The sequence below is a fragment of the Acomys russatus genome, chromosome 10 (assembly GCF_903995435.1).
Source record: "Acomys russatus chromosome 10, mAcoRus1.1, whole genome shotgun sequence".
Lineage (NCBI taxonomy): Eukaryota > Metazoa > Chordata > Mammalia > Rodentia > Muridae > Acomys > Acomys russatus.
Genome location: NC_067146.1, coordinates 11,872,783 through 12,001,227, shown reverse-complemented (window position 1 = coordinate 12,001,227; position 128,445 = coordinate 11,872,783). Strand labels below are relative to the sequence as shown.

Sequence of the window (128,445 nt, the reverse complement as noted above, 5' to 3'; positions counted from 1 at the left end):
CCAAGAATTTTCAGTGTGATCATAAGCCAACTTCTTGGTAAAGCTAGATTTTTTTTTTTTCTGAAGTCCATGTTTTCTTATTCTAGTTCATAAAAAAATTACTGTTCCTTGATTTCTGGTTTTTTTTTTTCTTTTTCTTTTTGTTTTTCTTTTTTGAAACAGGGTTTCTCTGTGTAGCCTTGGCTGCAGAGGCAGAGATCCACCTGCCTCTGCTTTCTGAGTGCTGGTATTAAAGGCATGCGCCACCACGCTCAGCTCATGTTCCTTGGTTTGTTAGAGTTGAGATCCCCCCCCCCCACCATTCCTGTTTTTATTATCTTCTATTTGCATGCCTTGCCCAGGAATAAGAAAGTCCACTCGAAAGTGTTGCCCAAGTGGAGAATTAAAACCTAATATTAATTCAGTTTTCCCACATATACACTAATCTATCTGGGAATGTAATACCTTATTAAATGGTGGGGTTTTTTGTTGTTGTTGTTGTTTTTTTTAACTAAGGTATTTTCCACTTCAGAAAACTGTAAACCAGTATATAATAGAGTGAAATTTTACCTGCTCTTCAGGGCAGACAAAACTCCTTTCTTTCCACAGGCAGCAATCCTCTTTCAGGGCCTAATGACTTAATATAAAAGCTTGCTTTATAACATTCATGTCCAGCACAGAGCTACATTTAAAAGCTATATATATAATGAAAATATTAGCATTTCTAGATTAAAAGTATGACATTGACCTTTGGTTATCCACAGCAGCAAGATGAAAGCACAGACAATGAAGTCCTTGATAATCAGTGTCTCCATGTTTCTGTCAGAGCATTGATTTATTTACATAGCTTTCTCCTTCCTATTCCTCTCCCACAAACATCTCCTTTTCAAGGAACTAGTAATTTAAGAAAGGAAAAGCAGCTCAAAGAGGTGGCTAGCCACAGGCCGGGGGTCCAGTTAGCTTAGAGGTATTGATGCTAATAATCTGAGAACACAGGTGGGACCCTGAGGTGAGATGGTGCCCTTGAGCACAGCCTGCTGCCTCCTGACCAGACAGAACTCTCACTTCCTGTGGGAAGAAAAGGCTGTGTCTGACAGAAACAGAAATTCCTCCATTTGGACACGTTTCTTGGCTTTTTGTTTTGTTTTGTTTTTTGTTTTTTCATACAGGGTTTCTCTATGTACCCTTGGCTGTCCTGGACTCACGTTGCAGACCAGGTTAGCTTTGAACTCACAGAGATCCACCTGCCTCTGCCTCCTGAGTGCTGGGATTACAGGCTTGTTTCACTACGCCTGTTCCCCCACGCCCCTTGGCTTTTGACCAAGCTTGCTTTTCTGTTTCTTTGGAATCACTGTCCATAGTCTAGCATCTTGGCATGCAGGAAGGGCGCACTGTCCTCTTGGACTGTGTTGGTTTTGTCTGCTATACAGCAGTTTGGTTTTCTGTGGTCTTGGTGATGCATAGAGAGTGGCCCTCCCACCAACTTGCTGATTTAGCACAAAAAGCCATTTTCCCTTTTGTTCTTGTTTCCTGGTGTTGGGCTTCAGGGTGAATGAGGGTTTATTGTTATAGCCATGCGTTTTAAGAGCTGGTTACCACAGGTGTAAATTTCATTGGTCCCCAGGTACCTTAGAACTCTGGAAGCAGCATTGGCTGGACCAGAAACAGGCTCTCGCTAGGGTTCTAGAACCTCCATGTGTTGTCACCCCTCTAAGTTTGTGAAATTTGGGGGAAATCTTTCCTTGTCTGGTGTCATAAACAGAAGTTCTGAGTTGTGCTTCGATAGTGGTGCCATCTTCTTGGTGTACTTTCCATGTTATTTTTTTTAACTTTTGAGAAGTTTTTTAAAGGCTCCACTTAGTCCACACAGGGCAAGTGAGAGGCAGTTTTCAGAGAAAAGGCCAATTTCATTAAGTAGTAGTAATTGCTGTTGTGTTAGTTACAAAGGAGGCAGCTGGAAGCGCTGACTGGTGTGGAGTCTGCACAGGGAGAGCACTGGTGTCTCCCTGCCTGAGGGACAGCAGGGAAGGACAGCCTCTCTCTGGGGCTGCTCTGAGACTGGGCCAGGTATGGCTGGCTCTTCCTGCAGGTGTGCGAGGCCATACACAGTGCTTGCCTTACTTTAAAGCTATTTGCCACAGTCCTGTTAAATAGTGTGGATGTCCTTTTGCAGTCTGGTGTGCATGCCGTGTGATCAGGACAGCTTTTCCACCTCCCCTGGTTTCCTACAAGCAAGTAAATCTACCCTGAAATGTGCGATCTGTACTTCCGTACCTTGTCAGTGTTCGCTGTTGGTTTTATAAAACAATCTGATCAATAAATCTCTAAATCTACTTGGTCCAAGTTGCCATGATTGTCTGCAGAAATTTGTGCACGTGTGTGAGTTCACCTGTCTGACATATGCAGTCTTCTGTCCCCACCAGGGCCAGCTTTGATCTGTCATCTCTGCACGCCCTTCACGATTCTGGAACTCCTCCTGAGAAAGGGAGCACGTGTGGGGCAGGCCACACTCTTGGTGTGCCATTTCATACCGCAAACCACTGCTGAGTAGTTTGTATAGTGTCAAAACCTCTCTGAAGTGTTAGAGGAGGGATAGGGAAGTCTAGGGACATGTGCACCGTGTGACCACTCATAGGACTCACAAGCCAAAGGAAAGGCCGGAGCTGGGGCCAGGTCCTGTCCTGGCGTCTCTGGAATGAAGCCACAATTCTCAGCCCTGCTTCACTTTCTGGCCTTCCCCCCAGCTTTGTGTCTCCTCAACTCTGTTAAACTTATCCTCTTACATCAGCTCACGCTTAAGGCTTGCCTTCTGGAACGGGGCACACGCGGACATTCTATTTCCATTGGCTTTTTCTTCTTTTCTCTTTCTCTTTCTCTTTCTTTTTCTTTTTCTTTTTGAGACAGGATTTCTCTCTGTAGCCTTGGCTGTCCTAGACTTACTTTGTAGACCAGGCTGGCTGGCCTTGAACTCACAGCGATCCACCTGCCTCTGCCTTTGCAGTGCTGGGATTAAAGTTGTGCCCACTGCCACCACCACGCCCCCCCCCCCTTAACTTTCATACTTTTGACCTGCATGAGCTTTGAAATAGACTTGCTTTTTAAAAAAAAAAAGGGGTGGGGGTGGGGGGGAAGGGCATGGTAGCACACACCTTTAACCTCAGCACTCTAGAGACAAAGTCATGCAGATCTCTTGAGTTTGAGGCCAGCCTGTTCTACATAGTAAGTTCCAGGACAGTCAGGGCTACATAGACACTGTGTCTCAAAAACAAAACAGAAACAGAAACAAAAAAGTAGGTGTGGCGACACACACCTTTAATCCCAGCACTAAGAGAGGCAGAGGAAGGCAAATTGCTATGAGTTCCAAGGCCAGCCTGGTCTAGAGTCCAGGACAGCCAAGACTACACAGAGAAACGCTGTCTCAAGAAACCAAAACCAAACCAACCAACCAAACAAATGAAAAACAACCCACAAGCTGGAGTTCCAAGGGGGTTGGTTATACGGCACCTGGCCTGCTGGGACTTCACTCTGCAAGAGCAGTACATGCTTTTGACTGCAGAGTCCGCCTTCAGCCCCTGCGACACTCTTTGCTTGCCTTTGACAGGGTTCCTGGGTTCAGCTTCTTGCTCCATTTTGACCTAGGGGGAGCGGAGGGGTTACAGTATCTCAGTTGTTCGGCATGGTTGTGTTCCTCTGGTTACACTTAAAAGACTATGGTTTATCAAACTGTTACAGAGCTATTAAGAGCTGAACGGCGCCACTGTGTTGCCTAATGTGGTTAATCTGGGCCACTGCATACTGCATACTGCAGTGAAGGACATGTTCTCTACCTGCCCTGTCCTCTAGGGTGGCGGGCATTAGCCACATGTGGCTATTGGGCACTCCAACAGTGACCACTGTGACAGAGAAGCTGAATCTGAACTTGATTTAAATATCTAAGTATAAATAGCCACACATGGCTCCAGCCACAGATTAGCAGTTTTAGAAAGATGAGGGGTCCCTGTTGCCTCTGTCAGAAACATGCCTCCTCTATATAGCTTACTTTCCTTGGGCCTTGGTTTATGCATCACAGGAAGTAGACTGGATAAAAGGGACGTTGGAAATCTAGCCTTTGGTGAGGCTGTACAACTCTGTAACTGGCCTAGAGTGGTCACTGACCCTTAATCTGATACTCAAATGGTTGGTCCCACTGTGTTAGGTGTCAGCTATATAGACTAGGTGAGTGCCATACTTGTGGGGTGCTCACGTGTGGGATACAGGCTTGGACATAGAAGGAGGTGCTGTAAGCGGGGTAGGAAGTACAAAGCCAGCTGCAGAGCTAATGTATAAGCCACTGGATTCTAAACCATTCAGGCCTAGCAAGATGCTCAGTAGGAAAAAGCCTTGCTACACAAGTGGCCACCCAAGTTTGGTCTTCAAAACACACATAAAGGGAGAAGGAGATACACACCTCTGAGGGTTATCTTCTGCACACACACAATAATCATTCAGAAAAAAAAAAAAAAATGCCCCAAACTCAGTTCTGGTAGATAGGTTATTTTAACAAATCTCAGTTTATGTCAGCTGGTTTAAGGGCTTCGGGTACTCCTGTCTCACAGCTGCCCACTCTTACTTGTTCCTTTATAATTGAGCATTGCTTGTCGCCCTCTTCCCAGGATCTGAGGATGACAGTCTGATGGCACAGGCTCGTCCCTTCCCTCCCTTGGGCTTTAGTGTCACTTTCCCTAGTGTCTCCTGCTACCATCGTGAGGCTTACATGGCTGCAAAGGGCTTATTAGACTGATGGCTAACAGTGCTAGTGCATGGCTGTTAGTCAGTGCTGCTCCCCGGAGGTCTCAGGTTGGGGTCATCACTAAGTAACATTTTAATTAGATATGAAAAGGACAAACAGACAATCAGAGCCTAAACTGCTTAGTCCTGTAGCACTGAGACTATAATGGAGGCTGCAATATAGCAAGGTGGTAGGGGACCTGACAAGCTGACACCCTAGACAGGATTCCCAACATCTCCCTCCTTAAAAAACAAAAACCGCTGGGCATGGTGGTGCACTCCTTTAATCAGGAGGCAGAGGCAGGCCGATTTCTGTGAGTTCAAGGCCAGCATGGTCTACAGAGTGAGTTCCGGGACACAGAGAAACCTTTCTCTTAAAACACAAGAAATGAAAAATAAAAAACAACTTGTTTTTCTGGATAGTTTGAATATATCTTTTCTTGCTAAGTCTGTAGTTTGAGAAGGTATAGCTGTTAAGTTCCTCACTGGGTCAGATGCAGCCTGACTGGCATTTGAGAATCTTTAAGAGTCAGTCCTTAAGGAGGCAAAGTGAAGGGGAAGAAGGTGTGTTTTTAAAAAACAACCTGTTATCCAGGAGTGGTGGTGCATGCCTTTAATCCCAGCACTCGGGAGGCAGAGGCAGGAGCAGGTGGATCTCTGTGAGTTTGAGGCCAGCCTGGTCTACAAAGTGAGTCTAGGACAGCCAAGGCTACACAGAGAAAAGACAAAAAACAAAACAAACAAACAAACAAACCCTACAATGTGTTGTTCTAAGTGTGTGGTTTCATTGTGTTGCCCAAAGCTTATTCCTCACTATCTTGTCCCTTCATAATATCAAAAAAGATTATTATTATCATACAACATTTTTTAAAAATCTGCTTAGTCAGCTGAAGTGAGGTGGAAGGCTCTTACATGCCCAGGAGACTGCAGATTCGCCATCCTGTTCCGCCAAGGTTCTGACACCATAGCTGCACATACAGAAGGGCCTACTCTCAGCACAGCTCAGGACGAGTGAAGGGAGGACAGAGACAGCTGCACACTGGGCCACTTACTATTTTGGTACCCTACACCAAACCAGGGCCTTCACAGCAATTGCATCTGTGAGATACAGCAGGTGTTAATGTGTGTCACCTAAGAACAGGCAGGCAGATCAGTTTACCTTTTTTGAACCTTTTTGGCTAAAGCTACCAAGAGTCTGGACCTGAGAAGGCTCTTGTCTTTACTGTTAGGATTCTGTGATGTCATTGCCTACCTGCCATGGGGGGTGGCCCTGCCCAGTATATAAAAGAACAGACCTACCTCGCCCCTCTCTCTCTTACCTCTTTCTCTCTTCCTCTGCCTTTGTCTCTCTCTCTGTCTCTCTCTGGGGTCTGGGGTACCCCTCCCCCGCCCCTTTCCTTCTCTCCCCATGCTCACTTAATAAACCTCATATAATCTAATATCTGCTGCCTGGCATATTATTTTATTATCGTATACCTTAGTTATTAAATATAAAATTTACCAGTATCCAAAATGTCCTCCACCCCCTTGGATTTAATTCTAGCCAGGTGTCCCAGGGCCTTCTTTACTGCCGGAACTCCACCCGCCAGCAAGCAAACTCAGATTAGGGATCAAAATGTCAGCCACGTGCTTCTTGCTCACCCTGAACTGCCTGCTACGCATATGGGAGGGACCCTTAGGAGTGTTGAATATGGGGCGTGCTCACAGATGCCTGCATACCAGGGGTCCGACTTTTTCCCCTCCGGGGTGGCAGAACTATATCTGCCGCACCAGCTCAGCATTTCTCTGTATACTTTCTGCTTAGTTAATTTGTGTGGTGCGCGTGTGCTTTTCATCCCAGCATTTGAGGGCCTGGGGAGCCTAGGCAGGTAGATCTCGGATCTTGAAGCCAGCCTGGTCTACAGAGCGAGTTGAGTTCCAGGCCAGCTAGAGAGCTGCTCAGAACAAAACAAAACCGGAAAGCAAACAAAAACATTGTATTGGAACATAAGCTTGAAGATCTTATCCTTGACAGGAGGACAGGCCAAAGTGTGGTTGCCAAGGGAGTTACCAGCTCTCCCAAAGCTAGAGGAAGGGTCTCACTGGCAAGAGCTCTCACCCTTCTGTCACCCTTCCTGCGTCACCCTAGCCAGCTCAAGAACTCAAGTTAAAGGAAGGGCCCCTTCCCCAGGTGCGCGGGGCTTGTGTTGTCGCCGTGCAGCTGGGTGAAGCCAGAGGCTGGGCCGGGAAGCTGCGCTAGAGGCGAGCGCATGGCCCCCCAGGTGCCGTCACCCGGCCGCTTGTCCTGGCAAAGCTCCCAGTTTCCACACCGCCGCAGAGGAGCCAGGTCAGGGTTTTCCGAAAGTAAGATGGCCTCGTGCCTCGCCGAGAAGCCGACCAGGGTGGGTTCTCTGCCGCCCCCTGGCGGGCAGCGAGGCCGGCTGCGCAGGGCCTGGTGGTAGCTCCCGCCGCTGACTGCCTAACTGCATCTAGTGGGCACGCTACCGCCTGGGATGTCCGGGGGTGGGGAGAACAGCCTTGAATTTAGGCAGATAAAACCCAGAGGCAGGGCTTCTTCCCAGCAAACTAGTTAGAGGAGAGTAACCAGGTATGAGGACCTGGTTAGCGGAAGCCTCAGAGGAGCACAGAGAGCTAAAAAATTTTTCTACGGCTAGCACCCACTCCCCTTCTGGAAGGGGAGGAAGCAGGCGACAGAAGCCATAAGAACTGGAGGAAGAACCGTGAAAAGAGAGGGAGGCGAGGTAGTGCTAAGGAGGTGCTGATATATAATCGGGGTTCAGGCTCTAAGACAGTTGGGCAATTTTAAGTTCGAAGCGAGGCCCACAACAAGGACCCTCTTGGTACAGTACACAGGGTGAGGCCACTCAGTACACAAAGCAAGGGCTGGCCTTCAGCTCCCATCTCTCTCACATAGGGTTTCTCTGTGTAGCCTTGGCTGTCCTGGACTCGCTTTGTAGACCAGGCTGGCCTTGAACTCACAACATCCGCCTGCCTCTGCCTCCCAAGTGCTGGGCCGGCAGCTCCCATCTCTCTATCCTGGGGTGGAGTACACTTGCATAATGACAACCTGAGGAGCAAGCAGCCACCTGAGGCTGCACCCCCAGAGGATACCCGATGCCGAGCACTGGCCTTGAGTGACAGAAGATGCACATGGAATAGGACATGGGGCTAGGATCTTCTCCATTAAAGCTTCACAGGGTGAGGATCCACCCCCCCCTCCACAGCCCCCGTGTAGTACTGCAGTGCTGTGCGGCCGAGGGGCCCAGGGCTGCGGGGGAGAGCCACTCTGAACCGGTATGATCTGGTTTAAGGCGAGCTGATTCTCCCGCCCGCTCTCCCCCGCCCTCCCTTCTCCTTCAGCGACAGGCTGCTTTCTGCCGCAGTCCCTGACCAAGGTAAACAGGAGGGAGGAAAAAAGCTCTGTTTCCATGGTAACCTAGAGGGCGGTCGATATGGCTCTCTCGGAAGTGCTTGTATGGCTTTAGGGGGAAAAAGAGGCCTCACTGGAAAAGCAACAGAGAGGAAGGACCCTAGCCACATTCACGGTGGGGGTTGTTCTGGAAGGCCCTGTGGGCCTGGAACAGGGGCAATGAGGAGCCTGACACCCTCAAGTGAAGTGGCAGATGGAGCAGGGACCTGGAGACGTAGATGCACTCCAGGGATTGGAGTCACACTCGGAATGCCACCATCAACGCAGGGAATATCACACAGGTACCAGAGCGTTCAGAGCACCTGCCAAGACCCTCACACCTTGCCGGCCTATTAAAAAAAAAGCCTCCTCCGTCAAGAGGCAGACACTAGGGATGAGACCCAGGCCCAAAGGCTAGTGCTGCCTGAAAGAGGTCCCCACCCAGTTCCATGATGAACGAGCTAAGAGGACACTCCTGCCCTGAGAAGAAGGCTCCACCTGCAGACCTGCCCAGCTCCTCAATGTGGCATCATAATAAACCGGGCATGGTGGTGCACACCTTTAATCCCAGCACTCAGGAGGCAGAGGCAGGTGGATCGCTGTGAGTTCAAGGCCAGCCTGGTCTACAAAGCGACTCCAGCACGGATGATGGGTTGTGGGTCACCACCTCCTGAAGAATGAGGATTGTACTGTCACTCTCTAGAGGACAACTTAAGTCCTCCTCGCTTCCTCAGAAACTCTTTCCGTGGGGCCTAGGCAGATGCTCCACGGTGTGAGGTGCCTTAATTTCCCCAGGCCACACAGTGAATCCTGGCAGTGGGGCTTCCAAGCCTTGAAACTCCACCCACCCCACCCCCACCTTTGAGCCGGTGGAAGCATGTGAACTGCCTTTCAGCCTAGAACAAGGCAACAGACCACCATGTATTCCTTGTCAGACACTGGGAAAGGCCACGGCTCAGCTCTTTCCATGCCCCCCCCGGGGGGGGGGGTTCCATGGCTACCTGCCCACAGTGCAGGCTTTAGACAAGCCACGGCCTCCTCCATGCTGCTCCTTGGACAGTCTGTGCTAGGGCATGGCACTGGTGGCTCACTACCTGCACTGCTCTTCCTCCTGTGTTTATGTGCCTCCGTCCTCCATTTCCAGTCCTCTGTTCAAATGTCATCTCAACGAGGAAGCCAAAACCAGAGAGACTCCCAAAGCTTTGCCCTGACCCCTCCATAGGCTTTGTCCTTTTGTTTGTTTTGTTTTTTGTGTTCAAGGCAGGATTTCTCTGTGTAGCCTTAGCTGTCCTGGACTCTCTTTGTAGACCAGGCTGGCCTCAAACTCACAGTGATTCACCTGCCTCTGCCTCCCAAGTGCTGAGATTAAAGATGTGTGCCACTATGCCCAGCTTTTTTTTTTTTTAAATAAGATTATGGTATATGAGTGCTTTATCTGCAGAAGAGGGCATCAGATCACAGTATAGATGGTTGTGAGCTACTATGTGATTGCTGGGAATTGAACTCGGGACCTCTGAAAAAGCAGGTGGTTCTCTTAACCACTGAGTGGTCTCTCCAGCCCCAGGCCTTGTCATCTTTCCATCTCCCTTCATGCCCCTTGGGTAAGCAGAGTGGAAGACAGCAGCCCAAGTGTGCTCCCTGCCTCTGCCTTGTACCTAGGGATATTGAGGGCCGTGCAGCATCCTTAACCATTGGTCGGCCCTCTCTGCAGCTTGGAACTCAGGTAGTATGTGGAGTGAGACCCAGCCTGTGCACTGGGAGATGCTGGGGGTGGGGAGAGGAGGCAAGAATTATATATGACAGCTGCAACAGGGGCTTTGCACGCCCCTCTGCTTCTTGTAGCTACTGACATCCTTGGTTGCATGTAACCACAGTGGCAAGTTCCAACAGTTTCTTCATTCAACTGCCTCCCCCCCAACCCCAAAACTTGCAGTGTGAGTCACCTTCAATTTCCTGCCTGCCTGCCTCTTCTCTGATTGACCTGATAAATTCAGGACAGCTTTTATTGCTTTTGGCAAAACACTGCCATTAAGATTTACGGAGCCAAAAGCTGGTACAATGTAATCTTCCAAGTAATTTACACAGTGAGTTCCAAAAGATGAAAAGTTAGCATTTCAGAGGTAATTTCATAAAAAGGATTATCAGATTAATCACTGTGTCGATTTAATAGTGGTGTCTAAAATAATTAATTAGCTCTCTTGAAGTCAGCAATGCAAAAAGGACTCCAGAAAGAATACAAATGGCCGTGTCAGATGTAAGTATGTTTGGGGCAATAGCTCTGGAGAGAATTCCTGCTAAAATTACCTCGGAAGAGAGGCGGTATGGAGCACACTGGCTTAGAGATAAGATAAGAAAATGAAGTGTGGTGAGGTGGCATGTACCTGCCATCTTAGCACTTGGTGGGGGGGGGGGCGTGAAAGAGGTGACACATACCTGCCATCTTAGTACTTGGGGGAGGTGGGGGGTGAAGGAGGTGACACATACCTGTCTTCTTAGCACTTGAGGGGTGGGAGGTGAAGGAGGGTGACACATACCTGTCATCTTAGCACTTGGGGGGGGTAGGGGGTGAAGGAGGTGGCACATACCTGTCATCTTAGCACTTGGGGGAGGTGGGGGATAGGGGGTGAAGGAGGTGACACATGACTGTCATCTTAGCACTTGGGGGAGGTGGGGGGTGAAAGAGGTGGCACATATCTGTCATCGTAGCACTTGGGGGGGTATGGGGTGAAAGAGTTGACACACACCTGTCATCTTAGCACTTGGGGGGAGTAGGGGGTGAAGGAGGTGACACACACCTGTCATCTTAGCACTTGGGGGGGTATAGGGGGTGAAGGATGTGACACATACCTGTCATCTTAGCACTTGAGGGGGGTAGGGAGTGAAGGAGGTGGCACATACCTGTCATCTTAGCACTTGGGGGGGATAGGGGGTGAAGGAGGTGGCACATACCTGTCATCTTAGCACTTGGGGGGGATAGGGAGTGAAGGAGGTGGCACATACCTGTCATCTTAGCACTTGGGGGGGTAGGGGGTGAAGGAGGTGACACATACCTGTCATCTTAGCACTTGGGGGGTGGGGGGGTGAAAAAGGTGGCACATACCTGTCATCTTAGTACTTGGGGGGGTGAAAGAGGTGGCACACTGTCATCTTAGCACTTGGGGGGGGTTGGGGGGTGAAAGAGATGGCACATACCTGCCATCTTAGCACTTGGGGGGTGGGGGTGAAGGAGGTGGCACACTCATTTTAGCACTTGGGGGGTGAAAGCAGAAGGATCATGAGTTCAAAGGCAGCTTGGACTTCACCGTGAGCTCAAGGCCAACCTGGGCTACATAGCAAGACCCTGTTTCAAACAAACTACTGAACGTTAGACAGAGTTCCAAGTCTTGGGGACAGCCTTCGGCTATGGCTTCTGCATGCTTGTTTTCACCTGCTGAGACCGGCCATGTGTTGAATTGCCTTGTGACACCTGGAAAATGTGTTCCACCGAGCCACATCTGAGTGTTGACAGGTTGCCGTGATGGAATATCCAGGTGTGAATTGCAGCCCGCTCCTGTGAGTGTTCTAAGATACAGTGCCTGTACCACCCTGCTCTGACTCAGCTGCATGTGTCAGGGCAAGGCTATGTATGCTCTCAGTACTGTCATCTACCAAGCAGTGTCATCCCCATCTTCCCTGCCCCCCCCCCCACTGAGGTGTTACCTACAGCACCCCTGAAGGTGACAAGCCCCAAGCACAAGGTACCTCAAGCCCTAGGTAGCCTCCAGAGCAGTCCTTCAGGGAGCATGCTCTTCCCTGGAACCCCGTCTTCACACCTCAGACTGGCCTCCCCAGCCAGTGTAGCCTGCAGTGCTCCTTGGGAAAACACCAACAACCAGAGGAAGGGCACTGATGGTGCATCCAGCCAACTGCAGGGTGTACTTACCCAGCCTCTGAGGAGTCTGAGGAGGCAGCCATGTGAGGGCACATTATCAAGGGGCTCAGAGCCACTGAGAACTCTTAGGTGGGGAGGCTGAGTTTCAACAGTGGCTTCTTCCTCTACAGCTCACTGTGGAAGAAGGGTGCAGGCCGTTTCCTTGCAGCGCTTTTCTGAGGCACCTCCTGAGTGTCCGTGCCCCCCCCCCCCACCATTTCTTTGCTACTCTTTCTTGAGGACACACCAAGTAAGGCAGAGGTCGTCCATCCCATTGAGTGGGGAGCTGCCTATGCCCCCAGCAGGGTTGCTCTCCCAGGTCTAGGCACCTGGGCTCCCTTTCCATGACCCCTAGAAAAAGTTAAGGCCTCTAGGTACCACCAAAGCTCTCCTTGACTGCCCCACTGGGTGGTGCCTGCTGGGGGGCTGTCTCTGCCCATCGTCCCTTCACAGGATGAAGCTCTTGGCTTTCCTCTGGAGAGCAAGGTGGGTCCTGGAAAGAGAGTCCCAAGTCCTATAGGATGAGAACAAGACAAACTTCATGTCTACTAATGTTCTTGCTTTTGGACTTCCACGTGTTTCCAGGGGGGAGCCTGCTGAGGTGGCCCTTCTTGAAGAGTCAATGCTAGACCTTTGGACCCAGAATAGGAAAAGAGGGAGCTGGATCAGAGGTAGAGAATAGAATTTGAGAAGCTAATTCTTCTTCTTCTTCTTCTTCTTCTTCTTCTTCTTCTTCTTCTTCTTCTTCTTCTTCTTCTTCTTCTTCTTCTTCGCTCTTCTTTCGTCTTCTTCTTCTTCTTCTTCTTCCTCCTCCTCTCCTCCTCCTCCTCCTCCTCCTCCTCCTCCTCCTCTTCCTCCTTCCTCTTCTTTCAGAGGTAGAGAGTAGGATTTGAGAAGCTAATTCTTCTTCTTCTTTCTCCTCCTTCTCCTCCTCTTCCTCCTTTTCTCTCTCCTCCTTCCTTCTTCCTCCCCCCACTGTTTGTTTGTTTTTTAAAAAGATTTATTATGTATACAGTATGAATCAGATCACATTATAGATGGTTGTGAGCCACCATGTGGTTGCTGGGAATTGAACTCAGGACCTCTGGAAGAGCAGACAGTGCTCTTAACCGCTGAGTCATCTCTCCAGGCCCCACTGCTTGTTTTTGAGACAGAATCTCACTTTGTTGCCCAAGGCAACGTTGACTGACTGATCTTCCTCTCAACCTCCCCATTTCTGCGATTACAGACATGGACCACCATGCTATCATCCAGAGATATTTTAGATATCTATTCTAGGGCTTAATTTTTATGGGAAGTAACTTTTTGTACCCTTGAATCCCAACAGGGTGTTGTGGCTCACTCTTCCCTTGGCAGGCCTAGGTAGTGCCATCCATTTCCTGTCTGCTCTGGCAAGATTATGGTACGAGACAGCGGTGGCTTCCTTGTTAGAGTCACTGATCCTGTTTTGGGATCTATTAGTCTACTTATTAAAACCTGAAGCCCACACACACCCACACCAAAGTCATCCAGGGCCTTGTTTGGCTTTGAAGACTTGTGGCCCTTCCAAAGCCCTGCTACATAGGGACCCCAGACGAGGTACAGCACTGGGGCCCTTCCCTGACAGACTGATGCCTTCACTTCTGCAGGGCTGGAAGAAGAAACAGCAGGGAGAGGCTGAGGAGGGCCGCTACTGAGCATAGGTTACATAGCCAGGCTCTCTAGTGCCCTACGAACACCTTGAAGATGTCTGGATGGGTGTTCTGCCCACACAGCTACCTGTAGTTGGCCAGCCACACCCCCTTCACTCTGATCTGCCCAGAGGCACCCTGTGAAATTTCATAATTAGCAATGACAGTCCACCCCAGGCTGGTCACCCCTTTTGTGGGTGGTGCTAGTTGGCAGCTGTAGGCATGTAGGCTGTGGAAGAGACACCCCCTAATTCTATCAGTGCCTGCTAGGCTCTTAGAGTTTCTCCAGGCCTTCTGTGATGTCACCATTTTCTTTCAGCGAGCGGCTTAACACAGGCTGCACATACGGCAAACTGCATTAGTGGCTGGGGATATGGCTCAGCATACTTAGCCTGCATGAGGTCCTGGCTTTGATCTCTGGCACCAGAACAAAAACAACAACAGAACCACACAGGACACTAGAAGCCAAGAAAGAAAAGAAGACAAAAAGCCAAGTGTCTGCTATTGTGAATTGTTAAAGTGTTTGGGGAACGATCTCCCCACAAAACAGCCAAGAATAACGAAGCACACTGAAGGATGTACACACCTAACCACAGGCTTTGAAGGACAGAGAAGTGGGCTAATCAGAGGACACAGTACCGATCCGAGAGTGTTAGCAAGTGAAGATGGCAGTGACTTAAGGAGATGTTTACTGCTGTGGAAGATGGGCCCCACCCTGCAAGTGTACCCCAGGAAGCAGGAACCTCCACTGTCGGGTATGAGCTCAGCTGGCTGTGGCCACCACGTGGCTTAGGCCTGAATGTGCTGATGTTACCTGGGATCTTGTGGTAAAGTGCTGCGGGGGGGGGGGGGGTGGGGGGATGGGGGGGGGTACGCTCACACTAGAGGTGCTCCAGAGTGGGCCCCGAGCTACGTGCCCATAGGTCTGTAGCTGACTGCTCTGTAGGTGGAGCTGCCGGGTGCCCTTGAGAACTGTAACCAGAGCTCTCCCAAACCCACAGTAGCCACTCCATGTAAGGTACCATCCACAGGAGCAGCAGCCAGGCCACACTACACTGCCCTCATGCCACATTACCTCAACCCCCAAACCCACCCACCTCCACAAACCACATATGTAACGTGCCACACCCCTTACAAACTACACACACACCACACACCCCACAAGCCACACATATTTCATACTACCTTTACAAACCACACACACCTTATTCCATCCCCAAAACCCACACATATCTCATAGCATGCCTCACAAGCCTCCTATATTGCTTTCCCAAGACTGCAGTGGCTCTTTCCTTTTCTGGGGCCAGATAGGATAGAGGTGCGCATACACACACACACACACACACACACACACTCAACCCACCCCCTCCCCAGCCACTGCAATAGAGAAACACACTACATATAACATGCACAGCTTCCCACCACACGTGCAAATTCACTGCACCCACATAAGCAAAGTGTACCAGGAGCTGATTTAGCCCTGGCCTGGGCGTGAATCTTAGGATCTGTGACTCGAGACCACCATGATTGCCATCCCTTCAGTGAGTTATCGAGTAGGAAGGGGGCCTGACGGGGGCTCACTCCATGTTTGCCTCCCTCGGGCTGTTTAGTCACCAGCAGCCCTGTTGTTACTGCTCCTCCTCCTACCTCAGCGCTGAGAGTTATTGATCTCATTTTCAGACGGAGAAGATGGATGCAGGGAAGCAGCGATGAGCCAGAGGTGACGCAGCCAGGCCCTGGGCAGCTTCAGCATTCAATAAATCTACTGGCTGACTCACAGGCCAGGAGGGACACTGAAGCAGCCATATTCTTCCTCCTACACTGGTTCGGCGGCAGGGCAGGGGGCCTGACCAAGACCACAGTGGCTCTTCCCTTTTCTGGGGCCAGATAGGATAGAGATGCATGCGCGTGCATGCGCACGCGTGCACGCGCACACACACACACACACACACACACACACACACACACACACACACACACTCTTTCCTGAGTACCTGGCTCCTCTCCTCCCTACCCCAGCTGCTCTGGGAGGACAAGAACAAACTTAGTGTCACCAAAGGGCACCTCTCTGGCCCCTCTGTGTGGCTACACAGGCTACACTTAGATTGTAAGGCCAGAGTAGCCACTTGCATCCAAAGAGTAGCTCAGGGGTCAGGGAGATGGTGCAGTCAGTAAAGTACACACAAGGACCTAAGTTTGATTCCCCAGGCCCCACAAGAAACAAACAACTGGGTGTAGCCAGCCATAGTGGCTCACTCCTTTAATGGAGGCAGAGGCAGGAGGATTTCTGTGAGTTTGGGGCCAGCCTGGTCTACAAAGTGAGTCCAGGACAGCCAAGGCTACACCCTGTCTACAACAACAATAACAACAACAACAACACACACACACGCGCGCAACTATAAGCCTCTATACTGCCCCTTGTCCCTGTCACTGCTTTCAGGGCTCTCCAGAGCTCAGTGGAACGCCTGTCCAAATTCCTTGTGAGGAAGGAAGAGAGAAGAGCCAGCTCTGAAAAGCACGGTCAAGGGGTCACAGTGAGTCTTCCGTGCCATCTCACCCCAACTCCTTGCTCTGGAGCCAAGGTAGTTAGGGTTCTTCTGCCTGTCATGCCCCATGTCATGAGCTACTGGCCATCACAGCTGCTTCTGGGTCTCCCTCACCAGAGCAACAGAGTCGGAATGCCTCAGGGCCAGTCAGAAGAGAACCTTTGCACTTCAGGTTGAGGGGCTACCTGGTGTCTGCCCATTCTCCACAGGGTAGCAGCTGGCTCTGGGCTTTGTCCTCCTCAGGAGATCCCCAGAGAAGGTAGTCCTGTGAGGGAGCCAGGCCCTGTCAACCTCCGTTTTCCTCACAGCTTAAAGGTCTCTGGAAACTACAGGTCTTGTTGTAGTGTAGGGTGAAAAGTGGGAGGGTGGACGGGCACTGGGGTGAAGTAAAGCTCCCTAAGTTGGGGCCTGCTCAGAAGACACAGGGAGCACACTGTACCCAGAGGCAGAGATAGTAGGCAGCTCTGGACCCAGGCCAGGAGCAGGTGGTCATTAGAAGCCAGACTCCTAGCCCATCCTCGAGAGGCCCCGCAGGAGCTCTGGCCCCTTTCCCTCTGCCAGCTGCGCAGCCTGGCATGGAGTCCTACCCAGGAGGGCCTGCTGCGCATGCAGCTGCCCAGGGGACTGGATACATGACTCGTTCTCCCACTTGCTAATCATTGCCCTGTCCTCTGCCTGGCTTCTTGCACAGCCTGCCCGCCCCTGGAGGAAAGCGTGCCCATCTGACACCTTACTCGCCTGTCCCCAGCTCCCCTGGCACATTCATCTGCCCCTTCTGTGCAACCTCCGTGGACAGCTTGTCACCTGATGCTCTTGTTTGCATTGTTCTATCCAGTTCCCTCAGGGATGAGTCCTTCCCAGGATTCCTCTTGAGGGAGACAAGGATGGGCAGGCCAGAGCAGTCTAACCCAAGTTGGCAATGGGAGGTCCTGGGAGTATTAGATAAGCCTGCAGTGGGTACCATGGAGCCAGCCAGGGGGAGGGAAGGGAAAGAGAAAGTGACATGGCTGACTTCTGGTAGATAGGCCTCGGATGCCAGTGCCCAACAAGGGCACTCCACTCCCTCTGGGATTCTGCCAAGTGAGGCAGTTAATCGCCTTGCTCTCTAGCCACTTCTAAGCTTTTCTGAGCCATAACAAGATGGGGAAATTTCTCAACTAAAAGCTAAAGCAGTGAAAAAAGCCAACGCTATGATGTGTGTTCTCTTTTTCCCTTCCTTCCTTCCTTTTTTTCGTTCTTTTTGATTTTTCAAGACAGGGTTTCTCTGTGTAGCCCTGGCTGTCCTGGACTCAATTTATAGATCAGGTTGGCCTTGAACTTAGAGATCTACTTGTTTCTGCCTCTCGGAGTGCTGGGATTACAGGTGTGCATCACTGCGTCCAGCTGTGTGTGTTCTTTCATAAGTATGAACAGAGGCTGTCTTAGGACAAGTAGAGTTTGGTTTCGCATGCCTGCCACTTGAGCAGGCATATGGGACCCTGCCCTTGGGAGGGGCTCCGAATGGTTTAATGCTCCACTGTGGCTGACTTGAAATTCTACAAGGAGCCCCACTTTTAAAATGTTGCTCCAAGTCCTGTACATTACATAGCTGATGTGACTCAGAATACTTAGAGCATTGGTCATTAGCAAACACTATGGACATATCTGCAGTGGTTTTACTAAAAAACAAATTGACCTCTGGATGACAGAGGCATTGGCCATTTCCTTATTTCCAGTGCCTGAGGAAGGCAGAGTGAGCTTCGTAGAACAGTGCTCGGTGAGAATGGGGCCTGACTGATCTTGCATCCACAGAACTCACCATCCCTGAAAACCAGGCACCATCAGAGCTCTGTGGACACATTCAGACATACCCCTTAGTGGCAGACTATGCCATCTGGTATCTATCCCTTCACAGTGTGAGGGCCAGTAGCTGGCCATGGCATGGCCATGAAAACAGAAATATTCCTCAGACTGTCTTGCACCTAGATATGTCCATGTGATGGAGTAGTGGTCAATAGGACGTGTGTGGAAATAACTGCCTCCATCAAGACTTTAACAACCACCTGACAGCCAGGTGTGGTGGTGCACGCCTTTAATCCCAACATTCAGGGAGGCAGAGGCAGGTGGATCTCTGTGAGTTCAGGCCAACCAAACGGCTACACAGAGAAACTCTGTCTTGAAAAAACAAAACGAAACAAAACAGACTATCATTTTAGAAACTCTGCTACGAATAACTTTTTGTGAATAAAATCTAAGAACTACTACCTGTCTTTAAATTTCTCTTTCTTCTTATAAAAATAGAAGTATCAAAAATGATAGACCGGTTTTGGTTAAATATTGTTAATACATTCTCTGTATTTTAAAAAATAATTTATGTTTTTATTTTCTGTGCATTGCTGTTTGCCTGCATGTATGTCTGTGTGAGAGTATCAGATTTTGGAGTTACAGACAGTTGCGAGCTGCCATGTGGGTGCTGGGAATTGAACCCAGGTCCTTAACCTGGGCTCTTAACCACTGAGCCATCTCTCCAGCCCTCATTCTCTATGCTTAATTTTAACTTTATAACAGATTACAGAAAGATGCTTATGAAACAAATATATCATTTTTTTAAGTATGCGTCTTCAAACAATAGACTTCTAAGTATATAAACAACTTTATAATAAAATAGAGTTTCCAAAGACATCCCATAAAAAATTCTAAATCTGTGCATGGTGGCACATACTTTTAATCCCAGCATTTGGGAGACAGAGGCAGGTAGATCTCTGAATTTGAGGCCAGCCTGGTCTACAGAGCAAGTTCCAAGACAGCCAGGCCTACACAGAAAAACTTTCTTGAAAAACAAAACAATTTTTTTTCTTTTGGTTTTTTGAAACAGGGTTTCTCTGTGTAGCCTTGGTTGTCCTGGACTCGCTTTGTAGACCAGGCTGGCCTCGAACTCACAGAGATCTGCCTGCTTCTGCCTCCTGAGTTCTGGGATTATGGCCATGCCCCACCATGCCCAGCTAACAAAAAATAAAATAAAATAAATAAAACAAATTCTTTTTTTTTTTTTTTCCTTTCCAAGATGAGGTTTCTCTGTGTAGCCTTGGCCATCCTGGACTCACTTTGTAGACCAGGCTGGCCTTGAACTCACAGCGATCCGCCTGCCTCTGCCTACAGAGTGCTGGGATTAAAGGCGTGCGCCACCACGCCCGGCAATAAAACAGATTCTTAAAAAAAAAAAAAAAAGTAATATACCAGGGCTGGAGAGATGGCTCAGAGGTTAAGAGCACTGTTCTTCCAAAAGTCCTGAGTTCAATTCCCAGCAACCACATGGTGACTCACAACCACCTATAATGAGATCTGGTGCCCTCTTTTAGAGTGCAGGCACTCATATGGGCAGAATAGTGAACAAATAATAAATCTTTTTTTTTTTTTTTAAGTAATATACTTCTGCTGGGCATGGTGGTGCACACCTTTAATCCCAGCACTCTGTAGGCAGAGGCAGGAGGATCGCTGTGAGTTCAAGACCAGCCTGGTCTACAAAGCGAGTCCAGGACAGCCAAGGCTACACAGAAAAACCCTGTCTCAAAAAACAAACAAATAAACAAACAAGCAAAAAAGTAATATACTTCTGAAAAGCACTTAAAAATGAAGACCCAAACCCCTCCATATTCCTACTTGGGCCAATTAGTTTAAAGTTGTATATTTTCTCCTATTATAGGCATAGTTTTCCACAATTACAGTCACTTCTGTCTCGCACGTCATCATCCTATAGGCTTTTCAAAGTTGTAGAGGCACTAGCAGGTCATTCTGTATGCACTGACATCTCTCAGGGAGACCCAAGCTGACCTGCTGTAACTCTCTGACTCCTCCCTGAATGCTAGGATGGGTTTGAATAGTGACGCCAATGAGGGAAAGAGAGTACCTCAGTCTTCGTTACGGTCTTAGCACGAATCGTATACTGTGGCTAGGACTGGAGGCACAGGTCTAGAATCCCAGGGACTTGAGAGGGTGGAGCAGGAAAATTGTGAGTCTCAGGTCAGGTTGTGTTAATTTAGCAAGGCTCTCAAATTTTAAGAAGGTGTGGCAGGACACAGGAGCTGTGGCTTACTGCTAGGCTGCTGTCTGGCACGTGCACACCCGCATTGGATTCCTGGTACTGCAAAAATAATTCAAAAGTAAGTAACAAAATGAACCCACACAATGAATACTGTTAGATAGAACTATTTTTTTCCCTGCTGATTATATTTTTAGAATAAATTTCCCTGCTATCAATGAATCATTTTTGGCATGGCATATTATAGCAGATTGTATTTTCTAATGATGGCCACACAGATGCTCATGTGCCTATGTGTTTGGTGAATAAAATCTATCTTCAAGGTTAGCCACATGTAATGTGGGACATTCCTCGACCAAGTGCTAGAGGGCTGGGCTCCTCCCCTTCAGGCTTACTGTAGCTTCCTGGGCAGAAACAGCAGAAGAAATGCTGCTGTGTCCCTCACCTCCTTCTCTCAGGGCAGCTGTCTCTGAATTTCAGCCACCATGCTATGAGGAAGACCAGGTGGCACATGGAGGCTGGGTGCGGGCACTGTGCTAACGTTCCTCCTGTTACAGCCCTTATAGCCGGGTGTGGTGGCGCACGCCTTTAATCCCAGCACTGGGGAGGCAGAGGCAGGCGGATCGCTGTGAGTTCGAGGCCAGCCTGGTCTACAAAGTGAGTCCAGGATGGCCAAGGCTACACAGAGAAACCCTGTCTCGAAAAACCAAAAAAAAAAAAAACCTGTTACAGCCCTTGTAACGGTTGTGACCCCAAGTGCACAACCTTTACGTTCCTTCTCTTCCAAGGCCAGATACTGTGGAATAGAAAGGAGCTACCGCTGACACTGGGAGACATGCCAACCAGCCAGTGTTTGGGGTGATTTCTTCCTCAGCTGGATTGACTGGACTGCACGTGCAGGTGCACTTTTGTACTGGCTGCCCAGCCAGCAGCTGCAGAGGAGTGTGGCATACTTTTCAGGGGCAGGTTTTTTACAGATCTTTCTTTACATCTACACTTCACTCCTTGAGTGGTAATCATTTTATTGTTACTCACAGTGCTTTAGCAGGGTCTATAGTTGGCACTCTGTGTGTGTACATTTGTTGAAAAAAATGGAACTAGACTGTGCATTTGTAAGGCTATGACAAGGTCAGGCAGAGGCAGGCAGATCTCTGAGTTTGAGGCTAGCCTGGGCTACAGATTAAGTTCTGGAACAGCCGGGACTACACAGACAAAGCCAGACTTGATTTATTTTTGTTTTTGTTGGTTTTTCAAGACAGGGTTTCTCTGTATTAGCTGTGGCTATCCTAGACTCACTTTGTAGACCAGGCTGGCCTCCAACTCACAGTGATTTGCCTGCCTCTGTCTCCCAAGTGCTGGGACTAAAGGCGTGCGCCACCACACCTGGCCAAACCCAGACTTGAAAAAACAAAATGAACTGGGTACTTTAATCCTAGTACTTGGAAGGCAGAGGTAGGCGGATCACTGTGAGTTCAAAGACAGCCGGTCTACAAAATGAGTCTAGGGCAGTCAGGAAATCCTGCCTCTAAAAATTAAACCAAAACTCAAACAGAGATTTTGACCAGGCCACACTGGGCTTAGTTTCTTCATCAAAGAGGCCATCTCAGAAAGCTGTGCTCTGACGTCTTCATATGCACTTTGGTGTGAGCACACACACATATCACACAGATATGTCACTTTTAAAATGCCAGTGAGAGGCCAGATGTGGTGGCACAGAGGCAGGTGGATCGCTGAGTTTGGGGCCGGCCTGGTCTACAGAGTGAGTCCAGGATAGCCAAGGCTATACAGAGAAACCCTGTCTTGAAGAACCAACCAACCAACCAACCAACCAAGCCAGTGAAGGGTGTCTCTTTCATGACTCTCCTAGGTCAGACTCTAGTTTAGCTAGGCATCCTTAGGGGAAACTCATTCAGGGCACATGGCCATGACACACTGGGACCAGAGAAGAGCGCTCCCCAGCCTCTTTGCATCTACCCTGATCTGGCACTGACTGAGATGCTGTGTGAGATGGCGTGGCTATGGCAGATATAGCTCCAGATGGTGTGTTCTTCACAGCCATCTGCAGACCTTCTCCTACCGAATCCATTTTCATAGCAGCCACTGATAGGGTAGGGGTGGGGGATAGGAGTGCAGAGTGGAGCCCTCCAGCCTTTCCTTCTACAGACCTGGACTTAGCCAACTGCCAGCTCCTTGTTTTCCTCTGCCACCCTGCCCACTGTGGAGTCAGCCCTCTGTGGTCTTCAGCACAGAAGATGTATTCACTGCAAATTCCAGCACAGGAAACTCAGTGAACTCTGCTTATGTAGTCCAGTTATTAACTCGGCAAATATTTATTGCGCACCGCACACACGTTTGCTTTTCAGACCTCGAGAACCGCAGCGTCTATGGGAGGCCTGCTTTCTCCCATTTGCTCAGGCAGTGCCTGCCAGGAGGGTCCTGAAAACAGGCACCTGCAGACGCTTACATTGACAATTTTTAAAAATTACACTTACTCATGTGTATATGTGGGGACACACGCTATGGTGCACACGCGGAAGCCAGAGGACAATTTGTGTGAGTTAGTTCTTTCCTTCTGCCTCGTTGACCTGGACTTTGTCGGGCTTGGTGGCAGGCACCTTTACCAGTGAGCCATCTCACCATCCCCTTACTGATTTTAAAACGTACTGGCAGTGAGTCAGTCAGTGAGTGAGTGGTGAGGGAAACAGATGTGACGAAGTCTGTAACACTGTCCTCAGACACAGCAAGCAGTTCAAGAAAACGAGAGTTGCTCTGGCTACACAAACATATGGTGTTAGTGTCCATTGAACTATCACATTAGGATGTGGTTTCTCCTCCAAATTTGATCCAAGCCACTCAACACAGATGGATCCAACCACTACTTTACAGTCCTTCACTCCAGGGATTTCTAAAACAGCATCAAAAAAAAAAAAAAAAAAAAAAAAAAAAAAAAAAAAAAGTTCATCAAAGAACTGGTGCAGAACAGCACCCTGAACACAGGATGGTCCGCTCATGATGGAAACCTTGCAAGCACTTCTCCAGCCACCAGGTGTGCAAGACTTCTGCAGGTCTCTCCCTTGCTAGCAGGGCATGTCCAGCCTCGGGGTGGTCTGGCTAATACCCCTCCTCTAAGACACACGGGGGGCCTTTCTTTGCAGCTAGAGTGCAGTAAACTGGTGCCTATACTTGAGCCAAAACCATCAGAACTGTTCTGGAGCTATTCATTTGAGTCACGCCTGGTTGCTGTCCCCACCAGAGCAGGCTGGCCCCTTTGAGCTTTCCCCTGTGGGACACAGCTTGTGATTTTTCCCTTGTAGTTTAGAAGTGAATTGGTGTGTGTGTGTGTGTGTGTGTGTGTGTGTAGGAACAGCCAAGGTTGGGTGTGGAAGGGACATAGAGGGCAGATGTGGCTGGGCTGTGCAGTTGAGGTGGATTGTGAATTGCTGAGGCCACTGAAGACATGCATCCAGTGATCCCAAAACAAGAATTTCCAATGCCAAGAGAGCTGGTGCTGACTGGATTCTGGCACTCTGACAGACTCTACAGTCTATTTCTTTACTAAAAGCATTGTCAGCATCTTCACTTTTAGCCCTTCCTGTCTGTCACCTTACAATCAGGTATCCCACGTGAAGCCAGGTACAGTGATATAGGTCTGTGATCCTAGCCCCATTGAGGCGGGAACATTTCAGGAGTTCATAGGAGTTATAGAACTACATAATGCTTAAAACGAAACAAAAACCAACCAACCAACAAACCCCCAAAACTAAACAGCATTGCTTTGCCTGTACAGTATCAGTCCATTCTGGCAAGCAGCTCTTTGAAACCAGACTGATTTTAGAATATTCACTTTGGGGGCTGGAGAGGTGGCTCAGTAGTTAGAGGCACTGACTGCTCTTCCAAAGGACCTGGGTTCAAATCCCAGTACCCATATGACAGCTCCCAACTTTCTGTAACTCCAACATCTGATTCTCACATGAATATACATGCAGGCAGAACACCAATGCACATAAAATAAAGGTAGGTAAATAAATAAATATTCACTTTGTTTTGGGGGTAGGACTTAACATTTATTGAGGCTGGGTCTTTCAATACAGCCCTGGTTGTTCTGGAATTTGCTATGTGGAACAGGCTGGGTGCAAGCTGCCTCCCTAGCGCTGGGATTAAAGGCATCTGGCACCCTGTTGGCTTAACTTCTATCTTTAAACTTCCTCCACGGCAATGCATGGGCTTATTGTCACATGGGCTGCTAGGAAGTATCTCTGGGGTCAGTGCTGTCCTTGTTGGTGCACTTGGGCCATGCCCATCTTGCCTGGGCCTCCTCTTCCTGACTCCATGGAACCCATCACAAGCCTCCAGTCACATAGGGTGGAAAGAAATACAATTACCACTTTCCCCCTCATCCCCCCCATCCCCGCCGCCTCTCAAACCTCTGCTCTTTTTCTGAAAACCATAGGATGCCCATTTTGTTGCTTCCCCCAGACCCTGACCTCAGTCAAACAAGGCCTCCTGGCTTCTGCCACCCAGCTAAAGTTCATGCATGGTGCTAGGAGGTTTACTGTACTGCAAAGGACTTTCAGAGGATGCTTGGATCTTCCCAGAGAAGGCACGCAGGTGCCAAATGGACTGGTTATCACTTTGTACTGGCATACTATTTATCATAGTAGCTTTATATTTGGCCACATTTAGGTATAATTAATTGGAGGAGCAGAGTTCATGGGAACCAGCACGACAAGTAAATGTCTTGAGTACGTTTCTAGAACTGAGATTCCCGAATTCACAGACAGTTGGTCATCTATATACCCACAATTGGTTTCTCAACTAGCCTCCCTTCAGAATGAAGAATAAAGGATTTCCTGGCTTCTAAAATCAATAGGTTCCGCCCCCCCCCCCCCCCCCCCCCCCCCCCCGCCCGAAACAGGGTTTCTCTGTGTAGCCTTGGCTGTCCTCGAATTCACAGTGATCTGCCTGCCTCTGCCTCCAGAGTCCTGGGATTAAAGGCCTGTGCTACCACTGTGAGGCTAATAGGGTTTTTGTTTTTGTTTTGTTTTTAAAGACAAGGTAGAGGGAGCCAGGCTGTGGTGGTGCACACCTTTAATCTCAGCACCTGGGAGAAAGAGGCAGGCAGATCTCTGTGATTTGAGGCCAGCCTGGTCTATAGAGCGAGTTTAGGAGAAATCCTGTCTTGAAAACCAAAAGAAAAAAAAAAAAAGAGGTTCATGGAAAGATTAATTGGTCTTCCAGCAAACCTTATTTCTCAATTTATTAAGCAGATCTTTAGAATTTGCCTCTAATTTTAAGAAGACAAACATGGTGTCCAGTGGCCAGAGAAAAAGGACGAGCCCTGAGCCCGAGGAAGAGCAGAAACAGGGGATCTTTGATGTCTGATGCTGGTGGAACTGCAACCATAGGCATCAAGGAGCTAAAGCTGGCAGTGAGGTCCCTGGGCTCGAGCCCGGGAGACAAGACACCAAGAAAACGATATGTGAAATTGATGAAGAAGGGACAGCAAAAATGAACTTTAGTGACTTTCTGACAGTGATGACTCAAAATGTCCGAGAAAGACACCCCAAAAGAAATCCTGGAGCCAGGCGTGGTAGCTCACACCTTTAATCCCAGCACTCGGGAGGCAGAGGCAGGCAGAGCACTGTGAGTTCAAGGCCAGCTTGATCTACAGAGTGAGTCCAGGACAAGGCTACACAGAGAAACTCTTGTCTCGAAAAACAAAACAAAACAAAACAAAATCCTGAAAGCTTTCAAGCTCTTTGATGATAAAGAAACTGGGAAAGCCAGGCGTGGTGGCGCACGCCTTTAATCCTAGCACTTGGGAGGCAGAGGCAGGCAGATCGCTTTGAGTTCGAGGCCAGCCTGGTCTACAAAGTGAGTCCAGGACAGCCAAGGCTACACAGAGAAACCCTGTCTCGAAAAACCAAAAACTGGGAAAATATTATTAAAAAATCTGAAGCGCGTGGCCCAGAAATTAGGAGAGAACTTGACTGATGATGAGCTACAGGAAGTGACAAGCTGGTGGAGATGGAGGCCGATGAGCAAGTCCTGCCTAGCACGAAGACAACCAGCCTCTGTTAAGATCAGTGGTTTTTTTTCCTTCCTTTTTTAAAAAAAAGATTTATTTTTTAATACAGTATTCTGCCCTCATGCATGCCTATACACCAGAAGAGGGCACGAGATCCCATTATAGATGGTTGTGAGCCACCATGAGGTTGCTGGGACTTGAACTCAAGACCTTTGGAAGAACAGTGCTCTTAACTTCTGAGCCATCTTTCTAGACCCCAAGATCAGGGTTTCTTTTTCTACTGCAGGCACATGTGACTAGATTTAGTGCCTGCCATTTTGTGAAGTACAGCTTTTGATAGACCCCCTCTCCTCCTCTGGGGTAACTTTAGCTGTGATCTTGAACCTGTTGACTTTTGGAAGTGTCCTTTGACATCGAGTTCTTTGTACATTTACTTGCTGACTAACTCAATAGGGCAGAGCAAGAGCTCAGAGTGGGGAAAGGGTCTGAAGTGTGACTGCACACACTCTGTGTCCCATTACTTCACACTGCTCATGAGTTCCCACACAAACACACAATGGCTTCTTAGATGTCCATGTATGCATGTCACCACAAGCAGTGGCTGCTCTGAAATGGCTCTGGTTTTTGTTACACTTGAGTACACTTTACTTTTCTAAAACTCAATGAATGCTTGCTGTGGCATTTTTATTTTTTATTTTTTGGTTTCTCTGTGTAGCCCTGGCTGTTCTGGACTCACTTTGTAGACCAGGCTGGCCTGATCCGCCTGCCTCTGCCTCCTGAGTTCTGGGATGTGCCACTACGCCTGGTGAAACCTTTCTTAATTAAAACAGAAAGAAAAAAAAATAGAAAGAGATAAAGAAAAATAAAGAAAGAAATGCAATTACTGTTATTACTGAGATGCAGTTCAGGCCTGATATGTAACCATCCTACAGACCTGGTGGGAAGCTACTCAGTGACCCGTGGCAATGTCACTGGGCCTGATCCTAGGTGGTCAGACAAGAAGACATCCTGTCCAGAAGCCTTCCTTCCAAAGAGCCTGCTAATATTCAAAGCCTTTGACACAGTCCAGAGTAGGCCAGCCAGCCTCTGCTCGGTCTTCACTGCTCTGTCTTCTCTGGGACAAAGTGGCACTGTGGCTACACCCTAGGTTGCTGAGGAAGGCCTACAGAGCACATGGAATCAGCCCTGGGATATTACTAAACAGCTTATTTTCCCACCAGTACTATGTGACACTTCTGCACTAGGAAATCCAGTGTGCCTGATTGGCCCGCCTTTCCTGGAGGGCATCTCAATCCTGAGCAGGTGTCTGTAAACAGCAGTATCCCTGGCCCAAACTAGTCACCCTCAATCCTTATGTGAAGAAGAGCTGCACAGCCATTTCCAAGTCTGATGGTAGGAAGGCTGATTGCCAAAGGACACGGATCTCATTTTCTAGAGAAAAATACTGGCTCGCTGGCATGGTTAGAACCAGGCAGCAGGTTTAATCAGTGTGTTTCACGGAGGAAGGACCGTGTAACTGGAACATTCCCAGAGAGTACAGTGGATGAGCAGAGACGTAGCAGGGAGCAGGCTGCACTGGCTAGAACCAAAAATTTGGGTGCAGAAGGCCCAGCTGGGGCCAGATTGTGGAGGGCTTTAAATGTCAGGCTAAGGAATTTATCAAGGGAATGAATCGACCAAACAGGTGTTTCTGGAAGATAAATTGGAAGAGAATGTGCAGGATGGATTGGAAAGTCTGGGAGCATGGCAACAATTACAAGGCTCTGAGATTAATTAGGCCGTTACAGCAGCCCTGTGTGAGGTGATAAGGGCGTAACAGAGAGGAGTGGTGGCTGAAACGGAAAGGGACAGCTGCAGGAGACACTGCTAAAAAAGGACTGGACTGGGGACACAGGGAGCTCAAGGAATCAAAGTCACCAGCGTTGTAAGCATGGGCGAGGAAGGGCTGTTAAAAGACCTCGGTGGTTTAGGAGATGTGGATGGCGCTGCAGACGCAGAGTCTCCAGACACCTGGCTGCAGAGGGCTGGCGGGCTCCCAGGTGCGTAACTACAGCTCAGCAGAGATGGAATACAGACTGGATTTGGAAATCAGGCTCAGAAGTGATAAGTGCATCTGTGGGAAGAACGTGCTCCCTAAGGAGACTGCAGTGAAGAAAAGGACCGAAGGCTGCCTGGCCTCTGGAGAAGAGATTTTCTACCTCAGAACCAAGTTGAGAAAAGGCCACTGTGCATTTATCTCCTTGCCATTCAGATAGCAGCTTGAAGAATATATTAGTTTGAGAAAACCAAGTGACACAGCCCTTTTGTCCCACTGGAAACTAGACTATAAATGCCTTCAGTATGCTCTAAAACAAACTTGGTTTAAGTAAGGGCTGATATCGATAAAGATAAATGTCACAGCGAACATAATCCAGATTCATGGGCCTGAGTTGAGCAATGAAAAGGAACACGTGACACATATCCTAGGGGTACCAGTAGATATTGACTCACTTTAATACAAGAAACTGCTGTATTGGAGGCTGGGGTGTAGCTCGGTGGTACGACGTCAGATACACCCTGGGTTCAATTCCTAGAAATGAAATAAAAAAACCAAAACAGAACAAAAATTGAGGCTATGTCTGTAGCATACCCTCTGTAGAATAAATTCAAATGATTTCACCAATGCAGATTATTATTATTATTATTATATTATTGTTTTACCTTTACACAAAGTTATCACTATGTTCATACTTTTTTTTTTTTTATTTTTTAATTATATTATATTATATTTTATTTTTTGAGACAGGGTTTTTCTGTGTAGTCTTGGCTGTCCTGGACTCACTTTCTAGACCAGGCCGGCCTTGAACTCACAGAGATCCCCCTGCCTCTGCCTCCCAAGTGCTGGGATTACAGGCCTGTGCCATCATGCCTGGCTTACTTTGGTCTTTTTTTAATAATTTATTTTTATTTTATGTGCATTGGTGTTTTGCTTGAATGTATGTCTATAAGAGGATGTCAGATCTTGGAGTTACAGACAGTTGTGAGCTGCCATGTGAGTGCTGGGAATTGAACCCGGGTCCTTTGGAAGAACAGTCAGTGCTCTTAGCTTATGAGACACCTCTCCAGCCCCCTTTGGTTTTGAACTAATTAATGATCCTCCCACCCCAGCCTCATGAGGGGCTGAGGTTCCTGGCATATCCCACCAACTCTGTTTAAATAAAAGGTAGTATTAAGTACAGCTCGCTTAAACACTTGTATGGAAGTTGCTATAGGAACTCTATAGAAACCCAGACTAAGTATGTAGACAAACAACTTTTCTTTTTAAATATATTTACTATATTGTATTTTTTATGGTTACAAATAAAAGACAAGGCTGGTGGTGTCTTGGGCACTGTTCAGATTCTCTAGTGCTTTTAGTATGGTTTATGCAGTTGTATACCTTAACAGCACAGCAACTGGTTCCAAGGCACCTTTAATATCTCTCAAAATCAGATTTAAATGTTAACGTATCCTTATGTTTAAGGGATATTTTCCTTTAAGGGTAACAAGTTAACACGTATCAAGAGCAGCTAAGCTAAGTGATAGTGCCCTCCTTTTGGACATGAGCTTTTAAAATCAGGGTCAACTTTATCAAGAAAAATATCAAACCATACAAAATGGGATGCACAGACCACCTGTTTACTTACAGGCAACGGAAGCAATCTTTAACGACACGTCCATTAAAAATGTACCACTAAGCTGGCGTGGTGGTGCAAACCTTTAATCTCAGAACTCTGGCAGGCAGATTTCTTTGAGTTTGAGGCCAGCCTGGTCTACAAAGCGAGCCCAGAACAGCCAGGCCTACACAAAGAGACTCTGTCTTAGAAACACCCCCACCAAAAAACTGTGACTACTAATTACTTCATATACATAGAGGAAGAAAAGCTGGAGAGCCAATACTCTCTCTATACACTACCTAAGCAGTAGAGATAGGATGGTGGATCATTGGGAACGGCTGAATGCTTGCTGATGATATACAGGCCCCAGAGCACATGGCAGCGCCAACACACACACACACACACACACACACACACACACACACACACACACACACACACACACACACACACACACACACACACACACACCTGTGCTAATGAAAGCAGTGAACAGTTTTCTTAATGTCCTTAGACATTTAACTAAAACCCAAAAGTTTAATTTTATCAGCTAAATTTAATGCAAGCATTGACCTTTCAAGATGCCAATATTATCAAATCTCTTTTAATATTAAAAAAACCAATAGGGGGCTGGGGAGATGGCTCAGCAGGATTAATTACTACATCACTTAGAAACTAATTTCCTTTCAGCTTTAGGCTGACTTGTAGAACACTGGGGAAATATAGAGATACAACAAAGAAAACTAGCAAGGTTCATTTTGAGCACTTACACTGCTACCAACACTGAGCAACAGTTTTCTGGGAGTAAAGACTGAGGTGTTGGCTCTCACTGGGACTACAATGGAGCGGCACCCTTGCAGGGGACTGCACGACTTCACACTCCAGGACTGCAGGTTTGGAGTCATCCAATGTAACTACTGTTTTGAGGAGTACAAGATGCAGGCTTTGTTAGAGTCCTAAGAAGCTTCCCAACAGCTCGGTTCCTGTTAAATGGAACAAGCCTGCAGAACATGCAGAACAGGCATCTTATTTCAGGAGAGGCGCTTCGGAGGAGATGCTTAGCTTCAACTTCTTCCAGGCTGATTATATCCGAAGTCCCAATGTGTGGAATTCAGTGAAGGACTACTCTCCAAAAATCCATAAAATATTCACACCAGATAGGCCAAGATTAACTCTCCTACAAAGAAAGAAAAACGGTTTGAGTAGAATTGCTTCCCCAAGCATCTATGGTCTGATTCTAATAAAACCAACAATAGGAGAGACACGTGTCCAACTGGTGACAGCTGAGGTGACTCAGCAGCACAGCCTGTCATACAGCTCAATGGGAGGCAAGTAACGGTGTCTACTTTAGTAACTGCTTAAAACCTATGTTTAGAATAAACAGGTTTATGGGGTGCTAAAGATTAATTTTTCAGTAGACTTGAAGAGCTACATCAAGGAGAGAGAGATAGCAAAAATATTTAGTAATATTACAGTGCCAACCAATTTTTAAAATAGAGAATATAGCAATGTCAGGCCTCGGCTTGAATTAGAAATTTACTGATTATTAGGGATTTCTTGATGTCTTAATTACTTCCCTATTGCTATGGTAAGATAACATAACTAATGCTGGGCGTAGTAGCATACGCCTTTAATCCCAGCATTCCAGAGGCAGATCCACAGGTGCATCTCTGTGAGGCCAGCCTGGTCTCTAGAGTGAGTTCCAGGACAACCAGCTGTTACACAGAGAAACCCTGTCTCAAAATAATAATAACTGAAAAAGATACCCTGACTAGGGCAACTTATAAAAGAAAGCACTTCAGAGAGCTAAGAGTCCATAAGCACGTAGGGAGCATGGCGGCAAGCAGGTAGCCTTGGCCCTCAGCTGCACACCACCTCCAGTAGGTCACATCCAAACCTCTCTAAAAAGTTTCACCAGCTGGCAACCGAGTATTCAAACACATGAGCTATAGGGGCCATTCTGTAAGTCTGTGCATTAGTCATACATCCTAAACCATGCCACGCTTAAACTATGACACAAAGACAAATATATTCCAGAATAATGTGACTGTATTGAATAAGGGGACGAGAAGGGGCTGCAGAGCCACAGCACCACGTCAGACACCTGCAATGCCAAGGCGGATGCGCTAGAGGGCTGTGAGGTGTGGCTCCAAAAGCCATCAACTGTTAGCTCCAGGCTTTTAAAAAGTCATTCATACCCTAAGTTATAGGATGATAAGTTTTTGTTTGTTTTGTCTGGTCTACAGAGTGAGTTCCAAACAGCCAGAGTCAGACAGAGAAACCTTCTCAAAAAAACCTAAAAAACAAAACAAACCCCCAAACCAGAAAACAAACCAAAACAACAGCAAACCACAAAAAACATCCCAGCCTTTTAGAAACACTAAGAACTAGAAATCAAATATTTATTTATTTATTTTATTTTTTTGTTTTTCGAGACAGGGTTTCTCTGTGTATCCCTGGCTGTCCTGGACTCACTTTGTAAACCAGGCTGGCCTCAAATTCACAGTGATCTGCCTGACTCTGCCTCCTGAGTGCTGGGATTAAAGGTGTGTGTCACCATGCCCGGTTTAAATATTTTTTTTAATGTAAAATTTCTGTGTTTGAGTGTTGTGCCTGCATATCATGTGTACTATCTGCATGCCTAATCCCCTGGAACTGGAGTTAGACACTTGTAAACCACCATGGGGGTGCTAGGTATTGAGCCAGGGACTTCTGAAAAGGCAACCAGAGCCATAAGCCACAAAAAATACCCCAGCCTTTTAGAAACACTAAGTAAAGGATTACAAATCAAATATTTATTTATTTATTTATTTTGGTTTTGTTTTTTTCAAGACAGGGTTTCTCTGTGTAGCCCTGGCTGTCCTGGACTCACTTTGTAGACCAGGCTGGCCTCGAACTCACAGAGATCCACCTGCCTCTGCCTTCCAAGAGCTGATGATTGCGTTTCCTTTCTATATATGCATACATGCACTTATAATGAAACTTTACTGGAAATCTTTTTTTAAAATGTACGTACACACACACACACAATTACTGACAAATGCTTAAAACACACTACAAAATTAAAAGTCAGCTCAAAGAGCAGTAAGTTTGGATGTAACTCATTTCTAAACAACATGAAAGATACAAACTCATTCCTCAAAGCAGTCTGGATATTGAAAACCTGACACTGGACACCTTGTTGGAGGTGGATGGAGTGGCTGAGCAGAAAGGTATTTTCATTTGCTGGTGTGCACTGTTATGCCATTTAAATATTAATACTTCTATATTGAGCATGTATTATTTTTGCAATTGAAAAATAAATGCTAAAAAAAGCAGCAAGGAATAAATGTTTCTGTTTATGACTGTGTTCACATCTGCTTTAGTCTTTTACACATAATAAATAAATTTAGAAAAAGAGCTTTGCTTTCACTCAGACAATGTTTTCCACAGGATATACAGAACGATGCCACACACGCGCGTGTACACACACACATACACACTTCATATTTCCAGGAGACACCCAAAACAGTATTTGGTGTGTAAGCAGTCACAACGCATATAAGCAGGTCACTTTACTTCTTTTGGTGAACTCTAATCCTTATCTTGCCCGTCAGTGTCTCCTTCAGACAAGCCACGCTCTAAGCATTTAACGGCACACGTGCGGGGCTGCCTGGGCAGCACGTTCTGGGACATGTCTAATCTCCAAATTATGAACGGCACGTCTAAACCCTCTTTCACAGAGCACGCCGGTGGAGTGCAGCCGGCCACAGGCGGCCTCCGCACCGCGCACTTCCCTCGACATGCCAGTAGCTGTAGTTCCTGGCTGTGACAGCTGGACCCCAGCAGCTAAGTTTTCAGACCCCCAAATCATACATTACCAGATTTTCTCAGCCTCGGGAATGGTCCACTTATTTCAAACAGTATTTGAAACACTGAAGCACTGAATCATCAACATGACAATACAGCAATTTTGCATTTGTAAACACTGTGAGCCTCATTACTGAATTCATAAACAACTTCAACAGACTATTTTTCATCCCAATTAGCAATATTTTGGAAAGGGTACAGACTAGGCCCTTTGGAAGCACAATGACTTTGTGAAAGGCTTTGTGTCTAAAATGGAATGGCTTGGAAAGCACTCCAAGTTTTCCTTTCTATTTTCAAGTGGCAGGAGTCTGATTTTCATCCTGTTTCAGGGTGTTCCTCCAGGGAACATAACTGTAAAGCCAGCCTGATGTCATTCAGCTGCCTTTACCAACAGGGAAATGGTGGTTCTCAATCACTGACGCACTCGAAACCGATCTAGAATTCTGTCCACAACTCTTTTGGAATATGTGCTGCTTTCTGCAGAATTGTAACACAGGAAGAAAAAGTATAATGGAATTAAGTACTTAACTTTAAAGTCATAAATGCTTACCCAAGCATTCCTGACTCTTTGGTCTTTATGATGTAGAGGAACATCAACAGTGTATGGAACATATTATTTCTTCCCTAGAATTAAGAAAAAACAGAAAACCAGTAAGAGTTAAACTAAAAAGATTCAGTCATGTAGGCAAATTCAGATCTTACCAGTTTGCACCCCACCGGTTTAGAGTTTTACATAACTCAAAGTTTTACTCATTCAATATACAATGCCTACACTTTGCTAACAAGTGGAGTACTGTGCCAAGACAGAGAGGATCCTGGATCGTGGAGCTGATTATAGAGCAGACACAGAGAGGCCTCTAACCTGACTGGAGAGGCAGGCCTTAAGTGCAACGCCTAAATGCAAGAATGACAAACAGATTTGAAATATGAACAGAAAGCTGACAGGCTGGGGTGGGGTCTCACGTGTTCAGAACCAACCAGTGAAGCTTGGAAGAAAAGTTTTTCTGACGATGATGGGAAGATGTCCTGTGGCCCAGGAGAGCACAGAAACAAGAGTGTTAGGACTCACATAGCTTTTAGTTATCTTCAAAACAAGCTGAGCGGTTACAGCACACGCCTTTAATCTCAGCACTTGGGAGGCAGAGGCAGGCGGATCTCTAAGGGCTCTCTCAGTTAGAGGCCAGCCTGGTCTACGGAGTGCGTTCCAGGATAGCCAAGGCTACACAGAGAAACCTTGTACAAACAAATAAAAACCCCCAAACCTAAAAACAAAACAAAACCAAACCACCACAGTGTGCCTTTAGCATATAAAGAACATGTTAAATGACTTTATTTGTAAGCGACAACTGGGCAACATTTGCCAGCTCTGAAATTCAACTATGACATGCAAGCAATGGCTGTAAAATCCCTCTATTGATTTTTCTTTTTTTTTTACTTCAGGTGTATGAATTTTTACAAGATAGTATTTTTCTTCATACAAAAACAAAGACTTGGCATGGGTAGCCCCAGGAACCTCAATGGCTCAAAAGAAGAGAGAGTCCCCTCTCTGCTGGGGAGACAGGGAACTCAGAGTATAATTATAGCCAGTAGCTGTGTATAGAGGAGCCTGCCTATAATCCTAGCATTCGGGACACTGAGGCAGGACTGAACACCTGAGACCGGCTGGGCTACTTGATAAGACCCTGTGCTGTCATGCTGTGTCTACCTCTGCAAACCAGAAACCAACAAAAAGAACCTGCAGTCAATGTGAAATTCTCAGTAAAGATGGTAAGAAAACAAAACAAAACTGCAAAGATCACCTGTAAAGCTTCTTTGCAACAATAAAATGCCTGCACGGACATTGGACTGGCAGGGTAACTTTTTAGCCACCCACGCCCAGCTGACTTCAATCTTAAAAACAAAAACAAAAATCTGGGAGTAGTGGTGCACATCTTTGGTCCTACCACTCACAAGGCAGAAGCAGGAGGACCTTTTGAAGTTGGGCCAGCCTGGTCTACAGCTGTTCTGATTGTTCCAGGACAACCACAGCTAGACAGTGACACCATGTCTCAAACAAAACAGAAACCACAACAGAACAAAACAGAAAGCTCCAAATGAAGCTTTCCAGAAGACAACCTGAGGAACCATTAGTTGTGGCAGTGTCACGATGAATGCTTTCCTTTCCTTTCCCAAACTAAATACCACTGCGTTCATAATACAAAGAACACAAACCCTCAGAGTTAAAACATACTAGTCTACAACTGTGATCCCAGGCATGTGTGTTGTCTCACATGAGTAATCACAGCACTTGAGAAGCCGGTGCAGGAGAATTACAGCAAACTTTAGGCCAGGCCTGGTTACTAAGTGAGACCCAGCTTTGAAAAAAAATGAACAGACTCTTTTTTTTTTTTTTGAGACGAGGTTTCTCTGCATAGCCTTGGCTGTCCTGGATTCTCTTTGTAGACCAAGCTGGCCTCGAACTCACAGAGATCTGCCTGCCTCTGCCTCCTGAGTGCTGTGATTACAGGTGTGCACTACCATGCCCAGCTAACATGGCATCCTGACATTGGCTAGTAGCAAGTCCTTTGGGGCTAGGGATATAGCTCAGTGGCAGAGCACCTGCTCAGCATGCATGAGGTCCTGAGTTAAACCCTGAGAACCGAAAAGAAAGAAATACCTTTGGAAGATTGTAGACATGTCGCTGGTAGATTAGCTCATAATGTGGAGGGTTGATAGCACTTTGATAAATACAAAACACATTTTCATTCGTAATATCTGTAAAGAAAATATGACATGCTAAAAAACTAATTCATAAATTTCAGGTGACAATTCAACATGCCCTTTTAGGCGTTAGTACCTGGTTTATTGGGCGTTTGAACAAAGTGCTGAGAGGTGAATGTCTTCCCATCTGGGTACTTAGGGTGTGGAGGCAGCCTGGAGTCCAGGTAGGTGCATAGCACGTGCACGATGATCTGCAGACGACAAACAACCGTGCAAAGTCAGCCGAGCAGCCTGGCTCTTTGGAAAGATGTGTACTTATAAAAATTATTTTGTATAAAGATAAAAAAATTACTTAAAACACAAAAGAATTTGGTATGTTGATGAAGTAAGCTTCTATTTCAAACAATTCAGTCCAGAGCTAGTGTGTGCCCAGTGCATAAAGCACCTGCCCAGCACTGGGGAGGCAGAGGCAGGAGGGTCTTTGTGAGTTCGAGGCCAGCCTGGTCTACAAAGTGAGTTCCAGGACAGCCTAGGCTATGTGGAGAAACCTGTGTTGGAAAAAAAAAAAGATTCATTCAAAATTGAAAAGTATATTTGCCATCCTATCAACTTGATCTTTTCTTTTTAAAGAAGAAGTTGGTTGGGAGGCAGAGGCAGGCAGATCACTGTGAGTTTGAGATCAGCCTGGTCTCCAAAGAGAATACAGGACAGCCAAGTATTCACAGAGAAACCCTGACTTAGAAAACCAAAACAAACAAATAAAAAATAAAATAAAATAAAAATAGAATAAATAAAGAGAAATTGGAAGAGGCCGGGCATCTAAAAAAAAAAAAGGGGGGGGGGCACTAGGTCATGGTTGTGAGCCACCACATGGTCGCTAGGAATTGAACTCAGAACCGTTAGAACAGCCAGTATTTAACCTCTGAGCAATTTCTCCAACCCGTCAAGCTGACTTCTTTGCTTTTTAATATGGAATGCTTTACAAATTTGCATGTCGTCCTCTCACATCACTAGTCTTCTCTGTATTGTTCCAATTTTAGTATATGTGCTGCTGGAGTGAGCACTCAACTTGACCTCCTAAAGCAAAATTTTCCTTTTTTTTTTTTTTGGTTTTTCGAGACAGGGTCTCTCTATGTAGCTTTGGCTGTCCTGGACTCACTCTGTAGACCAGGCTGGCCTTGAACTCATATTGATCTGCCTGCCTCTGCCTTCCAAGTGCTAGGATTAAAGGCGTGCGCCACCATGGCCGGCTCATTTTTGCAGACATTCCTCCCCACCCTTGTGTGTATGTGTGTGTCTGTACCCGTAGTCTCTCATACTGGCAGACGTTTCGTCACAGGTCTGTACACTCGGCCCTTCTTTATTCTGACATAAGGTCTCAATAAGTTCTTCAGGCTGGCCTTCATCTCACTCTGTAGCACTTCAGGTAACCCCTGAATTGCAATCCTCTGCCTCAGCTTTTTGAGTAGTTGGGATCATAGGCCTACCTGGCTCCTTATTTTCTGTTAAACAGAAAATTTGCATCCATACAGTTGCCAACAAAGCTAAGAAAAACTGCATACACTCAATTCTCAATTTGAATAACAACATTAAAAATTAATTTTCACATAAACAGTTAACACAAAAACTGCCCCCAAAAATTTCAGAGCCAGGCACGGTGGTGCACGCCTGTTATCTCAGCACTCAGGGAGGCAGAGGCAGGTGGATCACTGTAAGATCAAGGCCAGCCTGGTCTACAAAGCAAGTCCAGGACAGCTAAGGCTACAAAGAGAAATCCTGTCTCGAAAAACCAAACCAAAAACAGCGTCGCAATTTTCAAAAACACAAACCCTAATGCTGTTTGATTTGCTAAATTATGATAATAGCAATCTTTCCTAAAGTAATAGCCCCACATAAGAAAGAACATGTCACTAGGCAAGGTGGCATACGTCTATAATCCCAGCACTTGGGAAGTAGAGGCAGGCGGATCCCTGTGAGTTCGAGGCCAGTATAGTCTACAAAAGGGAGTCCAGGACAGCCAAGGCTATGCAGAGAAACCCTGTCTAGAAAGACCAAAAAACAAATATATAAACAAATGTGTCATAGGCGGATCTCTGTGAGTTCAGGGAAAGTAAGTCCCTGACAGCCAAAGCCTCAGAGAAACCTGGGGGTGGGGTGGAACACCACAAACCCCAGAAAGCCTTAAGGCCTTACAGCAGAGTCGGTGGGCAGGTCTGTATCCCACTTGCGTCCTTTGAAGTCCCCTCCTCTGCTCCATCGGAATGAACTCATGCAGCCCCCCTGAGAAAGTTCTGTGTGACAAAAGTAAAAATTAAAACACTGAAGACAAAGAATAAATAAACAAAGCAAGAAAGAAACGTAAGATACAAAAGTTAACCACCATGGTAAAGAATCAGGTAAGGATTAAGACTGTGCCCTGGATCCTTTAATCACTGCACAGTCAGTCTTATATGAGCTGCTGACTTTTTTTTTTTCCGAGACAGGGTCTCTCTGTGTAGCCTTGGCTGTCCTGAACTTACTTTGTAGACCAGGCTGGCCTCAAACTCACAGAGATCTGCCTGCCTCTGCCTCCTAAGTGTTGGGATTAAAGGCGTGCGCCACCACCACCTGGTATTGACATATTATTTTTTTAATGTGTAAGAACTGCACTGAACATGTAAAGCCATGTACTCAACAAAACTGAAAAGTAATACTGTCTACAATGCAATTTATAGAAATGTGTATACGCACAGAGTCAAACATGGTGAAACATGTGTCCATTCAAGGTGCATGACTTTCACTGTATTTTGATGATACCTCATATACAATTTTCAACTTGATGTACAAGTACTATCAACAAAGTCAACCACCAAAATATTTGAACCTAAATCTATAGAAATATAGAGAACAGAGTTGTATAAACTATAAGAGAACAGAGTTATATAAACTATACCATGGATCTATTCAGAAAACTCAACTCTATAGGACAACATTCTAGCTCTTTCAACAAATACCTTGCTAACCATTAAAAAGAAGCTGGGCATGGTGGTGCACGCCTTTAGTCCTAGCACTAGGGAGGCAGAGGCAGGTGGATCTCTGTGAGTTCGAGGCCAGTCTGGTCTACAAAGTGACTTCTAGGACAGCCAGGGCTACACAGAGAAACCTTGTCTTGGAAAACCAAAAGAAAAAATGACAGATGAACTGACAGTTGAAAGATCATCCAATGAAGGAACTTTACAAAATGGCTCCGATGACTACGAAACATAGGACTTGCTTCCAATGAAACAGAGGAAGAAAGCAGCGGGGGCATTAACAGTGCAGGGGTGGCCTGAGCAGAGATGTTTTGAACTAGTTGGTGACGTCTGTAAGAAGATTGTGTTGTTTTGTTTTGTTCTTTTCTCTTTTTTGAGGTAGATAGGGGCATGGAACATGCAATCCAGGCAAGCGCTCTGTCACTGAGTTCCATCTAGTGTACTGTGTCTGCCTGAAATTCTCCTTGTGTGACAGATTTCTACAACGTTATGAAAGCATACTTATTCTTAAATTGGAATTCAAGCAGCAGGAAGTAACACAGACTGCAATACTTTCCAGCTAAAATGCATGAAAAGTTTGAATACTGAAATACTATTTTTAAAACTTGCTTTAATAAAGAAACATTTTACAGTCTGCCCAAATGAAAAGTAACTCCGATTTCACGAACTGTTCTCTAAGTAGAGAGGTGTAATGAGGAGAGCGCACGGCCAGGCTGGAGAGGTTAAACGTCCTGATTCCAGGGCCGTCTCCTCAGATCACAGCTCCTCCCAAATCCTAAGCATGTAACAGAAACCACAAATTAAATAGAAATTACAAAAATTACAAGAATCATATTAGCATACTGATATTACAAACACTATCACAATGGCACCTAGTTTTTGGTAGTTTTAGGAGTAGAAAATGAATCTGGCCTATTTAACTCCTATTGGAGTTTCTTACACAGAATAAAATAATTAAAATCTTCAAAGATAGTCTTTTGACAGTTCTTAGCATGTCAAATAGAGGACTGAGAAGTTGTCCAAGTATAAGCCTTAATTAACCCACACTTAAATATATCCTTATAAAATATAAGACCATAATTACATTTTCACTTTTTTCAAAATATGTTTTTCCTTGTTATCCTTCATTTAAAAAATCCTAATGTTGCAAAAGAGCTTTCATTTTTTCCTCTTCAAATCAAGTTACCTTTGATTCTTTCAAACAAGTACTCCTGATTTGGTGTTAGGTCTAAATACTGCACAATTGCATTCAGGGTTGGAATGAGAGGAGCTTTGACCAGGGCGGCTTGTTTCAAGCTGGTAACACTCGCCTCTGTTAAAACACAAAGAGCACAGATTACTCATCACAGAGACTCAACCAGCTTCAGAGTTTCCCCTGGCCTGTTTTCAAACAGCTGGCTCCCCCTGCCTCCCAGGGCATACACACATCGGTGATATCTTCCTTAGCACTCTAGCTCAGGCTTCACCGCCCCAGCATGAGGATGAGGAACTATTCCTACACTGTTTTTCTGTCCTAGGACTAATTATTTTCTTCTACCTTTGCTGGAGAGAAAGCTCAGCAGAGGCAGGGGCTCTAGTCAGTTTCTGCAGTGCTGCACCACAGCACTACAGAAATATACACACTTATTGGAGCCACTTAATACTTACTGAGAGAATAAAGGAAAGCAGTGACTACTAGTTTTAAAGAAGGATTTATTTTATAATGTAAAGATGTGCTTTTATTTTATGTACATGGACATCTTGCCTATATGCATATCTGTGCACATATATACCTGGTGCCTGTAAAAGCCGGAAGAAGATGTCAGGTCCTCTGGACCTGGAGTTACATTTGGTTGTGATTGCCATGTACGTAATAGGAATTGAGCCTGGGTCCTCTGGAAGAGCAGTCAGTGCTTTTAACCATCTTTCTAGCTCCCTTGGTTTTTTGTTTTTTAACTTATTTTTAACCAGGCATATTTCTGTGCGTAATGTGCACCCAAGTACAGCACCCATGGAGACCAGAGGTGTGAGGTCTGGAGCTGGATATACTGGTGGTTGGTTGAATGCTGGAACTGAACTCAGGCCCTCTGTTAGAGCACTATGTGAGGTCTGAACTACTGAGCCATCTTTCTAACCCAGAAATAACTTAAGATGCAGTTGCAGTATGTAGTTTGTAACATTTCACGCAAGGCAGCTAGATTCTCTCTCTTACACACACACACACACACACAGAGAGAGAGAGAGAGAGAGAGAGAGAGACAGAGAGAGAGAGACAGAGACAGAGACAGACAGACAAACACCTCTTTTAAAAAAGGATCCAGGGCTGCAGAGATCGCTCAGTGGTTAAGAGCACAGCCTGCTCTTCCAAATGTCCTGAGTTCAATTCCCAGCAACCACATGGTGGTTCACAACCATCTGTAATATGATATGATGCCCTCTTCCAGCCTACAGGTGTATATGCAGCCAGAGCACTATATACATAATAAATAAATAAATAAATAAATAAATATTTTTTTTAAAAAAGGATCCAAATTCATTTTGGCAAAACTAATATATAGAAAATGTTACAGGTATAAAAGATATACCAGAGCTTTAAAAAAGGTGTATTACATGTCCCCTGGAGGGGGAGACCTGGTGGCACTCAGAGGAAGGACAGCAGGTTGCCAAGAAGAGACTTGATACCCTATGAGCATATACAGGGGGAGGTAACCCCCCTCAGGAACAGTCATAGGGGAGGGGAATAATGGGAAAATGGGGGGAGGGAAGAATGGGAGGATATAAGGGATGGGATAAACATTGAGATGTAACAAGAATAAATTAATTAAAAAAAAAAGGTGTATTAAAGGTTGCCCATTATATCCAGATAAGTAGATTTATGAAGGTGATTTCTTTCAGATTATGAAAGATAATCATGGAAAGAAATTAAGAGGAAAAAAGACAGCCTAAGCATATAAGCAAGTGCCTGGTATTAGACGAAATTTTCCAAGGGTATAGAAACAAGAGTGTGAACTGGCATAAGCTTTTTGAAGGAAATGTATATTAAAAACTGTATTTACAGCAATATTATTTATAGGAAACAATCCAAATGCCAATCAACTGATTAACAGGTAAATAAAATGCAAATGATGCATTTGAGTATTAGTTGGGCATAAAAAAAGATAAAGCACATGGATGAAACTTGAAAACATTATGCCAAGTGAAAGTCACAAAGAACTACAAATTGAGTGATGTCACCAACATGAAATAGCCCAAACAGGCCTGTCTACTGACACAGAGCAGACACAGGCCGGAGGGAGTGCATGGAAAGGAGCCTGCTCAAGGGTGTGGGGCATGAAATGTAAAACTAGCCTAGGTTCAAGCCAAACCTTTGCACTCTCTACTTTCATGAGGCAAACTGTATAGTAGGTTAAGTATACCTCAAATGGAGCTGTTCCATTTAAAAAGCAATTACAAACATTTTCTTCACCTAAAGCCAACAAAAGATGCTCAACAGCCCCCTACAAGATGTCTCCCACTTAAGCAATGGCCACGCTCGGCTTCACATACCTCCGATCTGCAGCTCTGGACACCCCATCCGTCTCATTTGAGTGCTGACAGACTCAATCTCGTGCACAAGTGGCACCAATATTGTCTCATTGATCCACTAGGAAGGAATGAAGAACAGCTCTCCTGCAGTTATTATTCTAAAGCAGTTCCCAAACCACTTTTTCCCTTTTCTCAGGTAATTTTTTTGTCTTACACTTTATTAACAGAATCATAAAACACAGTGAAAGAGAATGCAAGCAGCAACAATGATGCTGAGAGCAGGTATGCTACCAAGCATAAATCAAGTTACTTTCTTAAGTCAGATAGGCTTTTTATTTGAAGAAAATGTTAAATTTTCAGTTAGATGTTATTTTCCCCTCTCCCCTAAATTTCCTGTTTTCAAGATGAGCACAGTGGGTCATGCTTATAACGGTCACTTGGCCTACATATCTCAAGTACCACCTCAGCTGGAGATACATCATCGTAAGACCCTGTCTCCAAACAGAACAAAACACATTCTATGATTGTTACTCTTGGCTGAAGAAAACGTAATTTCCAGTCTACACATCTAGAGGTAATGACTCACATATTCCCTTTCCACTTACACTGGTTTATAATCAGTAAAGCAGTTTTCAAACTAAGGCAACTGATTGACTCACTGTGGGCTTGTCCATCCCCTAACTGCAGAAAGAGACAGCTTTACTTAAAACCAGTTTGTAAATGTTACAGTGTTACCTTTCTGTAAAGATTGGGAGTTTCTTTAAATCTGGGGGTTTGCAGAGGCTGCACAGGGAGAATCTCCGGCAGCATGCTACTGTTCTGTGTTTGCAGTGACTTTGACTACTACTGTTCCTAAGCTTCTGTTTAACTTGAAAGGAGGAAAAATGGCTCACATGAAATTCCTAATAAGAATTCCACAATTCAGCTAGGCGTGGTGGCACACACTTTTAATCCCAGCACTTGGGAGGCAGAGGAGGTGGATTGCTGAGAGTTCGAGGCCAGCCTGGTCTACAAAGTGAGTCCAGGACAGCCAAGGATACACAGAGACACCCTGTCTCGAAAATAAAACAAAACAAAACAAAAAAAGAATTCCACAATTCCTTATAAGAAGTTTTTAAAAGCCCTTCTTTTTTATATATATTATTTCATTTTTAATTGTGTGCGCACGCACTGGCACTGGAACCCCTGGGCTGCAGTTACAGTTGACTATGAGCTGTCTGACATGGGTTCTGGGAACCAGAATTGGGTCCTCTCCAAGAGCATACTTGTTCACAGCCACTGACCCATTTCTACAGCCCCTGAAAGCCTGTTAAGAGTTAACATGCAAGCTGAGCATGGTGGTGCACGCCTTTAATCCCAGCACTTGCAGAGGCAGGTGGATCACTGTGAGTTCAAGGCCAGCCTGGTCTACAAAGAGAGTTTCAGGACAGCCAGGGATACGCTGTGTCTCAAAACCCCCCCACACGCATGAAAGAAAGAATGAATGAATGAAAGAAAGAAAGAAAACCCAAGAACCCACCATCTCTGTCTGGAAGAGTTGAGGAGTCTTTTCTAGGCAATGAAGAAATTGCACGTATATTCTAAACAGTGTCAAACACATGAGTATTCTCTGTGGACCATCGTCTTGTCTCCCTGAACAACTGTAGGTATATAATATACTGACAGAAAATCTTTTTGGGAAATAAAATGGGAAGACCTTAAAAACATATTGTTCCTTTATTTGTGTGTGCATGTATGTATGTATGTATGTATGCCAGCATGCATGTATGTGTGTCTGGTGCCCATGGAGGTCAGAAAAGGGCATCCAACCTCCTCAGACTAGAGTCATAAGTGGTCTGAGTCACCATGTGGCTGCTGGGAATTGAATCTGGTCCTCTGGAAGATGAACCAGTGCTCTTAACTGCTGAGCAATTTCTCTAGCCCACAACTTACATTTCTAAATTTGGCTGTCCATGAATCCATGTGATCAAGAAGCTGTCTATTCATAGTTACTCTTGCCCAGACCTGTCAAAAAAAAAAAAAAAAAAAAAAAAAGACCCTTCAGAAACACTAGTATCCACTTAATTAGCAATTAGTAATTTTCTTATTACTAAGTCAGAGTTGTTTTTTATGCACAAATTTAACTTCAATATTCCTTATGTTGGTGGGGTTTGTGTATGTTTTTGTACAAAATAAGAATATAAAACCCATATATTATATTAAATGAATGAAGTACAGACTAGCAAAAGCACATGCCTTTAATCCCAGCACTCAGGGAAGCAGAGGCAGAGGCAGGATGATTGTTTTAAATTCAAGGCCAGTCTGGTCTAGGACAGCCAAGGCTACACAAAGAAACACTGTCTCAAAAAAACAAAAACAAAAACAAAACAAAAAAACCCAACCCCTCCCCCAAAAAACCCAACAAAACAACAACAGAAAACAACCAACCAACATTTTCTAGCAATCTGAAGTCATAATATAGTAAATCCTTTTTATTGTTCCTTTACCTCTTCTGCAGCTTGCTTAGAACTGAGATCAGCTTCATCTTTGTTAGCACACGGAGCCTGAGACCTACAGGCAAGCTGATACTGAAATTTCTTTAAGGTTTGTGCATAATCCCCCACAGAGCGACTGTAATTCCAGAAGGTAGGGCTGGTGGAAGGAGAGGTGGGATCTGGGCTCCCTGCAATTGAATGGAAACAGTTGTTGTCCTCATAGCAACTTTTTATGTAGCAGTAACTCAGAGATACTGACTACCTAGGAACTAGGCAAGCCCTGCAATACTCATGGAGTCAGAGGACAACTCCCCACCCCCACATGCAAGGAGTCAGAAGAAAAACCCTAGAAGTGTGTCCCCTGGCTCTCAACACTGTCTTCTCTTTGGAGATCACTGGTTCCTTGGGTTAAAAATTAACAAGCCTCCATTTGGGAGTTCTCTTCACACTCGAGGACACTAATCTTCATTCCCCAAGAGAAGATGAGTTCCTTTGGGGCAAGAATGCTTTCTCTTCTGCTAGCATGTAATGCACAGAACAGACACATTCTCAGTAATGACTATACTTATGAAGAGCTTATTCTTTCAGAGTCTCCATCCAGTGTGTTCAACTGATAAAGCTGAAAAATCATACAAGTTACTACCAAAGGAGACACCAACATAAAAGTCTACATTGTAAATGTGTAGGTATTTATTTAGTCTCCAAGAATAGATAATTGAACTGTTGGACCAACTTTGAGGAAGTAGGTTTAATATCATTAAGGTAGGAAAAAAGAATTGAAAACAAAACTAAAACAAGATACTCTTTAAAAAAAAAAAAAATCAAGCGTATTTGAGAAAAGCTTCACTTTAGAGTCCAAAGTGACTAAAAACAACCGGCCGAGAGGCAAACAAGACTGTTCTTTAGAGAAGAGTGCTAGATCAGTAAAAGTGGAACAGCACACAAGTACGTGTCCACGTGCAGCTGTCTTTGCATCAATCCATGTGGGCAAGCTCTCTCTCTGGTGGATTGCTGCGAGAAGGGTGGCTGGAAGCAGGAAGTCAGAGGGAACTACTATGGGAGAACCTGTTTGCAATCACCGTGACCAAGCGATGCAATTCTCTATCAGCAGAGACCCATGACCGTGCATCTCCTGATCTAATACACAGACACGTGCAACTAAGCTACCAGTAAACACTTGATCTAATGATGGCAAAACTGGGCAAATCCAATTTTCATAAGAGTCTGATAGCTTTAAAACACACACACACACACACACACACACACACACACACACACACACACACAAACACACACACTCTCTCTCTCTCTCTCTCTAGGTTAAAGTGCAACTAAATTTAGTGGCCTATATCAGTAAAAGAAAAAAGTAAGTTCTAAAGGTTATCACTGGATCAACTGTATTACTGTGTATGAGTTACAGTGGTATTATTGAGGCTGGGAAGCTGATCGGAGCAAGAGTGAGGTCAAAGTGTGTCTAAACCCTGAAAATTGTCTTGAGACCAACAGAAATAGGACTGCTCCCTCCCTGCCGGGGGCCGCACGTGCCAGTGCAGTGGTCTTGTGGCCCCCACCTCTGCCACCCTTGAGGTGGTCAAGGAGCCTGGTGGTTAGGCTACAACTTAAACTTCCTCTTTCCTTATAAAGTCTTGTCCAGCAAGCACCTGGAATTTCTATTTATGCAAATAAGGCATTCCCAGCACCTTGGCCCTGGCCAATGATGTACACGCACCCTAAAAGCCCCTTCCCATGCCCCAAAGGTTTAAACAGCCTTTGTCCCCCCCCCCCAATTATACAAGCTGTTTCCCGAGAAGTCTGTTTCTCATCACCCGCCTCTGCCCCTCACCCCTGCCCCTGGGCAGTTGTAGGCTGACCACACTGTAATGGGCAGAGAAATGGAGTTCAAAGGGCAGTATTGCAATTAAGAAATTCATTTTGAGAAGCCAGGTGTGGTGGCCCAGGCCTTTAATCTCAGCACTTGGGAGGTAGAGCAGGGGGATTGCTAAGTTCGAGGCCAGCCTGGTCTACAAAAGCAAGTCCAGGACAGCCAGGACTGTTACATAGAGAAACTCTGTCTCAAAAAACCTAAAAAAAAAAGAAAAAAGAAAAAAGAAATGACCTGTTCTCAGAAGACACGTGAACTATTGAGGGAAAAGGACCACAACTCGTTTTTAAGTGACTCGGTGTAAATGAGCATCTAGCTTCTTACTCCTGGAGAGTTGTGAATATGGAATTGGAATTATCAATATGAATTATTTGCTGAATGTTAGAAGAATCTAAACTATGATACTTAAGTAACAGTGGTATAATTTGTGCTCAGGAATTAACTTCTCAATACCATTCCCCTCTGAAAGAAGCCAGGGCGACTGCAGAGCCAGCCAGGGAGAGCACAAGGCACAGCTATATCGTTTGTGGACCTAGAAAGTGAGAGGGAAGGAATGATGGGAAAGACGGGGCACAGATGGATAAGACAATGCTCAAAGGAAGACATCCAGAATACAAGACAGACAGCATTTCTCCTCCTCCTCCTCCTCCTCTTCTTCTTCGACAGGATCTCACTTTGCAACCGTAGCTGTCCTGGACTCACTATATAGAACAGACTGGCCTGTAACTCATAGAGATCTGTCTGCCTCTACCTCTGGGATGCTGAGATTAAAGGCGTGTACCATCAACCCAGCCAAAAATAAATAAATCTGGTACCAGTACCAGGGAAGCTGAGGTAAGTGGATCTCTGTGCCAGCTTAACTTAATTGCCATGTTTCAGGCCAGTGAGAGATCTCATGGCAAAAACCATACTGTGAAGAGCACCCACGGAAGGACAATTGAGGCTGACCTCACAACACAAACATACGGACACACATGACCCCCTCACCCCAATGGGGAGGAAGTATAGATCGAATGATACAATTACAAAGTCCCCATATAGACAGGCTTATAATCCTAGCACTCAAGAGACGGGTCAGGAACACTGTAGGTGAAGAAGATTGCCCAGGTGATATAATGGATTCCAAGCCACCCTGAGTTTGATAGCCTGATTCTATCTCAGGAACACAAAGATTAAAAAAAAAAAAAAAAAAAAAAAAAATCCCCATGAGAACAAAGCGATAATTTTGAAAAGAATTTTAAATTAATGTTAAAAGCAGCATTAAAATTTATAACAGGCTATTTACATAGCCTGAGAGTATGTTTGTTTTAAAAATTCATTTATTAATTTATGCAGAATACTTAAATAACCTAAAGCCCAAGAACACAGCAGAGTGGCTAAATGTATAGAAACAGGCAAAGACTACCAGGCAGAGAGAGAGAGAAAGAGAGAAAGAGAGAGGGGTGCCAGAATTTAGAGTACATGTTCTTTTTAATATGCCAGAACCATTTATACAGAAGTAACCATGGAGCCTCCGAGCAAGTCTGAGATTAGAAAGCCTTCCCCACACAGAAAGAGAACCACAAACATTAATATATAGATCAGATCTCTAATCGCAGCACAATTAACTTAGGAGGAAATGAAGATCTTGTCAGGTTTGACAACGAAAAGCAACAGCCATAACTTACAAACCCTGACCGCAATACTTCTAAATGTGAGAGGAAAGACAAAAAAGCAACGGAGCACACCTGAGAACCATAAAGACATGTACAAGCTGGTCTTTGCTCTGCTCTAGAATGGTGGGCACACCTCAAATGTTTCAAATTTTCAAAACAGAAAAAAGTAACAAGATGATATTGATTTGTTTCTTTGACATTTGTGGCACTTGCAGGCAGAATTAAATTAAAAACCCCTAGAGAGATTTCAAGCACACAAAGCGCCATGGTGCAGCAGCCTGGCTTCCTCACCATGGCCAGCTTTCGCACCGAACGTGCTCACTCTGGAAGTTTCCTGCGGGGAAATCATTACTCAGTTCAATAACCTAATTTGGTTTCAAATAATTGACTTTGTAATAATCAAATCCACTTCAAATAGATTAAGACTTGCTAACACTGTTTCCCTAGGTAAACTAGAGGCTTCAAGGAATTATTAGGAGACAAACTTTAAAATGTTATTTAAGAACAAAACAACAACAAATCCTCTCCAAACCAGTAGCACCTTTAAGGGCAATACTGCTTTCCCCAACCTAGCCTGGACACCAGTCCTCGACCAAGACTGGGAAAGAGCTATCACTTGAATAAGCTTGCTACACAGTGAGTCAAAACACGCGCACGCACAATTTGGGGACATCCTAGCTTGTATGAACCTTACAGCAGAGAAAGAGTCAAGACTGCTCAGGTCAGCTTAGTTTTACTATTAGTTTAAGGATTATGTGAAGTGATACCAAAATACGTATATGAAATGTAAATTAAATAATCGTACCCAGCTTCACTCTCTGCTGTTTCTCTTCCTCACTTCTAAGGAAAGAGTCCAAAGTCCTCAGGTCTGTCATGTAGTCCTCTTTGTCCGTGGGTGAGTTGTAGACCGTGGGCGAAGAGCGGTACCGAGATCTCAGCCCGCTGCTCTCCACTGGGCCAACAGTGGTGGGGTATGGAGAAGAAGGGGACAGACTGAAGCTTGCCAACTACACAAAAGCAAAGAACGGGATTGTGCTTTCAGCTGAAATGCAAATATGTTTAATTTTTAAAAAGTAACACATGCAAGCTATCTCTGAAATCCTGGCACTCAGAAAATAGAGGCAAGAGGACTGAGTTCAAGACCAGCCTCTGCTACCTGGACAATTTGAGGCCAGCTTGGCTACATGAGTGAGACCCTACCTATCTTATAAGGCAGCTAGACTTGGTGGCACACACCTGTAATCTTAACACTCTAGGAGGCAGAGGCAGGCAGATCTCTGTTAGTTCGAAGCCAGCCTGGTCTATAATGCCAGTTCAGGACAGCCAAGGCTACACAGAGAAACCGTGTCTGGGGGAAAATGTTGTTTAAAGAACTTCTGACTGAGTGATAGCAGGAACCTGGTTTCTGTTCTGGCTCTTACTGAGTGACTCGGACCACCAAGTGTCCCTCAGTTTCCTCACCAGCCAAACGCATAATATAGACTTGCTGGATGATTAGTTTACTGCAACTCCCAATTCTACAGTAGCACCACTGGCCAAACAAAGAGTCGTTACCTTAGTATAAGCGCTGGCAGGCGAGTAAGTCACAGCGGGGCTGTAGGAGCCACTGCCACCTGAAGACAGACCTTGCAGCTGAGGGCTGTACCCAGCCATACAGCTGGTGGCAAACTTGGGGCTGGCACTGGGTGACCGAGATGGGCTGTAACTTAACACACTCTGACCTTGAATGGAAGGGGAAGGTGGAGAGGGAGGGATCTGGCTGGCTGCCAGATCACGGGGAGGGGTGGTCTGAACAACTAGAAGGGAAAGAAAATTAATTACACACAATATATACTTAAATTAAAACAATTAGGTCTTGCTATGTGAATCAGGCTATCCTTGACCTTCAGCTCTTCCTGCCTCAGCCTCTTGAGTATAAATAAAATGATGATAGCAGATTCAGGGCTGGTGTGGTGGTACAGGCTGTTAATCCCAACCCTTGGGAGGCAGAGGCAGGTGAATCTGAATTCAAGGCCAACCTGGTCTACATATTGAGCCAAGGGCTACATAGAGACACCAGACAGAAAGACAGACAGATTGATTGATTTTAAGCATGTAGTTAAGTTTTAAAAATATAAATAAGTAAATAACAGAAGGCTTTGACTATAAAATTACATGAAGCATGATTACACAATTACAACCAATGAATTGTTTATCATTTCCACAGTGTTCCAACAGGAAAACATATTTCCACAGAGTTACCTGATATCCCACTCAAGTTGCAGAAAGAACAATAAAAACAACAATTTCCTATATATGGGTTTTACATAAAAGATGACCTTCTACTTCGGAGTCCATGAGAAAGGAAAACTAAGAAAGTGAACTACTGTGCCATGTCGTGTCCCATGTGCTGTGTGTCCAGGTCTCCGCCACCTCTTACCAGCGGTCTTCAAGCCTAACAGTGCTTGCTGTCCAGGGCTAACCACCAGACTTGTGGGTGCTACGGTATATTTGAAGTATCTCCAAAAATCAAACAAGGCATTAAGACTGAAGAGCGATGCGAGGGCAAGTTCTAGGAAAAAAAAAACTTATTATCATTAAAAATATTCTTTTTAAGCCAGGCGAGGTGGTGCATGCCTTTAATCCCAGCGGCAGAGGCAGGTGGATTGCTGTGAGTTCGAGGCCAGCCTGGTCTACAAAGTCCAGGAAAGCCAGGGCTGCATAGAGAAACCCTGTCTTGAAAAACCAAAACGGGGGAAAAATCTTTTTATTAATTGGGGAGTCATGTAGAGGTCAGAGGACAACTTGTGTAAATTGCTTCTCTCCTTTCACCATGTCAGTTTTGGGGATCAAATTCAGGTCACAATGCCTGGTGGCGCGCCTTAACCCCTAAGTCACCCCTCCAGCTCCAATTTATTATTTTAAAAAGTAGAATGGTCTTGGTTCCATTTCCAGCAACTGGTTGGGGAATTTAAAACAAAAACTAAAACTCTTCATACTTTTAGCAAAATAACACCAAAAGTTAAAAACTAAGCTGGGTGTGGTGGTACACGTCTTTAATCCCAGCAATTGGGAGGCAGGAGCAGGTGGATTGCTGTGAATTTGAGGCCAGCCTGGTCTACAAAGTAAGTCTAGGACAGACAAGGCTACACCGAGAAACCCTGTCTTGAAAAACAAACAAACAAACAAACAGTTAAAAACTAGTTTCTTATTCCTCACAACAGACAGCACTTAGTCTAAGTGGTGGGTGCAGAGCATTTACTAGTGAGGTTTATTTTTATTTATTTATTTATTGGTTTTTCGAGACAGTGTCTCTCTGTGTAGCCTTGGCTGTCCTGGACTCCCTTTGTAGACCAGGCTAGCCTTGAACTCATAGCGATCCACCTACCTCTGTCTCCCGAGTGCTGGGAGTACAGCCCCACCACGCTTGGCTCAGCAAGTGTAAATCTTATCACCGTCAGGCTTTCCTTTCCTCGCCAGGCCTCCTGACTGCCCAAGGCTGTACCATTTATTGGCTTTGCTTACTTGTTTAGAGACAAGGTCTCCTACACAGGGCTGGCCTCCACATCTGACTCAAGTCCAGGTACTAAATGGGCACTGCTATACCTGGCTTCTTTTTTTAATTAATTAGTTAATTAATTAATTATTTTTGAGACAAGATTCTGCAATTCATCCCAGGCTGGTCTCAGACTTTAAGTAATCAAGCTGACTCAGCCTCCTACTAAAATGTTCTTGCCATGAAAGTTTACCTTATTCCTTCTCTGCTCTGTCATGCTTTTTTTTTTTTTTTGAGACAGGGTTTCTCTGTGTAGCCTTGGCTGACCTGGACTAACTCTGTAGACCAGGCTAGCTTCAAACTTACAGTGATCTGCCTGCCTCTGCCTCCTGAGTACTGGGATTAAAGGCGAGTGCTACTACCGCCTGGTTTTTTTTTGGAGACAGGCTTTCTCTGGGTAGCCTGGCTGTCCTGGACTCTCTTTATAGACCAGGCTAGCCTGGATCCACCTGCCTCTGCCTCCTGAGTGCTGGGATTACAGGTGTCCACCACTGAGCCTGGCTTGTAGTCATGGTTTTGGGAAACAGACAAACAGTATTTGTCTGAATGAAAGAATGAATACTAAGCCAATTAAGCCTAAAGGCAAGTTTGCATTTGTAGTAAATGTAGATTACAGTGAAATTTACTTACCAATATACCAGAGGGGCCAGTATGTCACATTATAATATGTACTAATTAACTTTCCAGTCCTGAAAAGATTAGAAAGGGCTTTTCAGTTATTAAAGAAAACAAACAAACAAAAAAAACCACAACAAAACAAAACAAAAAACCCATCCATCCCCAGCATGAAAACCAAAACAAAAAGCCACAGTACCAGCCAATGATGGTTAAATGTTCACTTTCAGGCTGATTAACTTACATTTCAGTATATATCATTCCAGCCATGGATACATTTAGGAGTCCCCAGGCTAAAACCACTTTCCTAGTTTCTGTTTCTTTTCTCATCTTGATGGTTCTGTCAATAAGGGAAGCACTGGGGCTTATGTCTCCTTGCATCTATTCAAAAACATAAAAGCCAAAACAGCTTGATATTAAAAGAAACCAGTCTTAAGAAATCACAAGTGTCTTTTGTAAAGTAACAACCCTACAAACTTTCCCGCTTTACCTTAAAGTCCACTCCGCCCCCCAACTTTAATATTAGAAAGGGAATCCTGAAATATCTTCTTTGGTCCCACAGAGAAATCAAGAGAACTGGCTGGTTATTTCGGAGAAGTTAATGGTTCCGATAACTAAGAATGTCTCGTTTCATAATGTAATAGTTTGCAATTAAGTCTGCAGAGTTTCTGTTTTGCCTGACTCAACTGAGTGTGGTACCAGGTCTAGTTCAAGAGTCACCAGATGCCAATTTTCGTCATTACTGTGTCAGGCTCTAACCGTGACCTTGGACTGATACAGGCCCGGGATCTCCTTTTTGGTGATGGAATTTTACCGCCTTAAGTATGAGGTGAACCGGCACTATAGTGTGAAGGGTCAAGAGAGAGCAGGGAACACGTGCATTCACTTTGGGTACAGTTGGATTGGATCTCCTTTGTCTCGGCAGGCTCAGCTCTGCCATCACTGACATGGCAGCTCCTGGGAGTCGTTCTCTAGAGAGCGGACTGGTAGCCTTCCCGCCATCCAGCCCCGTGCTAAAACTCCGGTCGGAGGGCTTTCTCTCCCCGGCTCCCTCAGCACGAACTTGCCATCTTTATGTCTTTCGGCCCATGCACTACAAGTGGCAGGACTCCTGGCCAGATCCTCCCTTGGCTGAAACCCAGGCTCAACTTTTGGGTTGGAACTCTGGGGGACCGCGTGAAATTCACGTCCAGGAAGCACAAAGAGAAATCCGCCCCCCGCCCTCCCCAAAACGCACCATGTTTTTCTGCCGGAAGCCGCGGACTGGCGCCACTGCCTATTGCACATGCGCATAGCCAAGTCTAAGGCTGCGGCCGGCTAGTCTGGCTACAGTTACCGGAAGGACCAGGCCGTCTCTTCTCGCGAGAAGGAGGGGGTTGGGTTGGGGACCAAGGCAGCGACCGTTGCCAGGGAAACGCCCTCGGATTTGTGGCTCCTACTTAGCTACCGGGAGAAAGCTGAGCAGCAAAATTCAGACCAGGTTCTGAACCCTTAGTAAAAAGTAATGTCTCTAACAAGCTGAGTTTTGAATATTACTAATTGTAGCTTTATTTAGGACCCTCATGGGCTCACACTTTTAAGCAGATTATATTTAGCCGGATGGCTAATTGGCAGGCCACAAGCATTCCTGGTGTATTTAGACGCAGTCAGCAATGACAAAGCATTTTTCCTGTTTCGAAATGTTTTCCCCTAATTGGTCTGACCCAATGTGAATTCTCAAATACTTACCTAGAGGATGCAGCAGTAGGAAGAAAAACTAGAACCTTCTATTGAAGTTGTCAGTAGTTTTGAGGTTAAAGACAAAAACCCTACCTTTGCCCTGAATGTTCTTGAAAGAACAGAGAAAAGGTTCTCCAGGGAGGTGAGTTTGGCTTTACTTAGTAGTTAGAGCAAGTTCTTACAAACTACCAGTGCTCCAGGTGTGCAATATATGGGGGTGGGGGTAAAATTGCTTCCTGGTTAGTGCTACAGGTGAAGTGGGAAGAGCGAGACCGGAGGAGGCTTGACTCAGGAATAATGGCCAGGGTACCCAAGGCCGGGGATTCATTCCCACAGAAAAGTGAGCCAGCCAGACATGGTGGCACACACCTTTAATCCCAGCACTCAGAGGCAGAGGCAGATGGTTCTCTGAAGTTCCAAGGCCAGCCAGGGCTACATGAGACTGTCTCAAACATGAACATACGTATCGAGATCAACCAGAAGAAAATGAAGTTTCATTGTGGTAGGGCATATGAAAACTGGCAGGCTATTGTGGTCTGCTCTTAAAGAGCTAATGGCCTTTTTTTTTTTTTTTTAATCTATCAGGTTTATACTGCCCTAAGACAATGTTTGGATCTAGGTATAGATTCAGAGATGAACTAACTTGAAAGCTATTCAAGAGAATGGGTTCAAGTTGTCAGTGTACAGTTAAAACTAGAATGCCAGGTTCTCATTTCTCCACTTGTAAGTCTGTCTAAAACAAAACAAAACAAAAAAAAACCTTTGATGTAACTCTTTTGTTTGTTTTGTTTTTTGAGACAGACTACATAGGGTTTCTCTGTATAGCCCTGGCTGTCCTGGAACTCACTGTGTAGACCAAGCTGACCTTGAACTCAGCGATAGCCTCTGCCTCTGAGTGCTGGGACTAAAGGCTTGGGACACCACCACCGGGCCTGATGTAGTTCCTAACAGGGATCTCTGTTTCCTTCTCTTAGTGTAACCCATTTGTCCCAGGCTTAGAGAACAGTCGCCAGACTAAAGTTAACAGATACATTTATTTTGTGTGTATATGCCAGTGTGTGGGTGCCATGTGCCACAGTGACCATGTGGAGGTCAGAGTGCTGCTCGAGGGAGTCAGTATTCTCCTCCCACCATGTACGGTCCAGGGATCAAACTCAACGTCACATCTTGGCATCAAAGGCCTTGACCTACTGAGCCATCTCTCTCTCCACTACTTTGTTCTGGCCTTACCTCCAAATACAAGATGGGGCTGAAGGGTGTCAACATTTAAGTTTTAGGGAACATATAATGCCATTTGTAATGTATTAGAATCTCTCTCTCTCTCTCTCTCTCTCTCTCTCTCTCTCTCTCTGTGTGTGTGTGTGTGTGTGTGTGTATTTACAATGGTTTGGTACACATTTTAAAAAGAGACTGATAAAAACATGCTTGGTGGTACATACCTTTAGTCCCAGCACTCAGGGAGGCAGAGGCAGGCGGTTCACTGTGAGTTCAAGGCCAGCCTGGTCTACAAAGTGAGTCCAAGACAGCCAAGGCTACACAGAGAAGCCCTGTCCAGAGAGAGAGAGAGAGAGAGAGAGAGAGAGAGAGAGAGAGAGAGAGAAAGAGAAATACCTTAAACACTTAAAGAGATGAAAATTAAGTATACATAAGTTTCAACAACTGAGGCAGAAGAAAGTATTTTGAGAAACCCCATAAACTATTTTAGATGTCCTTTAGACAATTTGCCTATCTAAGAAATCCAAGGATATTTATCAGCCTGCAACAGTTGCTTAAGTGTGTGTCATAATTGGTTGCCAAGGAAGTTGTCATAGGTCATGGAGGGAAATGGTCCCCAGTCACCTTCATCCCTTTGAGCATGTTTTATTTCCTAAGCAAGCAGCTGTCATGGGAGACCTTTTGTCTTTATTTTGGGAGGTGGACCCTCCTCCCATACCTCTCAGTTTTACCATTCCCAGTCAGGAGGCTGAGTGCCTGAAAGATGACTCTTGTGGGACAGTAGGAAGCTTCCTGCTTTGGTACCTCATCATCATCCTGACCCTCATGTTCTTCTCTCGGGCTTCTCTCTGGGTAGGGAGCACTTTTCATTTTAAATGGTATCTTTATGTCTGTGGTTTGATGTAAGTACTTTTTTAAAAAGGTTGTTACTTTGTTTTTAAAAATGACGCAATTGCCTCGCATGGTGGCCCACACCTGTAATCCCAGCACTTTGGAGGCAGAGGCAGGTGGATCTCTATGAGTTCTAGCCAGCTTGGTCTACTAAGCAAGTCCAGGACAGCCAAGGCTATAGAGAGAAACCCTGTCTTGAAAAAAAAAAAAAAAAAAAAAAAAAAAAAAAAAAAAACAAAAAAAAAAAAAAAAAAAAAAAAAAAAAAAAAAAAAAACCACCCCCCCCCAAAAAAAAACACAAAAAGAAAAGAAAGGGGGAAAAAAAAAAGAAAAGAAAAGGAAAACAAAACAACGCATATTGAAAGGGATAAAAAGCAGTAAAAGCATTCTATTCTTAGCTCATTGAGATAAATACTGTTAAATTTGTGGAGAATTTCCTTCTAGGTTATTTTTTTTTCCCTGCTTTTTAAAAAGTATCTTTGCCCTTGCACGGTCAAATTTATATTGTATGTGTTATCATATCCTGACTTTTCAACTTAATATTTTGTAAATACTTCCCCATGTTATAGTCACTCAACAGCAGGGTTTTGTTTTTGTTTTTCGAGACAGGGTTTCTCTGTGTAGCCTTGGCTGTCCTTGACTCGCTTTGTAGACCAGGCTGGCCTCGAACTCACAGTGATTAGCCTGGCTCTGCCTCCCAAGTGCTGGGGTTAAAAGCGTGTGTCACCACTGCCTGGCACAACCTAAATTTTCAACAGCAGTTTTTATTGTGTAATTTTTCTGTCTTGTGGTTGTACCATAAAAATTCTGCAGTTGAAAATTTAGGTTTTGCTGGGCAGTGGTGGCGCATGCCTTTAATCCCAGCACTTGGAAGGCAGAGACAGGTGTATCTCTGAGTTTGAGGCTAGCCTGGTCTACAGAGCAAGTTCCAGGCCAGAGTGGTTACACAGAGAAACCCATATAGGAAAACTAAAATAAGAAAAGAAAGAAAAAAAAAAAAAGGAAGAAATTGTAGGTTGTTGGCATTTTGTCCATATGTTATGTAATGCAGACATAAATTTCTCAACTGATTAATGACTTCCAAATCCCTCCTATAGTCATGTAATTTTGTAATCAAAGGTATAGATGTTTGTTATATTGATAGGACACGTGTAGGATTTGGGGAGTGGTTAGAATGAAGCATAGAATAAAATAAAGAACTAAACTAAACTAAACAGAGCTAAAGTCAGCACTTATAGTCACCGATTAACAAAAGAAAGTGCTAGAAGCTTAGGAATGACATAGTCTACTTTATCAAGGCTGTGTGTGTCCTCAACATATGATGAGCAACCAACCTCTTATAAATTGCTGACACAGAATCTTTTCTGGCCATTAATACTGGTGATTAATCGAGCTGCCATCATTTAGCATTACAGCCAGAGCCCACTGCTGGCAGTGGCCAGCTAGACTGAATGCTACATCAGCTCTGGATAGAGAGGTGAAGGCTTGCTATTTCAGTGCCAGGGAGATCCCATTATAAGAAGAAAAACTCTTCCTCCTACTACCTTCTGGCCAAGAAGTTGTATCTAAAGTCTAAATGCTTCTTAAGGTAAATACTTTGCCAGAAGGAAAATTAGGATAGTGGTGGCTTATATGTATTTTAGACTCCCTAGCTAAGTATATTGAATCTGGCCTGGCAAGAAAAGCTACTTTAGAAAATTAACAAAAAAATTGAAATTGATCACTGGCAATTTCATCATGAAGACCGTTTAAAAGGTCTGAGCTATTCTTTTGTTCCCTGCTTACATCAGCAATTTGGAGTCATAGAGCCTCAAGGACCACAGGGGAGCATGTGGCTCAGCTTTCTGTCTGTAGGCAAGTAAAATACTCACCCTACTTTAAAAAAAATAATAATTTTTTTTTTGTTGTTGATAAGGCCCAAGGAATTTAAGTGACTTGTCCAATGTCACACAAGTGGCTAGTGACAGAGTGACAGGAGGAGAATGGATCCAGATTTCCTGCTATATTATTTGTTTACTTCAAAGCATAGTTTGAAATGTTGAATTAAGTCTATTCAGTGCTGATTAAAACCTTAATTACCTTAGAGGTTTCAGCTTTCCCTTTGTGCCCTCGTGGCAGCTACAGCGCTTCTTCTGAAGGGTCCCAGAGTTGAAATTTGAGAACCAGATGAGAGCTAGTATGGAATTTTCCCCTTACTTTGAACTTGTTCATTTTCTCTGTGAAACTGTGGGCCTCTGTTTACAAACCTTAAAGCAATGGTAAAAGCACTATGGAAATGTGGTGGTAATTATCCTCCAACATGCAGCATGCTGATTACCTCTGGATTTGTCACTTTTTAAAAAAGATGTGTTTTCAGATGGAAATACTCAGTTCAGTTGGCCATGCAGATCCGCTGGTGCTGGGTTTATTTTTCCTAGACAACTGTAGTCTGAAATCCTTATTTTTGCATTATGTAGAAATTGAGTTTAGAAAGTATTGAGTGGCGTGGTGAGATGGCAGAGCTGATGAGGGGCAGGAAGATGACGTACAGCTTACATTCTCTGCCCTGCCCCACAGAGTGACCACTGTCACTACCTTCCCTCACTGATTCATACAATCCCACTTAGTTTAATGTAAAAACCTTTCTTTTGATTTTGTGGCTATATTTTGATTTGACATCCAATGTGGAAGCTGCATGTGGAAATGATATAAACCTACTGAGCGCTTTCACACAGCTTCCCCGTCAGCTATAAAACACATACTGGGGAAGACAAGGTTACAGGAACATAGACAAAATAAAACAGACACCACTCCAGATGACGTAGACATCACAACTACTGTTAACATCTAGGTTTACCCACATCCAATCTTTTAATAATTCTCTCCATTCACGTTAAATTTAAAATATGTACAGAGTTCTAACATTTAAAAAAATATAGCTGGTAGCACATGCCTTTAATCCCAGCACTTTGGGAGGCAGAGGCAAGTGGATCCCTAAGTTCGAGGCCAGCCTGGCCTACAGAGTGAGTTCCAGGACAGCCATGCTACACAGAGAAATCCTGTCTCAAAAGAAAAAAAAAATCAAAAATAATTCTCAAGATATTCAGAGAATGGTTACTGTAACAAACAAACAAAGATGAGGAAATACCCTACTAGAAATGCAGAAAAGCAATGAGTCAGGGATCTTAGATTTTCTGCTAGAATTATCAAAATATGTGCAGGTGTAGTAGCATACACCTATAATCCCAATACTTGGGAGGTGGAGGCAGGAGGATCGGAAGTTCAAGGTCATTTTTGGCGACATGGTTAGTTCCAGGCCAGCTAGGCTATAAGAGGACCTGTCACAAAAGCTAAAAATGTAAAACTATCTTAATGCAGTCAGGCTTTCAATCTAAATATGTTTGACTTTCTGTACAAATCATATTTCCTAATTTAAATAATTGGAAAAAAGGAACAAAATTACCATTTTAGAGGCGGGTGTGGTGGCGCACACCTTTAATCCCAGAGGCAGGTGGATCAATGTGAGTTCAAGGCCAGCCTGGTCTACAAAGTGAGTCCAGGACAGCCAAGGCTACACAGAGAAACACTGTCTTGAAAAACAAAAACAAAAACCAAAATCACCATTTTAACCATTTAAAGCCAGCCTTTGCTTCATACATGTTTCTTATATGTCTCTTGAGGTCTTTGCAGGTCTTTAGTTAACTTGTGATTATGCTATTACATATAAACTTGCATCTTGCTTTTAGCCTAATAACCAAATATTTCCTCACATTATGACGTACTTAGGATATTTATAGCTGTGTCTTACATAATCACACCATAATTCAGTTAACCATTATCTACTTTTTGTTGTTGTTTTCGAGACAGGGTTTTCTCTGGGTAGCCCTGGCTGTCCTGGAACTCACTCTGTAGACCAGGCTGGCCTTGAACTCAGAGAGCCACTCACCTCTGCCTCTGAGTGCCACCAACCACCTGGCTTGTCCCAAATTTTTATTACATTTATTTCCTTATTGTGTACGTGTTCACACGTGTGCCAGAGCATGTACATATACAACAGTGTACACGTGGAGGTCAGAGGACAGCTTTTGGGAATCAGTTCTTTCCTACCATGTGGGTCCTAGTGGGTCCTAGGGACCAGACTCGTCGTCAGGCCTGGCACCATGTATCTTTACCCCCTGCTTATCCTGCCAGGCCCCCAGTCTGTTTTTCTTTTTTCTTTCTTTTTTTTTCTTTTTGGGGTTTTCAAGACAGGGTTTCTCTTATAGTCCTAGCTGTCCTGGACTCTCTTTGTAGACCAGGTTGGCCTCAAACTCACAGAGATCCTCCTGCCTGTGGGATTAAAAGCGTGTGCCATCACGCCTGGCTCCCAATGTTTTTAAATGAAAAAAAAATTTTTTTGTAATGTACATGATAGGAAAACTTTATCACCCTATGAGGATGATGACGATGACGATGACGATGATAATGTTTTGTTGGTTAAAACATTGTGCTAGATTCTGCTGTCAAAGTGTAGTCTTCTGACCTGCGAGTGCAGGTAGGTTCACCATGACAGGAACTGAGCATGTACTTATTTGACAGGGTTGATTGCTGAAAGTCAGACCTTAGTGAAGTGCTTTGAGCAATGGTGCATAACAATAGATGTTAATGAAATGCAGCTGACTGAGTCCATCTTACTGTGTTCCTGAAACAGATGTCTGAGAACAGAAGGGACGAGGACAGTGGGACGAGTGCTTCCGTAAGTAAAGGTGAGAGTCGGAATACTTGGTATCAAACCATAAGGCGAGAAACGTATGCTGAGTGTGGGGAGCAAGTAACAGAAGTGAAAAGCAGAGAGGGGTTCGAAGGCTTCCCCATCAGCAACGGCCATTGTGTGAGCTCTTTGCTTCCCTCATCCCGCGTGCAGTGACAGCTCCGAGGCCCCAGCAGCCAGCGGAAGCTACAGACTACTGGGCAGCTAGAGCTCACTTTGTGGTCATGGCTCAGCACTTGCCTTCACAAAGCTTTGTAAAACGGCACATTTGGGTGGCTATAATGTTTATAAAATGAATTGGTATAAAAAATTTTATCTCACAATTTATAAAGAATAAAGTGCACGGTACTACTTATGCTAAGTCCTCTATAGACTGCTGATTTCACACACAATGTTCTTTTTTATTTTTGCTGGACTCTTGCCTCCTGGGTCATCCTGTAGTTATAAGTCACTGAGTGAGTATAGGATAGCATAAATGTTACTGCCTTCAAAGTTAAGGAGTAAAATGGAAGTAAGACAGATGTGTGTTGGAACTTAGCTTAGTTGTCCATACTTCTGTTTTGTTGATGTGAATCACAGCTTCAGAGGATCAGAATAATGTTTTTAAATTTGGAGTTGTTAGTCACAATACAGGCTGCAGGCATGACAATGAAGTCTACATTAGAAACGCATTCACCATCATTTTCTTAGCCCTAGGCAACCAGGAAGACCACACACTAAGCCCTGATTTTTTTTTTTTTTCTGGTTCCCAGGTAAATGCTCATTCCAGCGATGGCTTTGAGCTGGCAACATATTGTCAGGGAACAGAGCTGGAGACAGATGTACAATAATAGCACGTACTCAAGTCGTACCTCCTACACCCAGACAAACAGCTTTGAGAGCACACAGCATAATAAACCGCAGTAAGATAATTAGGAAATTATGGGCATTAAGTAATTATCACCTTTTCGGTAGATTGATTTAATTGTAAACTTGTGTAATTTGTTTAGTAATGATGGTTTAGCCATCTCACGAAATTTCCAAAAATTTGTCAGGATTTTTGAGCTGGTACAAGCCCACATCAGCATCGAAAAGAGCAGGAAGAGAAGAGAACCTTCCCGCTGCCCAAGTCACTCTCACACACATGGCAAGACAAAGGGGAAAGGTCCTTTTCATCTCCGACAACCTCCCATTTGATATCATATTCAGGATTTACAAAAGCCCAAAAGCAGCGTCGCACATGGTAGCACACCCCTTTGAGCCCAACACTCAGGAGGCAGAGGCAGGTGGATCTCTGTGAGTTCGAGGCCAGCCTGGTCTACAAAGTGAGTCCAGGACAGCCAGGGCTACACAGAGAAAACCTGTCTCGGGGCAAGGAGGAGTCCAAAAGTGATGTCAAGAATCTATGTGGCTGGGCATGGTGGCGCATCCCTTTAAATCCCAGCACTTGGGAGGTGGAGGCAGGTGGATCGCTATGAGTTCAAGGCCAGCCTGGTCTACAAAGTAAGTCCAGGACAGCCAGGGCTACACAGAGAAAACCTGTCTCGGGGCAAGGAGGAGTCCAAAAGTGATGTCAAGAATCTATGTGGCTGGGCATGGTGGCACATCCCTTTAAATCCCAGCACTTGGGAGGTGGAGGCAGGTGGATCGCTATGAGTTCAAGGCCAGCCTGGTCTGCAAATAGAGTCAAGGACAGCCAAGGCTACACAGAGAAACCCTGTCTCCAAAAACAAAAACAAAACAAAACAAAGAATGTTTGTGACCCCTCCAGTCTTTGGGGATGGGGTACAGTACTTTAAATGTAGTCATGTGCTGGCCTTAGTCAGTGGTTGCGAAAGGCAGTGATTTGACCACTAGTGTCAGGCTTTCTTGGGTAATGTGAGGTTGTTGTCCATGGCCCCACTATTTTGAGAAGTTTTGGTAGTTTTCCAAAATCACAGTAATCAACATTCAAGACTTATGTACAGTAGCCAGTTGGTGGTGGCGCACACATTTAGTTCTAGCACTTGAGAGGGAGAGGCAGGTGGATCTTTGTGAGTTCAAGGCCAGCCTGGTCTACAGAGCAAATTTCAGGACAGCCAGGGCTACACAGAGAAACCTTGTCTCAAGGAAAAGAAGAAGAAGAAGAGACTATGTGTAGTAACTTGTTTCCCTACATGCTTGCCACTGGCCCCACTACAGCCTCTGATAATGGCTGCCCATGGAGATGTTTATGGGTGGTCAGGTTTGTTCGTTCTTTCTTTTTGTTCTTTCTTTCTTTCTTTCTTTCTTTCTTTCTTTCTTTCTTTCTTTCTTTGTTAAGATAGGGTCTCACTGTATAGCTGTGTCTGGCCTGGAACTGAGCTTTTAGACTAGGGTGGCCGTGAGCTCACAGAGATCTATTTGCCTAGACCTCTGACTCACACTGCTGGGATTAAAGGCATGTACCACCCTGCCTGACTGAAGAACCTAACACTCTTGGATTGTTTATTTTGAGACAAGGTTTCTATGGGTAGCCCTGTGGCTGTCCTGGAACTCACTCAGTAGACCAAGGTGGCCTGGAACTCAGAGATCTGCCTACCTCGTCCTTCTGAGTGCTGGGATTAAAGGCGTACAGCACCACCTCCCAGCCTGACTAACCCACCACCACCTCCCAGCCTGCCTAACCCACCACCACCTCCCAGCGTGACTAACCTTTCTATTACAACCTATTAATGACTATTATTACTATTATTGCCTAACTTGATGCTCTGTTTTGTTGATTAGCAAGCAAAGAAACATCCTATAAGCGACAAAGTAAAGATGAATTCTGGGACTCTTTGGTGAAGAAACCAAAACAGAATCAACTTTCCACAGTAACTGACTCAGAAGTGGCTTTGGTCAGTGCCTACCTTGAACAAAGACGAGCCGGGCGCCATTCCCAGCTCCACCAGGTGAATCAGGCCCAGCAAGACAGTGATACCACTGAGTGTGACAGTGAAGAATCTAACTCTGGAGCCTCCTCTTGGAAGGAGAGTGAAAGTGAGCACCATCTCTCATCTGCCAGCATTAAGAGGAGAAAATCAGTGTCAAGGCAAAGGGACATGGGAAACTACCAAATCAGAGAAAGGCCCTGCCTCCACTGCAAAGCCATGAGAACCAATGAATGGTTGACACGTCACTTCCCACCAAGCAGTTCTGTAACAACCTCCACAAAGGGAGAGATTCAAGAGGAGGATTTGACACCTGCTATCAACACAAAACTAAGTAAATTTTGAATTTTGGCATCCTTACTTTACTTGAAGTCAAAAGGAGATGAATAAAACACAAAAACCAGAGCTGTTGGTGAGGAAACATTTACAATAAAGCTTCTTTACTAACAACAGAAGTATAACTGGAACCCAAGAGGTCAAATTTCAGACAAATTAGTTGTTCAAAACAAGGGCAGAGAATTTGTCCACAACACCATGGGAACACAGAAGACCTGTATCTTCTATGATCTTTTTTAAAAGTCAAAAGATCCCAGGGCAGATAGTCCATACCTCAGGTGTATGTATTTTGTTTATGATACAAATACGAAAGCTCTTTGAAAATACATTTATGTGGAGAAACCATTTAAATCTATTCATGTTATCTGACTGAGTAACAAATGAGGTAGCTAAATGAACCAGGTGATGTCTTTGTTTTTAGTTGAGGTGACTCTGCTAGAGCTGTTTTATTGGTATATTGAGTCCACTAAGGGCTATTGAGGAAAAAGAGCTTAGGAACTTAGAATATGATCTTATTTCTAGAGCACATCAGGAGGGAGAGGAGTGTGGGCTCAGAAGGCAGCTGGGCCATGGCTCGTCCTTGGTTGTTATCCCAAGGCTATGTCAAGTGTTGAATGTTTCAAGACAGAGAAACCCTGTCTTGAAAAACAAAACAACAACAACAAAGCCCCACCACTAAGTAGAGCAATATTAATTCAGAACAAGGCTGTTTTGGCAAGAGATCACATCCAAAGACCTTTTAGGTCTGTGTGATCCTGCTGGAATGCAAAGGGATGGTGGTGGCACCTTTAATCCCAGGAGACAGAGGCAAACAGATCTCTGAGTTCAAAGCCAGCCTGGTATAGAGCAAATGTCAGGTAAAGAAAATCTTAGGTCCAAGCGTGGTGGTACACGCCTTTAATCCAAAACTTTGACGGTAAAGTTCACTTATAGAAGGAAGTACCAGGGCTGGAGAGATGGCTCATAGGTTAAGGGCATTGTCTGTTCTTCCAAAGGTCCTGTGTTCAATTCCCAGCAACTGCATGGAGGCTCACAGCCATCTATAATGTGATCTTCTGGCAGGCTGCATACATGCAGGCAGAGCACTGTATATAATAATAATAAATAAATCTTTAAAAAGAAAAAGAAGGAAGTATCCATGTTTGAATGTGATGTCTAATTGAGTGGCAAACAAAGTGACAAATCACAGAAGATTTTGAAAGAATAGGATATGCCCAACGAGAGGGGGGGGGGGAGGGGGAGAGAGGGAGGGAGGGAGGGGGGAGGGGAATGCAGTTTACAGAGAGAGGTTGAAGAGAGACAAGGTTGAACAAGCTAGACACAGGTGAAGACAGACGAGCAAGAAGATTAGAATAGTTTGCTGAAGTTATTTTGAGACCGAGCAGAACAATTCAGAGGTTGAGAGAGAAGCCAGAACTGAATAAGCCATTTTGGAGAGGAGTTTGAGCTAGAACAGCTGAGTTGAACTAGTCAACCCAGAGCTCAGTAAGGGTGCGCTTATTAAACAGTAAGTCTCAGAGGCTGAAAACATTCCAGGTCTAGGTTAGATGGTATGGGGGCAGGAAACTTCCAGGAGTAGGCCCAGGTTAATCAGGCAAATAAAAGTCACTTCTAAAAAAAAAAAAGTTACTTCTATACAGCTAATTAGAGGTTGGAGGATAAGTAAAGGGAGAGCTGCCCCAAACCAACTGGGTAAGACATAGGTGTGGCTGGAGAAGAAACAAAGTGTGGGCATCTAGGCTGGGACTAGAATAATGAATACAGGACTGGTGAAGCAGGAACTTATCCCTGAAACCAAGGCAATGCTGCAAATGCTAGTCACAGCTGGGTGGGGCCTTCATACCAAGGCCACTGTCACTCTCAGGATGGGACGCCAGGCCAGCGTGGCAGTCTCCTAGCTGGATGGGATAAATGGGGTCTTCTCTGATGATTATGGTCAAAGCCTGTCACCAGGGTCCTGTGCATGCTCAACAAAGGCTCCCCCTAAATTAAATCGTATCATAGGTACACACAACACACACACACACACACACACACACACACACACACACACACAGAACCAGGATCCTGTGCATGCTCAACAAGGGCTCCCCCTAAATTAAATCTTATCATAGGTGTACACACACACACACACACACACACACACACAAACACACACACACACACACACACACACACACACACACACACACACACACACACAAACACACACACACAAGAAAAAATATATGCATAAGGTCAGTGCCTTCCGGTTCCCGGTTCCCACACCCTCTGGGAACAACCCCTTGTGGTAAGGGGTGGGGCCAGTGTAATTGGTAGTGAAATCAGTTTAGTGGTTGCAGCATTTATCAAAAAATAATAGTGGGTACCAGACTGTCACACTCAGGGGAATTCTTGCCATTTCATGGCTCATGTGTTTCTCTACCATGTTAAGGTGAAAACCGAAAGGTCCTGCAGGACAGGAGTTTCCCCTTATTATGCTGCCTCAGCACTTAGTGAGAAAAATCACGGCTCCCTGCACTCCAGATTTGCCACATGCTAGTTATTAGTAAATCTTCACCACGATGTAGGTTGGGCCAACTGTTTAGGTTAGTGAAAAGCGTGAATTAAATAATACTTTAGAAGAACTGCAGGTTTATTATTTGTAAATACAATAAGTAGAAGCAAGCTAACCAACTGTGGCCAATACACAAGGATGGGCTTTGCTTTGGAGAAGAGACTAGAGAAACTTGTAATTGACATTTCAAAGAAGCCTATGAAACAGGCCACCCTTTGTTTAAATCGTGATTACCCTGTTTGTATGTAAAAGATACTTCTATAGAAAGCTTTTCAAAACAACTGGTTCTTTTAAATAGATAATTATTCCCCCGTCTAATCTTGTTTATATTATGCAGAACTTCAGTGAACTCTTTTTCCCCCCACAAAGGTTAACTTCAGCCAGCCTTTCCTCAAACTACCACAGATTCCCAATTAGTGAATTCTAAACAGGGTTTCCCTGCTGCAATATGCCAAGGACTTGTCTGATGTGTTCTTTATTGCACTGAATAATGTCTGACAGGTTTCCAAGCACCAGGCCACCTGGATATTCTCTCTGTCAGGAACATATGTGTGAGGTGCATGGCAGTTAAAAGGAGAAATACAAATGAGTCACAAACCTTCAGAAGTGATGAAGGAAGACAAAAGGACAATATGTTACATTGAGGTAAATATTCAGTCCCAGGCACTTTTTTTGGTGTAAGGATGAACTTACATTTAAATAGCCCTAGACAGGGAAAAAGAAAATTGCACTTTTTATGTAGAGCAGAAGATTGTTAGGGCCTAGAGAAGCTCCTAAGAGGAAGACCGTCTTGTAAATTAATTCTTCTGGTGCTTTTTTTTTGATCAATAAATCCTACCCGCCAAGCTTCCAGCACTGAAGTATTTCCTATTGGAAATTTCTACTCAGTACTCAAAATTCAATGCATGAAATACTTTTAAAAAAGTAATAAAAAGTTTTAATCCCAACAATATGATTTTCCGGTTTTCATTTTTTAACTTCTGAGCTCAGTTTTGCAGGCAAAGCTTAACTGCAGAGCCTGACTATAGGGGCCCGCAGGCTCTAACAGTCTTTGTTTATTAGTGTCCTCTGTCACCTTAACGTTTCATATGTTCAAAATCTTGATTTAGCAGTGAAAACGCCGGGCAGGGAGCCAGCTCTGCTACTAATTAGAATAAATCAAAAGGGGACGAGGGGGAGATAAAAACCAGGTTCCGGTGGGTGGATCTACAGGATTGAGTAGGACTGAGTGGCAGGTCGGGAGAGTGAACTAAGAGACAAAGGCGCTGGAGAAATGTCTGCTTGCCAGGAGCTCTTGCATCTTCTCTGATTGCAGGGAGAGCCAGGGTCGCCCCTGCTGATTGCTTCCCTCTCTTCCATTCTAGCAGATCCTCATTGGCCCATTGTACACTTTCTCTTACTTGAGGTCTTGATTGCGGCTCTCAGCCAGTCATGGCAGTAGCAGTCCCCTTGTTGGTGAGTGGTTCAGGCAGGCAGGGGGTGTCATTTCATTCCGGGGAGAAATTTGCTGGTGAGGGTGTTCTTCAAAGTTTCCTCACTGTAAAAACAGACATGCACGGAGAGGAAATGGCCATTCTCAGTGGATGTCTCAAGTCTTTGGGGGATGGCAACACGTGTTCAGGAAGGCCTGGGTTGGAACGTGACCAAGTGGAAAGATGAAACTAATAGGTCCCAAGCTGCTGAACTGATACAAGTTGGAGCAATACTTTGGATTTCTTTTTGGTTTTGGTTTTGCCTGAAACTTACCGTGCACCTGCTTCTGCCTCCTGCTCTGTACTGGGACCACAGGAGAGTGCCACTGGGCCTGCCACCTACTTTTGGATTGCTTGCAGGCAAGGTAATCTTTTCTTCTTCTTCTTTTTTTTTTTTTCGAGACAGGGTTTCTCTGTGTAGCCTTGGCCATCCTGGACTCACTTTGTAGACCAGGCTGGCCTTGAACTCACAGTGATCTGCCTGCCTCTGCCTCCCGAGTGCTGGGATTAAAGGCGTGCGTTATGAAGTAGCCTTACCTGGCCTGGAGCTCTCTATGTGGACCAGGCTGGCCTCAGACTCATAGAGATCGCCCACCCCTGCCTCCCATGTGCTGAGAGTAAAGGCATGTCCCATCAACATATTTATTTTTTTAAAAAATTGCCCTGGCTGGACATGGTAGTGCTGATGAAAGTTCAAGGCCAGCTTGGTCTACATTTGGAGTTCCAGGCCTGTTAAGGCTGCATAGTGAGACCTTGTTTCAACAAACAACAAAGCCCCTCACCTCCAAAGTATGTCTATGTGTATAGTTGTTTTTGTTTTCTAAAGACAGGGCCTTAGATAGCCTGGATTTACCTCAAAGTTGCCACATAAGCTGTGACCTTGTATATAATGATTCTGACCTTCCAGTCCTCCTGCCTCCACCTCCTCAGTGCAAAGACATATACTACCACACCCAGTCTATAGTGCTGGCACTGGAACCCATGTGTATTAGGAAAGCCCTCTGCCAACAAAGCTAAGTTTTCAACCTCCCAGGATCGTAACGTCTTGTTTTTCCTTTGAGCCTGGTCTACAGTGAGTTCTGTTTCTTGCAATTAAGATCTTCCTCTATGATCTCTAGAGTGAGGCCATGTTTTTGTTTTTTGATTTTTTTTTTTCCGGACAGGATTTCTCTGTGTAGCCTTGGCTGTCCTAGACTCACTATGTAGACCAGGCTGGCCTCGAACTCACAGCAATCCACCTGCCTCTGCCTCCTGAGTGCTGGGACTAAAGGCGTGCGCCACCACCAATGGCTAGAGCAAGGCCTTTAACTTTGGAAGTGCTTTGTAATGCTAAAGGTGGTGAAGACAGAAGTGTATATAAACTGTTGCCTTCTCACTTCCACAGTGGATGGATGCTATGGGTACAGAAGTCCTTTATACCCAAGGACATGGTATTCCAACGTGACTCTATATTGTTCACAATACAAGTCTGAAATGTCAGAGATGAATACCTTCCCCCCCTGCCCCGCCCCCCTGTGTCTCCTGGCTAACCTGTATGCGTGGCCTCTGATGAAACGAGTGATGACACCTTGTTAATGCTAAAGAGAGGGGCTCATAGTTGAGAAAAGGTCTTTGGGGGTGCTTTGGTGTCTCTGGGAGGATGACCTTATTCCTGCCCACTCCCCCCGACTTTGCCTTGACCAGGCATTGGCCATGGTAGAATTTTCTTCCAATTCAAGTCCCTGCCTGAGAAGCTGGACTTAGAGCCAAGACAGATATCAGTCTCCCCGGGAAACTGGACTCAGTAGCTCTTTCATACGCAGGTAGACTAGGAACTCGGGAAGCAAGTTGTTAGGGAGAGAAAGACATAGGAGAGAGAAGAGTGAAGAGTCCCCAGCTCCTTTCTAGGGCCCCTCTGTCACACTCATGGGTGCTATGGCACCTTGTGGACAGAATCACATCCTAGCTTCCTCTTTTCATGTAAGCCAGCTCAAGTGGGTCTCTGCTGCAAGAAACCAAAAGAATCTACGCCCCGGTCGTGTGCTGGAATGTCTGACAGTGCTCGGAGTCCTAACAGCCTGACTGTATATGTAGTACTTTGGTTTTCCTGGTATAGATACCCGTACTGTTGCTGATCCCAAAGCTGCCGATGTGCTGCTGCTGAGTGGGAGGTGAAAAGAGATGAGAATGTTGGCTCCAGGCACATCCCTGAGTAAAATGAATACAACGTGCAAAATGCTTCTCAGCTGCAGGAGAGGTTCAAGGACGCATGCTGATAGCTTCTCGGTTAGGAATTGCGGGATACAAATCTTTTTAATTAGTTTCAAATGCACAGCATCATAGGGCCCAGGGAGTAGAGGCTGTGGGATCAAGCCTCTAAATCATATTGGGGGGGAAAACCCACCTTTTAGTATAATGCTTTCGTGTGTCCTGGGAGGCAAGGGAAGGGTTCATGTTGAGGGCAGAAAAGAAACTAGGAGTGCAACTGGGGATGTGTGGAAGGCAACTGCCGCGAAGGCGGATGCTGAGCCTTGCCAGAAAGGAGCGCGAAGGCGGATGCTGAGCCTTGCCAGAAAGGAGCACGGTGGTAGCTTTCTGCAGGTAAAGAGAGCTACGTGGTACCAGGTCACAGAATACTGAACTAGGTCCTTCAGGCATTCAGCTATCACAGGTAAATTTCCTGCTTTGACTTGCTTTTATATGTGGTGCCTGAAATTGAACCTAGGGCCTTGGGTGTCCTGGATAAGTCTTCTAACCCTCTACTAAGGGCAGGGTCTTGGCTGGTCTGGAACCTGCTATGTATAACAAGTTGACCCCACATTCATGGCTGACTCTTGCTTCTGCCTCTCAAGTGCTGTCAAACATACACCACTGACACCTAGCTTTTTGCTGTGCCTTTTGTCTCATTTTTTTTTTTTTTTTTTTTTTTTTTTTTTTTCAGGAGGAAAGATCAGGGCTGGAGAGATGGCTCGGTGAGCAGGTAAAAAAGCTTGTTGACAAGCTCGACAACCGGAGTTCAGTCCCCAGAACCGACATTGTGGAGAGCGCCAGCTCCCAAAGGATACATGTCAACACACACACACACACACACACACACACACACACACACACACACACGCATACTTATGCACACCAGGGCCAGGATAAGGTAATAACATCATTATTGATGAAGGCAACCAGCAAGAACGAAGTGCTGACAGTAGATCCTGTCCAGATTTTAAAAAAATATTTTATTTGCATTGGTGTTTTGCCTGCATGAATGTCTGTAAGAGTGTCGAGTCCTCTGAAACTGGAATTACAGACAGTTGTGAGCTGCCACATGGGTCCTGGGCATTGAACTCAGGACCTCTGGAAGAGCTGAGCCATCTCTCCATCTTAATCCTGTCTATATTTAATAAGGGGAAGCTGGGAGGCATGGCGGAGAGCTGGTTTTCAGGGCTTCAAAGAGACACTATTCATTTCCTCTGACAGGAAGTCACCTGCCAAGCACTCAAGTGATCTCTTCAGATGCTGACTTCCCCTCTCAGTTGTATGGCAACCTTCCAAGGTTAATTATTCTCTGTAACACCAGTGCACATTTAAAAGAAGCAGATCAGTGCAGTGGTGCACACCGGTAATCCCAGCACTCTGGAAGGCAGAGGCAGGTAGATCTCTGTGAATTAGAGGCCTGTGAGTCCAGGACAGGCAAGGCTACACAGAGAAACCCAGTCTGGAAAAACAAAACAAAACAGAACCCCATGGGCGGTGGTGGTGCACGCCTTTAAGCCCAGCACTTGAGAGGCAGAGGCAGCCGGATCATTGGGAGTTTGAGGCCAGCCTGGTCTACAAAGTGAGTCCAGGACAGCCAAGGCTACACAGAGAAACCCTGTCTCCAAAAAACAAAACAAAATGAAAATAACAAACCAAAGAACAACAACAAAACACATGTATTTGCTGGCTGTAGTGGTGCACACCTTTAATCCAAGTACTTGGGAGGCAGAGGCAGGTGGATTGCTATGAGTTTGAGGTCAGCCTGGTTTACAAAGCGAGTCCAGGACAGCTAAGGCTACACAGAGCAACCCTGTCTCGAAAAACCAAAAAAAGAACAACAACAACAAAAAAACCCAAAACCCAAACAAAACAAAACAAAAACAAAATAACAAAAAAACCAACCAACCAACCAAACAAACAAAAAACCAGAACCCAAACATTCATACTCCATGACCAGTCACTCTATTAGAAACAATTCAGCCATTTGGCTTAGGCAGTAGAAGCAAGGGGACAGGGGACAGCACGCAGAGGTTGCCACCACTGTGGCTTTCAGGCTTGGCCTTCCAGAAGCGAGCCTTTGGCAAGTGAGGCTGCCCTGCAAAGCTGGGAGGCGCTGGAAGGCAGTATCAAAGAGGCTCAGTGTGACTGGCCTGGGCCAGCCAAGCACCTAGAAAACCGTGTATGTGTGCCTCAGGCAAGGGTACTGGAGGACCAGCGACTAAACCACAGGGGTGCCTGTCGCCTGGCCCCTTCGTCCTGAGAAGTTCTTGTTTCTTTGTTTTATGAGACAGGGTTTCTCTGTGTAGCCTTGGTTGTCCCGGACTCCCTTTGTAGACCAGGCTGGCCTGGAACTCACAGAGATCCTCCTGCCTCTGCATCCCGAGTGCTGGGATTAGAGGTGTGCGCCACCATGCCCAGCACATCTTGAGGATTTCAATGATCAAAACATGTTAAAAAACAAAAAACAAAACAACAAACCAAAAACAAAAACAAAACACCCAAAAACATCTTTTCAGATACACAAAAATTAACACAACTAAGGAAATTAAAACATTCCGAGTGCTCATGTTTCCAGGTTCCCGGAATGTGCTTTCTGAAAACGATATGGTTATTATGTTTTTGGATTAGAAACACTGTGTACATTGTCAGATGTTCAAATAATGATTTTGTTAAAGATTTATTTATTTGTGTATTTGTGTATATGAGCACTCTATTTGCATGTATGACTACATGACAGAAGAGAGCATCAGACAGAAGAGGGCATCAGATCTCATTGCAGACAGTTGTGAGCCACCATGTGGTTGCTGAGAATTGAACTCAGGACCTCTGGACAAGCAGCCAGTGTTCTTAACCACTGAGCCATCTCTCCAGGCCAAGAGTTTTGTTAATGGAAAAAGAAAGTTGAACCACCTGAGAAGATTCCTAATGGTTCTATATATATTATTTCTATATGATTAAAAAAAATTAACACACGAAACAATCAGACCTCTTGCTTTGTGAAACCAAGAACCAAATAAATTTAAATAGATGTCTTGATTTTTTCCTCCCCTTCCCCCCCTCCCTTTTTTTTTTTTTTTTCAAGACTGGGTTTCCTCAGTGGGGCGTGGTGGCGTACACCTTTAATCCCAGCACTTGGGAGGCAGAGGCAGGTGGGTTGCTGTGAGTTTGAGGCCAGCTTGGTCTACAAAGCAAGTCTAGGACATCCAGGGCTACACAGAGGAACCCTGTCTCAAAAAACCAAAGAAGAAGAAGAAGAAGAAGAAGAAGAAGAAGAAGAAGAAGAAGAAGAAGAAGAAGAAGAAGAAGAAGAAGAAGAAGAAGAAGAAGAAGAAGAAGAAGAAGAAGAAGAAGAAAGAAGAAGAAGACTGGATTTCTCTGTGTAGCCCTGGCTGTCCTGTCCCAGAACTTGCTCTGTAGACCAGGCTGGCCTCAAATTTACAGAGATCCACCTGCCTCTGCCCCTGGAGTGCTGGAGTGAAAGGCGTACATCACTAATGGACTAGCTTTTTTGTTTTTTTGAAAAAAGGTCTCACAGTGCAGCCTTGGCTGGTCTGGCATTTACTATGTACACCAGGCTGGACTCGAACTCACAGGAATACCTGCTTCTGCCTTCAAAATGCTAGGATAAAATTGTGCCACCACACCTGGCTTCAGGCAAATATTTTGAGATACTTTTTATAATTCAGTCTCCTGGTATTTGCTACCTAACTTGGAACAAAGCATGTTGGGAAGATATATAAATTTTTACCATCTGAATCCACTATCTAAAGTTCAACTCTTGCTCTCTCAATTTGAATGTAAATAGATTTGGATATCCAGGGATAATTGTAAAAACATTTTTTCCCCCCGCCTGTCGTGGTCGCACACGCCTTTAATCTCAGCACTCAGGAGGCAGAGGCAGGTCCATCATTGTGAGTTTAAGGCCAGCCTGGTCTACAAAGTGAGTCCAGGACAGCCAAGGATACACAGAGAAACCCTGTATTGAAAAACAATCCCCTCGACTCACATGAACTCTGGTGCCCCTTATTTGGCCGTGTCCCCTTGATGGGGAGGCCCGATGGCACTCAGAGGAAGGATAGCAGACTACCAAGAAGAAACTTGATACCCTAGCATCATATTCAAGGGGAGGAGGTCCCCATCAGTCACAGTCATAGGGAAGGGGAATGGGGTGAAAGCGGGAGGGAGGGAGGAATGGGAGGATGCACAGGATGGGATAGCAATTGAAATGTAATATGATACGTATCCCTTGGACTAGTGTTTTGATATAAGTGAGTATATACCATTTGTCTTTTTTTGCTTCTGGGTGAACTCACTCATTATGATAATTTCTAGATCAATCCATTTGTCCACAAATTTCAGGAATTCCTCGTTTTTAATAGCTAAGTAGTATTCCATAGTGTAAATGTACCACAGTTTCTTAGTCCATTCTTCTACTGAGGGACATTTAGGCTGTTTCCATGTTCTGGCTATTATGTATAAAGCAGCTATTAACATGGTTGAGCATATGTCCCTGTTGTGTGGTAGGGCAAAGTGGGTCAGAAGAGAGGACATCCTATTGAGACTTTAGGCGACAGTAGCATGGAAGAATGGGGAAATAGTAGGACCCACAGGGTCCTGGAAACCTACAAGAAGAACTTTATGACAGGCAGATCTGGGTCCTGGGGTCCTCCTCAAACTAAGGCACCAGCCAAGGAGAATATAGGCAGTAAGCTTTGAACCCCTACCAAGACCTAGCCGACGAACATGATATTCTCCACCGTTGAGTGGAGAGTGAGATCTGACTCTCACATGAACTCCGGTGCCCCTTTTCTGACCACGTCCCCTGGATGGGGAGGCCTGGCGGCACTCAGAGGAAGGATAGTAAGTTACCAAGAAGAGACTCGATATTCTAAGAGCATATATAGGGGGAGGAGGTCTCCCTCAATCACAGACATAGGGGAGGGGAGAAGGGGGGAAGTGGGAGGGAGGGAAGAATGGGAGGAAACAGGGGAAGGGCTAACAATCGAGATGTAATATGAATAAATTAATAAAACTTAAAAAAAAGAAATGTAATATGAATGATTTTATTTTTTAATAAAAAAAAAACAACCCCCCAATTTTTTTCTCTTACATAAGTTACATCTAACATGTATTATTCAGTAACAGACTTTTTTTTGCATGCCTACATCTATAACATAATTTCTATTCACAATTATCTTTCCTGCCTCTTTTCAATGGTTGCATACTATTATTTCATTGTGCAAGTTGCATGTCTCTTATCCAAAATGTTTGGGACCAGAAATGTTTCAAATTTCAGATTTTCCAAGATTTTGGGATAGTTTTTGCACACCCAACCTACAGACAAGATAAACGTACTGATTTATATACAGAAAAATTAGATGAAATAAAAATAAATATAAAAAAATTAAAAGCTGGGCATTGTGGTACATACCTTTAATTCCAGCACTTATGAGGGAGAGGCAGGAGGATCTCTAAGTTCGAGGCCAAATTGGTCTACAAAGTGAGTCTAGGACAGCCAGAGATGTTACACAGAGAAACCCTGTCTCGAAAAACCAAAATCATCATCATCGTCATCATCATCATCAACAACAACAACAACAACAACAACAACAACAACTCCTAGTTAATTAGAGGAACAAATTGATGTGAAGAGGGAGACAACTGACAACTTTTTGTGTGTTACAGTTTCAATAATGGCTGAATACTTTGAGAATATCACCTTGGGTATAGAACACCTAAATATGAGAAACATACAGAAAGATATTGTTAAGAAGCCCAAGTTCAACCAATGGAGGTTAAGATAGGATTTGCCATTGGGCAGCGTCCCATTTGTGAAAAACAGTCCCAGGCGGATGACTGGTCACTGTTAGTTACTCTCTCTACAGGAATTGCCATGCTGGCCGCTCACACGGTGGCTGTGAGTTTCTGCCTTAGTTTTTGAGAACCGGCCCATTTCCAGGTTCATTTTGGTTGCATAGTATTTCACACGAGGCACTCCATTTAGATCTGGTCTGCTCAGCTGGGGCCTAGCGCAGAAGATCACTCTGAAATAGCAGGCATTAAACTTTGCTTAACGCTAGGACTCAAATGTTGCTTGAAGCTGTGAAAACTTAGTTACCAGAAATAAGGAATTACTAAATAATAGTGTATCAACTCATATATTGGAAAACAACTAGACTCCTTTCCCAATACAATGTAATACCACACTTAAGAACAGTCTATAAACCCAGTGGCGGTGGTGGTGCATGCCTTTAATCCCAGCACTCGGGAGGCAGAGGCAGGTGGATCACTGTGAGTTCGAGGCCAGCCTGGTCTACAAAGTGAGTCGTGGACAGCCAAGGCTACACAGAGAAACCCTGTGTTTGAAAAACAGAAAAAAAAAAAAAAACCAGTCTATAGACATAGAGAGATGGCTCAGCAGTTAGGAGCCACTGGCTGCTCTTCCAGACGACTTGGGTTCAAGTCTTGGCTCCTGCATCTCAGCTCACAACTGTAACTCCAGTTCTTGGGGGTCTGACGGCATAGGCCTGCAGGTGGTGCACACACAGGCCAAACATTCACACATAGAAAATAGATTTATAATGTTTTGTTTACATGTTTATATATTGTTATTGTTATTGTAATTACATTGCATGTGTGTGAGAGAGTATAGGTGCCTGGGTGCCGAGGGACACCTGTGGAGGTCAGAGGACAAGGGTTGGCGATTGTTTCTCTCCTTCCCCTTTCCTTGAGGCAGAGCCTCTCTCATTGTTTGTGCCACACTTCCTCCTCCAGGCCAGCGCCTCACTGAAGAAGCACAGCCACACTTACCACCGGGAGGGATGATTTCTGTACCTGGCTCTTAAAATGTGGGCTCTGGGGATTGGGCTCAGGTTGTCCGTCCTCCCTGGCAAGCACTTTTACCCTCTGAACCATTTGCCAGCTCAACAATACGTTTTTTATATAGATCAAACTGTTATCTTTAGGAGTATTCTGAAGTTCTCAGTTTCCTCTGAAATGTTTTCACTTTTGTTTAAAATAGGTTCTGTCTGTGCAGCTCATTTTGGCCTTGAAGCCATGGTAATGCTCCTGCCTCAGCTTCCTAAGTGCTAGGCTCATAGGCATGTGCTACCACATTCACTCAAAAATTTTTTTCCAGGCAAGGTTTCCCTGTGTAGTCCTGGCCTCACTTTGTAGACCAAGCTGGCCTCGAACTCACAGAGATCTGCCTGTCTCTGCTTCCCGAGTGCTCGGATTACAGGTGTGCACCATTGTACTTAATTAATACAAGTTGAAATTGGAGATGATGATGATGATTATTATTGTTGTTGTTATTGTTATTATTATTATAATGCTTGGGAAGTAACAACCTCCTCTTGTTATAACAGGTAATATTACTGTTTTGTTTATGCTTTAGACTTTTCCATGGAACTGGTTTGATTGATTTTGAGAGAATATTTAGACATCTTTTTCCTCTCTGAACTAATCATGCTCAATAGAAATTTATTGCAAATATGTATGCAATTGTGCACATGTGTGTGAAGGCCAGGTCACTAGGCCCCCCTGGAGGTGCAGTTATAGGATGTTGTGAGTTGTTCAGTGTAGGTGCTGGGAACCAAAATCCCAGCCTCTAGAAGAACAGCAAGTGTCCAGTCAAGGCCAGCTTCTGTACCATGCAAGGTCCAGACCAGCCAGTGCTATTTAAGTTAAACTAAGAGCAATATTTTTACAAAGTAGCCAAGGATGCTGGTTTACAACTGTAAATCCTAGCATTTGGAAGGTTGAGGCAGGAAGACTGCCATGTGGGCTATCCAGTGGGATCCACACCAGCCTGGGATAAAAATAAAGCCTCTTAGTCAAATACAAATAAGCATAAAAAGTTAAAAAAAAATCACTTTCCCAATCACATTCACATTCCAAGTGCTTGGTTGGTCACGTGCGTCTGGTGCCCAGAACACTGACAGTGTAGGTATAGAATGCGTCTTCTGAACATGGCGTCTTGCAGATGGAGAACCAATGAAGAAGGGCGGAAAGTCTTCACACGCTGGTGTGGGTGGCCCTGCTTACCTCCTGCTGAGTTAGCGAAGGTCTTCACACCCTGGCGTGGGTGGCCCTGCTTACCTCCTGCTGAGTTAGAGCAAGTAGTTACTCCACTTTAGAGCCTGAGGCTGGGGTTAATAAATGATTTGTGGAGATAATAAATTAATTCTTTCTTTCTTTTCCTTTTTTTGAACAGAGTTTCCCTGTGTAGCCTTGGCTGTCCTAGACTCACTTTGTAGACCAAGCTGGCCTCGTACTCACAGAACTCGGCCTGCCTCTGCCTCCCTGAGTGCTTGGATTAAAGGTGTGCCACCACCCAGGCTCAGCATTACTCTTTCTTTGTTTCTTTCTTGATTTAATATTTTAAAAAGTGTTTGCATACTGGACTTTTTGCCACTTAGTGGCAAAGGCTTTCTTTGGAATAGGCTAGTGGAGGGTGTAAATCCTGACCTTTCAGGAACGACAGTGGTTGTCTGCAGGTAGCAGAAGGGGGCAGCAGAGAGCTGCCAGGGTGGTAAGCTCTAAGGCGCCCCATAGACTGGGGAGATAGAGAGCATTGGGGTTAACCTAAAGCTGGAGCTCACCACTCAAAAGGAAAGCCAGGCAGGAAGTAAGAAGCTAAGAAGGGAGGGCCCACAGCACTCCCCCCATCCTGGGAGAGTTGCCTTGTAATACTACGTCGGTAAGTCTGGCCTTTTTCTTTTTACCTAAATTATAACAAAAATGAAGAAAGTTAAAGTTATTGTCCACCAACAGGGGAGTTTTGGAAGTTGCCAAATCATTTAGCGCATTTCTTTCTTTCTTTCTTTCTTTCTTTCTTTCTTTTCTTTCTTTCTTTCTTTCTTTCTTTTCTTTCTACCCTCCCCTTGTCTCTCGCACCCCCCCCCTCCGTGACAGGGTTTCTGTGTGTTAGGCCTGGCTGTCCTAGAACTCGCTTTGTAGACCAGGCTGCCCTCAAACTCAGAGATCTGCTTGTCTCTGCCTCGCCGAGTGCCAGGATTAAAGGCATGCACCACCACCACCTAGAGCTTTAGGGCATTTCTTATAGCTATGTTCTCATCATTTTGTGTGTATATATTGTTTCATAAGCTGTTTGAAAATGTTATGTGAACTTTTTTTTTTCTTCTGGTTTTTCCAAGACAGGGTTTCTCTGTGTAGCTTTGGCTGTCCTGGATGTGCTTTGTAGACCAGGCTGGCCTGGAACTCACAGCAATCGGCCTGCCTCTGCCTCCTGAGTGCTGGGATTAAAGGCATGCGCCACCACCGCTTGTCAGTGAACTTCTTTTTATGTCTTAAAAATTCTTGTTACTTTAAACGTTTACATTTTAAAAAATAATGTAATTATGTATGTATGCCTGTATGTGTGTATGTGCACATAATGTTGTGTCCTCAAAAGCCAGAGGTGACAGGAGTTACAGGTGTTGTGAAAAGTCTGGTGTGGATGCTGGGAACTGATTCAGGTCCTTTGCAAGAGTAATCTGAACTCGTTTTGTTTTGTTTTTCTTTGAGACAGGGTCTCTCTGTGTAGCCTTGGCTCCCCTGGACTCATTCTGTAGACCAGGCTGGCCTTGAACTCACAGAGATCTGCCTCTCTGAGTGCTGGGTTTTAAAGGTGTGCTCCCAGCTGTAGTCTGAACTCTTAATCACTTTTGCCCACCAATTCTTAGTACTTTTTACATATTTGCATGTGAGAGCATGTGCTAGGGATTGAACTGTGGATTTCAGGCATGCTCATTACGCGGCCCACCAGGAATCTGTGTTGTGGTCAACCCTCCTCACAGCATTTTTAATGATCACCCTCGATTTGGTTGGTGTGGGGTTGCTTTGCTTTCTTTCTTTTGGTTTTTCAAGACAGGGTTTCTCTGTGTAGCCTTGGTTGTCCTGAACTCGCTTTGTAGACCAGGCTGGCCTTGAACTCACAGCGATCCACCTGCCACTGCCTCCCCAGTGCTGGGATTAAAGGTGTGCACCACCACGCCCAGACATACTTCTCTTTCTTTTCTTTCCTTCAAGAAACCAACCCATGATAGCAACCAAAAACCAAACCAAATCAAACTAACTAACAAGTAGCCCCCACCACCCTCCACAAGGCAACTAAAAACTTCAATAATCTGATTGGCAACACCGCCCCTCCCAAATGGCACCTCATTTTTTTTTTTTGGCACCTCATTTAAAAAAAATAGTATTAAAAAAAAAATGGCTTGGTAGTGTACAATTGTAATTCCAGAACTCAGGAGGTTGGTTAGTAGTTCAAAGTTCTCCTCAGGATCAGGAGTTTGGGCCAGCCTGGACAACATGAAACCATGTCTCAAGAACCAAAACCAAAATAACAAAACCAGCAATTCTTTGATTATTATAAGTTATTATTTTTAGTTCTTTTTTTAAAAAAATGTGTGTATATACGCGTGCATGCATGTGTGTGTTCACCCACACATGTGTGTCAAGGTGCAAATGTGTAGGTCAGAGGATAGTTTTTGGGAGGTGCTCTCTCCTATTGTGGTTCAAGAAATCAAACTCAGTTGGTAAGAATTTTTATCCAAAGCTGGGCGTGGTGGCGCAGGCCTTTAATCCCAGCCCTCAGGAGGCAGAGGCAGGCTGATCACTGTGCGTTCGAGGCCAGCCTGGTCTACACAGTGAGTCTAGGATAGTCAGTGACTCATCTTGCCCCTTACATTTTGTAAGTTGTAAATTTTATTTAATGTTGTAGTATTGGGGATCAAGTCCAGGGATTTGTGAGTGCTGGGCAAATGTTCTACCCTGATCCCCTCAATCTTCTTTAAATGTTTGCTGTGTGCGCATGTGCATCCATTTTCATCATTGTTTATATTGCTCTTTTGTTTTTTTCCCAGGCAGGATCTCCAGTAGACCAGGCTGGCCTTGAACACCTAATCTTCCCTGCTTTAGCCTTTTAAGTGGTGGGATTACAGACATATGCAAGTATGTCTGGCAGGGCTTCACTTTTAAAATAAATTTTCTATTGCAAAATCATTTTTAGAATAACTATACATTTACAGAAAAGTTGCCAAGATGGCAGAGAGGCCTCTGGTATTCTCTTCCTCAGCTTCTGCTAATACTCAGCGTCTTGTCAAAACACAGACGTTCTGAAAAGGTTGAAAGGTTTCTTGTTTTAAAGGTGCTGCAAAGAGTCAAGCAACTCGGGTGGAAAATTTTTGTTTAAAGTTTGCCTGATTGAAACCATAAATTCTGTGTATTTTTCAGTCAAAGCATTGTGTTGTGAAAGAGTGTTGGGAGTTCATTAGCTCTGCTGCAAAACTCACTTTGCTACGAATAAACATGCTTCAACGGACAAAGACGTCCACGTCCGGAGTTTTGATGTGGAAGGCTTTTGGAGTCTGGAAACAGTTCTGAGGGATTTAATTTGTGACTGGGTCTCCTCTGGTTCCAGATAGCATCCCCCTTACCCTGTGGTTAGGCTGTTTCACCTTCTGGGGTTAAAGGGCAAAGCCTTGAGAAGTGTGCCTAGCATCATCTTGGTAGGGAGCAACATGCCATCAGAACCGTTTCGAAAGGGACCTGTCGGGACCTATCATCTTTCTCCTTCTAAATTACAGCTTCCCCAGGGGTTCCTTGATAAAGGCATATTTGGTCAAAGTGGTCTTTTCCTAGAGCTGAGTAGAATTACTTGGGGTAATTGGGCCCTGTGGAGCATCAAAGCTGGGAAGGAGAGCCTGAGGACCGTGCTCCTGGTGCCTGCTCTAGCTCAGACCAGCCCTGGGGCTCTATGTGAGCCCCTGCCTCTGGGCTGTGTATGTGTGTGTTTGTCATTCCTTCATCCCTAAAGCACAGGCTGTCAATGGCCTCTTTCTGGCTGGAGATTTTTTTCAGTGACTCTCAAAAACAGATTTTTATCAGGGATGCTGGCTATACGATGTGTCACACTGATTGCGGTGATGTGGGTCTATACCTACATTAAAACTTATCCAACTGTGTGTTTCAAACACATGCAACTTAGCGTATGCTATCCTGTTTCTAGAATTAGAGAATGGAAAACACGATGCCTTGTGATATGGATCTTTACATGGTCAGACAGAAGCAAAGACCTCTTACCACTTTCTATTAATGCGTCCTTACCCCCTTTCTGGCTTCTTTTATTATTATTTTAATTGCCCCCAGCTCTCTCGACCTTTACCAGCCTCCTTCTCCCTCCTTTCAATCTTCTCTTTCCTCCCCTGCCCTCCCCTCCCCTCCCCTGCCCTCCCTTCCTCTCCCCTCCCCTTCCCTTCCCCTCCCCTCCCCTGCCCTCCACTGCTCTCCCTTCTCTTTGTTCCTGTTCTTTTTCTCTTACAGGGTTTTGCTGTGTAGCCCATACTTATTCCAATTCACAATCCCTCTGCCTCAACCTGTGCCGGGTTATAGGTGTACCACCACGCCCATTCAGCTGCTTATTTGTTGTTTTTATTTATCTATATTCTTCAAGGCACGGTTCCTCTGTGTAATTCTGGCTCTCCTGGAATTCTCTTTGGAGACCCAGGTGGCCTTGATTTTAGAGCTTCACCTGCCTCTGCCTCTGGAGTGCTGGGATTAAAGGTGTGCACCACCACCACCACCTAAAATTTTAATTTATTTACCGGGAGGGTTTGTGTGTCAGGGCATATGTCAGAAGACAATTTTGTGGAGTTGGTTCTTTTCTTCCACCTTTATGTGGGTTCCAGAAATGAAACTTAGGTTGTCCGTCAGGCCTGTCTGACAAGTGTGTTACACAGTGAGCTGTCTCTCCAGGCTCTGTTTTTGTTTTTTATTATTTTCATTTTCTTCATTCAAGTATTCTCCTCAGTGTTCTTTTTCCTTTAGACTTAGGAGTTTACTAAAGCTCCAGGCCTCTCCCCACCAACCTTCCCAGGGAGAGAAGATTTACTGTGTCCCTAACATGCACAGTAGGTAGAATTCATTGGTAGTACAAAAATTCCTTCCCCTACCCCACCAAGACAGGGCTTCTCTGTGTAGCCTTGGCTGTGCTGGATTAGATTTGTAAATTCCTCTTTGAAAGGAAAGATAATTGATTTTTTTTTTTCTCCAGACAGGGACCCAGTTCTAGCTCTCCTAGAACTCATTATGTAAATCAGGCTGGCCTCGAACTCATAGAGATCCGCCTGCCTCTGCCTCCTGAGTGCTGGGATTAAAGACGTGCGCCACCATAACTCCCTGACTTGGCTGTGGGCATGTCTTTCTCCAGCTCCCTCCCCCCCCCCCCCATCCCCGTCTTGGGTTTGCCTAGCACTAGCAGTTCAGAGACTCTCATCTTTCTTTCCCCACATACCCCCTGCCTTGAGACTCAGCTACTCAGCTTGTGGGTCATCCTTCTGCGGTAGCTTTGATGGATGCTCCGAGTACATTCATCGTAAGACAGGGTATATTAGAGTCTTTGCTTCTTGGTTTTTCTCTTCTTTCTGACTCTTTATTCTTTTTCCTTTTTATATTGTATTTCTTTTATGTGCACAGGTTTCAGGCCTGAATGTATATGTGTATATTGTGTATGTGTGCCTGGTGCACAGGAGGCCAGAAGAAGGTGTCTCATCCCCTGGGACTGGGTTTACGGATAGTTGTGAGCTGGCTTCTGGGAATCAAACACACATCTTCTGGAAGAGATGCCAGTGTTCTTACCCGCTAAGCCATCTCTCCAGCTCCTTCTTTCTCAGTCTTACGACAGAAAAATCAGGGGTCAGATGGGTAGTGCAAGTGGTAGAATGCTTTCCGAGCATGCGCAGAGCCCTGGCTTTGGTCTTCATTGCCACAGAGACTGGGCATGTCACAGGTATTTGGTCCTAGCACACAGGAGGTGGAGGCAGGAGGATCAAAAGAGTTCAAGGTCATCCTCAGTTATACAGGTAGTTTGAGACCAATCTGGGCTCAAACCCAAATAAAACAGAACCAGACAAAATGAACACACACACACAAAATACAAAACCACACCAAACCAAAACCAATCAAACAAACAAAAAACCCAGAAAGAAACAAAAACATAAAACCTTTCTCCTTCAAGTAGTTACTTGAGAATTCAAATCCAGGGATTTAAAGTGTGTGCAGATAAAAATTTTGATACACAGAGGAAAACAGAAAAATTCTCTACAGCTGTTTGTGGTGGATTTTTTGCCAGGCTGATAAAGTGTGTGGATGAGAAATGGGATTCCTGTGTGGATCCAAGAAATAGGATTCCTAAAAGAAAATGGGTACACCCATTTTCCTTGTAAACAATGAACAAAGTTAGACTATTGAAGATCTATGTGAATAGACAAAAAAAAAAAAAAAAAAATTCTTTCATTTAAAAGCAATTTTTGTTAGTATAGTCTTTGCTTCAGAAAAAACAAAACAAACAAAACAAAAACAAAAACAAACAAACAAAAAAAACCAAGCCAGGTATAAAAGTACATGTCTGTAATCCTGGCACGTGGGAGCTAGGCACAGGGGAATTGGGAGTTCAAATGTTAGCTCCAAAGTCAGTTTAAGGACAATGAGAGAGAGAGAGAGAGAGAGAGAGAGAGAGAGAGAGAGCGCTTTCTTGGGTGGAGGAATCAGTGAGTGAGTAAAACTCTCCCTTCAAATGCCAGCGTTCTCAGCGTCTTTATTGCTATAATCGGGAAGACTTTTTCACTGTGGAAGAAGAACAGCAATAGAAGTATTAATTTGGTACAAATGCAGATGGATCACTTTAGAGACAGTGCGGAATTAAATATTACAAGGCATTCTGTGCTGTTTATTTAATATAGAGTGAAGGCCGGGCCGGGCCACATCTCCAGGGACCTGAGCAGATGTGGACCGAGTGACTACAGTGCTTCAGGGTAAACACTGTAAAAATAAACGAATGAGCAAACTAATAGAATGTGATGGACAGGACGCCGAGTAATTGCTATAAATGCCTTGCTCCCCCCCGCCCCACCTTTTTTCTTTTTTGTCAGAGACCCAGAAAGGACTTTAACCTCCAGGTCTATTAGTCTGGCTTCTGTCACCAAGCAATGCTAGAGGCACTTCACGTCCTAAGTCATCAGGGTCTGATTCGCCCTTGGTGTGCTTTAGCAATTTTGTTTTCCTTCCACTGAAATTTGTTATCGCACCTTAGGAAAGGACAAATATACAGGTTGGCGATAGCACACCCTGGTATCAAGGACCTTGAGAATTTCACAAGAAGGTGAGAATTTTACCATATGGGAATTCCGATGAATTCTCAGAGGGCCAATAGCTAGCCCCCAGCTCTTTCCCTATAAAGCTCAGGAAGGGCTGTGAAGTCAGGACTCTCTGGGAAAAGTCTTGACCATGAGGTTGACCCTACTATTGGGTGCCCTATTTGGGTGTGTCTACTGTCAAGAAACATTTGTCGGGTAAGTGATACTTTCTAGTAATTATCTGAATTCTACTTACCTGGTTCCCCAAGCCTCTCGTTTGCTCATAACTTGGTCATAGAATGAGGCGGGTGAGTGTGTTCAGTATTTTCAGAGTTCTCTCAGACTGGGGGGAAGGAGTGGGAAAAAATAGGAGTTGATCAAAGAAGAGATAAATGACTAAGGAAGGAAGGAAGAAATGGAGACTGCCAAAACAGAGACTCTAAATTTATTTATTTATTTATTTATTGAGACAGGATTTTTCTATGTAGTCCTGGTTGTCCTGGACTTGCTTTGTAGACCAGGCTGGCCTTGAACTCATAGCAATCCATCTGCCTCTGCCTCCCGAGTGCTGGGATTAAAGGCCTGCGCCAACTGCTTGGCTAACAGAGACTTTTTATTTAGTAATAAAGAATAGTATTACAAACTAGGTGTGGTGGCGCACGTCTTTAATACCAGCACTCGGGAGGCAGAGGCAGGTGGATTGCTATGAGTTCAAGGCCAGCCTGGTCTATAAAGCGAGTCCAGGATAGCCAAGACTAACACAGTGAGACCCTGAGGAATAGGATTACAATTTGGGGCCTTCACAGGCTGTGGGGGCATCCACTATGGACAGAGGACAGAGGGAAAGTCTAGGAGTTTTGTATGACAAAGAAATGTGTGAAGTTAGTCTTAAGATCATGGCTGGGAGTTTCTTCATCATTCTTCATCAAGCAGGCTGTCTTTGGGGGTGTTGGTTCTTTGAGATACATCCTGGAAACATGAGCTCAAGACCTGTTCCTCTTTCTTTCCCATGACCCTCGACAGTATTTTACTGGGGTGTGACAGGAATGACTCCATTTTGTAAAAATGAATTTCCACAAACCTCACCTCTCATCCTTTTCCCTCCAATGGTCAGAATGTGGGACTGTTAGCAGGGAAGAGCTTCTGCGTCTGCACTTGCTTCAGATGACGCAGTAAGCAGCTTCCTCCCACCCTTGTCCCATCTTTCTGGTCTGTATCCTTCCTGTCAGCACTGGCCCTCCAGCTTCAGATTACTTATCTGGGTAACAGGGCCTCCAAGAGTAGGAAGGCCGGGCCTGTAGGTGCCAGCTAACGTCTCTCCTGGCTTTAGGACTCATCTTTGCTTTGAAACGTTTTGATCCTGCTATTTGTTATTGAGACAAGCTCTCACTCTGTAGCACTGGCAGCCCCAGAACTCAGCATCCCTGCCCCCCCCCCCCCACAACTTGTAGCATTCCTTCTGCTTTTTGGAGAGTATCCCAAGGGAATCAGTGAAGCAATCCACTAAGCATGGCCCATGAAAATAGCTAGACAATTCAATTCGGGAATCAGAGAGTGAAAAATGAACGTTGGGATTTCTAGAACATTGAGTGATCTAGACTAAGTACTTATGCATTAGACATCTATGAGGGCCTTTGTTTTTGTTTTGTATTCTCACACCTCTTCCTCCCCTTTTGGCTAAGCAACTCCAGGGGCTGCTGTTCCTTAGAAAACACGCCAGGAAATATTAGTCTAATGTGTAACTTTTCCCAGCACCTCATTTTAAAGAAGGACTCTTGGGAGTCCCTGCATTAACTAAAAGTAAGGAGATCCAAATGGAGGAATTGTCGGACCATTTGTGGCAGATGGATAGTTGTAGGCAGAAGGTCTGGGAGAGCTTGCAGTCTGCCACTTGTGTGTTACACTGGAGCATCCCGCACACTCTGTGGAACTGGTATCCAAAGGTCTGGCTTCAGATCGCCCCCTGTTCTATTGTGACGCATTGCATCCTTCCTTCTCAGCTGCACCAGCTGAGCAGGAAGTCAGGCTGCTTCCAAAAGGGACAGAGAGAGAGAGAAAAGGCTCTGTTACTAAGCCTTACTAAGTTTGGCTTTTCTACCCAAACTCTTTTTTTTTTTTTTTTTTTGTTTTTCGAGACAGGGTTTCTCTGTGTAGCCTTGGCCATCCTGGACTCACTTTGTAGACCAGGCTGGCCTTGAACTCACAGCGATCCGCCTGCCTCTGCCTTCTGAGTGCTGGGATTAAAGGCGTGCGCCACCACGCCCGGCTCCCAAACTCTTTTTCTAACAATATGCTTGCCAGCTTGGCCATTTCTCTTTTTAGCCCTGATATCTTTTTTTCCCTTAGAACATATGTGTGCACATGCATGTGGGTATGACGTAACATCTGATTTGCCTTGGGCCTCAGTCTTCTCTAGCTGTGCCCTGAGGTTGTTCACACCATGGGACCCGGAGATGGAATGCTGCTATATTTTCAAGTCACAAAATAAAACAGACAAAAAGCAACCAAAAAACCAAACCAGAAAACCTCAGCTCTTCCCAGATGTGAATCTAAGTCCTCTTACAAGCATCATCTTAATTACTCTCCTTTCCCTCTTTCTTTCTTTCTTTTAGTTACTCCCTGAAAAGCAGGAACAGACGAGTTTTAAAAGCCACTGCTTTATGAGCAGCAGGTGCTATTTGACACTCATTAGCTCAAGGAAAAGAAACTTTAATGGCAAGTTTCCTGCTAGGAGCAGGTACACCTCTTAATTATTATTTAGATAACATTTCCTTGGAGGAAATAAAGCCGTTTGATCACCTCCTCATTCTGGGGACGTGGGTCAGTATACAATTTATTAGTTTCTGGCTTGTGAAAGAGATGACTGACTGTTGCATTCGTCTCCTCCACGCAGAGGCCTCCCCGGGAGCAGAAAGCAGTGGGACATGGTGAATAGGTTTTACTTTTAAGGTCATGCCTGTGGTTAATATTTTTTTAGAGATCAAGTCCTTGAGGTCATCCCAAGTGATGAAGAGCAAATTAAAACTCTGGCCCAGTTGGAGGCTGAAGAATATCTCCAGGTATTTGTCATAGCATCAGCTTTTGCTCCCTCCAGCATGATTGGCATCCATTTTTGGACTATATTTTGACTCCTTTGAGGCAATGTGGGATGCTGGCTCTTAGAGCTTGTATTCTAAAACTCTGGACTTTAGTCCCAACTATAGCCCTGAGCAACCTGCCTTCTTTCCCTGTGACTTTATTTTCCCAATCAGAAAACTGAGGAAAAATATACCATTCTTCTACATATCTCACAGGACTATTGAAAGCATGAAAAGAGGATGGAAAATGTGAGAGCTACTTTGCAACATGGCTGAACGCCTTTAATTCATTATTTCCCTTTAAAAATAATTTATGGCATTAATATCCCATGATGAAATGAATTGGACCACTTGAGTGCCAGATTGGTTTTATTTTTTAAGACCTCCCATAATTTAAAATCATCTGTTCCTCTGCCAATTTTAATATCTAGCAATGGGGTGTGTGCGTGCTGAAAACGTAACATATTTGCTGATGCTTGGGCACACAGAAACTCTTGTTGCTGTGTCATGGTGGTTCCAGAAGTTTTCTGGTTTTGTGGACACAAAATAAACTAGGTAACAAACTGCATTGTTGAAACCCACCAGTGTACAACTATCTGCTGCTCCCGGGATGATTCACTCATTACCTTGACTTAGCTCTTTCTTCCTTTCAGCTTGATTTTTGGAAACCACCCACCATCCCCAGGCAGGCGGTCCATGTCCGAGTTCCTTTTGTCAGCATCCAGGCTGTTAAAGTTTTCCTGGAGTCCCAAGGCATGGCTTACTCCATCATGATTGAAGATGTGCAAGTAAGTATGCCACAGAACAGCCTTCTAGAGGCCAGCTGATCCCCTCCCATTCTGCCAGGAAAGGGACCAGTAGGTTTCAGGTGGGTCTCCTGTCAGTTCCACTTCCTTTTTTCATTTCATGCAAACGGAAGGAAAGCAATCTGTGATTCTGTTAGTTTTTAATTAGAGGTTAATAACTCAGAAAGGCAGGCTGAGCCACAAGATGGCCTGAAGGCCCTCTCAGTACTGTCAGCCTCTGCCTGCAGTTGCTGCCTGGAGGGAGGGGGGAAGGGGGCACAACTCCTCCTGCCCCAGCCCCTGCATACCTGAACTCTTTTCAGAGAGGTGTCTGACCAGAGCCTATGGAAAAGATATAAATACGAGGAAAGCTTGGCCCTGGGGACCAAGTGTCAGCACGTCATTTACACCGACGGACTGAACGCAATGCTGGCGACTAATCTTAGAACTGTCGTATCTTAGGTTCTGTTGGATCAAGAGCGTGAAGAAATGTTGTCCAATCAGCAAAGAGAACGTAGCGGTAACTTCAACTTTGAGGCCTACCATACCCTGGAAGAGGTAGGCATTTCAAAACGAAGAGCAGAGAAACCAACCACTCTTTTTCTCTGAGGACAAGTCTACGTGTGTGTGGTGATTTGATAACCTAGATGAAATTCTCCTTTTATTTCCTAGCTCCCTACAGTTTCCCTCAGATTGCATAGGCAGTGCCTGCTTAATGCAGGAACTGAAGTCGGCTTGTCCATCCCAACAGCTGCCCAGTTATTTTGAAAGTGTCCAGAATATTTTAAGTGAGTCCACAAATAGCTCTTTCACACTTCCCACAACACTCCTTTGCTGATTTTTAAGCTGCATAGGCTACAGAGTCACTCAAGAGCGATGGTTAACTATATGCTCTTGGATATATCAGGGGCCACTTTGAAGCACCTGACACCACTCAAGGGTTATGTGTGTATGTTGGGGGCTCCCAAAGTGCATATCGATCCAAGGTCACACAATCACAATGTCTGGTGTCTGTCTTTCTGGGTCTTGTTCCTTTCTCTTTCCTTCTGGGCTGTGTGCCACTGTGCAGGTCCATGGACAGCACTGGGTTCACTAATGTGACACAGAGCCTTTGGGAGGCTGGTACAGGTCTGTTTATCTGCCCTGTCTGAATGGTGGTGACATTTGGGGAGTTAAGGGGTGAAGCACACAATAGGAAAGAGTAAGGGGGCACTAACCCTCCAAATATATATATATATATACATATATATGTGTGTATGTATGTGTGTATGTATACACACACACACACACACACACACACACACACTTTTGGAAAGTCTTTTCTTTCTTTGTAGCCTTGGCTGTACTGGACTTACATTGTAGACCAGGCTGGCCTTGAATTCACAGAGATCCACCTGCCTCTGCCTCCTGAGTGCTGGGATTAAAGGTGTGCACCACCAACCCCTGGCTTGGAAAGTCTTTTCTTGCCCTAATTTATTTAGTGGTAAAAGCTATTTAAAATGATTTGTGGGAAGCCAGATGTGGTGGCACATGTCTTTAGTCCCAGCACTTGCAGAGGCAGGGGCAGGGGCAGGGGCAGGGGCAGGGGCAGGGGCAGGGGCAGGGGCAGGGGCAGGGGCAGGGGCAGGGGTAGGGGCAGGGGCAAGGGCAGGTAGATCTCTGGGTTCGAGGCCAGCCTGGTCTACAAAGGGAGTCCAGGACAGCCAGGGCTGTTACACAGAGAAACCCTGTCTCGAACAACAACAACAACAACAGCAACAACAACAGATTTTTGGCAAAAAAAAATATGACGTGAATGAATTTGTTCATTTGTTTTGCTGCCAGAAATACTAGTGGGAATGAACATGGGGCAATGTCACCTGTGTAATATATATATATATATAATATATGTCTTATATCTTCTTAAATTCTCCCCCTCAAGAAAAAAGTGTCTTAGTTCGGCTAGAAGAGTGTGAAAGAATAAAAAGCGGGCTCTCTCCCACTTGCTGATCTAACAAACAGGTGTTTTCCACAGCAGGCAAGCCGCCGGATACTGTTTCCCGGTTTCTGTCTCTGTAATGGTTGCAGCCTGGATATATGGACAATGCACAGAATTTCAATGAGCCTTTAAAAGTGGGGTCGGAGTAGCCAGTGGCAGCAAGACATGTCCCCATTGTTCCAGGGCCTGCACTAGCGCAGCTGTATTTTGTAGCACAAACTGGCCACATCTCTTTTGGTGCCACTAGGGTTTGCAGGCGAAGGTGAAAGGCTGGACAGGGTCTAGGGGGGAAAAGAGCCACAGGCAAACCAGACAAGTGCCATGTTACTTTGTATCGAACTGCAAAGAATCAGCTCTGCTGCGGCAAGATGGCTTCTCTTTTTCAGAATGACTCATCATCTCCGCGATGGCTTCCAGCCGCCTCCAGCCGGCATGCGGAGAGACCGGGACGGGAGAGGCGGGAAGACCCTAATAGCCGCATTCGCTTGGTCACTCAATTACAGGCGCCTGTTTATCATTTGAATCTTTCAGATTTACCAAGAAATGGATAACCTCGTGGCTGAGAACCCTGGTCTAGTGAGCAAAGTGAATATCGGTTCATCTTTTGAAAATCGGCCCATGAATGTGCTCAAGGTATAAAGGGGGCAGTGACTGTTGTTTCCCCTCTCTCTTGATGCTTCTAGAATCCGGCTTGCAGAGCTGGCTCCCCCTCCCCACCTTTTCTTTTCTCTGGCTCGCTCCTTTTTTTTTTTTTTTTTTCCCCTTCCTAACCGGTCTTTGCTGGTTTTGAGCACCCCCCCACTTGCCCCCTGTTTCTTTTTCGTTTCTTTCTTTGTTTTTTCTTTTTTTCTTTCATTCATTCTTTCTTTTTTTTTCTTTTTCTCTTTCCTGCACGCTGACGCAGGTTTGCAGGAGAGAATTAATGCTCAAGTCCTGATAGATGAGCTCGCGGGGAGCCGGGCCGAACGCGCCAATTGGAGCCGAGCAGGCTAGGCGGCGGGTGCGGGGGAGGGGCGGGCGAGCACTAGGAAATTAATCAAAGTGGGAGTTCTTTGCGGATTTTTCTTTTCCTCTTTCTTTTCTTGTAAAAGCCAGCTTAAAAAAAAAAAAAAAAAAAAGAACAAGAACAACAGCAACAGCAATAACAACACCACCTAGTAATTGCTTGAACCGTATTAAAAACAAACAAACCCCAAAAAAAACTCCCAGTTTCTCTGTGTGCAGAGGATGGCATAACTGAACGAAAAGGCAGTGCCCTGGAATGAAGGCTTTTTTTTTTTTTTTAACGTGACAGCTGAAAAACAGTTAAGGTTCGCTGCTACTCGTCACCCCTAACAGTTTTCGGGCTGATAGTTTCAAGCATTTGCACTTTGTTCAGAAAATCGGCGAAAATTATTTCCCCAGACTTCCTAGAAAGAGTTTGTGAAGGGGGGTGCGTGGGGACGTAATGTCACAACGCCCTACTAAATTTGGAAACTTTGTGGCTAGGAACCAGCCGACTAACTGGGGCAGATGAATTCCTCCGGAGCGGGCTCCCCAAAGCTGGCCTGGGAGGGTAGTTGCCGGCGGCTGACGGCTTACTACTGCCCCTTTCTTTTCGGTTCCTCAGCGTCTGGCCAACCGCTGACTGAGTCAGGGAACGGAAATCTCCTTCGCCTTGGTTTTTCGTGGCCTTCGATTTTTCCAAGTGGTTTTAGTGGTTGAGGTGTTTTTTTGTTTGTTCGTTTGTTTTTTAAAGTTCCCTGGCTTTTGACATCTGAGCACTTTGAAGAAAAAATACTCAACACCTTTTCAACAAAACCTTCCTCAAACCTGTGAAATGTAAAAAATTTAGCGAGAATTTGCATTTCTCATCTATCTTATCTGTTGAGCTTAGGATGCTGCACAGAGGTAGAAGCTGATGGTGCAAAAATAGTCTTTTCCTTTCTAGTGACTGATCCAATTGGCAAGGCCACTGTTCCAAATAACCCAGTCACCTAGATCATAAAACTGAAACTCTGCCGTCCTGTTTTGATAAAGGACACAGAAGGTTCTAGTGAGAGTCTTAGAACTAAAATAATGTATCCGTGCATAAACATTGGAAAACAGAGGAACACACGAACAAAAAGAGCAAGGCAATTCTAATTTCACAATTATAGCAGGATGATAGCTGTAAATAGTTTTCCTTTCCCTCCCCCCTCCCCCCCATACATTTGCTCACATGCTCACTCCCACATGAACTAGTCTTTTAAAAAATAAGAATGATGTGTTATCTGAAACCTGTTTATCTCATAATTTACAATATGTGAGCATATTTTCATCACACTATCTGCAATACATTTTGCATACATTAAGGGAGGACATCTTTGCTTTGCTTTTTGCATTTTGCATCTTTCTTTCTCTTTCTCTTTTGTTTTTGTTTTTTAAAGGGACCAAACAAACTGACAGAGGAATCAAGCCCATGTCACCTGTCCCCTCTTGTTCTCTTTAGCCCATGGAGAACAGAAAGGGAGACACGAGCCACCCTGGGGAAGAGGCACTGAGTGGGGAGAGGCCGGTTCCATTGCTCTGTTTGTTTTACAGTTTAGCACCGGTGGAGACAAGCCAGCCATCTGGCTTGACGCAGGGATCCACGCTCGCGAGTGGGTTACACAAGCTACTGCACTATGGACAGCAAATAAGGTCATTTTGCTTAAGATTCCTCACATATTTTATCTTCTGGGAGTTGGGCTCACTAAGTAACCACACACTGCCCTGGTGGGCTGATCGCGAGGACTCTCAGCCAAACTGTCCCCTCACCACACCGCAGGGAACAGACTCAGCCAAGCCTTGCTTTCTTCTGTGTTACCACATCTAGGATCATGGTATTGTGTCCCTGGGCCCCTGTTAAAAAAAACACAGGCAGCCAGAAGGATTGGAAAGGGTGGGCAGTCAGTCAGGCCTCGGAGGAGCGTTGGGGTGTCGAGTTTCAGCGTAGGAGCAGGAGGGGGGCTTTGTACTTTGAGGGAGGGTCTTCACCACCAAATCTTGAAAGGGCTTCTGAGCAAATGGAAACAGGCATGAGAAGGGTTCACTTTAGGTACCGAGCTGATTTTGAAGTGGGGATGTAGCAATCCCTTTCTTCCACAGGGTCCTTGGCACAAGGGCCAGGACACGATGCTGGGTGTGACCCAGGCTGGTATTTCTTAAGTGATTCCAAAATGACATACTATAAATCAGAATGTTAATTCATGAGCAAAGGAAATCAATCCACATCAGATCATTCAAGCATGTGCAACCACGTGCACACCGACTGATACATTTTTCCCCTTCAATTAAAATGCGGTTACCTTTAGGGTATTATGAAATGGATATTTAACAGTTGAATAATAATGCCGTAGGATGGCTGAGCACAGGAAATGAATAAATTTTAATCCAGCAGAAACTTCAACTCTCCAGCAATTGATTGCACTCTAAATGTAATTCCCCACACGGAACTTAACCAGTTCTCCGTATCTTTAGCCAAGTCCCTGCATAACTAAGTAATCTGATGTTGGTCCTGAGTTCTATTGGGAGGTCGCCCCGTGGGAGGATTAATGAATATTAAGTTTTAAAAATTTGGTTCATAGATCCAAATAAGCCACACATGCCGTTGCCCAGGCTCCACTGTGAAACGAGAGGGAGAGAGTGTTGTTGCTGCTTCTAAGAGGAGAGGTGGCAACTCCTATTTACTTAATATGAGAAAATTACCGTCACCAGAAAGGAAAGTTATAGATACTGCAGGATCTCGTGTTGCAAGCTGTTGCGAAGCTTCTCACCAACAGTGGTCCCCAATTCATGTTTGGAAACAACACAACAAAAAAACCCAGACAAACAAAAAACCACAACAAAACAAAAACCACAGTGCCATAATATTTTGCAGTGTGCTTTCTGGGAAAAGGGAGGGTAAGCTTTAAAAGCCTATGTCTCTGCTCAGATTGCCTCTGACTATGGAACGGATGCAGCCATCACGTCCCTTCTGGATACTATGGATATCTTCCTGCTGCCCGTCACAAACCCTGATGGATATGTGTTCTCCCAAACCTCTGTAAGCGCTCCATTTTCTTCTTTTAATTTGTTGTTTTTCTGTCCGTAGGGTTTAAGAAGGCATGTAGGAACTTGGGAAACCAAACAAAAGTAATCTCGCTGCTATTGATTTATTCTAAGCAGAATGCCTGATCTCTCTCAGTAGTGGTCTTGAGATGGGGTGCAGGGAAATGCTTATAATCACTTGTTACTCTGACATGCAATGCCTTTACATGTCGACTCAGCCAGAGCCTATTTCAGGTGTTATGCTGGGCTTTCAGAGTGCTGCATTCGCAGTGAGTCACCTAGGAGATTTGTCCCAATTATCTCCCTGTGAGTGTGTGTGTGTGTGTGTGTGTGTGTGTGTGTGTGTGTGCACGCGCACGCGCTCACGCACTCAAGTCTATCTAATACTTTAAGACTTTTAAAATCATTTACTTATTCACTTTACTGCACCATTTTGTTGTTTTAAGAATAAAGATAGTTTTTACCTTTTTGAGGATTAATGACAAATGAAAGATAACTTGGAAAACTAAGAACTTAACTTACTACAGAAAGCTGTCTAGTATATTGTTGAAATCATTGTCATCTGAATTTTAGAAAAGGAGGTAGATATCACCTGCAGACAATTAGATTTCTACAAGATTTAAATAGGTGGCACAATGCATCCCAACATTTTTACTTACAATTGGTCAAAGAGATCCTCTGTAATATCACTAAAAGGAGTTGTGTAGGCTCCGTTCCCCTAAGATACCATCACAAAAACACCACTGTGGTATTGTGATCTCATATATATTCAGAATGAGTCAGAGTTTTACGTTTATTCTTCTAGATAGCTGATAATGATGACAATGATGGCAGCATTTTCAGAGAGACTTCCGGTCTCTAGCACAGCCCCAGACACTGCATGAATAAATACAGGGTCCAGAGGCAAGCCAGAGAAGTGCTGCCCACGCCCTCACAGGTGGTCAAAAAACCATGAATACCTTAAACACTCTCAGCAGTTCTGTAGTAAGGCTACTGATTTAGCCCCATATTTTCCCAAACTATTCTCTCACAAATGCCATCTTTTTCCCTTTCTGTTGTGGTAGTGGCTAGCATTTAACAGAACCATGCTCTATGGGACATGGTTTGGCAGGCATTTATTTGAGAGAGGAAATACATAAAGTGAACCCCTTGTGGGGATCATTTGACAGCTCTGGGCAAAAGAAATACTGTGCAGCTCTGAGGGGAGAGAGCAAGGGGAAGGGAAGCATAGGAAAGGGACCTGCTGAGCAGAAGGGATGACCATTTTTTTTCCTCCATATTCGTATTTGGTTGGATGTTTAAAGAATCGTATGTGGCGAAAGACGCGGTCTAAACTACCGGGAAGCCTCTGTGTTGGTGTGGATCCTAATCGGAACTGGGATGCCAATTTCGGAGGTGAGCACTGGGTGTTGTCTCCAGGGAAGGTCAGAGCGCAGTCTGGCCAACCACTTGGTTTTGCTTTGCAGTGCTGTCAGCCTGTTTAGTCCATTTAGGATTCAAGTCGTTTAAAAACCTCTTTGAAACACTTCACTAAATTTTCTCTCTTCACGGGAGTGCAGCACTGTCACAGCTCCAGGCAGCATTTAATATGGTTTGCCTCACATCTTAGTGTCGTTCCCCACACGCCTGCCGGCCCTCCCCCCCACCCCCCACGCTCCCGGCAGGCTGTAGCACTATTCAACCAGCCTTTGCACAATGGCAGGGGCGCAGGAAGCGCTGAATGAGCCGCTAGAGGGGGTTAGGATCTATAAGGGAGAGAAGCATTACGTCATCTGGTAGATGCTTCGAGAAGGAAAACTTGCAAAAAAAAAAAAAAAAAAAGTACAAATGCAATTAAGAAATGGATTTTCTGGGCTGGAGAGATGGCTCAGGGATTAAAAGACTGACTGCTTTTTCAGAGGAGCCTGGTTCAATTCCCAGCATCCACATGGCAGCTCACAACTGTCTGTAACTCCCGCTCCAGGGGATCTGACACCCTCACACAGACATACGTATAGGCAAAACACCAATGCACATAAAAATAAATTATATATATGTACATAAAATAAATGGATTTTTGAATTACAGTTAAAGATTAAATGTCAGCTTGCTCATCTGGTTTTGTTGACTGGAGCTTTTCTGTTTGGGGGCCCACTGGCAAGCCAGGTGGGGGTTCTTTCACGCTTTTAGGCACCAGTTAAACCTATTTCACTAAGCACAGAGTTGAAACTCGTTATTTTTTCCTACTAGCTTCCAAAACAGTTCATTAGTTACTTTCTCCTTGATGTGACAAGCTGGGTCTCCAGGGAAGAAGGCTCTGTTTTGGCTACAAGTCTGAAGGACTATCCCACCAAGGCAGAGAAGATAGGGTGGCAGTATGAAGAACGAGGTGCATTTTGTCACTGGTCAACAAGTAGGGAGAGATGAGTACTGGTGTTCAGTTGCCCCCCACTTCCCTTTGTATTCAATCAAGCACCCAGCCTGTGGGACGGCGGGTTTAAGGGCATTTAGGATTTAGGGTGGGTTTCCTGTTGAATGTCTCTGGAAGGACCTCAGATTGCGGCAGAGGTGTATTTCCTAGGCATTACCAATCCAGTTAGGTTGACAATGAAGAGAAGGCACTGCAAACACTGAAGCTGGGTGCTGTGTCTTTTCCCTAATACCTGGCACAGCGTCTGCAACACAGAGAACAGCCATTAAATATTTGTGCGCCATATGAATTATCGAGAGTTACAGAACTGAGACAGGAGCCATGAGGGAGCGGTGACAGGTTATGCATGGGTGATAGCTCCATTCATTGTGCTAACAATTTATTGTTCTTATTACTTTTTGCATAGGAAAAAAATAATCAAAGCACCAGAACCTTATTGAACCATACCCAGGAATTTGGTGCCATTTTCCCCCTGAAATGTTATTCTTAAATTCTTTTAGCATAAGATGGCGGAAGTTATATTTATGTAGGTTTTTGCCCAGTTCACTTGGCCAGCATGAGAAATCTCACCCCCATTTGCTCCCTAAGAGATTCTTGAGCATTCGCAGCCCCTTGCCAGGTCTACCATGACCCCCGTTTCAGTCATCTTGAGCAACTATAGTTGCTGAAAGAATAAAAGGCCAAAGGCGGCCTTGTCCAAATGTGACTTCTTCAGGACAGAAAGAGTGTCAGAGGTTCCTTACGTTTGTGGCTTTGTGACTTGGACGTACAGCTGTGGTGCTGAAGCTCCAACTCTTGGACGTGACAAATTGGAAGTAGTCCCAGAAGATGAACTTAAGGAACTCCCCCACCTAGCGCAGGAGTTCTTCTTCCAACAGCTCCCACAGAGGGGCAACGACCTAATCTGATAACTCCTTCTGCTGTATAGAGGAACCATATTTTAGAAGAAGAGACAGTGTGTAGGACAGTTCAGTTCGGCTTCCTGGCCACACGCTCAGAGCAGGGGATTTGGCCTAACACAAGCATGGGCCAAGGTGGTGGCCTCCACAAGGAGGAACTTACTCATACACGTGGTGACCTCCACCCTCAAGTGTTGTTGTCATTCCTCTTTTTCTTCCTCCTTCTCCTCTTCCTCCTCTTTCTCTTCCTAGACAGGGTTTCTCTGTGTAGCCCTGGCTGTCCTGGAACCAGGCTGTAGACCAGGCTGGCCTTGAACTCACAGAGATTCACCTGCCTCTGACTCCTGAGTGCGGGATTGAAGGTGTGCGCCACCACCTCGCCAGCTGCAGTGTCCTCTTAAAGCTACTGCCCTAACTAGGCTTCTTCTTAATCCCACCAGGACCCGGAGCCAGCAGCAGCCCTTGCTCAGATTCGTACCACGGACCCAGGCCCAACTCTGAAGTGGAAGTGAAATCCATCGTGGACTTCATCAAGAGCCATGGCAAAGTGAAAGCTTTCATTACCCTCCACAGCTACTCGCAGCTGCTCATGTTCCCCTACGGCTATAAGTGCACCAAGCCAGAAAGCTTTGATGAGCTGGTGAGTTCAGCGACCATATCTGTTGTGTGGACAAGTTTTCATTCATAAAGTTAGGTCCTGAGGCAGAGGTATGCTAGTGACAGGTTATGCAGGTAATCAGACATATACCCAATGTAGACTGATTTTCTTTGGTAAATGAATTCATAAAAATTAATATTCCTTGCCAGGCGTGGTGGCGTACATCTTTAATCCTAGCACTCGGGAGGCAGAGGCCGGAGGATCATTGTGAGTTTGAGGCCAGCCTGGTCTGTAAAGCAAGTCCAGGACAGCCAAGGCTACACAGAAAATCCTGTCTCGGAAAAAAAAAAAAAAAATCCTTAACATAGATGACCCAGGAATCTGCTTTTCTTTTCTTTTTTCTTTTTGAAACAGGATCTTACTACAGGTAGCCTGCCTAGTCCAGGCTTGCTGTAACATAGCAAAATTATGACCCTCCTGCCAGCCTCAGTCTCCTGAGTGCTTAGGGTCCAGGTGTGTGACACCGTGACTGGCTTTAGGTGTCTGCCATTGACATTAATTCCCAGGGTGTGCAATGCTCAGAGGAGAAAGGGATCCTTCACCTGGCCATGGATGCTCTGTGCTGAGCAGACATGCTGAGCAGTGCAGCTCCCTGGAACTCACCTAGGCCTCCCTTGTGGCCTTTGGTTCCGCAGCCTGACATGGCGGACAGTGCACTGGTGTATGATGTGTGCTTAAAACGCTTTCTTCCCTGACTCAATTCCTTCTGTCATCTTTCCCATTTCAGAAATAAACAGATTGGCTGCAGCCTCGGGTCAGATGGTGACATCTCAGGGAGCTGCTTGCAAGTGAGCAACAGCTATTCCCAGATGAGGAGAATGTGCAAATATTTCCAATTTGGCTTTTAGGCTTGATTTTGAAACCCATCTGTTAAGGATAAGCCTGGAATTGAGACCTTTTGGACAGTTTACCTTCAAATCGATTGTTGCCAGCAGCCCCGGGCTGACATAGGATAGATAATTCCTGTTCAAATGTATCTTTCATCTTATCAGTTGGATTTTAGACTTGTCAGGACAGTGTTCAGGGTTGAGGGGACTTCTTACCAAAGTTGCTTCTTGGAGAGAATATCAAGTTGATAGGAATCTAAATGTACTCCCTGTTTGCCTCCTTTTAATTAAATATAATTAAATTTTAATTAAAAATTAGCATACAAAGCATTAGGTTTCATTATGGCATTAAGAAATAGTAGTTTCTGTTGATTCTTGTGTCCCTCTGCTCCCCGTGTTCTCTTTCTCCCACTCTCCTCTTCCCTTTCAAGTTACATGTCCCCTAACCCCCTCATACCTTTCAGAACTCTTCTTTCCACCCTGAGGTCTCTTTTCTACTTTCAAGGTCTGTATCTACACCTAGGCAGTCTTCCGGTTGTTCACATCCCTATGCTCAAGTATCTGCAGCCTGCAGCCTAGAACTGGCGTCTCTGCCTTCAAGGGGGCCTGTAGAGGGAGGTTTGCTTGCTAGAGTTTTCCTTTGTTGTTTGCCTTCTAGCCTTGCTCTGTCATCTGGCGTTGTTGATAAAGTTTATTTTCTGGGAGGTGAGTCTGTAAATTATTTAAAGACTAGAAACCTGCTTCTCCTGGGTCTTCCTTTACTGTACAACCCCCCCCCAACCCCCAACTACCCTAATTCCTTTAAGGACTTACAGTATGGGTCAAACTCCCACCCACCCCATCCCGGTTGCTGTTTTCTGAGTGGCAACTCTGGTTGTCTGTATTCTTGAAAGGTAGCCCCATAGTGAGTTGCAAAGCCTGCGTCCAAGCAGGGGACACCTGTGCCTGCTGTCCCACCCTCCCCTGTGCTCCCACTGGTGCAGTTGAGGGTCACCTTAGCTTTTGGCAGTTGCACTGCACTGTTGACTCATGCTGGGCTCATTGACAACTAAAACCCCTAGGCTCTCAGAGGCTTCAGCCAGAGCCAGGTTTCCCCATCTGGTATTTGTACAGTTGTTTTCCTGGACCCAAGTTCAGGACCTTACATTTATCCTTAGCAAGGACAGTAAAGCCTCAATCAGTCAAAACTGGAACCCTTGAGTAATGGAAAATATTTTTGCTGAGCTCTGCTTCTTCGAAAAAGAGAGAACCTCAGGCAAATAAGCCAATAGGGATCAACTCGGGGTGGGGGCAGGGTAACAAACTTCTCAGTACATCCTGAGGTCAGCATATGCATATTCTCATTAGTCCCTTTAAGCTCAGCTTTCTAAATTTATTTATTTATTTATTTTGGGTGTTTTGAGACAGGGTTTCTCCATGTAACAGCCCTGGCTGTCCTGGAACTCACTCTGTAGACGAGGCTGGCCTTGAACTCACAGTGATCCACCTGCCTCTGCCTTCTGAGTGCTGGGATTAAAGGTGTGTACCACCACCCCCCGCCTTTAATTATTATTTTATTTTATGTGTATGGGTACTTTGTCTGCATGTACATCTGTGCGCAGCCATGTGGGTGCTGGAACTCAGGTCCTCTGGAAGCCTGTGATCCTGACAGCTGAGCCGTCGCTCCAGCCTACTTTCGACAACGTTTAAAACTACATTTGTTGGGGCTGGAGAGATGGCTCAGTGGTTAAGAGCACTGACTGCTCTTCCAAGAGACCCAGGTCCAATTCCCAGCACCCACATGGCAGCTCGTAACTGTCTGTAACTCCAAGATCTGACACCCTCATACATACATGCATGCATTCATAACACCAATGCACATAAAATAAAAATAAGTAAATTAAAACAAAACAAAAAAAACTACGTTTGTTTATTTTGTCAGGGAACAGCTTGCAGGAATTGGTTCTCTTGCGTCAACAGGGACTGAGTTCAGGTGGTCAGGCAACAAACACCGTTACCCACTGATTGATTTCTCTGGCCACTTATATTATATTTTCGTTTATGTTTCTGAACAAGGAGAGCTAGAGGCAAAATAAGGAACTCCGGAGCGTTGAAAACACCTGTGTAGTGAAAGAATGACTGTGTTGTGTTGTATGTTTGGAGGCAGGAGAAGAACACATGTGAACCGCTTTCTACTTTCTAGTGAAATAGCCGAGAGAAAAATCAGGGTGTGCTTCTCTGTCAGTTCACGAAGGCCAGCTTGTCCAGGCCTCCCCGGCTATAGTCTTCTACTAGGCAACTGGTTTCCCAAGAGACGAGAGTTTCATCCATTCACTTTTCCTTCTAGGATGAAGTGGCCCAAAGGGCTGCCCAGTCTTTGAAAAGACTGCATGGCACCAGTTATGAAGTGGGACCCATCTGTTCCGTCATCTGTAAGTATATAACACGCTCAAAGTTTGCACACATGATTTATTGAGATGCTGAAGCACCATTTGAATTTGGGCTAATGCTTTTAAATGCCTTCATGTGAAGGGGCAGGCAGATCTTCAAGCACAGAACCCAACCTCCCCTGTTTTTCCTCAGAATGTCTAGGCTCCTCATGAAATACTTATTAGGTGATAGCCTAGGATCTCCTGGGTGGGTGAGTTTTGTGCTATTTCCTAAGTGTGTCCAGAACCTTACATCTCGGTACTGTTATGTACAAGCTCTTTGCTTAAAAATGAACCTTTATTGCCGGGCGTGGTGGTGCACACCTCTCACCCCTACCACGCAGGAGGCAGATCTCTGTGAGTTCGAGGCAAGGCCAGCCTGGTGGTCTACAGAGTGAGTTCTAGGACAGTCAGAGCTGTTACACAGAGAAACCGTGTCTTGAAATGCAAAAAACAAACAAACCAACAAAACCAAATAAACAAAAAACCTTTTCAAAACTTACTCTAAAAGTCATGTTCTTTTATTAATCTTCCCTTTCCTGGCTAAGAGAGGCTCATGTCTCCTCTCCCGACCCCCACACCTGTTTGTTTTGTTTTTCTTTTTCTGAGACAGGGTTTCTCTGTTTTAGCCTTGGCTGTCCTGGAACTCACTCTGTAGACCGGGGTGGCCTGGAACTCACAGAGATCCACCTGCCTCTGCCTCCTGAGTGCTGGGGTCACAGGGGTGCACCACTACCACCCAGAGAGGGGCTTGGATCTTGAGTAAGCTCATGAACTGTGGGCTGGTGAAAGAATGGGTGTGGCTCCTTTCAGAGGGCCTGGTTAGGGGCTGGGGACTAGTTCCATGGTGTAGAATGTACTTAGCACGCACGAGATCCTGAGTCCAAAAGCCCTGGGTTCAGTCCCCTGTATCAAAAACTCCAAACCAAACCAAATAGCAACAACAGGAAACTCCTGGAAGGTTTGATGGGAAGTTGCTGTCACAGGCAGCTGCCTGTGCACTGACTGAGGAGGGGAGGAAAGGGATGAGGCAGGGGTAAATGGAGAAGTCTGGTGTACGGCTTTGGGAGACTCTTCTGTCTTCCGGTAGGTACTGTCAGAGATCTCAGCACACCTTGGCTTCTGGATCGCTTGAATGTTCGCTTGAATGTTCTTGTTATCGATAGAGCTAGAAACTCAAAACTGTATATACAGTGGAGTGTCCATTTCCTCTGTGCTCCTCCTGTGCCCAAAGGCCCCTTGTGTCCCAAACAGACACTCATTCTATATCCAACAGGCTTTCGTTAAGCATCTGCTATGTGCTAAGCATGGTGCCAAATACTGCAGAGACAGGAAACATACCAAGAACTCACTTTCTTTTGCAGTGTGTACATGTGTGTGTGTGTGTTTGTACATGCATGTGTAGAGGACAGAAGACAACTTGTGGGAGTCAGTTCTCTTCTTCTACCTTCTATGTTCCTGTGATCAAATTCAGAACAAGCGCCTTTACCTGCTAAGCCATCTTGCCGGGTCAGAGGTCACTTTTAAGAGAGATGAACAAGAATTCAAAGGAATATTAGTATATATGTAATATTAGTATATATAGTATTATGCAATTAGTATATATTGCTATACTTATAGTAATTCTATATTAGTACAGTACTATGTGCCATAGTAGGTTATGCATGGCTCAAAAGTATTATAAAGCTGAGGTGGGGATCTAATGCCGTGGAAAAGCTTCGCGTAGGAAGGAACAGCCACGTGGGAGCTGAAGAAGGAACAAAAGATGTCCTGATGTTGCTGAAACTGCACGAAGGGCTCTGAGATCTACAAGTAGGTTTGGGATTGCTGGGACAAGCGATGTGAGGAAGCAAGTCTGAGGGATGCAGGCATTGGGTGCTATGTGGAGACTTGGGGTTTAACCTGAAGGATTCTGGAAGCCATTTTGGCATTTTCAGGGAAGCAGCTGACGTACATCTTGGAGGTTGCAGTGGTCATGGGCTAGATGTACGTACACCCCCAGCAACAGCGGGAGGAGATGATGGCCCAAGCACAGCAGGCATGAGCGTGGGCAGCCTGTCCTGTATCAGAGGTACAGAGTTTCTTGTTGAAGGTTGTTGGGTTGGGACATCCTGGGTCATGACAGGAGCATTGGAAAGCTCATGGGTTTGGTTGTGGAAATATTAAGCTCAAGGTACTTGAAGGCTCTGCACGCTTTATTTTATTTATTTGTTTGTTTGTTTATTTTTGAGACAGGGTTTCTCTGTCCTGGGGCTTGCTCTATAGATCTGGCTGGCCTCGAGCTCACAGAGATCCACCTGCCTCTGCCTCCCATGTGCCAAAAGGCTGGGTGTACAGGCTTTAGATGGTGTGGCCCTGAGATTCTGCAGAGTAGCAAGGGAGCAAGGGGCAGAAAGGGGGAGCGATAGATTCAGGAAGCGTTGACATGGAGACAGTGATTGTAACAGGAGAGCAAGGAGATGTTTGGAGTGGAAAGAACCTTGGGAGGAGAGAGGCTGCTGAGGGCCAAACAGAGACGCTGAGGACCTTGGGTTTCAAAGACCAGGGGAAGAGCAATTATTAAAAACAAGACAGTGGTTAAAATGATAAAGGCCAAGTAAAGGTCAGCACACAGGAAAGAACATTTTCCATTGAAGTTTTGTGACTAGTTCATTAGCGGCCTTGACCAGAGCAGTTATAGAAGAGAGAGTGAGAAGAAGGGGTCTCTGGGAGATTCAGAGCGGAAGGCTGGCTTCGGTTTTTGTTTGCTTTATTTATTTGTTTTAAATATACATACGTATATTTATAATGACTGACACAATGAAGATGCCAAGAAGGGAGGGGCGCACAGGGACCTGTTCCCTGCTATGCTGTGTGCACAGCGAGAGTTGCAGCCATGGTGGGGTGAGGGGGAGTTGGTGGGAATGCCACTTTTTAGTTGTCGGCTTTCTTTTTTTCTTTCTTTCTTTCTTTCTTTCTTTCTTTCTTTCTTTCTTTCTTTCTTTCTTTCTTTCTTCCTCCTTCTCCTCCTCCTCCTCCTCCTCTTCTTCTTCTTCTCTTTATTCGAGACAAGGTTTCTCTCTGTCACCCTGGCTGTTCTAGACTCGCTTTGTAGACCAGGCTGGCCTCAAACTCACAGCAATCCACCTGCCTCTGCCTCCCAGGTGCTGGGATTAAAGGTGGGTGCCACCATGCCTGGCTAATGGTTTTCATTTTTGTTTGTTTGCTTTTCTTTTTTGGAGACAACGTGGACCAGGCTGGCCTCAGTTTTACAGCGATCTGCCTGCTTTTGCTTCCCAAGCACTGGTATTAACAGTGTGAACCACCAAAGCTGGCTACCTGTAGTTTTCTTTCCTTCCTTCTTTCTTTTTTTTTTTTTTCTCAAGACAGGGTTTCTCTGTGTAGACTTGGCTGTTCTGGGCTCATGTGTAGACCAGGCTGGCCTTGAACTCACAGAGATCCGCCTGTCTTTGCCTCCTGAGTGCTGGGATTAGCAGAGGTGTGAGATTTACTCATTAAACCCAAAATGCTTCATGGAAGTGGAGAAAGTACTTCTGATAATATAGTCAGTCATGTGACTTCCTCTTTTTAGATTATGGGCTTTCATTTTTCTTCATGTTTCTTTTTGCCATCTATGCTACACTAAAGACATAAGAAAAAAAATCAATATTTATCATATTTCTAATCATGTTCAATTTCATTAATGACTTCTCTGTTGTTGTCAACAAGCACAAACATATTTAATTGTCTAGAGTCAATGCCTGTGTATATCTTGTATCCATTTGTTTAAAGTTAACTCCTTCTCCCATGGAGTGTTTTGTATTTACATGCTGGTCATTTGTTACTTTGTTTTATTGATAAATCTCAGTTATTGGGTCTTTGGATTTATCCAATTTTATGCAAGACAATGCTACTATTTATATTTTATAAGCTTCAATTTTTTGGTTAAATGGTCTTTTGGGAATGTATTCCTTTGGCAAGACTAATCACAAAAATGGGATGAATAGCTTCGGAGTTTCTGTTATCTGTGTTTTAGGCTGCTCTCTGCAAACAGTTGCTGAGACTTAAAAAACCATGTTCCATATAGACTTGGCCTTACCGTTTTTGTCTGTTTTTGGAGACAGGGTCTCATGTGTTCCATGTTGGCCTCTAACTTACTGTGTAGCCAAGGATGATCTCAAGCATCCAGTCTTCTGCCCTGGGTTCTTGAGTGCAGAGAGTGTAGGCTTGTGCTGAAACGGGGTTATGTGGTACTGGGGGTTGAGCCCAGGACTTCATATATGATAGGAAAGTACTCTACCAATTGAGCCATGTCCCCAGCCCTCAGGGCAGAGTACGATGTCAGCAGAATGTATCCTGTATCCCCTGAAGCACCCCCTCACCCTCGTCTCATCTATTTCATTATAAAGGATTTAGATTTTTCTTTTACCTTGCCTCGTAGACCTTGGAAGGCTGAGGGTTAGTGTATTTTTCTTGCTGAGGACACAGGTATCAGAGATAAAACAAATATCAGACACATATTGGTTTGCTCTATGATTCCCTTAGAACCTGGTCCTTCATCCATGCAGCTCCTGGCTGCAGGTTTTCCCAGTGCTGACTCTGAGATCCTGCCTCACCCCAACCTGGAGAAGACTAGTCCTTTAAGAACTAGCCTCATGAATCAGGCTGGCATGTAGCCCTGGGCTGAACACTTGCTTGCCAACCAGTGGCCAGCTGTGCATCGTTGGTAGGTGAGACATTTCCTGGGCAACTTCTTACCTACAAAGAGCTTTGAAAAGCTTCACATAGCCACGAGAGTTTGAAGAGAACTAGGGGAAAGGGTACACCCCTTGGTCTAAACTATAGCTGTGCCACTTTGGAACCAAGTCAACTTGGGCCAGTTATTTATCCTGTCCTGTTTTTGCCCATCTGTAAAATGGCTTGTTTACAGACTCAAAGATAATATGTGGAATAAAAGTCTTCACTATTTCTCAAGGCTTGTAGACTCGTTGGCTAGCGGTATGTACCCACCACGTACCGCTGATCCTGATGTGGTCTCATTTGACCAGGCCCCTCTTGTTTATTGACAATAAATATGTATGGTTTTGTTTGTTTGCTTGTTGTTGTTTTGATTTGTTTTTTTTTTTTTTCAAGATAGGGTTTCTCTGTGTAACAGCTCTGGATGTCCTGGACGCTCTCTGTAGACCAGGCTGGCCTCTAACTCACAGCCTCTGCCTCCCTAGTGCTGGGTTTAAAGGCTGTCCCACCATGCCCAGAAAATGTATATATTTTTTTATAACACTTATAAAAGATATTTATGGCACTTATAATCATAACTGACACTCAGTGAATTTTACTTATTTATTTTTATAGTACTGAGGATTGAACCTGGGACCTAGTGCATGCCAGGCAGGTCCTAGCCCACAACTGACATTTACTGAATGCTTATTCTATATATATATTGTCTGACCTCAGTTTCTTCTTCTGTATAATGGGGACAATTCTAGTGCCCCCTCAGACTGAAATGGGCACTAAAGGAGCCAATTAGGGTGCATTTAGTGACTCCAGGTATGGTGGCACATGCCTTTAATTCCAGCACTTGAGGAGCCAGAGGGAGGCTGATCGCTGTGAGTTTGTCCAGGACAGCCAAGGGTACAGAGAGACCTTATCTTAAAAAACCAAAAGAAGAAAAAAGAAAGAAAGAAAAAGACGCCTTTAATGAGCACAGCAAGTGCCGCAATCATATTCACTACCTTTTTCTGTCTACTTCTCTCCGCCCTGTGTCGTAAGTTGTAGCTCATCCTCACTGACACAGGAATCTTCTGGAACGTAGAGAGATCAGTTGGCTTGCTTTAGACCACCAGCTGGTGATTTGCAGGGTCAAGATTCTGTCTGAATCCCACAGTTTTTATTCCCTCTACACCTCTTGGTGGGATTGGTACAAAGTGGTAATTTTGTAACTCACGAAGATCCATTCAAGTCAATAAGTAACCACTTAGTGTTTTCTATTTGTTAGATACTGTGGCGGCTGCTTCCCGGAAAGACAGCTACCAGTCACAGAAAAACTTGGGCTTATAGGTTGAGCACTCCAAATCCAAAAATCTCAAGCCGAAATGTTTCCAACTCTGAAACTTTTCCCTGACAATGGAAGGCCAGAACTGGAAAATTCCACATCCAATCTTACATGACAGGTCAGAGTCGAAACGCAGAAACACTAACCCTAGTGATAAAATTATCTCCACTCTATGAATATATAAGATATATATCAAGCACAATTGAATTTATGTGCGGATTAGGGTCCATCCCAAGATATCTTTATATATATATATATATATATATATATATATATATATATATATATATATATATTCTAAAATAAAAAAAAAAATGTAATCCAAAGCAATTCTGTTCCCAAAGCTTTTGATAAAGGACAGGTAACTTATAATTTGCAACACTAACCTCAAGTCCTAGTCTTTCTTGTAACAGCTTCCCTGGTCTCTGTTCTTAGGTGGCTTGCTCCAACTCTACCCTAGCCTGTCCTTCCTTGGGAGGGGCCTCAGGGCCAGGCCACTGCCTAGCTTTTCCTAGTCATGAGTGGCTCAGGAATTTGTAGTCTAATGCCATCTTTCTTCATCACATGCTATGTCATCATGTGCCATGTGCTGACAGGTGGACACACTTATCTCAGTGCATTGTTACTCTTCTGGCTTACCCATGATCCCCCTTGGTGGGCATATGATTTGACATCAGAAGAGAGCTTGCTCCATTCTCATGCTGAGAGTCCCCTGAGGCCAGGGACCAAGTTACTCACTGGATTTGTAATCCCTTCTATCCCACTACAGAAAACAATGTGTGTGCGTTCTAAAGAAGGAAATGATGTGGCCTCCCTAAGCTGGGGAAGGTGCTAATTAGGGCATTGAGCAAAGTTGCAAATGGGTAAGTAAAGTCAGGAGGCTTCTGAGAGAGTGTCAATTTGAATACCTTTTTCATTTTAAATTACTTTTGCACTCCCCCTGCTCCCCTGTGGTTCTTGTCATAAGAATGAGCCCCTAGTAGACTATGCCTGTTCCTGAAGCCCATGATTAGAAGGCCAGATTTATCTTTGATCATGCTAGAGGTCAACGGAAACCCTGTAATCAGATTTCATTTCCATTTGCCCCTTAGACCAAGCCAGTGGCGGAAGCATCGACTGGGCTTATGATCTTGGCATCAAATACTCGTTTGCCTTTGAACTGAGAGACACAGGCTTCTATGGCTTCCTCCTGCCAGCCAAGCAGATCTTGCCCACAGCAGAAGAGACCTGGCTTGGCCTGAAGACCATCATGGAGCATGTTCGAGACCACCCCTATTAGGGATCTGTGGAACAGACAAACACCATTAAAATCTCTTGTGAAGCAAAACTGGCTTCTGATTATTCTTTTTTAATCTCTTATCTGGAAACAGTATTTAAGGCTTTTTTGGTTTTGTTTTTCCATACAGGGTTTCTCTGTGTAGTCCTGCCTGTCCTGGACTCACTTTGTAGACCAGGCTGGCCTCGAACTCACGGAGATCCACCTGCCTCTGCCTCCCCAAGTGCTGGGATTATAGGCATGAGCCACTGCTCTTCCAGAACATTTTCATATCATCTCAAATTGAAATACTTACTCATTAATCTGTAAATTGCCATTGCCCTCCCCTGTAGCTTCTTTTTTTTTTTTTAAAGATTTATTTATTTATTATTATGTACACAGTGCTCTGTCTGTGTGTACACCTGTACCAGATCTCATTATAAATGGTTGTGAGCTACCATGTGGTTGCTGGGAATTGAACTCAGGACCTCGGGAAGAGCAGTCAGTGCTCTTAACCTCTGAGCCATCTCTCCAGCTCCCATGTAGCTTCTTATAACCACTATTGTACTCTCTGTGAATCTTGCCATGCCAGGTACATCATAGGATCAGAGTCTTGTAGCATTCATCATTCTGTGTGGGGCTGGTTTCACACAGGATAATATTTCTAAGGCTTATCAATTTTGTAGCAAGTCTCAACCCCCCCTCCCCAACCCCTGGGTCTCATTTTTGGAGCTAGGGGCTCACTAAGTAGCCCAGGTTATCCTCCTGTCTCAATATATCAAATGCTGGGATCTCAGGCATGAACTGCCATGTCCAGCTGAACCCCTTTATTTTAAACAGTGCAGCATTTCAGAGTTAGCAGTGGGCTTAAGTTCCTTCATTCACTCGACACTACTCAGCAACAAAATGCCAGCACCTGGCTCTTGTGCAGCCTTTGGTCTTGTTGGCTCATGCCCCATGACTTTGCCTCTCAGCTTGCACACAGGTTCTCTTTAGCCATTCGTGTCAATCAGTGATTTAGACTATTCATTCATTCATTCATTCACTCACTCACTCACTCATTCATTCATTCATAGATAGTGTTCCTTGGGAGACAATGGAAATGGGTTTCGGCATCTAGAAATCTGAGTACTTACTTCTTTCTATAATGCTTCTAGCTGATTCTCGTCTTCGTTTTTCTTACTGTTAACCTCAGGAATGAAGCTGATCTTGGTGTGAACTAGAGCCCGGCCCCTGTGGAGGACAGAGCAGGTGTAGGTCCAGTTTAAGTGTTGGGAGGACACAGAGCTCTGAAGCAGGAAGAGGTTGTAATAGAGATCCCCTCCCTGTTTTGCCACATCTGGCGGTGGCTGCCTCTGGAGACTCTGTACCCTTTTTCAAAATTAGGTTGGTTCTTGGCCCTGTCAGAACCAGGATTGGCAAAGATGTGGCGAGTCATCTACCCCATCTCTCAAGGTCTGATTAGTTTCCTCATCCCTCACTGCTGATGGCGCTAAGTCCTTGACCTGCCTCTAGCAAGATTCCTGTTGGGCAGTTTAGCCAGAAACCCCTTTCCTTGATGCTCCCTCTTCGTAATGACCCCTCATCCCACAGTCTTTGCTGCTTTTGGCCTTGAGACTAAACTAACCCCTTCCATGACCATAGTCATGCTCGCCGTGGTAATAATCTTTAATAGACTTACTGTTTTAACAAGTGTCAGAATAAATTTCAGCACCGCTGGTCATGATCCTTGGTTCTATGTGCCGCCCTTCAGCAGGTGTGGAGACAATGAGTCTGTGGGGACCTTGGGAGGGGATGCGTTGGGGTTTTTGGGACAGAGCCATACGCCTGAAAAGAGTGTCCACTTATTCTACTGATTCCAGACTCACAGAATAGCAAAACCTTAGGAAAGTCTTATTCTTTAGTTTTATTACAGCTGGGCTTGAGTCTGGGCATGGTTGTGCATACCTTTAATCCCAGCACTTGGGAGGCAGAGGCAGGAGGATCTCAGAGCGTGAGACCAACCCAGCCAGACCCTGCTTAAAAAAGAAAAAAGGAAAAAAAATATCATTAACCCTTATCTGTCATCCAGACTCCAAGGAAAACTTAATTTATTCAGACTAACACATCCTTTCTATACAGTTCACCACCCAAACTTCTCTTTTCTTAATGGAATCCTAAGAATTAGGCCTTAGACCCACAAAGGAGGCCATATACTCTCCTCTTTTTGATCTGCTCTGCTGAATTCTGTGGATGGGCTTCTCACGTGTGTGGTTTTGGAGTTGGCTTGACAGCTGCTTGATAGTCTTCGTTTTCAAGAAGGTTTTTATTATTCCAGAGGTAACTTCATCCCAGGCTTACAGTCTAACGTCTCCTATCAGTCTGGATCCCAGCCAGCAACGTAGGATCTTTCCATTTACCCAAAACACACCATTTAGATGCCAAGTGATGAGCAATGTGGCAGCCTGGCTAAGACAGTCCCAGCCTGTGGAGCAAGTTCCTGTCTTGCAAATGGAGAGGCTGGGCCTCCATCACTTGACAGGAATGGAGGAGGCCTTAGCTGGGGCCTGCCCTGTCAGAGCTGGGAGGCTGTTGGAGAGTCATATTAGCATTTTTGAGGACGTGAGTCTGCCTCGGGCTCCTTATAAATACTGCTTGACTCAGCCAGTGTGCGACTGGCGCCCTTGAGACATGAAGTGGTTACTGTTCTTTGGGGCTCTTATTGGGCCGGGCATCTGCAGCAGAGACAAATTCTTCGGGTGAGTTCCTTTTCAACTGTATTATCACTATTTAGTTATTTCAGCAACCCGGGAGCCAAATTGGATGATGATACTTTAGGCAGTAGGGCTTAGGGGGAGGGGCTAGCTTCTGCCTCTCCTCTGTCCCAGTGTCATCCTGGACCAGCCACTGCTCTTCGAGACCTTTGATTCCATCCGGTGAAATCAAAGACAGTGGTCTTCACAGGACCTTCCCAGCTCCTCCTTTCTCAGGCCAGTTCCAGGCATTTCCTACACCATTAATTAGGAAGAATGGTCAGAAAGACTTTGTCAGTTTCTGCCAGACTTGCTGTTGACAGATACTTGCCCTCAGTGGGTGAGTCCTGAGTGTAGCTGGTGCTTTCTCTTAGGCTTTTGGAAGAAGAAAGGTCCAATAGATCTTGCCTAGCTACAACTGGGCAGCTGTGCCCCGGGACTCCACGTGAGTGTGTGTGCACATGCTCTGTATGGAGCACTGTGAGGTTGCTGAACGCCTGGAAGTTGGAGAGGTGGGGGAGGTGGAAGATGCTTTGCTACCATGGTAGAAGACGCATCGCTGCAAAACATTTTGCCTTTTGCAAAGAGCTTTCGTTTGCATTTGTCTTGTGGATCACATAACAGCCCTGCCAGGCAAGGGTGTTATTTTTCTCGATTTAAACATGAAAAAAACCAAAAAAAACCAAAAACCAAAAAAAAAAAAAAAAAGCAAACCCCCCCCCCCAAAAAAACCCCAAAAAACCCAGCCTTAAAAAGGTTAAGGAAGCTGCCTAAAGCTACTTAGCTGGGAAGCAGGGCAGCAGGAATGCAGACTGCCAAGCTTAAATCTTTCTCCTGTAACACAAGTCAGTGAGCCCTCCATCTCACTGGTCTACCTGTGTATGCGAGGCTGTGCTCTGGTCTATTGTCTAGTTGAAGGGACTCCATGATTGTTTTATACTGAAGCAATTACTTACATGAGATTGAGTAATTTTTATGGGGATGACGGTTCATACTTGTCTCTGCTGCCAAATAACTCAGAGAGGTTAGGCATAGCAGGTGGCCAGGGAGGAAGATTTTTCCGCAGGCAGCTCAGCAGTAGGTGTGTCATAACTACACTTGCTGCTGTGTGTGCTGACACATGGAGCTGTCAGGCTCCTACTGCAGCTATTCGAGTGGCTGAAAAAAATCTCTATTTTTTTCAGGATACAGACCTTTTCTGTGATACAGTGGGCACCTTCTCTGGGACAGTGGGGCTGGGTCCCAGGGAATTCACTCCAGGAGTTGTGTATACAAACGGCTGTGTGACAGAGCCGATTACAAACGGTTTTAATCAATAGTGCCATGTCATCTCCAGGTCTGTTCTTACTGCACAGTAGGCATCTCAGGAAAGGTGGAAGCCGCTTTGCTGGGGTCTGTCCACAAACCCTGGTCACTCAGTTCAATGAATCTAGAGGGCACAGGGGAGCTGGCCTCTGGCAGCTGGATGCTTGAGAAGCCAGACTGTAGACTGGCTAATGGACACAAGGATGGTGGCTTCTCCTCACCGCTTTGTCTTCTGCTCCTTGCAACTTGGTTCACCTAGCTCCCCAGTCTCTTTTTCTGCTGGTTATCATCTGTCCTAGTCTTTAGATATCTTAAGGAGGAGACAGTGGCCAGGATACAGGGAGGTGCTGGGCAGGAGGAGAACAGGAAGTAGCTGCAGAACTGGTTGTAGTGTCAGAGGTAGCTGGCAAACATCCCAGGGTTTCTTAAAGGCTATCTCTTAGTACTATCAGTCATAGCTGCTAAGCCTGGACAGCAAGGCAGGTGAGAGAGGCACAGAGAACTGGCCACTTAGCTGTCTTCCTGGTACTAGGGGAGGGCTAGAAGCTTAGTCGTCAAAGCAATTGTTGACTGTCCTGAGTATGGGGCAGGTGTGAGGGTGAGTCAGCAGACCTTACCAGCCACGAGGCAAAAGGCATCTTGGTGTACTGGGAATTGAAGAGAGCCAGAAGGGCTGTTAAAATAACCATACAGAACAGGAGGGGCAGAAAAGCACCTGCAAATCCCAATGTTTTCTCTCACCCAGGCCAATTTCCTATTTCCAGAAAGAGCTCAAGGTCAAGGTCTTTGAGTGGAATTCCAGCTAAGGCAGATAAGGGTATGCTCAGCCATCCGCACTGTCAAGAGCTGGGGAAGATAGAGATTTTCTAGATAGAGATAAGGTCAATGAAAGCCAGAAGATTGCCCTTTGTATGCCGCCTACTTTGCTTTTAGGCACCACTATGCTAATGTTCAAAAGGATAATTAACCCTTATCAAAAGGATTAGTAAACCCTACTCTACCATCACTGCCAATTTTTTTTTATTTTTTATTTTTGGTTTTTTGAGAGAAACCTGTGTATCCTTGGCTGTCCAGGACTTGCTCTGTAGACCAGGTTGGCCTTGAACTCAGAGATCCGCCTGCCTCTGCCTCTGGGATCAAAGGTGTAGGTGACCACGCCCAGCTGCCGCTGCCAATTTTTAGAACTATTGTATCTAGCTTTGGTTAGGGAAGGTCTCATGGGTGACACAGGCTCATCTTGGAGATGAGGTGGGAGACTGCTAGGCACTTAAGGACTGGGGTCGCAGTGGAGGGAACACCATGTGGAAGGCACACAAAAGCAATAGCATGGAAGGAGAGTGAGGTTGCAGGGGAGCGTGAACCAAGAAGGCATGCAGGAGTGAAGAAGAGGTGGGGAAGGTGCTTCAATCTGCCTTACCCCGCCCCCTGCACATTCCATTCTGCCTTGCCCCGCCCCCTGCACACTCCATTCTGCCTTGTTCCCCCCTCCACCCCCCACTGGCTCACTACAGATGTTTGTGTCTTTGACTGATGAGAACTTGTTAGAATGGACTGTGAACTTTATCCGTTCCATGGCCAGTAAAGTCACCATGTTCCACTGTTGTAGACTGGTCTAAGGAGCATGCAAGTTCTGTTGTGATGTCACCATATTGGAAAAAGGAACAGCGCACTCTATAGCATGGGGGGAGTGTGTCATCTTCTCTTTATACTCCAGAGCTCTTCAGCTGCCTTCCTTTCCTTCCTGTCCCTTCTCCATCCCCACTCCCTCTCCGTGCCTACTCTAGCCAGTGTTGTTTTGCCAAGGCCTAATTTTTTTTCCACCCAAGATGTCAATCCTTTCAGCATGCTCATTGAAAAAGAATTTGTTATAATATTTTTAGTTATGTGTGTGTGTGTGTGTGCATGTGAATACAGATGCCCAAGGAGGCCAGAGGCATTGGCTTCCCCTGGAACTGGAGTTACGGGCAGTTGTGAGCTGCCTAATGTGGGGGCTCAGAACCTGACTTGGGTCCTTTGCTTGGGCAGTTCATGCTCCTAACTGCCAAACTGTCTCTCTGGACTAAACATGCTCAACTTAAAGACATTCTCTCTTCTGGAGCGTTAGGGACAGGTGGTTATAGAGTGTGCATTTGTCAAACTGGCCTCTGTCTTCAGTTAGAAGGGTCTACCCTCCACCGAGCCCTCTTTAAGGCTCTGTCTGTGACAGGGAAATTGATGGTTCGACACTCCGTCTTCCCAGGCTTGTAATCCAACTCCTTGCATACCCAACGGGTTATATATTAGTCGACTTTCTGTTGCCATAACAAAATACTTGAAATTGGGTGTGTTATTTTTTTCTGTTGCTGTGATAAAATACTCTGACAAAAGCAAGTTAAGGGAGAAAGGGCTTGTTTTGGCTCACAGTTTGAGGATGTCGTCTATTCTCATATGAAGTCGTGGTGGAAGAGACTTGAGGCAGCTGGTCACATTGCGACCATAGAAAGGAGGGACAGTACTCATACCTGGTGTCCTTCTTAGGTCTCAGGCCTAGGGAGTGAGGCCACCCTCCCTTAGATTGACTCTTCCCGGCTAATCTGCACAGTTCCTCATAGATGTGCCCAGAGGCTTGTCTCCTAGGTAATTTTAATTCTTGTCTGGTTAACAATCACCAGAGAAAAGATTTATTTCACTCATAGCTTTGGAAGATGACATTCCAAGCTTGGGTGGCCCTGTCTATTTTGCCTTTGGTGAAGGCTCAGGTGTTTGGCACTGTGGAGAGAGCATATGTGAGAAGGGGAGATCATGTGGCAAAGACAGGATGCCAGAGAGACTCAGGTGCCATACACAGTCTTTTAAACCAGCTTTCATAGGAACTGACTCTACAAAGCCAGCTTCCAAGGGCCCACTACTCCCCGGCCCCCAGCCTGCTGCCTCTGAATGCTGCCTTTCAGCTGGAGGTCAGACTTCCAGGACCTGAACCCTCGGGGCATGTTCAAGCCATATCTAAATCATAGCAGGTTCATCGGAGACTTGCCAAACCAGGCTCCTCTAGGGTCCTCCGCAGTCTTCACAGGATCCTGTTAGCTGCCTACTTCAAGGACCCTAGTGGGGAGAGGTAGCCTGAAAGGATGTGCCTTGGGTATTAGCATCTTATCCAGTCCGGCCACCTGTGTTGAGAACAGCTCTGCAGTGGGCATTGTCTTTTGTGGCCTGGCCTAGGTCTTCCCAGAACTTTTCAGAACCAAGTGAAGTTCTGAAAGTCCATCCAGACAGAACTGGTTTTCTGGTGAGAGAGGAGCCTCCACGTGAGCCTCACATTTAGCTCCCTGTGACAGAGCCATTTACTCTGTCAACAGGTCCTTCAGCCCACATCCCTCCCTGGCAGCTCCTCTGGCATTCACTCATGTCAAAGGGATGACGCATGTGACAGAGTCGAGTGCGGATTCATTTGGGCCGTCACCTAGCAACGCCTAATGGCTCTGCTGGATCTCTGAGCGAGCTGAGAGCTCAAAGAAGGCTTTTCAGGCCTGGCCTTCTCCCACCCACACAGGACTTGGGGGCCTCTTCCCCTGCCAATGCTGCAGAAGCCGAATGATGCATGAGAAATAAACGGCAAAGTGGGGGCGGGGGTCTGCCACTGGCAGGCCTCTCTTCTGGACACTCTCAGGTCCTGGTGGGCAGCCATGAGGCTCACGTTGAGCCTCGTACCGTAGTCCACGTTCAGTTCCATTGTAAAGTGCATGTATGGGGGCCAGGAGGAATAGCCCCTCCCAGGATAGGGGGTCTGTTTCTAAGAGTTCCCAGCTCTTCCCAGCACGAAGTTCCGCCAGGGTTTCAGCCTTGCCTTTGACAGTGAAGAAGGGTTTCTTTACGTCTTGAGTTAGCCTGGAACCTAACTCAGGGGCATTCCTTTCTGTGAGAATATATATGTTTTTCATTATAAAGTAATATGACCACATTACAGAAAACAGATACAAGAGGGGAAAAAAAAAAGTAAAGCCATCCATAATCCCATGGCCCAAACGAGCACTGGCAGCATTTACTTTATTTCCGTTGTCTGTTTTGCTTGCAGCCCATCTGGTTTTTCCATACTTGTAATCATGGCATACATACAATTCTGTGTCCTGCTCTTTCACTTAATATTCCCCTTAAAGTTATACACAAGCACTTTTTCATCTTTGCCACAAAGTCTTGTTTTTAATGGCTATACATTATAACCAAAGACTAGACCATTTCCTTTCATTCAAGCCAGCTCTGTCTGGATGGTGGGTTCGGTGTCTACTTGCCAGCTAAAGGCTCACTATTATCTTCCTCTCCCTGCGCCCCCCTCCCTTTCTCCAGGGACCAAGTCTTTAGGATTAATGTCAGAAATGGAGACGAGATCAGAAAACTGACTCAGCTAGTGAATTCGGACCAGTTTAAGGTACGTGGCTCTTTGTCCTCTGTAATGTTCTGAGTTTGGGGGGTGGGAGGGGCGGGGGCGGGGAGAACAGGCCCATGCCCTTGTTTTTTACCCCTGTGAGTTTTCTGTTCACAATGGAGTATTAGTCAGCACGCGCTTCACAGGAATGCGAGGGAGTGCAGCGGGGAGGCCTCAGAAACTCGGGGCCTGCTGCTCTAGTAGATGCGAGGCCTGCCTTGAGGCCTCCCTACTTCCAGTAGCCCTCGCTGTTTCTTGGACTTGTTGGGTCCTGTTTACTGGGCAGGTTTGACCAGACGCGTCTGTGACATGGGCAATATTTGTCCATTGGGCAGGACTCAGGGATCACCTTGGCTTTCAACAGTGCTTCTGAAGAACGTGAGCTCGTGCCCTGTTTTGCCCGAGGTGCCGGCTAACCTCCTCGTGTTTCTGTTCTCCTCAGCTCAACGTCTGGAAGTCTCCCTCCACTGTCGAGCGGCCTGTGGACATTTTAGTCCCCTCTGTCAGTCTGCTGCCAGTCAAGTCCTTCCTGAAGTCCCAGGGCCTAGACTACTCAGTGACAATCGAAGACCTACAGGTGGGTAGGCCAGGGACTCTCGCGGGTCTTGCCTAAGACTAAGCCGCTAATCAGACTGGACCTGGGAGATTTAAAAATGTCTGCTGTCATCCTTTTCACCTCCTAGTTGAAGGAATTGAGACAGACGGAAGCAGAGTGCAACAACCTGTTTCAGGAAGAGTGTGTTGTAGAGATGGGCGGCTGCACAGAGCTACATCGAAGTCTTGATTGCTAACCACTAGTCTGTGTCCTTGGGCAAGGGTTTGTTCCCATGAGGCCCCATTTCATCATTGCTAAATGTTTTTATTAACTATATATAATATAATATAATACATCTAACAGTAGTTGGCGCCTAAGAGATGGTTCAGTAGGTAGCCACCCCTGACCATTTTTTTTGTATTGGAAATTAGAAGGCAAAGAGTGTCTGAGTCAGGTCCTGGGAACCAATCAGAAGAGATATCATTTGAGAAAGGGGGAATGTCACCAACATCCCCCAGCAGAGGGAACATTTCTGTCCAGCCCCACAACCTGTACCGAACAGCAGGACAGTGTCCCTGGCTCCCTCTCTCCCTCACCGAGGTGGGTTGTGGACTAACTGGTGATTTGGCCTGGGATTTTCCTGATGGTGTGAGCAGCTGTGAGCTTATTAATCACCCTCACATGTCACAGACATCTGCCAGGAACCTTCAAAGTATGAGTACTTATAAGAATTTCTTTGTTTCTCAACGATTTCCCAAGCTGCGTGTTTCAGAGGCATTGCATACCAGATGCAAGCCGATGTCTAGAGATTTCATGCTATAGAAAAACCGAATGGCGCGTATGTTGCTTCCATGAAACAAGTAGATTTTGAATGGAATAATGTAAATCAGATATTAAAAAGTAAAATTTTATAGGAATATGAGAAAAAATCTGAACCTCCTCTCTTTTTTAAGTGAAAAGCAGGATGTTTTTATTATTATTATTATTATTATTATTATTATTATTATTATTATTATTATTATTAATTGTGCCACACTGGCTGTGATAATCAACACACACGATTATAGATAGCTCTTCTCCTGGGTATGAACTTTGCACTAGTTTTATGAAAAGTCTCGATAGAACCAAGAATGTTGAAGAACAGAGGCCTGAAGCAGAAAGCAACGCAGATAATTCTGTTGTCCCGTCCCTCAGAATGAATGGGAAGCCCTTGTAGTTATTAGCATTAGAGTGTCATGTGGTTAGGACTACAGACGTTTTAGACGTAGGCAGGAGAAACTTACCTCCTTTTGAATTGTAATCTTTAGCTTGTATAACTTAAGCAATCTAGCCCCTTTTAGACCTTGGACATTTGTGCCGCCATCTTGGCCAGCCCATCTACATCTCTAGGGGATCCCTTCACCAAGTTGCTGTGTCTTTTTTTTAATTTTATTTTTATTTTTTATTTTTTTAGGCCCTTTTAGATAATGAAGACGAAGAAATGCAACACAACGAAGGACGAGAGCGGAGCGGCAACTTCAACTATGGGTCTTACCATTCGCTGGAAGCTGTGAGTGTTTCAAAGCAGGGTTAAGGCCATCATTTTCTCCCTTCCTGAATTTTGAAGCCACTTCGGCACGGTCTCACTTCTCAGAGGGGCTGAAGCGTGTGCACTTTAACTCCTACCCCAGTAGTGAGTTGCTCAGCTCCCACCAGCAGCCAAGTGCCTGTGAGACACAGCTGTGGTCTCCCCTGCCGAAGCCCCTCTCAAACAGCCTTCTAAAGGAAGCCGGGATAGAACAGTAGCATTTCCAGTCCTTGTAGTCCAGCCTTCCCTCCCCCCCCCCCCCAGCCCCCCACCCCATTGGAATCCTGAGCACAGAATAAGACGCCATTTACTCCAGGCAAGCAGACAAGTGGTTATTTAAAAGGTTAACCAAATATTTCCACTCATTTATCATGCCTCCTTATAATGTATATTTGTTCCACAACGCAATTTTGGTGCTGTGTGTAGTTAGAAATCACTTTATATAGATGACTTTCAAAGTAAGCCAAACTTTCAAAGGAAAAACTTGGAGCTGAATAATTTCATATGATCCTGGAACTTGAGAAGGCAAAAGGGACCACAGAACGGACTGGCATCATTCATGATCCAGAGCTCTTATAACCCTAATGTGTCTTTTGTTGGTTTGCAGACTCTACTAGCTTGGAACCTCCCCTCTCCAATCTAACTGGCCATTCTCTCTCCTTTACCTGGACACATGCTTCTCTTTATGTGCGAACACCGTGTTCCTGGCAAACTTTTCCAGGATATGAGACGTATACTTCAAGTTGTTTTTCTTCTAGATGAGGAATTATTCAAAGGCTGGCCAACTATTTTCCTTCTTTCCCATGATTGTCAGTAGCTTTGTTTATTGTGTACAACTTCCAACCACACTGTCCCTTAATCCCTCCTGTGGCCAATGACATACATCTGCAAAACAGCTGGGTAAAGTTAGGAGTTCAGTTCAGTCTCGGGCCATGGAGGAAAGCAGAGCCCAGGGCCCACACTGGGACCAAACCCATAACATTAGCCTCATTAATGTGGGGCCCTCCCGAGCTGAGCTAACCAGTTACAAATGTCACCCAGGGACTAAGAGAGGCCATCTACTTAGCTCACCAGCTGTCTGTCTCACTTTCTCATCTGACTTGGAGAGTGACCTCCAGCTAACTCTTGCTCCCAGAGCCTGCTGCTGTGCCATCTCTCTCCGGGCCAGCTCATTTGGCGTTCTTCCTAAAACCAGCTTTGACTAGCTCATCTCCTGTGACCACTCAGGCTCTTCTAAGTCTCCAATGGGAATTCTGCATTTGTTTCTGCCAGGGCTCCTGGTCTCGGGCTCTTAGTGAGGTGATGGTTGGAGTGTGAATTTGTACCCCACATCTGGGTACAGGTTAGAGGTTTTAACCAACTTTCCCATTTGTGTGTTTGTTTGTTTGCTTATTCATTTATTTGTATGTAGGTAGATATGTGCCATGGTGCCAATATGGAAGTTCAAGGACAATCAATTCTTTTCCTTCCACCCTATGGGTGCCAGGAATCAAACTCAGAACTCACGCCGTCAGGCTTGGTAGCAAGTGCTTTTGTCTGCCGAGGCATCTCCATGGCCCCAGCCTGCTGTTTTTAACCTTCCTTCCTTCCTTCCTTCTTTCCAGTCTCCCTCTCCCTCCTTCTCTCTCTCTCTCTCTCTCTCTCTCTCTCTCTCTCTCTCTCTCTCTCTCTCTCTCTCTCTCTCTCTCTCTCTCCAGGGTCTCACTATATAGCTATATAGCTCTGGCTATTGTGAAACTTGCTCTGTAGACCAGGCTGGCCTTGAACTCACCTGCCTCTGTCTCCTGAGTCCTGGGCGTAAAGGTGGGTTCTGCCACCCCCAACTTGTCTTAACTTTTTGTAGGTGACTCTATTCTCATGGCCCACGGCATCTACACTTCTTTCCTTCTGTCTCTAGGGCCCATGAGTTGGAGGAGTTTCCAGGAGGTCCCCTCCTCTTTGTTTTGAGACAAAGCCTTATGGAGCACCTCAGCATGGCCTCCAGTTCCCCTAGTAGCTGAGGATGGCCTGAAATTCATAATTCTTCTACCTCTATCTTCTGAGTGCTGGGGTTACAGACATGTCCTACCACCCCTGGCTGATGGGGTCTTAGGGATCGAACCTGGTGGCTTATGTGTGCTCAACATGCCTTCTGTTAACTGAGTTACACACCCAATCCTGAAGCCCTTTGTGTGTTAAATGAGCATCCCCCGCCTCTGTCATGCCCCGCCTTATTGACTGAGCATCTTCTTGAGACAGGGGCTCTCACTGAACCAGGGCTCAGCGGCTAACTAGACCAGCTGGCTCATGAGCTGCAGGGATCCTCCTGTCTCTGCTCTCCCATCACTAGAGTTACAGGTGCACACCACCATGCCCAGCCTTTTATGTGGTTGCTGAGGATCTGGACTCAGGTCTTCTTGCATGGCAAGCATTTTATTTACTGAACCATCTTCTTAGCATTCTGTTTGCATTTATTAATGTAGCTGTTCCGGCGGTTCCCTGTAATAAGCATTGCATGACTGTGTCCAACCTCCAGGCTGGGGTTTCAGAAGAAACTTAACATTGACAAGATAAAGTTCACAGATAATAGAACAGAATTTTAAAATATCATTGGGTTGGGTACGGCAGACATGGCTTTTATCCTAGCTTTTGGAAGAGTGAGGCAGGAAGACTCCAAGTTCAAGACTTGTGTGCACACTACATGGGAAATCTTATCTTAAAAAAAAAAAAAAAAAAAAAAAGTGTCCTTGGCTCACTTTCCCATGCTTCAGATTTACCACGAGATGGACAGCATTGCCACAGATTTTCCTGACCTGGCAAGCAGAGTGAAGATCGGAGAGACATTTGAAAAACGGCCCATGTACATTCTGAAGGTGAGGCCCAAGGCCCTGCTGAGGATCCTGACTGGACATAACTTTCTGGATCTGAATTTCCGGGACTCAGCCCTTGTTCTGCTAACAGAGGCAGCCCCTTAGACCCCTGGGTTCTGAGGATAGTAGCTTCGATTCATCTTTGCTTAATCAGATATTTTGTTCGGATGGAATACCCTGCTGTTTTCTAATGTAAGGCTGCTAGAAAGAGTATATCCCATTCTATGTTTTGACTGAAAGGATCATAGGAGAGGCCGTTAGGATTCCTCAAGACTCTCAGAGGCTCCCAGTTTGCCTTCACTCCCACCAAGCAGTTCAGGACAAGATATGCCAGGCCTCTTCTTGGAAAAGAATCTGAGACGCTTACGTTAAGGTAGATGTAATTTTAAGCCCAACAGCCTGAGAGTCCTTGGTCACACGAAGCCCAGCTTCCAGATATTTCTAACAGATTCAGCTCTGCATTGACAAAGGAGGTAGAGAGCTACACCAATGACATAAATGACATAGATAATCCAGCTGGACACACAGAAAGGAATTTGGGCATAAAAACCACGGGACGATCGGTGGTGCTAAGAATTCACCAAACCCTTAGCTTTGTGGGAGCCAGGTTTATAGCAAGTAAGTGGCAGCGGTGGAGGTGCACCACTGAGCTGGTTCCTTTAGAATGAATACATTTAGATTATTCACCTATCTGATAGAGACCCTGGCTTCACTAGCACCATGCTCTGACCCATGGAGCCCCAACACTATGGCGAAGGCAGGAAACAGAATTCATTACTGCCATTTACAAAGGGCTCCAGTGAAGCCCTCTCCTTCATAATTTAAAAGCAAACTCATTGATTCCGCAAGCATAGCAGTCTGGTTCATGCACCTTAGTGTCTCTCTCCGTTGGGAAACCATTTGAGATCTTTCAAGAGACACACTATTATTCCTAATCACAGTAGCATGCTGACCCACAATACCAATTGTTTCTCCTTTCCATTTACTCCCAAAGCTAGAGAGGTTTGGGCTGCCCAGAGCTCCAGCCAACCAATCAAGCTTCCTGGTCACGGATAAGCTTGCTAAATAGATGGTGCCCTCAGGAACATTTGGTCTCCAAATTATCTTAAATGAATTAAATGAATAGGAGCAGGCTGGGGAGACGAGAGGTGAGGAGAGATGTGCGCTGGAAGGTCATTTTCTGGCCTCTTGTCCCTTCTGCAGTTCAGCACGGGAGGAGGCAAGAAGCGGCCGGCCATTTGGCTGAATGCAGGCATCCATTCCCGTGAGTGGATCTCTCAGGCCACTGCCATCTGGACGGCGAGGAAGGTCATGTCGCTTGGAATTAGTCAAGGGTGTCCTGGTGGGCCTGGAGTGGGGGGTGGGGGCCCAGCATCTCATGTGCCTGGGCCAAGGGGATGAGATACGAGGTGCCTGGCACAGACCTGGTAGTCTGAGACCTTTTCAGACAGGAGAAGTAGATAGTCAAAGGCTATCCCACTGTGGTTAAGTGACAGTGTTAGTGAGCAAAGTTAAAGCTCTTCAGACGTGGACCAGAGAGACTGATTCTCTGTGGGCCCTGCAGAAGGGGACTGAGCCTCAGAGCCCAGGTCTGATATATTTTGCCTTCATCCCTTTCTAAGCCCTGCAGGCCTTCTGGGTTCTGAGATTGCCTCCAAGATCCTTCAAGAAACCCTTTTTTTGAGCCAGTTCTGGGAGGGCAGGGTGGTGTACTTGGAAAGAAAGAGTGAACAAAGCCCCCGCGCCTCACTCATCTCCTTGCAGTTGATACTGTCACGCCGTCCTGACCCCAGGCTTTGAGGGCACTCAGGGTGCTTTTCAGAGAGGCTTCAGAGGGTGGGGAGCATCCTAGGGGGGGTGCTGGGTATCTCAGGAGAACACCTGGTTATACCTACAAACCTAGCCTGCCATGACGTAGCTGACAAGCATGTTGTCTCTGCTTAGATTGTGACTGATTATCGAAAGGATCGAGCTGTCACTTCTATCTTGGAGAAAGTGGATATTTTCTTGCTGCCCGTGGCCAACCCTGATGGATATGTGTACACACAAACCCATGTGAGTAATTAATTCTAAAAGGCCAGGGTCTGGCCTGAACTCCCTGTGTGGATTCCGTATCTCTCGCTAGTGTCCTAGGAGACCATTTCCACCAGTGCGGATGTTGGACGCTCCCTTGGGATTTTTCCTTTCCAGTCGTGCCCTGAGCTGAGAATCACCGGGGAACATATTACTATTATGTTTAGAGAGAATAGTCTAAGGAACTCTCTCTGTTGTGGGTCTGGAACAATTTTCAACATTTTACCTATCTTCTATTCATCTTTTTCTCTCCTACATAGTTTATTTTCTTGACGTATTTTGAAGCAAAGCCAGATATCATGTTATTTCATCTACAACGACTTTAGTGTGCCTCTCTAGCTGATGATGATAATAATAATAACAACAATAAAAAACCCAAACCCACTACACCACTGTCACCTTTGAAAAATTAATGGGAGTTCTTTAATATCCTCTAACACCCCCCCCCCTTATTTTAAAACCGTCTGTTAGGAGTCCATTTGTCGAAGTCCGCATCCAATAAGGCCTGCGCGCTGCACCTGTGGCTGTGTCTCTGCGGTCTTTATTCAGTCAGCAGCACCCCAAACACATCCTTTCAAAATGCCATTCATTTGTTGGAGAAACTAAGTAATTTCCTGTGTAATGTCTCACAGTCTGCGTCCGGCTGATGGCTTCTTTGTTGTACGATTTAATTTGCTCCCTTATTCCCTGGTTGAGAGTGTGATTGAATTCAGGTGACTGTCGTGGGCTACAATAGGCACCATGTGTGTCTGTGGCATGGGTGAGCTTTGGCGGCCATTGCTTTGACTTCTGTATAAGCCAACAATTATTCAAGGCATTCAGATGGGACCAGTTTGGTTCTTTTTTCCCCCCAGTTCCTCCTTTTTATTAACTCACACACAACCACTTGTCTTCCAGTTTGTGGAAGCAGTTAGGTCAGACAACTTGCCACAGTAATGTCTGTCAAAGTGCTAGCCACGAAAACTCCAGCACCACAGTCACCAGAGGGACCCTCTCAACGACGTGGGCTAATTTTGCCATTTCCATCCACCTTAGGGTGTTTCAGCACAGCCAATGTCACCTTCTTCCTCTTCTGTTCGCTCTTCTTGGGGTGGAGTAAGGCTTCTGCTTCCTTTTCTCAGCTCCGCCATGAAGTCGCAACACAAGGTGAAGGATGGACGCCTTCTGAATGCTGTAGTCAGACAAAGCGCAGCCATCTTCCTGCTGCTTACCAGCGAAGATGAGCCTCTGCCGGTCAGGAGGAATTCCCTCCTTATCCTGCATCTTGGCCTTTACATTTTCTACAGTGTCCGAGGGGTCAGCCTTGAGTGTGGTGGTCTTCACCATAAGGGTCATCATGAAATCTGCATCTTGGCAGCGGCTCCACTGCAGACGGCAGCTCGGAAAGGACAGTTTGGTTCCCATATGGACGCTTTGGGGGGGTCACTTTCCTTTTTTTTCTTTTTCTTTTTTGGACAGCGTCTTACTCGGTGCTGTAGTATGCAGAGCAGCTTGGCCTCAAACTCAGGAAGATCTGCTTGCCTCTGCCTCTCAAATGTGTGGCTAAAGGGGTGTGCCATGATGCCTAGCTCAGAATCCCCCTTTTCAAAGCCTTTTCCCCACACCATCTCCTCTGTGAGTGGGTGACAGCAGACTTCCCAGGCAGTCATGGCCACGTGTAGCTCAGTCCAACTGTTGTTGTCTTAGCCCTCAGAAAAACCCTATATTGTGACACACTCTTGGGTGGTTGATGGCTTTTTCAGAACCGATTATGGAGGAAGACGAGGTCCCGGAACCCAGGAAGTCGCTGCATTGGTGCTGATCCAAACAGAAACTGGAATGCAAGTTTCGCAGGTAGGCAAGGAGATGGTTTCAAATCCCACCAGCATTGGATGAACCAGAAGTGATGGACAGGGAACCAGTTTCCATTCTGGTTGTGTTTTTCCATTCACTCCAAGACTCAGGGACATGCCCCAGGCTATCTGTGTCTATGTTTCTGTTTTGCTTTTAAGTCTTATTGCTGTAACTTTGGAAGGGAGTGATTCAGTCATCCCTGTCCTGAGAAGACAGTGGGCCAGGCGGTCTCTGCATTGTGATAATGATTATGTTAATTTAAAATATTTATTTACTGTGGTGAGGCCTTATGCCTTCTAGGCAAGTACTCCATTACTGAGCTGTCCTCTCAGCTCCAAAATGAAAAAAACAAAAAACAAAAACAAAAAACCACTCACATCTTAGATGCATTTACTCAAGGCCCTTCCTTAGCCCTGGCCATTCCAGGTTTGC

The 128,445-nt window shown here is 45.3% G+C and overlaps 4 protein-coding genes and 2 pseudogenes across 5 annotated transcripts in view; 4 read left to right on the top strand and 2 right to left on the bottom strand.

The window, feature by feature from the left end:
* Nucleotides 1-11,672: 11,672 nt before the first annotated feature.
* LOC127194878 (centrin-2-like) lies at nt 11,673-28,374 on the top strand (annotated as a pseudogene).
* Nucleotides 28,375-30,381: 2,007 nt separating this feature from the next.
* Tmem209 (transmembrane protein 209) lies at nt 30,382-53,646 on the bottom strand. The gene is made up of 14 exons (XM_051151783.1): nt 53,432-53,646; nt 53,203-53,261; nt 51,457-51,588; nt 50,592-50,833; nt 49,843-50,044; nt 45,513-45,688; nt 44,959-45,030; nt 43,048-43,144; nt 40,709-40,834; nt 38,705-38,802; nt 36,648-36,762; nt 36,468-36,565; nt 34,362-34,435; nt 30,382-31,139 (listed from the first exon to the last, which is right to left on the bottom strand). Exons 1-14 carry the CDS (start codon nt 53,566-53,568, stop codon nt 31,085-31,087), a joined length of 1,683 nt encoding a protein of 560 aa, XP_051007740.1. The 5' UTR covers nt 53,569-53,646; the 3' UTR covers nt 30,382-31,084.
* LOC127194973 (uncharacterized) lies at nt 37,475-37,575 on the bottom strand (annotated as a pseudogene).
* Nucleotides 53,647-54,600: 954 nt separating the features above from the next.
* On the top strand, nt 54,601-65,312 carry Ssmem1 (serine rich single-pass membrane protein 1). 2 transcript variants are annotated; one of them, XM_051151781.1, is made up of 3 exons: nt 56,625-56,973; nt 61,682-61,736; nt 64,466-65,312. In XM_051151781.1, exons 1-3 carry the CDS (start codon nt 56,731-56,733, stop codon nt 64,954-64,956), a joined length of 789 nt encoding a protein of 262 aa, XP_051007738.1. In that variant the 5' UTR covers nt 56,625-56,730; the 3' UTR covers nt 64,957-65,312. The 2 variants fall into 2 exon arrangements, 1 of the variants encoding a protein (XP_051007738.1); XR_007831252.1 differs by lacking the exons at nt 56,625-56,973; nt 61,682-61,736 and adding an exon at nt 54,601-55,048 and having other exon boundaries at nt 64,466-64,614.
* A 20,892-nt stretch (nt 65,313-86,204) lies between these two features.
* On the top strand, nt 86,205-110,785 carry Cpa2 (carboxypeptidase A2). The gene is made up of 11 exons (XM_051151558.1): nt 86,205-86,558; nt 89,320-89,401; nt 90,073-90,207; nt 90,667-90,762; nt 92,714-92,815; nt 94,745-94,843; nt 96,117-96,227; nt 97,537-97,627; nt 99,982-100,181; nt 103,353-103,437; nt 110,557-110,785. The coding sequence occupies exons 1-11, from the start codon at nt 86,494-86,496 to the stop codon at nt 110,742-110,744; spliced, it is 1,254 nt and encodes a 417-aa protein (XP_051007515.1). The 5' UTR covers nt 86,205-86,493; the 3' UTR covers nt 110,745-110,785.
* Nucleotides 110,786-113,212: 2,427 nt separating this feature from the next.
* Nucleotides 113,213-128,445, top strand: part of Cpa4 (carboxypeptidase A4) — a 23,457-nt gene continuing 8,224 nt past the window's right edge. The window contains exons 1-8 of the mRNA XM_051151780.1: nt 113,213-113,458; nt 119,078-119,159; nt 119,599-119,733; nt 121,145-121,240; nt 124,009-124,110; nt 125,311-125,415; nt 126,052-126,162; nt 127,923-128,013. Coding sequence (XP_051007737.1) covers nt 113,391-113,458; nt 119,078-119,159; nt 119,599-119,733; nt 121,145-121,240; nt 124,009-124,110; nt 125,311-125,415; nt 126,052-126,162; nt 127,923-128,013 — 790 coding nt within the window. The 5' untranslated portion in view covers nt 113,213-113,390. The remainder of the gene's footprint in view (nt 113,459-119,077; nt 119,160-119,598; nt 119,734-121,144; nt 121,241-124,008; nt 124,111-125,310; nt 125,416-126,051; nt 126,163-127,922; nt 128,014-128,445) is intronic.

What these genes read in the sequence shown, in the direction of transcription:
- Cpa2 (XM_051151558.1), top strand. Translation starts at nt 86,494, where the DNA reads ATGAGGTTGACCCTACTATTGGGTGCCCTATTTGGGTGTGTCTACTGT. An exon ending in GGCCCATGAATGTGCTCAAG is followed by an intron (nt 92,816 to 94,744) that starts GTATAAAGGGGG and finishes TTTGTTTTACAG; the next exon opens with TTTAGCACCGGTGGAGACAA. An exon ending in CAGAAAGCTTTGATGAGCTG is followed by an intron (nt 100,182 to 103,352) that starts GTGAGTTCAGCG and finishes TTTTCCTTCTAG; the next exon opens with GATGAAGTGGCCCAAAGGGC.
- Ssmem1 (XM_051151781.1), top strand. Translation starts at nt 56,731, where the DNA reads ATGGTCCCCAGTCACCTTCATCCCTTTGAGCATGTTTTATTTCCTAAG. An exon ending in TCTCTCGGGCTTCTCTCTGG is followed by an intron (nt 56,974 to 61,681) that starts GTAGGGAGCACT and finishes TTCCTGAAACAG; the next exon opens with ATGTCTGAGAACAGAAGGGA. An exon ending in GAGTGCTTCCGTAAGTAAAG is followed by an intron (nt 61,737 to 64,465) that starts GTGAGAGTCGGA and finishes TTTGTTGATTAG; the next exon opens with CAAGCAAAGAAACATCCTAT.
- Tmem209 (XM_051151783.1), bottom strand. Translation starts at nt 53,568, where the DNA reads ATGCAAGGAGACATAAGCCCCAGTGCTTCCCTTATTGACAGAACCATC. An exon ending in CTGCCAGCGCTTATACTAAG is followed by an intron (nt 50,045 to 50,591) that starts GTAACGACTCTT and finishes GCTTTTGTGTAG; the next exon opens with TTGGCAAGCTTCAGTCTGTC. An exon ending in ACAGCAGAGAGTGAAGCTGG is followed by an intron (nt 45,689 to 49,842) that starts GTACGATTATTT and finishes ATTCAATTGCAG; the next exon opens with GGAGCCCAGATCCCACCTCT.